This window comes from Podarcis tiliguerta (assembly GCF_965153285.1).
Source record: "Podarcis tiliguerta genome assembly, chromosome: 9".
Lineage (NCBI taxonomy): Eukaryota > Metazoa > Chordata > Lepidosauria > Squamata > Lacertidae > Podarcis > Podarcis tiliguerta.
In genome coordinates, this window is record NC_139542.1 from 59,881,964 (window position 1) to 59,988,488 (window position 106,525).

Sequence of the window (106,525 nt, forward strand, 5' to 3'; positions counted from 1 at the left end):
TTCACTGCTTGAGGTGAAACGGGATTTGCTGCCCTGCCACCCAAAAATGTGAATTAGCTCTTTGGGATGTGAGTGGACATTATGATCTTGGAAGATGTTTAGTAGGGCCAGTTTTGGGGTGACTTCTAATACTTGCTTAGTTATTTTGCATCTTTCCCATACGGCTGTTGTCCAGAATAGTTGGAGCATAACAAATAAAACCCATCTGTAGAAAATTGTAACTTGAAAAAAGAGCCATTGTCCATACTTTTGTAAACCAAGAAATCTTTAATAAAAAATACATTTTTAAAAATGTGTGAATTAGACACTAGTTTCCATTTGCAGAGCATGTGGAAGGCAGCAATGGGTTGCTTGACTCTTTAAATTAATTCTCTTTTCCTTCCTATAAAAACCTACACAAGGCACACTCTCTGTTGAAGTATGAACTAACACATTGTGCAATTTTTTTCTCAGTGTACTTGCAGTTGCAGATTAAATACATACAATGCAGGTAGGCGATACTGAAGTTTGTGAAACGTCGTCACAGACTTGTTACCAGCCACTCACAACCACCCCAAATCCCAAATATTTTATTCAAGTTGACACCCCTGCTCCCCAGAAAGTGCTTTAGTGTTACAGTTGCTGCGCTCCTAACTCGAGCAAAGTAATTGACTGGGACTTTGCTCGCTCGGCGCTGCTGCCTCGGGGCGCGAGAGCGCCTGACTGGACAGCGCCCGACTGAGGCAAAAGCAGGCTGCTCGCCTCCAGCTGCCTTTTCCACAGTGAAACTCCGCCTTCCCCTCAGCCTTGCCGAAGAGCGGCGCCGCCACCGCGCATGCTCAGTCGCTCTCTCCCCCCCAGGAGGAATGGAGAAGAGGTGGGCGGAGCCTCGACGCCAGAGCCGCGCCCGGGCGGACTGGGGGAGATTTCCTGCGCGCGCCGCAGACACCCCAGCAGTCCAGGCGCCCCAGTGTCCCGGGACGCGGGTGGTCTCTTCGCCCAGGGATGGCTCCTCAAGGACCGGCCGCGACGCCCGCCTACCCGGCTGCTTTCTTCCAAGCCGCGTCCGCCCAGGCGGGCAACCGCTCGGCTCTCGGTGGGTGCGGAAAAGGCTTCCTCCTTCTGGGCACAGACTTTATATTTTGCATTTTGGGATGGGGAGGGGAAACACTGGGGTGCAGTTGTCTTTTGCCCTCCATCGTGGGGGCTTAGCTCTCTCTCTCCCCCATGAATTTCCGTTATTCGTCTGCTTTTTTCCAGCACTTCCCAACTTGCTGTTGATTAATTTTTTATTTTCACTCCCGCCTGACTTTTGAAGCCCTCCCTCCAGCCCCGCTCCCTTGCTTCTCTCTCACACCCCTTGCTTGAGGTTGGCGCCACCTTTTTTGTTTTTAATTTTCCCAACTGGGCCATCCTGTTATCCAGAAACTAAGCTTTTCCTGGCAGATTAGCAAGCAGGAGCTTATCCCTTAGGTGGATCTCAGCTGCTGTATGTCAGGCTGCTGTCAAACCCACAGCAATGGGGCAGTTGTGTGTGTGTGTGTTTTAAATTGCACGTCCGATTCTAGTTCAGTCTTTTTCTTTATAGGGTTTTTTTCTTCCTTTCCCCATAATCGTTCTTCCTCAAGCGGAAAGCAAATACACGATCTCCAAGGGTTGGGCTTGTTACAACCTCCGTTGTGCAAAAGGACAACATCTGGCTTCGGCCGCTGAGTTCAAGTTCATTTCCAGAGGCTATTTTTGACTCCCAGCCAGCTCAGCTGTGAAACTGTGCTTCAGGGCATGTGCAAAGAGCCGCTAGGCTTTTTCCAGATAACAACAGCTGTTCTTGCACTCTCTAGGATTCAGACTTTGAGACTGGTCGACTCTGCCTCACTTCATAAAAGGAGTCAAGGCGATATATACAGAACAATCGGCAAAATTGATAGTAGACTGTGCCTCACAGGTCGTTGCATTTTTCATTCTTTTTGCAACCAATCACTGGCTTCATCTAAAGCTTTGTTCCAAAGAAATTATCCATCCAGAAATAGCACTTTGGTGTCTTCTTTCCCCAGCCCCCTATTGCAATCCTTCTGCCGTTTCTCTGCTGTTTCTTGCTGTGTAATTACTTCTGAATAATTTCAGTTATCCTCATCTTATTACCAGGTTCACAGTGAAATAGTGCCAGTTGCCACTGTGAGCCAGAGTTACAAGATTCCTCCACGGGAGACACTGGAGACACTTATTTGTAGGAATACTAGAGTGTAAATTATGTGTAAATCATTTCTCTGCAGCAGTACCACATGTATGCATTTTTCTGTATGCAAGGAAGTTCCAACTGAGTGCAATGAAACAGATTGCTGCATTTGGGAAGACTGTCACTCAGATTGCATGCTGATTCCTTAACATACAGGATTTTTTTTTTGCAATGCCTCCGTTGACTTTTCCTCAGTCAAAAGTTCAGTCCACTTAATTGTGCCCCACTAGTGCATGTTCAAGATAACTAAAAAGAAATTACATAGCTGCTTTATTTTATGTGTTAACCACCTTTGTGAACGTACTTTGAAGGGTAGTTAATAGTTGTAAATTGTATTATGTTTATCAATATATTTGTATGTGGAGCTGTGATGGAAAGATAGTTCAGTGAAGCAGCTGCAGAATTGGGTTGGTAAATGAGGGCAGATAATCTTTGTTAATATAAAGTAAAAAGTAGCCATTAGTGTGTCCCTCCTTTAGTATTTTTAATTCATTTCTGCACTCTATCACCTTTTCCAAGTTCTCTATTTTACAGGATACTAAGTCACGATGGTTGGAGTCTGTCTGCTTTCATAACTGTCATTCCTTCCTATAACAGCAATAGATCATAGAACTGTGACTCATTGGTGTTGTGTTATGGAGGATTAAAACGGTTACGTTCTTTGGTTAATTAGTTTTTTGGGGATGGGTTAATTTAGCGAATACTTTTTGTGATTTGTTGATAGTGTACTATGTTGCTGAAAATCAAGGGTAGTCTCTGTTTATCTCTCTCTCTCTTGCAATCTGCTAATTCCCTGTTCTGGATCTTAGACACAACACTGGCTGTTGAAATAAGGAAATCTAGCCTTGGAATACTTGCATTAAAACCCAAACACTATTAAATTGTCTCATGTACAGCTGCTCTTTCTCTACCATCTCCCTTACTTTCTCCCACCCCCAGTATTTTTAGCTTTCCTGAGCTATCTACTTGTAGTACGCAGACCGTGCAATGAGAGCCTACTTATGGGCTGAAACTGTGTTGGGTTTTGGAAGGTGAAAATGAAACTGTTCACTGGCTGTGTTACATTGGAAGTTGTTGTTGGAAATCTGCAAAACTTTTTTCTGTGGACTGATGTGGTCAGGGATAGCACAAATTTTTAAAAAGTGATTAAACTGGAGCTCATGCTTTTCTTGTGGGTATCTTGTATGATTGTATTGACATGAAGACATTTCCTGTACTTTAAAAGAAGGAGCTTATGTTTTATGTATGCATGTAGCTGGCACATACATTTTTAGACTAAAGTTTCTTTTTAAAAGTCTGCTACGGTTGTTTCAAATGTATATCACTGAAAAGGCAGCTTCATCAAATAGCTCAGTCGGGTTGTGGGTTCGAGCCCCAAATTGGGCAGAAGATTCCTGTATTGCAGGGAGTTTTGAGTAGGTGGCCTTCGTGGTCCCTTCCAATTCTACAATTCATTGATTAGATGATTCTGTATGAGGGATCTGATCTGCCACAAAATGTTGCAGTTTGAAGTTTGCCTGCCAGCCTGGCCTTTTTTCAGGGCATTGCATTATATTTCTCCCCCAAATCCAGTTTTTCTATTTTTAGTCCTCACAACAGACACTTGACATTCTGAGCATGCTCAGTCGTTGTTTGGTTTTCTCCCAATTTAGGGTTGTTTTTTTTCTGAAACGATTTCTATTTCTGCAATGACGGGCTCTCTGTCATGCTGAAAGCCTTATTTCGGCTTTATAATCATATTATTATTATTTTCTATACCACTTTATATTGTAAAGGGAAAAAATCTCAAAGCAGTTTGCAACACATCAAAACATCAAACAAAACAATCCAGAATAAAACAAATTTACAATTAAAATTATTTCAATGAAAATATTTTAGATCTTTCTCTACGTGACATTTGGCTTTCCCCATATTTATGTACCTTATTAATTCATAGAGTTGCTCCGTAGCAGAAGTACTCTAGGAAGCCAGTGTGGTGTAGTGGTTAGAGGGCTGGACTCAAACCTGGGAGATCAGGGTTCAAATCTCCATTCAGTCAAGAACATGGGTAGGCAAACTAAGGCCTGGGGGCCAGATCCGGCCCTCTCAGTTTGGCCCGTGGACAGTCCGGGAATTGGCTTGTTTTTACATGAGTAGAATGTATCCTTTTATTTAAAATGCACCTCTGGGTTATTTGCGGGGCCTGCCTGGTGTTTTTACTTGAGTAGAATGTGTGCTTTTATTTAAAATTCAATTCTATGTTATTTGTGGGGCATAGGAATTTGTTCATTTTTTCCTTCAAAATATAGTCCGGCCCCCCACAAGGTCTGAGGGACAGTGAACTGGCCCCCTGCTGAAAAAGTTTGCTGACCCCTGGCCAAGAAGTTCACTGGGTGACCTTGGGTCTGTCACAGTCTCTTATCCTACCTCATAGGGTTGTTGTAGTAAGGAGTAACTGAGGAGGGTGTGAACCATGCAGTGCTTTTTTCCCTAGTAAAATAGGTGCCAGTACTCACCATGAAGTTGTTACAGTGCCACACTTTTTGACAACAAAAAAGGAGATGTGCCGGTACTGCATACCCTTAGAGTACTCCCTGGGGGGAAAAGGACTGTATATATGGGATATAAATCAATAAATAAGCTTCTGCTTATCTGCTTAAGAAAGCTGGAGGGGCCGGCCAGCCAGCCAAAGATGTCAGTCGCCATCCCAGCATCCAGAAATCTCCACGTGGTTGCAATTGGACCCATGCCAGTCACAAAACATGCCTGTGCCTGGCTAATTTTGAACACCGCTGTTGCCGTTTGTTCTGTTTTGGTGGCAAACAGCAGGTTTTCCTGGGGAAGTAGAAAGTGACTGGACAAGCCTTTGGACTGAATCTGTATATTCCAGGAATATACATGTTCCTTTACCTTTTTTAATTCCAGGAAGGTGTTTAGGGTTCTTGGAACGACGATCAGGAAAATGATTCTGTTTCCATTCTCCATCCTAATGAAAGTTGATTGGAATAAAAAGTGTGGCACTTAATAGTTATAGCAAGAAGGATAGCATTTCTAACTAGGCCTATCCTCTCTGGTTCTCCTAACAATGAATTAAAAATATTTCTGGGACAGGTGAGGTTGAATGAAAAGGAGTAACTGATGGTGGGGAGAAACCAGGCCTTGTTTTCCTTAGTTAAACATGGAGCCACATACTGACTGCTTTGCTTGGTGTCAAAATAGAGTTTTGCCCTTTGAAAGCAAACACTAGTAATTTCTAACAAGCCAATGTGTGATTCTCAGGTTCATTTCAATTTTCTACTCCTTTATATTCAAGAATGAGGTGCTGAAAAATGTTGCTGTCTTTTGCAGCCTCCAGCTTTGCTCTTAAGTTTTCTTGGCATAGTTTGATCTAATGATATTCTGCAGGGTTGATATATTTCATAACATGCTCTTTTCGTTGTTGTAACCAGAATTTTGTTACGTTTGAAAGAAGAGCAGGGTTTAAACAAAGCAATAAATGATTGGCCCACACTTAGTATGTTATGCATATGGCTGCTGAAACTGACACATGCTTAAATAGGAACTTGTTGTTCTTCTATGTACGCATTTTGCATTAATCTACAGTATGCTCATTAATTTAATTTTTTCATTAGGTACTTTGTCGCAAAGGAGTGCATCTCAGCAGCAGCGGGGGAGGGGAACGTGTGGCGCATTCTTTTTGCATTTGTTAAAAGCTCCGTCATTTAAACTTCTGTAAAGAATCCTAGTCATGGAGAATTTATTTTTTGGTCCCATAAAATTATTGCATGTGCATGACAGATTTATGTACTGTGCTGGAACAGGATGTTTTAAGATGGGAAACTATCCATTATGTGATTTTAAAAAAAATCTATTGGCAAACAATATTTTTTAAAAAAATTGGAGGCTTTTTTTCAATAATAAGGGGACATGGAAAATTAGGAACAGCTTGATTTGCAAGGTTATTAATGGGGCACATGCCAGAAAATATGTGTCAGTTTATGATTAAGCGCTCTACATTGTAATTCTGCAAAAAGCTGATTTGAGGTTTTTTTAGTGGACAAGTCTAGTCATATATTATGCCCACTGGCTTGATTTGTTCACCTGAAATTTCATGCATGTTTCTAAGTTCATGGTTCTAATATATTGCCATCAGTGGGTTTATTAGGACAGGCTTGATAAGGTCTATTCCACTTTCATAAACTATATGGATAATTGTGTGGGTCCTCACCTCTCTGTACCGCATCATGGGAGAATGTGGGTGGGTGTGAATGCGAATTTACCTGTGGATTGTGTTGCGTGGTGATCCTCGTAACAGGAAAATACCTTACACATTTGTATGTACATCACCTTTTAAATCACATTGTAAATGTGTTGGGCTTGAATTGTGTTATTGTTTAAAAACCTTTAAATACTTACAGGTTTTTTTTGGGGGGGGGGGAGAGCAATGGGTTGGATCCAAAGGTTCCCTCCTTCCAGTGGAAGTCGTCCTATGTCAGAGGAAGGGACCCTTTTGATCACCCGTTGGGCATGGTACTTTACAAACTACAGTGGTACCTCGGGTTAAGTACTTAATTCGTTCCAGAGGTCCGTTCTTAACCTGAAACTGTTCTTAACCTGAGGTACCACTTTAGCTAATGGGGCCTCCCGCTGCCGCCGTGTGATTTCTGTTCTTATCCTGAAGCAAAGTTCTTAACCTGAAGCACTATTTCTGGGTTAGCGGAGTCTGTAACCTGAAGCGTATGTAACCTGAAGCGTATGTAACCCGAGGTACCACTGTATATGATGACAGGTCCCTGCCCTGAGGAGCTTACAGTTTAAAATTTTACCACGGGAAAAGAACCAAGGAAGGTGATGGAAACGGTCGGTGGGATAAACAGGCTGAGTGCGCATTTAATTCAGTTGCTGGGAGACTTTCTGGACAGGGATGTATCAGGATATAAAAGCAAAGAGATAATCAGGTTAATGGAAAACTATGAAGAACAGTGAAGCTATAAATGAAGTGCTTTCGCTGGGTCTGGGAGTGAACAGGCTATTAGTGCAGGTGCTTATGTAGAATAATTGTGGTTGGAGTGGTGGCTGAGGCGAGTGATTATGGTAGCTGAATTTTGAATAGACCTGGCGGCTGGAACGAGGGGAGGAAAAAAACAGGCTTGGCCTTTTCACTTGTGGCAGCGTTAAAAGAACTGATTGCACAGAAATGAAATTAATGAAGGATAGTATCATGAAGACCTAGGGAACAAAGGGAGTTAGGCAAGTGATAACTTTGATCAATTATCAAAGGCAGCAGAGAGGTCAGGAAGCAGCAGGAGGAGGCCATAGGCTGCAGAGACCCTTGGATTTACCAGTGAGGAAATGGCTAGTGGTTTCTGTGAATTGGTAGAAGCGACATTGCAGGGAGAGAACAGCTAACGGACAGAAAAGGTTGAGACAGCAGGAGCAAGCAGCACATTTCTGTGGAATCATAGAATCATAGAGTTGGAAGAGACCACAAGGGCGATCGAGTCCAACCCCTGCCAAGCAGGAAACACCATCAGAGCACTCTTGACATATGGTTGTCAAGCCTCTGCTTAAAGACCTCCAAAGAAGGAGACTCCACCACACTCCTTGGCAGCAAATTCCACTGTCAAACAGCTCTTACTGTCAGGAAGTTCTTCCTAATGTTTAGGTGGAATCTTCTTTCTTGTAGTTTGGATCCATTGCTCCGTGTCCGCTTCTCTGGAGCAGCAGAAAACAACCTTTCTCCCTCCTCTATGTGACATCCTTTTATATGTTCGAACATGGCTATCATATCCCCCCTTAACCTCCTCTTCTCCAGGCTAAACATGCCCAGCTCCCTTAGCCGTTCCTCATAAGGCATCGTTTCCAGGCCTTTGACCATTTTGGTTGCCCTCCTCTGGACACGTTCCAGTTTGTGGAGGCAAAGGACAGAAGAGAATTTGAATGGGTAGCTACATAAGGGAGGTTGGGTCCATTTTAGCAGTGAAGTCAAGTACGGATAACTTGATTACAATTACCTTTTGAGACTCACATTACAGCTTTTCTTTTTTTGGCCATCACTTCCTGATCCTTAACTAACCATACAGATGTATTACTTAATCCCTATTGGTCTAGTTAAAGGATGCAAGATGAACTTCAAAGAGAGTTGTGATTTTATGGTTGGCTTATGTTTGTGCGAGAAGGTGAAATCTAAATAAGTTCTAAGGTTTGCTTTCTCTAAACATCAGACTGATTTCTGCAAATCTTGGCACTAGGGGAGATGAATGTATCATTTACTGGAATGTAGCTTTACCTGGTGCTGAGGTGGTTTTTTAAAATTGCAAAGTTTTTTTTATATATAAAAAATCCGTCACCTGCAATTTAAAGTGCTACAATCCAAGCGTGACTGTTTTGATTCTACTAGATTGAACACTTTGGCTTTTAGGGAAATTGCTCTCAAAAATTCTCTTGCCTGTGTCAACCTGGTGCCCTCTGGTGGTTGTGGATTACAGTGGTACCTTGGTTCTCAAACTTAATCCATTCTGGAAGTCTGTTCCAAAACCAAAGACCAAAGTTAGTCTGGACTCGGAGAGAGAGAGAGGAGAGTTTGGATTTGATATCCCGCTTTATCACTGCCCTAAGGAGTCTCAAAGCGGCTAACATTCTCCTTTCCCTTCCTTCCCCACAACAAACACTCTGTGAGGTGAATGGGGCTGAGAGACTTTAGAGAAGTGTGACTAGCCCCAGGTCACCCAGCAGCTGCATGTGGAGGAGCGGGGAAGTGAACCCGGTTCACCAGATTACGAGTCCACAGCTCTTAACCACTACACCACGCTGGCTCTGGAGGGGTACCGCATAGGCAGGGGCTGGTGTAAGAGGGCTGTCTCTGTCTATATCCATGTTCTTGGCTGGCAGGTGGGAGGTTAATGTTTACTGTTTCTTACTAGTTGATCAGTTTAGCTCCATGTTCATTCATTTCCCTATCCTGTCTAGAGATGTGAAGGTTCAGAAAAAACAGCCCCCTCTTTCATCCCCCCCCCCCAGGCCTCTTCTCCCATAATGTATTACTAGTGTTACATCAGATATAGTCATAATTTTCTTGGCATGTACATTGGTACCTTGAGTTACAGACGCTTCAGGTTACAGACGCTTCAGGTTACAGACTCTGCTAACCCAGAAATAGGGTTAAGAACTTCAGGATGAGCACAGAAATTACGTGGCGGCAGCGGAAGGTCCCACTAGCTAAAGTGGTACCTCGGGTTAAGAAGAGTTTCAGGTTAAGAACAGACCTCCAGAACGAATTAAGTTCTTAACCCGAGGTACCGCTGTACTTAATACCTTATGTTAACTCGGTAATACTTATTAGCACCCCGTAAAATAGGCCACTACTTACACTTTTTATACTCTCATAACTCCCCCTCAAAGGTGCTCAGCTATATTTTTAAAAAAGGAGCCACGATGTAGCTTCTGTTTCTGTCTGGTGTTTAGTGAATCTTGGGGGTTTTTTTTGGAATAGAAAGATCAGCTTTGCTGAGCGTTGAATAGCGAATTCAGCAGGAACAGAAGCAGCATGATACGCCTTACATTTTGCTGTTCTGTTAGTAAAGACAAGATCAATTTCATCAACTATCTTTGTACAGTCCAAAAGCTGTATTTATCAGGGTCGACTTAAAAATGCACAAAGAAGTGAGAGTTCTTTCATGTCCCAATATTTTTCATCTGTCCTGATGAATTCGAAACTCGCTAACCATACTCTTTTTTAATAAAAAAAAAATTGGTCCTCCTGAAGATATTAACCACACACTATTGGACCAACATGGCTACTTTGATTATTTTTTTTATCCCTCTCAGGTTTCTCAATACTGCTCTGCATGATTTCAGCCAATTTGGTTAAATTTGGAGCACAAAAGAAAATATATAAATAAAAATGCCAGTAAACATCAAAGTTAAAATTTGTAAATTGATAGGAGCATAGAGGCCACTCAGCAAACTGCTTCGGTTTTTGTAAGCACCAACTGCTGTAGAGCACATGCAAAGTTGGGCATTTGATCAGTCAAAAATTAAAATGAAGTCAGCTGTGAATTACAGAAGGACAATTGTTCCAGGAAACTGGGAGATGATCTAGTATTCAGATCTAGTCCATTAGGCAGGAGTGATGAACTCCTATTGTCCAGTGGGTCAGATTATTATCTCCACCCAGCCCTGTGGGCCAACTTCTTCATGTAGTTAAGACCGCACTCCTGTCCATCATCTGATTTTGGTGGTAAGGGGAGGTATTGCTTGTTCCCCACAGGGAAGTTCAGAAGGAGCAGGTAGCAGGATTGAGCCCTCTGTTCAACAGCTGATGAGCAGAGGGTTCAATCCTGCTAGCTGGAGGGTACTGCTTTGCCACTGCCTGGGCGACATGCTGGAGAAACTACGAAACAGGCTGAAACTACGAAGGTAGTTAATCAGCCAAAAACTGTTTAATCCACTGACTGCCTTAAAGCAAAACACAAACATAGATCTAGCGGCTATTCGCTCTTGTTGCTTTTGTGACAGAACTTATGAACTTATGAGGATCATTTTTCTCACCCTGCGGAAAACATTTCTTGCCGTTTGTCTGCCAGCTTCCTTTTTGTTTTCTGATTGCAAGCTTCCTCAAGGGCTAGATTAGGAAGATGAAATGACATCATTACTGCTATTAAAGAGCGGAAAGCCTTGTGCCTTTACTTTGAGTGGAACGTCCTCCTGATAAAAGGGGCTAACTTTAGCCAGCTTGCACAGACAGACTTGTGGGTTAGCAGCATGAAAATCTGGCTGACTTTCATCACCTGTCTAATTTAGTTTGCTCCTCATCAACTTAGGTCTCTGAGAGCAGTTTCTTCATATTTTAGTGGAAAAATAAAGATACTTGGTGCTGCAGAAAGTCTCATTTTTGCAATTATAGTCAGTGGTGCTGCTGAAAGTCTCATTTTTGCAATTATAGTCAGTCAGTCAAGAGAACTGTCTCCTCTTGGCTATACAGTGGTACAGCTATACAGTGGTACCTCGGGTTAAGTACTTAATTCATTCCGGAGATCCGTTCTTAACCTGAAACTGTTCTTAACCTGAAGCACCACTTTAGCTAATGGGGCCTCCTGCTGCCTCTGTGCCGCCGGAGCACGATTTCTGTTCTCATCCTGAAGCAAAGTTCTTAGCCCATAGGTACTATTTCTGGGTTAGTGGAGTCTGTAACCTGAAGCGTCTGTAACCTGAAGCGTATGTAACCCGAAGTACCACTGTACTTCAATATAAACATCTGTTTTGTTACACCTCTGCTCCACCCTAGGCATAGTTCTGATGGGTTATATGAACCTCCAGGATGTATGGGGTAATAATAATAATAATAATAATAATAATTTATTATTTGTACCCCGCCCATCTGGCTGGGTTTCCCCAGCCACTCTGGGCGGCTTCCAACAAAGATGAAAAATACACTAAAATGTCACATATTAAAAACTTCCCTGAACAGGGCTGCCTTCAGATGTCTTCTGAATGTCAGGTAGTTGTTTATCGCTTTGACATCTGATGGGAGGGCGTTCCACAGGGCGGGCGCCACTACTGAGAAGGCCCTCTGCCTGGTTCCCTGTAACTTGGCTTCTCACAGTGAAGGAACCGCCAGAAGGCCCTCGGCGCTGGACCTCAGCGTCCGGGCAGAACGATGGGGGTGGAGACGCTCCTTCAGATATACTGGACCGAGGCCGTTTAGGGCTTTAAAGGTCAGCACCAACACTTTGAATTGTGCTCGGAAACGTACTGGGAGCCAATGTAGGTCTTTTAAGATTGGTGTTATATGGTCTCGGCGGCCACTCCCAGTCACCAGTCTAGCTGCCGCATTCTGGATTAGTTGTAGTTTCCGGGTCACCTTCAAAGGTAGCCCACTATTAGGGAAGAGGAAGTGGTATTAGAGGGACGCGGGTGGCGCTGTGGTCTAAACCACTGCTGTTGGGAAAGATGGAGGGCACAAGGAGAAGGGGACGACAGAGGATGGGATGGTTGGACAGTGTTCTCGAAGCTACAAACATGAGTCTGACCAAACTGCGGGAAGCAGTGGAAGACAGGGGTGCCTGGCGTGCTCTGGTCCATGGAGTCACGAAGAGTCGGACACGACTAAACGACTAAACAACAGCAGCAACAACTGCTGAACTGTCTCTGATGTGATTGACTACGCTGTTGGATTCCTTATGTGATTCTGTTTGTCAAAAAGAGTGAGGAACCCAAGGGGGTGGGGGAGGAATGGAAACCACATCAAAACCACAGTTTTGTCTAGGAATAGCTGTGAACTGTGGCAGCTCTCATAATTAGCACATTGCAGATGAAAGGAAAACATAGCTCTGAATTTCTGTCCACTTGCGGACAGACCGTTTGATCTATCCCAAACATCGGAAGCAATGCTGGATGTTCAGCGGTAAGTCACATTTGTAATTTTTTCAGAAATCGGGAATATATAAATATTGCTTGGGCTTGACCATTAGAAGCTCTGTGTAAATCAGTGTCTCTGCTGCTGCTGCTGTGGTTTTGTGAGGAAGGCATGATTAAATATTAGGGTGTTAGAAATTAAGTGGAGGTGTAAAGTAGAAAGGGCTACAGCTTAGCTTCCTTCTCGAATAAGTGAAGAATTCAAAGAAGGTGCGAACTATTCCAGTTTTGCTTAAAATGTCACATTTTCTCTTTGTGTATAAAGATAGTCTGGTATAACTTGAAATATTGCATCCTTCATTGTGGGCATTTCTGAAGCACTCAAAGGCTTTATACAGGCTCAATTTTCTTTCTTTTTTAGCATTTGGAATAAGCAAACTGATTTACACCTTCCTGTCTGCTTTCATTTCAACTCTTCTCAGCACTTGGCTTTCTTAATTTCACTCCTGGTGCCTTTGGAGACAGATGCATGGCTGTGACAATGGTTTTTCCAAGGTTTTCTGGCTCTGGTTGGCATACAGAGTTGCGAACCATTGCTGGCCACTTTTGACAAAGTAGTATGGTGTGATTGTATGAATTGAGTCAATAAGTTTGATTATATATTTCCACGAGCAAGGCTCACTTCTTGTTGATGAATTCGTTCTTTTAATGCATAAAAATAACAAAACATTGTAATACATAATAATGCAGTGCAGTGGATAAATCAAATTTATAATTATGTTGTTAACTCTATAATTATGCTTAAGCAGAACAGCTAAATCAAAGTAATTTAAACAATTGCATTATAGAATTCAATTTTACTTGCCATCAAAATGAGATACATACTTGGCTATAGTATCCAGGATTTGCTCATCTGGTGCCTTGCTTTTGGGGAACATTTAGTTTCTGGACTGGGAAGCACTGTAGAAAGCATAAAATATCAGCATTGCTGTACAAATCTCACTAATTTTGTAGTCTTTCTCCCCCCTTGTTTTCATAGGGGGCCCTCGAACCTTGGCAAGCCATAGCGCCGATGATGTTGCAAATAAACCTGAAAGTGGATCGTCAGGAAATGGGCAGCACCCAGAATATATTGCATATTTCCTGATTCCTGTCTTTTTCCTCATGGGACTCCTGGGGGTCTTCATCTGCCATATGCTAAAGAAAAAAGGATATCGCTGTACGACAGAATCTGAGCAAGAGGAGGAGCAGCTTGGGGAAAAGATAGGTAGGCGAGAATGATTTAAAAGACTGGTGCCTGTGCTAATGTGGAAATAAGGAACAACAAGCATTAACCCCATTTTTATAGTGCTTGGGTCAGAGGCTCTCAAACTGTGGTCTGTATACACTGGTGGTCTGCAAGCTCTGTTCAGGTGGACCTTGGAAACTTGCAAAACTGTGCTTAACCTTGCAATTGATTTATTTATTTCCCTGATGACGAGAGCCAGATCATTCAGCAGGTTAGCAAGGTTTTGGCCCAGGGCCTGTGATTTTCATAATATGATACGTGTGTAATAATAATAATAATAATAATAATTATTATTATTATTATTTTGTATTTATATTCCGCTCTCCCCAGCCGAAGCTGGGCTCAGGGCGGCTAACAACAATAAAATAATACAACATTCTAAAATCATTTAATTATAAAATTAATTCAAATCAAATTGATTGCAACCATTGGGCTAGAGTTCTGTGAAGATTGCCAAAGGAGGGAGTCAGGCTATGCCCTGGCCCAAAGGCCTGGTGGAACAGCTCTGTCTTGCAGGCCCTGTGGAAAGATGTCAAGTCCCGCAGGGCCCTAGTCTCTTGTGGCAGAGCGTTCCACCAGATCGGGGCCACAGCCGAAAAAGCCCTGGCTGTGGTTGAGGCCAGCCTAACCTCTCTGTGGCCTGGGACCTCCAAGATGTTTTTGTTTAAAGATCGTAAGTTCCTCCGTGGGACATATTAGGAGAGGCGTGTAGTTTACTAATTTCCCGTAACTATTTCCTGGTTAAAGGTATTACAGTTGTACCTCTGCTCCTGAACGCTTTTGGAGTCGAATGATCCGGCTCCTGAAAGATCAAAAATCGGAAGTGAGTGTTCTAGTTTTTGAACTTGTTTCGGAAACCAAAACAGAACACACTGCGTAATCGGAAACCAATCAGAAGCCGTGCCTTGGTTTCCAAATGTTTCGGAAGTTGAACGGACTTCCGGAACAGATTCCGTTCGACTTCTGAGGTACTACTGTATTGCTGAACATAATCCAAGGCCAGAACTGGTAAGCATTACACCTGAACTTCACAGAATTGTCCACAAAAACAGGCCATATCCATCACACTGGAAAAGCAAGACTTCAGTTATTAAAATAAGTTATGTGCATACATTTTCATTTTATGGCAATAAAAGTAGTCTTACCTTTCACTCTGAGTAAATTTCATCAATATGTCAAATGGTAAAAAACAGTGCATCTTATGATAAAGCAGCAAAATAAGCTTTGATAAGGAGGAAAGCATGGCATTATTGCAATTTTTCAATTCTTCCCCGCTCCAGAAACCCTCAGGGAGACATTGCTCCCCACCCCAGCCACCATAGTTTTAACTTCACCAGATACTTTACATCTCCAGTCCTGGTTGGTTGGTTATCCAGCCCACAAGCCAAATCTTTCTTTCTCTTTCCAGAGCTGAACGAAAGTACAAATGACAATGGTGACACCGTGGGGAAAATAGTTGACTACATTATGAAAAATGAAGGTATGCAATATGGCTATTTAAAAAATATGTGCAGGTCATGAGGAAGCTCTGGTCCACAGCCTCCCCTCCTCACTATGCCTCCCATCTGCAGAATTTAGGCTCGTTTTTATTCAGTTTCTTTTGGCTCCAATTGGAGGCATCAGTTAGGCTTGTATCAGCAGCCAGAGGGAAGGGGGAGGAATATTTATGAACCACCCCGCACCATATGCTGCTAGATCTACAAAGATCACCCCCTGGCAATCATTTTTCTCTCTCTAATGCTTTTCTCAATCAAAATGGCTTCAAGATATATGTGTAAATGAGAGAGAGGAGGAATGATGGGGGCAGGGGGGGGAGAGACCCCCTCCCACTTTTTGAATTGCCTCTTCTCACTGCCAATATGCAACCTTTGGAAGTAATGAAGACATTTAATTTAGGACTTTTAATTCACAGCACGCATCGTATACACTTTCTCATTCATACATGCCAAAGAGATATTTTCCCAAGGATTCAAACTGCTTTGGGGTCAGGACTACAACCAAAGTTATTTGCGGCATGTTATCTTATTGATATAAGTGTGCGTAATGTCCAAGTTAGGCCAGGCATTACTTAAACTCCAAAGAGATCAACTCCAAAATGTTAAGTATTTCTTATTTATGTCATTCTTGCAGCTAATGCTGATGTTCTGAAGGCCATGGTGGCAGATAACTCTGTATATGATCCTGAAAGGTAAAACCTTTTTTTTCCATTTTATGCTCCACATTCAGTGGAGACAAGATGTTAGTGGTTTTTGAGGTTGTTGCAGAAGGCGGTTTGTTTGAAGTTTGCAAACGCAAGCTTTCTCAGACAGATTGTACTGTCATAGTGAAGTTCTTAGAGTTTCATGTACGTGTCTTTAAAAGTTGGGTGCACGTTACATTAAGCTAGAGTTAGCGGCATGTTTTTACAAATATCCTGTCCGTGTGAGATAAGAAATATGCTCGCACATATGCACGTACCTATAATCGCATCAAAGAGGTAAGTGTTCTGGCGAACTTTAACAATTTAAACATCCAGTAGAGCAGGAGAGAGCATGAGGAGGCAAGGAAACATAGGTAAGGTGAAAGAATATTTCTGGTCACACATACTTGAACTTAGGCTGTGTACAGATGCAAACATTTGATGGGGGAGAGTTGTTCTGGAAGCAGACTCGCTGTTCAAACCATTTCCCCTCCAGGGTCTCGCTCAGGAGAAACTGGCATTGCAAGTTTGTTGAGAAGCCAGATGTGGATTCAGTTGTGTTTGTGACAGCACCTGCCCTCCATGGCTGGCATTGTTTTTCTCCTGTTTAAATAGAGCTTTTTTTATTGTTGTTATATTTTTCTAAAAGGTGATGAATGTGTACAAGTGGCACTGTAGATTGTTGTTGTTTAGTCATTTAGTCGTGTCCGGGACAAGTTGAAATCAATGGGACTTCGCTTGAGTGCTATTAATTGACCTGGAACTGTCCCATTCATTTCAGCTGGACTTAAATTCAGCTCACTGGTCTGGTGCGACTGCCAGCATGGAAATCATTCCCCAAAGATGTCCATATTCAACTGCCATTGCAAGGAATGGGGCAGATACGTTATGTAAAAAGAGCAGTAGCTCCTTGTTTGTGGAATGCTCTCCCCAGGGACGTTTCTTGTGCACTTTTAGGTGCCAGGCAAAAATATTCCTCTTCAACCAAGCCTTTGGTTGATTAACATCTGGTACGTGGGTGGCTCTGTGGTCTAAACCACAGAGCCTAGGGCTTGCCGAACAGAAGGTTGGTGGTTCAAATCCCCACGACGGGGTGAGCTCCTGTTGATCGGTCCCAGCTCCTGCCAACCTAGCAGTTTCAAAGCACGTCAAAGTGCAAGTGGATAAATAGGTACCGCTCCGGCGGGAAGGTAAACGATGTTTCCATGCACTGCTCTGGTTCGCCAGAAGTGGCTTAGTCATGCTGGCCACATGACCCAGAAGCTGTACGCCGGCTCCCTCGGCCAATAAAGCGAGATGAGCACCGCAGCCCCAGAGTCGTCCACGACTGGACCTAACAGTCAGGGGTCCCTTTACCTTTGTTGTTGTTTAGTCGTTTAGTTGTGTCCGACTCTTTGTGATCTCATGGACCAGAGCACGCCAGGCACTCCTGTCTTCCACTGCCTCCCGCAGTTTAGTCCAACTCATGCTGGTAGCTTCGAGAACTCGTCCTCTTTCCACCACATGAACCATCTCGTCCTCTGTCCACCACATGTCCACCACCATACCATACTACGTTTCTGTCCTGTAACGTTTGTGTTTTTTGCTCTTTAAATATAGCCCTACTAGTCCGACTTCGCCAGGCAGTCCAACAAGTCCCGTGTCCCCCTCATCGTCCGGAGGTCCGCAGCTGAAACACACTTGCCGAGGCCGCCATTTGCATACGGTCGGTGGAGTTGCCGGAACGGGTGACTGTAGCCGCTGCAATCAGAAGAGGTGGCACCTGTTCAGTCCAGCTAAAAAATCCAAAGAACCAAGAAGAGCCCGGCATGGGGAGGTTACAGTGTTGTCTGTTGGAAGGTGTGCCTGTTTATAATTTCATTTTAGGTGAAACCATGACTTGATTCTCAGTACTGTGGTGGATTCGCAGTTTCGGTGGCATGCATGATGCTACTGCACCTTCACATTTAAACTCTAGTTTAGGGTTGCCATATGTCCAGGAAATACCGGATATGTCCTCTTTTTTTGCGGGGGGCAACATGCCCATCCCGGGGGGGGGGGGAAGGTGAGGCGTTCCCAAAGCAAAGGAAGGATTGAACTCTGATTAATAAGAATATACACAGAATCTTGAAGCAGCAAGACTCTGGGAAGGGTGCGTATAATAATCTCTGCCTCCACACCCTGGCCCAGGTCGTTTTATTCACAAAAAACTTTTTACAGAGTGTTCGTAAGAACCAATCAGATTTCTTCTAAGCATTTCAAAAAACCCCACATGGGGACAAAGTTAAACTACCAAAACTAATTAAGCACACATATTTCTGGGGTAAACAAAACAGAACTACAAAGGAGTGCATTTGGCAACGCCTGAGGTCATAAACAAGCAATACACATGATAAGAAGGATGGCCAGGAAGACAGCGATCATTATCACCTTCAGGTGAGATCTGTTTCCTGGCCCTAAGATTAACATCCTAAGATTAACATATCAGAAAAGCTACATCAAAGAAGCTGCCCACTGTTATTGATGACCCAGGATGCCTGCCTGGCGAAGCAACTGGCAGTGTGCGTGACTGGTCAAGAAAGAGAAATGGAACAGGGATGCAGAGGTGTGGATTGATCAAGAATTATATCAAAATAGTTTAAACCCAGTCAACGCAATGCTTTCATTGCTGACACAGATGGCTTACTCTATATTTGTTATAATTCATTATAGCAATCCCTCCCACTACAGGGAGGGGGGTGTTACATTTTAAAGGAAATGCCTGGGTTTTTGGTATTAAAGGTCCATCACACTTTCTCCTTCTAACTTGAACATTTGGGGTGTTGTTTGTTTGTTTGTTGGCTGTTGGCTCAGGTATGGCTTCTGCCAGCCCAAGCTGGAAGAAAAGGCCTCAAGCGGTCCTCTTTTTTGCTCTTCAAGATAAGGCAAGCCTACGTCTAGTTTAGTTCAGCTACAATGTGAAACAGGCCAGTCTATCTCTTCAGCAGAAATTGGCCAGCTTCTTTCCTGTGCAGGCCTAGTCCCTCGTAATCCCAGCTGCACAGCAGCTGGAATATCACTCCCTTTGCCTGTGGTACTATTGAGGACGAACTGGTGCAGAAAATGAGTTTGGAAGCTCCGTGCAAACGGAGAAGTTTCCCCGTAGGTTTTTGCGTTGGTGCAGGGAACTCTAGGGCCTCCTGACTCTGTCGGGCCGGGCGTGCCTGCTTCAAAACTGCAAGAGGACTCAAGACCCCTTGCTGCAAGTGCTGTACAGGAAAAAGCCAAAGACAAATTTGTAGGTGTGTTATAACGCATTTGTTTCTGCGTGGTTGGTAAGCTCCAGGCTTACAATCTATATTCTGATGAAGTCCCATGTTTGTAGTGCTGGTAAGAACAGTGACTAAAGTGCAAAAGAGAGGTGGGGGAATAATATTTAGGGAATTAAAACAGTTGAATTGCGTTCAGAACTACCGTAGCGGTAGAATGTTTGAGACTCTCTGCTCTGGTGGGACAAATTCTTAAAAGAGCATCCATTAGTTTGTCAACATAGTTACTCTTCTAGAATTTGTAATTGCAGCGCAGCCATAATTTCTAACTGCCTACTTCTCCACATATTGTTTTGATAGTTAATAATGATGATGATAATGATAATAATAATAATAATAATAATAATAATAATAATAATAATAATATATTATTTATACCCCGCCCATCCGGCTGGGTTTCCCCAGCCACTCTGGGCAACTTCCAACAAAAAATAAAAAACATGATAAAATATCAAACATCAAAAACTTCCCTAAACAGGGCTGCCTTCAGATGTCTTCTAAATGTCCGATAGTTGTTTATTTCCTTGACATCTGATGGGAGGGCATTCCACAGGGCGGGCGCCACTACCGTGAAGGCCCTCTGCCTGGTTCCCTTTACCTTCGCTTCTCACAGTGAGGGAACCGCCAGAAGGCCCTCGGAGCTGGACCTCAGTGTCCAGGTAGAATGATGGGGGTGGAGACGCTCCTTCAGGTATACAGGACCGAGGTCGTTTAGTGCTTTAAAGGTCAGCACCAACACTTTGAATTGTGCTCGGAAACGTACTGGGAGCCAATGTAGGTCTTTCAAGACTGGTGTTACGTGGTCTCGGCGGCCGCTCCCAGTCACCATCTAGCTGCCGTATTCTGGATTAGTTGTAGTTTCTGGGTCACCTTCAAAGGTAGCCCCACGTAGAGCGTGTTGCAGTAGTCCAAGCAGGAGATAACTAGAGCATGCACCACTCTGGCAAGACAGTCTGCGAGCAGGTAGGGTCTCAGCCTGCGTACCAGTTGGAGCTGGTAGACAGCTGCCCTGGACACAGAATTGACCTGCGCCTCCATGGACAGCTGTGAGTCCAGAATGACTCCCAGGCTGCGCACCTGGTCCCTCAGGGGCACAGTTGCCCCATTCAGGACCAGGGAGTCCCCCACTCCCCCACTCCCTGTCCCCCCAAACAGTCTCCCAGCAAGATCATCTGTCTTACGTCTTTCAAAGTGATAAGCCCCTCAGTTATTTCAAAACTAATACAATTGTAAATTTAGAGAAACCTTTCCTAATTTTGCAGAGGCGGTAGTGAAATGCTGGATGGCTTTAATAGCTCAGCGTTGTCCCTACAGGTTTAGAGTCACAAAGGTGGAACACAAATCTGCTTCCAAGGAACGTAAGAACTTGATGTCTGTCAGTGGCGTCGAAAGCCTCAATGGTGAAATGCCGGCAACCCCTGTCAAAGAAGCCTTGAAAGAGGCGCCAGTCACACCTGCTGCCAAACAGGTACCAGATGAGCAGCAGCGCACACCTGCCAAGCAAGAGGATAGATCAAGATCTGGCTCAGCGTGACAGTTGGACCCAGAAAGTGATGGAAGCAGAGGTCAGTAAGTTGTCAGTTCTGAATGTAGGACTTTAAATAATTTATAGGTAGGTTTATAAAACGCAAGATTGCCATGTTTCTGACAAAATTCAGGTCTGTGAGGGATAATATCATTACATAAACTCCAAAAGTGTCTTTTGTCTCTAGGTATTAACGTTCTGGGACGTGGGTGGCGCTGTGGGTTAAACCACAAAGCCTAGGACTTGCCAATCAGAAGGTTGGCCATTCGAATCCCCGCAACGGGGTGAGCTCCCGTTGCTCAGTCCCAGCTCCTGCCAACCTAGCAGTTTGAAAGCACGTCAAAGTGCAAGTAGATCAATAGGTACCGCTCCGGCGGGAAGGTAAACGGCATTTCCGTGCGCTGCTCTGGTTCGCCAGAAGCGGCTTAGTTATGCTGGCCACATGACCCTGAAGCTGTATGCCGGCTCCCTCAGCCAATAAAGCGAGATGAGCGCCACAACCCCAGAGTCGGTCACGACTAGACCTAATGGTCAGGGGTCCCTTTACCTTTATTAACGTTCTGTCTGTGGATATGCATGGAGATAATGGGTGGCATTATCACTTTGATTCAGAGCAGACCTGTTGGAATTAATGGACCTAGTGTAGTCATGTTCATTAATTTCAGTGGGCCTACTCTGAGTAAGTGTCTCTTGAAAATGTGAGCACTGAACTGCAGAATATTGATGCTTTGTACGATGATCAAGGTTATTGGGCCAAGTTTAATATTAAAGGAACAACAACAACAACACAACAACAACTTCTTTATTCCTCACCCATCTGGCTGGGTTTCCCCAACCACTCTGGGCGGCTCACAACAGAATATTAAACAGAATAAAACATCAAACATTAAAAAGTTCCCTAAACAGGGCTGCCTTCAGATGTCTTCTAAAAGTCAGTTAGTTGTTTATTTCCTTAACATCTGATGGGAGGGCATTCCACAGGGCAGGCACCACCACCGAGAAGGCCCTCTGCCAAAGAGATGCACGTTGGAAAATGGCCGTTTGTCCCTTAAAGTGAGGCATGTTTCTGTTTCTCTTCTCTTGCAGATGGAGGATTTTGAGGAAAAGCACACACAATAGCTTTGGGGAAAATTCGAAACTGGGACACTGAGGTCTCCAAAGAGAAGTATATAAATGCACTAGCGCTGCGCATAATTTTTGTGACTGAATCCATGCAGGTTTTGGTCCCAGGTATTTTAAGTGCTCTAGTAACTAAAATTTTAAGGACAGTTTAGTTATTTGACAAGTTACTGGAGCACACAGTCAGCAATTTTTATATTTATAAAATGTTCTGTTTTTCCACTTCAGATAAAGTTGAACCGAATGAAATCCTTCTTAGAAATGACAAACAATAATCAGTTTGCCAAGATGCCTCTGCTGCCATAGTGCAATGTTAAAATGTGTTGTCGTGTGTTTGATGTACCAAGGAGCAAAGTCTGATACATTGGCTGTTTCTGTAAGGGAGGTGACCAAAGTCGAGCTATATTTTGCATTTATTGCTAAATGCCAATGATTGCTAAATTAAGCATTGCTTAATTGTATTTTCTCAGTGTACTTACACAATTACCGTTTTTGTGCTCAAAGCAACCTCTATGACAGGCTTCCTCAACCTTGGCCCTCCAGATGTTTTTGGCCTACAAGTCCCATGATCCCTAGCTAGCAGGACCAGTGGTCAGGGATGATGGGAATTGTAGTCTCAAAACATCTGGAGGGCCAAGGTGGAGGAAGCCTGCTCTGCGATCTCTAACAAACCTGTTTTGGTCATGAACCTTGATAGATGTTGTATTAAATCTTGAAAGAACCCCAAAACACCATATTCTGCTCCTGCAGATTTGTGATTGAATTACTGCGGAGGCAGTTGATGACTTTCTGCATGCATTGGCCTTAAATTATTGTCAATTTTTTTTATTGATAATTTTATCTTTTTTTTGGTAAACCGCTATGAGGTTTTTGTATAATCAAGCGGCGTATGAATTTTATGAAACAAATAAACAAATATATATAGAGAGAAATATTTTTACTTTTGGTTGATGGTGCTTTTCAAGGCAAACTCTGAAGGCCATGAACCTTCTGAAATTCTCCACTAGTGGCATGTTTCAGAGAAGCTGCTACTGTTCATTGCCAAATGGCCTCTAAACTGTGAGGAACATTTTTCATGATAGTGGTAGGGCATTATCTGGGAAGATAACTGATTAGACTATCAGAGTTTAAAAAAAAGCTCATTCTTTTCTTTGCAACAGATTCGGTGTATATACATAACTAATTTTATAAATATGCCCAGATTAGGAAGCTGTCCACTCTAACAGTAAATAAAATCTTGTCAGCTTGAACCAAGCAAAAGTAGGAGGTTGCAATTCAGAGATTTCTGGTTTTTTGGGAGCACTTTCCCTACCTCTGTGTATTTTAAATTAGGATCTACTAGCAGAAATTGATTATTCATGCACATCAAAAAATATATTTGTAGCACAATGGAAATGGGCTCATATAAAAGGCGTGAGAAGTAATACTTCAACTTTAACCAGGGCTAAACCCTATAAATGTGTTTCAGGGAGGGGGTTATTGTTTCATTTTTGTTCTTGTTTTTATTACGCATTTTGTGTTTTTTATCTTGTATTTTTATGTTGCGAGTCACCACCAGCTCTATGGGTGGAGGGTGGTATATAAATTTAATAAATAAGGTAAAATAAAATAAACCAAAGCCTGTTTTGAAAATGCTGCATGTAGTTTTAGTCCCTCCATTTAAGGTTTCAAATAAAATAGCAAAAACAAAAAACAAACAAACCCCAAAGCCTTATTCACATAAGCATAATACAAGTTCTGTGGGCTTCATAAACCTGAAATTTTATCATAACAACAACAACACTTAACAGTAATGGCTTCGAAGTAAACGAAAATGTAGGTTGCACTGTATTGTGATAGCTTCCTTAAAATTAGGTATGACTTGGTTAAATAAACAGACCCCTTGCCAGATATCCAGTACATTTGTCTAGGACTGAGCTGAAGGGAAGCACTTTTTGCAGAAAACGTTGCCCGTGGATGAGGGAATGAAGAACATCCCTTACCCCAAATTGGCTTTTTGATGTTGTCGCATACCTAAGATTGGCAGTGTGGCATAGTGACCTTGCAGTGTGATAATAATTATGGTGCAAATCCAAAGAAAGCGATTGTTTATCATAGTTCTGTGAAACTTGCTCCATAGTTACTTCTCGTGCGTAGACGGTGTCCTTTGGGCTACACGAGGAACCAAACCCATCTCTTTAAAAATGGAGGATATGATGAATTAGTCACGCCTATCCATAGGAGTTGACACAGGTGGCGCCGTGGTCTAAACCACTGAGCCTAGGGCTTGCCATTCGTAAGGTCAGCGGTTCAAATCCCCACGACGGGGTGAGCTCCCGTTGCTCGGTCCCTGCTCCTGCCAACCTAGCAGTTTGAAAGCACGTCAAAGTACAAGTAGATAAATAGGTACCGCTCTGGCGGGAAGGTAAACGGCGTTTCCGTGCACTGCTCTGATTCACCCGAAGCAGCTTAGTCATGCTGGCCACATGACCTGGAAGCTGTACGCCGGCTTCCTCGGCCAATAAAGCGAGATGAGCGCCACAACCCCAGAGTCAGTCACGACTGGACCTAATGGTCCCTTTACCTTTACCCATAGGAGTTAAGGATCAGGGTGTAGTGTGGGGGGTGCCAGGGTGGCCCTAGGTGCCCAGTTTTTGAGCAGGCATGACCAGGCTCTTCCTTGCAGAGGCGGGCAGGTGGCTCAGCGTGGCCCTACTTTGTTCCACTGGGGGTGGGATTGCTCCAGCAGTGTTGGTGGCGGGGGCTGGCGCCACCCTGGGTGTTAGCAACTGATGCAACACCATTGTAAGGGTGCCCTAGGATTTTGGCTTATGCGATTCCTGGTTGGGTAGGATCACTTTGTCTCAGTACAGTGGAACCTCGGTTTTTGAGTGTCTCGGAAGCCGAACAATTCAGAACCCGAATGCCGAGAACCCGGAAGTAATTCCTTCTGTTTTTGAACGCGCCGTTCGAAAGTTGAACGGCTTCCGAGGCGTGTTTCTCAAGTTTCCCCATTTAATTTACTGACAGCCCATTGTGCCTCGACTGTCGAACGGACTTCCGGAACGGATTACGTTCGACAACCGAGGTACCACTGTATCAGAAATTTTATTTTATTTTTTTAAAAAAATGGCCAGTAGAGGTGAATAAGGGTTGCTGAGAAAACATTTCACCTTCTGAAAGCATAGCATCCATAACAGTCCTGCAATTTTAATGGAGGGTATTTTTAAATGCTATTGTCCTTAACAAATGTGTTCGGTTTGCAAAAAATGTGAACCCCAATTCCAGAGCCTAATCTACATGTGGAAACAGGATGCAGTCCTACCTCTGAAGGGGAACCTTTGCATCTAACACCTGATTTATGCAATGCCTCTTCAGAAGGGTCTGATTCCAGATAAGGGATTGGTGAATCTGCTTCACTTTCTCATTTTACCAGTCTTAAATTCCGTTCTCTACATCAGTTTGCAATATATTTCTGAAAATTCACCAGCATTTTAGTGTGAATTTCTCCTACATGTATGTATGCGATTTTGCCTAATATACATATTTTTGTGAGCCACATTTTCCTCATATTTACATATTCTCTAATGTAATGGATTTTTGCTCATTTTCACAATTGTATCCCCGCAAACATGCATTTTTGTACACATCACTTGGCTGGAGAACTGCTTTGCCAATTCTGGAAATGTGTGAATTTTGAAAGATGGCAGTTCACATAGCGTTTCGGGAAATGTGAATTATCTTTATTTGCCTTTAAATGCGAACTGAATCAAATAGTTTCACCATGCCTAATTCAGATTTGTGATTGATTGGGCCTGGAGCAGACTGCATTGAGGATCTGTTTAGTGTGGAAATGTTTTTGCATACTCTTGTGTGTGTATGTCTATTTGCTGAAGTTGACAAAAATATTTGGATTGCGGCTGTGGTGTCTGCTATGCTTGAACAAGAGTGTTGCAGAACTGTCTTATAACTCATGAAACTCTATCATTATGATTGTATGATATACAGACTGACATAGTAAGGCTGAAGCTTGCTTTTCACATTGTGTTAAATGTATTTTAACAATACGGTTAGTATAAAGATTTTGTACTACTTGAACAATAAAAATACAAAACTCTTTAAAAAAATGTTCTCCTGTTGCTTTTTTTCAAGTCAGACGTCATTTGCTTTCCAATAAGATGTTGACTTTTTAAATTCCTGGAAAAGCAGGGCTGGCCTAAGTGTTTTTTAACTGAGCCAAAGAAAACCCCTAGTACAACTTTAATTTAATTTAAACAGAAAAGACGGGGGTTGGGAATTGATCAAAGCAGCAGGACATAAAAACGCACATTTCAGATAATATTGTGCATTGCCTTTCTAAATGAATGAATGTGTGGCAGGATTAAGCATGATGGATCTTGTTAATGTGACAAATGAATAGAAACTGCACACTGAACAAATGAGGCTGAAATATGAGATCAGGTGGGAGTTGAGCTCCTCCTAAGGTCTGAGGCAGAAATTGCTGTTTGACTTTGAAGAGACTTCTGAGGCCTTGCAATCCGGTCTGTTTCTGCTTTTAGCTTAGTGGCTTCCATTCCCTGCTAGTGTGTTGCTTCAAAGTTGTCCTTTTTACTGCGGTTTTGTTTCTCGTGGCGGTTTGAAAATGTCCCCAAGACACCCAAAGGCCGAGAGAGGATATTTTTTCTGCCTTTTTGTTCCTTTTTCTCCTTTAGTCCCTGGCTCATTCCCGCCATTTTGTTTTCTTAATCAGCTTTTGCCTTCCCACTTGTTTGCTTTATGTAAATTTTTTTTAAAAAGCACAGAGATTCCTCAGATTTTCCTCTCTTCTTTCCAACCCAGGCTGGAAGAAATTTGGCTTCACTTCTTTGTCTTCCCACTGCCTCCCGCCCCACGTCCTGCAAAGCTGAGAAGCAAGCCTCATTTTTGTGCTCTCATTTGCTCCCAAAGCTTAGCAGCATTGGGTAAATGCTAGCAAAAATGGACTATGCCTAGAAAATTAAGCCGGTGTCTTCATGTCTCTCATGAACTGCTAAGTATCTAAGCACACTGTTCCTGTAGCAGAAGCAGTCGACTCTCTCACAGAACTGTGGCCTCTAGGAAATCTTTACGCTCTTCCTTCTTTCCCTCTTCTCCCCACATCCTGAAGAAGGTGAGGGAGAAAAGGGAAGAAGACTTACTAGTAGCATCTTTTGGTCTCGGAGGCTTTGGTTTCTCCCATCCTGACCTGTCTGGCAGCGACTAATCTGCGGCCGCTACCTCTTCAACACAACCCGTTGTCGCACGATCAGCTTCTCCATCCAGATCCAATGTAGTTGGACCTTCACGTTTGGAATTTGAACGAAAATGTTTTGTTGAGGCTGGTCTCTCTTCTTTGGTGGTACAAACTTCGTTGTCTTTCAGACGGCCTTCCACACTTCGTAGTTATGAAAGCACATGGAAACTCTTTTCTCAGAGGTGCTCATCACTTTTCCTTATTTTTACTCTTCTTCTGTGACTTCTGTTTCCTATTTGGAATTTTTATCAAGGAGTTCAAAATCTTTCTTAAACCCCCTTTCCTTATCACAGTTCTCCTTTACATATCTGATGGTTTTGCAGGGTACAAATAATAAAATTATTATTATACCGTTGTACCTCGGAAGTCAAACAGAATCCGTTCTGGAAGTCCGTTCGACTTCCAAAACGTTTGGGAACCAAGGCACGGCTTCCAATTGGTTTCCGATTGCACAGGCATGCCGGAAGCAATAGCGGAAGCTTCCAGAAAAAGTTTGAAAACTGGAACACTCACTTCCAGGTTTTCAGTCATTCGGGAGCCAAGGTACTACTGTATTTCATTACCGCTCTGTCCTCCAGTTTTCAGTTTCCTCGCCCTTACTGTTATTCAGCATTATGTACCATATTTTTCGCTCTATAAGATGCACCAGACCACAAGACACACCTAGTTTTTGGAGGAGGAAAACAAGAAAAAAAATATTCTTAATCTCAGAAGCCAGAACAGCAAGAGGGATCGCTGTGCAGTGAAAGCAGCCATGCCTCTTGCTGTTCTGGCTTCTGGGATAGCTGTGCAGCCTGCATTCGCTCCATAAGACGCACACACATTTCCCCTTATTTTTTAGGAGGGAAAAAGTGAGTCTTTTAGAGCAAAAAATACGGTACCCAATGCCCATAATCAGTATTCACTGATCCATTGCTGGTTTTTTTCTCCTGAGCTTCTTCACTCCCCTAAATATTTTCTTGTACTTTGCAAACCTCGAAGTTCTCCCAGGCCTGCTAATACATCTCTCTTTTGTGTGCATGATGCTACACTGACTACATATTTGACACTCAGATAGTATAATCAGAATTAGAATCTGTAGGGTAGCAAGGACAGCTAAATGGCACCTCCATGGTCAGAAATGATACATCTCCATACCACCATCTGTTGGGGATCAGAAAGAAGTGACAACCATTGAGTACTTTCCCCGAAAAAAACAGGGTCCTTTCTGTTGGGGATAATTCAGACTGAAATTCCCAGGTGTCAAAAAAGGTTATTTATGTATGCTTCTACTATGGCCCCTGTTTCGTTAGCCCCCAAATGGAAAACGAGCGAGGTCCCAACCAAAGAAGAATGGCAGCTTAAGTTGTCAGAATATGCACAACTCGCAGCCTTAACAGATAGAATAAGAGAACAAAATGAACATACGTTTAGAGAAGACTGGAAAACGTTTATTGAATATGTGGGAAATAACTGTGTATTGCTGAAAATGCTGGCAGCATTAAGATAAATTCAACAGTGTACAGTGGTGCCCCGCAAGACGAATGCCTCGGAAGACGAAAAACTCGCAAGACGAAAGAGTTTTTCATTTTCTGAGTTGCTTCGCAAGACGGATTTCCCTATGGGCTTGCTTTGCAAGACGAAAACGTCTTGCGCCTTTTTTTAAAAACCGCCAATGCATTCCTATGGGAAACCGTCAATACACAGCGGTGCTTCGCAAGACGAAAAAACTCGTAGAACGAAAAAACTCGCAGAACGAATTAATTTCGTCTTGCGAGGCACCACTGTAAATAAGTTTTGATGGATGCAATAATGGCATACGGGATGGTATCGTTTTTGTAAAATATGCAGGGGTTTATGAGATGTAAAATGAACCACGGAAAGAGAAGAAGGGAAGTCACTGATATCTTAAGGATGTAAAATGAGTATTTTAAATTCTAAAACAGAAAATTTAATAAAAATTATATATATAAAAGAAGGAGTGACGACCGTCACTGCCATGGCATGCTTGAGAGCGAAGGAGAACAAATGTTACGTCCACACCAGATTAGAGTCGCCTTTCAAATGGGTTGCACTCGCAGGAAAACATGCAAGTTCAATTAAAACTGCTGATGAATTCCAGCCATACAACTTCGTATCCTAGGGTGCGCATGAAGAAGGCTAATTCTGGGAAATGATGATTACCACCAGCTTCTCTTCCCGAATGCAATCTTTTGGCTGAAGCAGGCTGCATATTTTGTCATGACGCAATTTGGAAGACAAAATGTTGCATGGGCCAAGCTAGAGTCCCTATGCTGTGTAATAGATAGATTTAGACCAGGCATTAAAAATAAGAGAAATAGCAAAGGAACAATTCAGTCCTGTGGGACTGAATCTCTCTCTCTCTCTCTCTCTCTCTCTCTCTCTCTCTCTCTCTGACCTTAAGGTCACTTTCTATTTTAAATACAGTGATCTTAATGTTGGAGCGAGTCTCGCAGGATTGAAATGTTCTTCTGCTACTTTCTTTGTGATCCATTTTTAACGTTTCTTCTGTCTCCATCTATTACATAGAGAGACCCTACGCTGACCTGTTTAACCTTTCCTCTTCGAAATTGGCCCATGCCACAGATACAGTCTGCTTTAGCAAAAAGATCAGTAAAAATAAAAAAAAAACCTGAAATCAACATTCAAAGAAATAATACCACAACTGACACATACCTGGTCCTGAATAAACACTATTCCTTATTATTTGCAAAGTTTTTTACAGTTGGTTCCTGGATCTCATATTAAATTGGAAGCCTGAGGCTGTGTACACACTACAAAGAACTTTCAAACCACATTCTTCTCTCGCCCCCACCCCAAGAATTCTAGGCACTGTAGTTTTTAAAGGGTGGCTGGGAATGGTAACTCTGTGAGTGGAAATTTCAGTGCCCAGGATTCTTTTGAAGGGAAGAAAGTGCTTCAAATGTGCTTTAAATTTACAGTCGTACCTTCGTTGTCGAACGCCTTGGTACTCAAACGTTTCGGCTCACGAACGATCGAAACCCGGAAGTGAGTGTTCTGGTTTTTGAACTCTTTTTGGAAGCCAAACGTCCGTGCTTCCGAGGCTTCTGATTGGCTGCAGGAACCTACTGCAGCCTATCAGAAGCCGCGCTTCGGTTTCTGAACGGTTTGGAAGTCAAACGGACTTCTGTAATGGATTCTGTTCGACTTCCAAGGTATGACTGTACAGTGGTACCTCTGGATGCGAACAGGATCCGTTCTGGAGCCCCATTTGCATCCAGAAGTGAACGCAACCCCATCTGTGTGTGCTCGGGTCACGATTTGCTGCTTCTGCGCATGCGCGTGACATCATTTTGACTGCGCATGCGCGAGCGGCGAAACCTGGAAGCAGCACGGAACCCGAAAACACTTATCCCGAAGCTACTTCAACCCGAGGTATGACTGTATATATTTAATAGCAATCAATAAACTTTGGTAATCATTAAAAAAAACCTGTTCCAGTTGCTGCTTCCGCCTTCAGAAGGTTAAAAGTCCCATTTTCACAATAATGCCTCATTATTTCTATTTCCAGTGTTCAACGTGAATCTTTATATAGCCAAAGCAAGTGTCGTGCATGCACGACAGCTATGAATGCACTTTTATGACATTTTGGTTGGATTTTGGAGGGGTTTTTTGCCCCTCTGTGAACCAGCACAGCTACCGTTTGCTTTTTAACGAACCTTTAAAAAGTAATTAATCCCAGCTGGTAGCCCTGGCTCTTGCTTTAATAAATGATTCACTGCTACCACAATAGAATTATTCCAGATGTGATAATAGCTGCAGTAATTATTCAGTCCTGCAGATGGCTCTGCTGTACACCTGCCGGGAGAAAAATGATCTGGAGTTTGGGCAATTCTGTTAACTTGTGTGGAGCATGCAAAAATACCAGGTGTTTTTTTTTTCCATTTCCCTTTTTCGTAGCATTGAACCGCAAAAAACATTTTCCTACATTGCTTTTTCCTAACGTGTAGGAGAGCGCTTTGAAGGAATGCTGGATGACTGGGCTATTTTAGGAAACAGTAGTAATCTTGACCTCCCCCCTGTCCTTTCTTACACCACCCCCTCCATTTATTGTCTACTCCCCCTTTTCACGTATGGGGAAGATGGGGTGCAAGGAGAAATGAAAGCAGAGAAAAGGCAGTCGTTTGTGAAATCATTGCTGCTGGTAAAACAACTACATTGTATGATACAGCACCATCAAAGTAGGTGAGAGGTCTGTATTCAAATGCTTGTTCAGTCATGCAAGTGACTGGGCTGCTGCACATTCTCACTCAATAAAATAGATTGGGGGAGGATGGGGGTGAAACACACACACACAAGGAGACTTTAGGGAAAAAAGAGAGGCTTTAAGATAAAAGTCAACGGATATATCTTATTTATATTTAAAACAATTTATTAACAGTTTACAGTAGATTTTCTTGACAAATACAAAATCAGAGCTAACGAAATGAGGTTAAATACAGCAGTTTGAAATTCCAGGGAATATCTGGCCAATAGTTAGAGAAGAAATCTTTTCCGGTATGCCAAGTGTTTCTCAAATATCAGTAAATTAAATTTGGGACCAGGTTTCTATGGCTGTACTCTAACTGTCATAGGAAATGTCATGTCCTCATGAATCCTCATTGTACTGTTTTGGAGGCTGCTTTCATTGCGACACCCCTCTTGTCCTTGCCTACTCGCTTAATTTGCTGGTTAGCAACCCCCATTTTGGAGGGACGCGGGTGGCGCTGTGGGTAAAAGCCTCAGCACCTAGGGCTTGCCGATCGAAAGGTCGGCGGTTTGAATCCCCACGGCGGGGTGCGCTCCCGTTGTTCGGTCCCAGCGCCTGCCAACCTAGCTGTTCGAAAGCACTCCCGGGTGCAAGTAGATAAATAGGGACCGCTTACTAGCGGGAAGGTAAACGGCGTTTCCATGTGCGGCTCTGGCTCACCAGAGCAGCGATGTCACGCTGGCCACGTGACCCGGAAGTGTCTCTGGACAGTGCTGGCCCCCGGCCTCTTTGAGTGAGATGGGCGCACAACCCTAGAGTCTGTCAAGACTGGCCCGTACGGGCAGGGGTACCTTTACCTTTACCTTTAACCCCCATTTTGATGCCGAAACCATGGAGGGAGGAGGGAGAGAAACCGGGCAAAATCAGGGAGCAGGAGAGTTCAGAGAAATCGGCTTTATCTTTGTCTCTCAGCTTCTTACCATATTGCTTACCATTCTTCCTTAAACCCAGACTCAAGCTGGTGCCACAATAAATTGGTTTATCTTCAAAATGGCCCCCAGACCTTTTCTTTAGGATTGTTGCTACACAGAGACTAACATGCCTAAACTTCTGGCAGTTTAAAAAACTGGGTGGTGGTCAACAGGTTGAGATTGAACCCAGACAAAACAGAAGCAATGTTTCCTGGGGATAGGGATATTTCCTGGTTCTGAACAGGAAAAATGTGCATCTAAAGGACCAGATGTGTAGCTGCATGCTCTAGTTATCTTCTGCTTGGACTACTGCAATGCGCTCTATGTGGGGCTACCTTTGAAGGTGACTTGGAAACTACAACTAATCCAGAATGCAGCTGCCAAATTGGTGACTGGGAGCAGTTGCCAGGACCATATAACACTGGTCCTAAACGTACTGGCTCCCAGTACGTGTCCGAGAACAATTGGTTGGCGCTGACTTTTAGAGCTCTAAATGGCCTCGGCCACCCCCATCGTTGAGCCCAGACACTGAGGGCCTTCTGGTCGTTCCCTCACTGCGAGAAGTGAGTTTGCAGGGAACCAGGCAGAGGGCCTTCTCAGTAGTGGCGCCCTCCTTGTGGAACACCCTCCCGTCAGATGTCAAGGAAATAAACAACCATCTGACCTTTAGAAGACATCGGAAGACAGCCCTGTTTAGGGAAGCTTTTAATGTTTGATCTTTTATCGTGCTTTTAATATTCTGTTGGGAGCCGCCCAGAGTGGCTGGGGAAACCTGGCCAGATGGGCGGGGTATAAATAATAAATTCTTATTCTTGTTAAAAATAATGTATTTTAGTTGGCCCTAAACAGGACTATTTCAGATTGGGGAGGCACAGGAAAGCATTCTAAGGATTGCCCAGCAGAAAATATCCTGAGATGTGTCAATTACAATAAAATGTGTACAAGTGCCAAATTCTTGTCCTCCACTGATTCTTGCTTTACTGAAATGTTTGTTTCTGTTTGCCGTGTTCTATTTAAATTTCAATAAAAGCAAGTGTCTAAAAATGCTTTTCTGGGAATGTTTCTGCCGTTGACAACAGGGGCTCTGATAGGGGGTGGCCCAGGGTGGTCTGAGGAACGGGTCTTTTGTGGTGGGCCCCAGATCATCTATCCCTTCCACCCCCCCCTTTAAAACTCAATTTAAAACATTTGCTTATAAGGTGGCTAGGTGATATTCCAGTCACCTGCCATTTAATCCCCCAGTCATCTCTACATATAAATTAGCATATACAAATTCTTTGAGGAGCTGTGTCATACAGCTACATCCCAATACTTTTAATTACTTAGCAGCACCTGTGGTCGACAGGCACTGTGATTCTGTAGCTTGCTGGTATCGGTACAGTTGCGTGTGCGAATGATCAAACACACACCGGAGGCAGAGCTTTCAAATTGTCCCAAATGATGCTCTCGGACAGAGTCCTTTGAGGCATTCCACCGTGAGCGCACTGAGTGACAAGGACACCGGAAATCAAAATGCATGCACAAACCTGCCCTGTGCTCGCAACCATCTGACATTTTGAGTTTTGTGTTAATTTGCACTTAATTGCACTTCAGACCGCCACATGAAAATACCTCGGTCTCGTGCTGTTTCATTCCACAGGGCGGATCTCGTGAGCCTGCTGGAATGCTCGTTTCTGGCACTGCCGAGAATTAACACTTGTCATCATCAGCCCTAAGGAACCTCAGTGGCTCAATGGCACTTGCTGCCGCACAAAGGCACATTCCCAACAGCATGGGAAGCGCCATTAGAAATCAGCAGAAAGGAGGATGCAAATGGGTGGAACTTCTGTAGCGCATAATTAGCCTGGATTGATACTTTGATACCAACTGGGAATGTGTAGGCAGTGGCTCAAGATAAATGTTTAATCAAGATTTTCTTTTTAAAAAATACTTTTATAGGGGGAAAATACATGGCACTAGGGACGCAGGTGGCGCTGTGGGTAAAACCTCAGTGCCTAGGGCTTGCCGATCGCATGGCCGGCGGTTCGAATCCCCGCGGCGGGGTGAGCTCCCGTCTTTCGGTCCCAGCTCCTGCCCACCTAGCAGTTCGAAAGCACCCCTAAGTGCAAGTAGATAAATAGGTACCGCTTTATAGCGGGAAGGTAAACGGCGTTTCCGTGTGCTGCGCTGGTGCCGGCTCGCCAGAGCAGCTTCGTCACACTGGCCACGTGACCCGGAAGTGTCTCTGGACAGCGCGGGCCCCCGGCCTCTTAAGTGAGATGGGCGCACCCCTAGAGTCTGGCAAGACTGGCCCGTACGGGCAGGGGTACCTTTACCTTTTTAGAGCAGAGTTAAATATCTCTAGCCCTGATTTTTGTGCGGCAAACAGCCACGCATCTACTATTTCACTGTGGCAGAAGTTTCCCCAAAGAATGCTTTGCGTGCATTCAGGTGTGGGGAATATTGTATTAGTTTTCCTGATTATACTACTAGCACTTGTGTCCTATTTTCGAATGTTCCTTTCACACTGCAGTACCTGTTATGCTATGGAACTGGGACTCTTCGACTGTCACGCTAAATTTCATTCACACCAGTGAACATTCTGTGGTACAACAATGAATATTTTTGGACACTGTCACCATTCCCCTCAGCCTTTCCATATGTGTGCTTTTGTTCCCCCACGATGCCTCTTTGACAACAGCTGGAAAAAACTGTATGCCATCATACCAGCCCAGGTTTTGTCACTTTACTCTTGCAATTTTCCAGGTTAAGGGGCCTCAAACATATTTTTTTTCTGGAATCAAGTAACACAGAAATGGGCACTAAACATGTACCATATTCTGTTGGTTCTCCAGAAGTGGCTTTTACATCACGCGAAAGCTCAAATATAATGTGTAAATTAACAGTTAGGGAAATGTCAGGGCGGTGGAATAAACTATCATGTGAAGACAGCCTTAGACCGTGCAAATATTCATTTATATACCTGATGCTTTTGAGCACCCTGGTTGCGGCTGCTTCCAGCTTTCGTGAGTTAATCATTAGTGACTGAGCAGCGAGTGTGATGACACCATAAACCTGCGCATTCAATTAGGTTTGTCTGTCTGGTGATGTCACTCAGGTCCTGGTAAACAAGCAAACAAACATTTTCACCTGGAGCGCGAGAAGAATGTCAGAAAGGAGAGGCACGTTTGGCACTGCCGGAAAATCTCACAAAGAGCAGCAGTTTTGAGTGAGCTCTGTTTAAAAGTGCCACTTTCCAGGTTTGCTTTGAGACATTTTGCACAGCCTAGCGTGTAAGCCCTGGTAGATCAAGAAAAGGACAAACCTTCAACATACTGGCTTCTTTGAGAGATCAATATTACTCCTTGGTGACTGGACTAAAGGGAAGCTTGGGGCTTTCCTTAACCAAATATTTCCTCTTTTTTCTCCAGTTGGAAGCAAACTTGACCTAGAGGGCAGAATTCTCCCTAGAGTGGGACATATTTGGTAACTATTCTTGGCAGCATTCATAGCAGCCAGAGTGGTCATGTTGGCAAACAAGAGAGACTGCTTTGGCTGGCAGTAGCAGGTACCTCATGGTGGAGGTGGGCTGGTACATAAGCATTAGACCGGCTGATGTTAATTGTGATATATCAGCTTAGGTGCAATGCACCGGGCACAACACTGGCTGCTCTTGTTATCTCACCTGGCCTAGTGATATATCCCCCTCTGCTATTTGTGGGAGTCCTGGGCAAAGGCCTTAGAAACACAGCCTTGGAAAGGCAAAGGCCTTGGAAACACAGCATTTCACGCAGCCCCAGAAGCAAGGCTTATTACTGGCGTCCGGGTTGTCACCTAATAGTCCTCTTCCTCCTCAAAATCTTCTCCTGCCGTAGCAGCAGCCAGGGCTGCAAGAGCCTCTGCTACTTCGGCATCAACCTCCTCCTCCAGTTCTCCATTAATGTCATTATGGCAATCAAATCTAGCATCTGCCTTGGCCCTTGGAGACGGGATGCTGTCGGTTACATTGTCCTTGAAACACACCTTTGGCTGGCCTGTTCTACAGGCTTTGTCTGTTGAATCCCAGCTTTTAGACTCAGCTAATGGCAGGTCCTGCTGGCTGCTTAACGTGGTGTGTTCTGTGCTTTGGCCTGTATGTGTGTGGTTATTTGACGGACTCTCACTTCCAGCAGCTCTCTGTTTTCCAGCATAGCCGCCTTTGGGGAGATCAGTGGGTCCAGGCAGGTGCGTGTCACTGCCTGGAGCGCTCTGAGATTCCTCATATAGGGCACTTCTTTTTTCTGAAGATGCCTTTGCGAGAACTTCCGTTTCCAGAATCTCATGGTTATTGCACGTGCTTTCCTGAGGCAACCCTTGGACTGAAAAACCGGCTCGCTGAGCAGAGCAGGTGTGCGTGCTGATCTCTCTGTTTCGGTTTGTGCTGGGATTGGGATGAAGGGAATGGATCCCATTTACATTGAAACGGCACTTTTCGGCAAGATTCCCAAGTCCTTCCTCATGAAGAGCGCTGCTTCGGTGGTTCAGAACGGCATCTTTATTGTTGTTTAATTTGTGCTGGTTTGCTGCTGTTTGTAATTCCCCGGACTGCAGCTCGTTTTTGTGTACTTGGATGTCGTTGTTCTGCTTGCATTTGAATTTGCCTCCGTCTTGCTCGTCGGACTTGAAGTTGTTTATTTCATTGATGTACCCGGATGTTGGCACGTCTTGGGGTTCAAAGATGTAACTAGAAAAAGGTTAAGAGCAACAGTTAGCATTTTCTTTTCGTGATAGATAAAAAAAGGGTCAGTTTCGTGCTTCAAACATGCAGGCTTTGTTGCAAGTTTCAGAAATGCCACCAATTTTTACCATATTTTTTGCTCTATAAGACTCACTTTTTCCCTCCTAAAAAGTAAGGGGAAATGTGTGTGCGTCTTATGGAGCGAATGCAGGCTGCACAGCTATCCCAGAAGCCAGAACAGCAAGAGGGATTGCTGCTTTCACTGCGTAGCGATCCCTCTTGCTGTTCTGGCTTCTGAGATTCAGAGTATTTTTTCCTTGTTTTCCTCTCCTAAAAACTAAGTGCATCTGGTGGTCTGGTGCATCTTATAGAGCGAAAAATACGGTAGCCTAAAATAATGCTAGGGCATCCCAGACCCTCTAGATGCTGCTGTTCTACATCTCTATTCACCTCTCACCATTGGCCATGCTGGCTGGGGCTTATGGGATCTGGAGTGCAGCTTCAGAGATATCCTTACAGATATATAACTATTATCATTTTCGCCCTACCCCAAATGACACTCAGGACTCAGCTACACAGGTCAATATATAACATTAAAAATGCATTATAAAAATGTGACACTAGATGGCAGGGTAGAGAGGAATCCAAAGTCAATGGCATACAGCTGGCATCCCCATACTCGGCCCTCCAGATGTTTTGGAACTACAATTCCCATCATCCCTGACCACTGGTCCTGTTAGCTAGGGATGATGGGAGCTGCAGTCCCAAAACAGCTGGAGGGCCGAGTTTGGGGAAGCCTGGCATACAGTATTGCCTTGGGAGCTCCCCCCATAATGTTTCCCCCCCCCCTAGCATTTTTTATATCTGTATAGGTCCAGCCCCAGTCTGCCTGTACCTTTGTATCATTTTACAGCACCTGCACCCCATCTGGATTCTTCTTTGTTAATTATCTGAAAAGACAGAAAACAGGCAGAGTGGACATGAGAAATCAGGTATTTCATGCATGATGTGAAATGTTGCAAAAAGAAGCAGCAATAGCTGACTCCTGATTTTTGAATGGGATTGTTGGATTATAGATTATAAAATAGTAATAATAATTTATTATTATTTATTAAGTCTGTTTACTGCCCTCTATCCATAGATCTCAGGGCAGCTCACAACATAAAAATACAAGTTGAAAACAAAACAAAATACAGGCTAAAAACAAGAATGAAAACAAGCCAATATCCCCCTCTCCCCACCTACTCCCACAGCACATTTAAAAGGGTAAAGGTAGCTGGACCATAAAGAAGGCTGATCACGGAAGAATTGATGCTTTTGCATTATGGTGCTGGAGGAGACTCTTGAGAGTCCCATGGACTGCAAGAAGATCAAACCTATCCATTCTTAAGGAAATCAGCCCTGAGTGCTCACTGGAAGGACAGATCCTGAAGCTGAGGCTCCAATACTTTGGCCACCTCATGAGAAGAGAAGACTCCCTGGAAAAGACCCTGATGTTGGGAAAGATGGGGGGCACAAGGAGAAGGGGACGACAGAGGATGAGATGGTTGGACAGTGTTCTCGAAGCTACGAACATGAGTCTGACCAAGCTGCAGGAGGCAGTGGAAGACAGGCGTGCCTGGCGTGCTCTGGTCCATGGGGTCACGAAGAGTTGGATAAGACTAAACGACTAAACAACAACAAAGGTAAAGGGACCCCTGACTGTTAGGTCCAGTCACGGATGACTCTGGGGTTTCAGCGCTCATCTCGCTCTATAGGCCGAGGGTTTGTCCACAGACAGCTTCTGGGTCTTGTGGCCAGCATGACTAAGCTGCTTCTGGTGAACCAGAGCAGCGCACAGAAACGCCGCTTACCTTCCCGCCGGAGCGGTACCTATTTATCTATAGTGGTACCTCGGGTTACATATGCTTCAGGTTACATATGCTTCAGGTTACAGACTCCGTTAATCCAGAAATAGTGCTTCAGGTTAAGAACTTTGCTTCCGGATAAGAAGAGAAATTGTGATTCTGCGGCGCGGCGGCAGCAGGAGGCCCCATTAGCTAAAGTGGTGCTTCAGGTTAAGAACAGTTTCAGGTTAAGAAAGGACCTCTGGAACGAATTAAGTACTTAACCTGAGATACCACTGTACTTGCACTTTGACGTGCTTTCGAACTACTAGGTTTGCAGGAGCAGGGATCGAACAACGGGAGCTCACCCCGTTGCAGGGATTCGAACCGCCGACCTTCTGATCAGCAAGCCCTAGGCTCTGTGGTTTAGACCACAGCGTCACCCAGGTACCAGATGGAGACAGCGCGAGGGACTATCTGGGGGAGGGACAGTGCAGTGGGGGGGGGGCGCAAATTACTTGCCTTGCCCCGGGTGCTGACAACCCATGCAACGCCACTGAATAAATAAATATATATAAAAGAAGGGTGTTGATGAAGGTGGGAAATAGGATAACATAGCCCCACAGTGGGTTTCAAAGATTTCTGAGATAAAAATCTAGGGAAACAACAATATGTGAGCACAATCAGGAAATCCCTTGACCGGCTGGTCCAGGGGTCAGCAAACGTTTTCAGCAGGGGGACAGTCCACTGTCCCTCAGACCTTGTGGGGGGCCGGACTATATTTTGGGGGGAAAAGAACGAATTCCTATGCCCCACAAATAACCCAGAGATGCATTTTAAATAAAAGCACACATTCTACTCATGTAAAAACACCAGGCAGGCCCCACAAATAACCCAGAGGTGCATTTTAAATAAAAGGACACATTCTACTCATGTAAAAACACGCTGATTCCCGGAATATTGAAAGGGTCAAGTAGGAGATGAAAAGCAAAGGTGTTTCCTTGTTGTGCAGTGGGAGAAAACTGAAAATGGAGAGTATTTCCTTGGTTAAATATTAACCAGCGCCACCTTGCAAACAAGCCCTGAAGCCGGAGTTCAAATTAAATAGAAGTTCTTCCTGAAAAGCGAGGTGGGAGTAGGGAGATGCACAGTCAGACTTCTGTAATTACATGCATGCTAATTACATCACTGCAGCAACCATTAGGAGCGTTCGCCCACTCTCATTAAAAAGCTGCTCTTCGCTTTACGTGGCGAAGGCCTGTTTATCTGCACAACACAACCTGCGGTTTTAAGATAGAAATCAGAGAGAGAGCGTGGCAAACGCAGGTATGGGGACTGGTTCAAATTTTAACCCAGGTTGGTACAAAAGAGCAGAATTCAAATCTGAAATACCGGCAAGAACCGCTTCTTAGCACTTTGTGGCTTTTTGTCGGAAATGAAATAACCCTCCAAACTTGGAAAGCTCTTCAAATCTCCCAGAAAACATGTAATTCTGTCAGGTGTTCAAAACTAAGGGTTTATTTTATTTTTTAATGGAGCTGGATTTTTCTTTTTTATATTTTTGTAAGCCTTTTCCTTGAATACTCGGACTTCTGAGTAACCAACGCCATGTTTGCATATAAGTTAATCTTTCACAGAGCTGCTGGTTGACCCACTTTTATTCCCACCGTAAAGCTAACAAAGGCCGGATCGTCTTTGCATCAAAGATGTGTCTAGGTGACATGGCCGTCCCTGGACCACCTTTGGCCTACTGCTTCAACCCTTTGGCTGACAAAAAAACCCCAGATAAGCTCTGTGTTGTTCACAAACATACATTTGGTTTATTCCTCATTCCACTCATCTGGGGAGAGGTGACCTGTCTCTAGCCAGTGGAGCTACAGTGTCTACCATGGAGCCTGAAAATCTATGGACATATTTACACCACAGACATAATAGCTATTTCCTCTGCTCAGGGAAGAAGCTTTCACTATTATTTTACACTTCAACTGTGTACACACTATGCCTCAGAGGCACATTCTTGCCCTCAGAGAATTCTGGGCACTGTCACTGAGAATTTTAACTCGGTGAGAGGTAAACCATGGCACCCGGGTTTTTTTTTGAGGGAAAGAATGTGGAAGGTAGGGAGTTTTCACAGCCCTGGAGTCTACTTTTCTCTGCACCTTGGTAGGTCGAGAAGTGGTTTTTGATCCACAGAACTGCTTTCTGGAGAAATCTTCATACATTTTCTCTTTAGTTAGCTAGCTTTGGTCTTTTAAGAGGTGCCTGGTTTTGACCTTTCCTGTTACTTCTCAAATTTTTCTCCCTGAAATCGGCGGCTGCCCTAAAAAACGCTCAACAACAACTGCTCTAATCTGAGGGTCTTAGAGACAAGTTCCTTTACTGTTTTCTTGTAAGGGATCTCCTTCAACCAGACATACCGTATTTTTCACTCCATAGGATGCACCGGACCATAGGACGCACCTTGTTTTAGAGGGGGAGAACAAGGAAAAAAAATTCTCCCCCTCTCTGCTCAGCGCCCCTTCAGCGAAGCGGCAGGAGAAATGGAGCCCCTTCCATTTCTCCTCCCGCTTCGCAGAAGGGGCGCTGCACAGCTCTCCCTCTCTGCTGAAGCCAGGAGAGTCTTGCTCTCCCAGCTTCAGCAAAAGGAACCCAAAGCCTTCGGAGCGCAGCGCGAGTTCCCGCTGCGCTCCAAAGGCTTCAGACAGCTATCCCTGAAGCCTGGAGAGTGAGAGGAGTCAGTGTGCACCAACCCCTCTCGCTCTCCAGGCTTCAGTGAAAGCAACGCGAAGCCTCCGGAGCACGGAGGGAGCGCTCCCTCTGCGCTTGGGAGGCTTCACGTTGCTATCGCTGAAGCCAAGGAGCCTGCATTGGCTCCATAGGACACACACACATTTCCCCTTAATTTTTGGAGGGGGAAAAGTGCATCCTATAGAGCGAAAAATACGGTAGTTCACTTTTAAGACAACCCCTTTATTGAGCATTCATCCCAATTTGTTTGCACAAAACCTTGCGGGAAGGTTAGTCGACGCCAGCTCTTTTTTGAGCATTCATCTGATGAGTTTGCATAGAGGTTAGACACCGTTACATCGGACAATTGCTATTCATCACTTTGCTCTGCATTTTCCTGTCACATTGCTCGAAGTCTGATTTTTAGGGGAAGTAGGTTTGCTGCACAACAGCACCAGAAACAGCTGTAGCTGCACCACTTCAATTTCCTGGTATGTGATTTAATTCTCTCCCCCCGCCTCCAAAATAGCAGGAATTTGGGAAGAGCTCAAGACTAGTGCCTCAGAGGAGGCGACAAATATTATTTCAGCAAGGCATCAAACAAGAGGGACAGCTGGAATTGTACACAAAACACACACTCTGTGCGGGGCCTTCGGCAGATGTAATTTAATATCCTACTTACCAATAAATCAGTGAGAGTTGAAGGACCATGATTTTAACTTCTGGCTGAGCAGAGGCATCTGAAATGACAGTGATGTGATTTGATTAGTAGATACCCATCTGCTGTAGGCATACGGTCACCCTCATGCAATATCCCAAACTACGTGCCAGGGCACAGTAGCAAGTCACAAAAACGAAGTTATTCTATGCCTATTGAAGTCTGCCCACATATTCCGAGATTTTTAGATTCCCCTGTGCAACACCTGGCAAGTGCAGGTCAGATTTTCAGCATTGCCCGGTTCCTGAGCCCTGCTGCGCTAGACCAGAAGTTGTGCATGAAGCCCCCCCCAAATCCCCTCCAAAATAAATCACACAGGAAGCAGAATATTTGTCTAAGATTTTTGGCATTAATTTGGCCACAACTTTATTGTTTACAGCATGTGAGTGGTTGCTTAGCCATTGGTTCAGACCAGTGGCGTAGCGTGGGTTGTCAGCACCCGGGGCAAGGCAAGTAATTTGCGCCCCCTAACCTGTGGAGCCAGGTAGGGGCAGAGAGCTGCAAGTGCGAGCGCCACCCCCCAGATGTTGCGCCCGGTGCGGCCGGCACCCCCTGCACCCCCCCACGCTACGCCACTGGTTCAGACTGCCTGATCCTGCACCGGCAGGAACAGGACTGACAACTGGAACCTCCAGAGGTCAGTAAGGGAAAACATACTGGAGAAGAGTTTGGATTTGATATCCCGCTTTATCACTACCCTAAGGAGTCTCAAAGCGGCTAACATTCTCCTTTCCCTTCCTCCCCCACAACAAACACTCTGTGAGGTGAGTGGGGCTGAGAGACTTCAAAGAAGTTTGACTGGCCCAAGGTCACCCAGCAGCTGCATGTGGAGGAGCGGAGACGCGAACCCAGTTCACCAGATTACTAGACTACCGCTCTTAACCACTACACCACACAGAGGCAGATTTCCGCCTCTTAGTTCACCCCAGATGGCCCCAGGAACACTGGCATGGCCCTACCCCTGAGAGGGGATCGGACAGAGCAAATCGAGCCCCTGGATTCCTTTAATGGAATTCCCAGCAGCAGCAACAAAAATGAGGGGCAGGCACAGCCAATCCATAATCCCCTCCACCAAAGCATGAACCAATGCCTAATCGCCAAGCTTACAAAGTTGTGACGATTTGCTACATGGTAGGCAAGAACCAATTCATCATGCGAAATGCAGAATTCATCATGCAAAAGGCTGGGCTGGATGAATCCCAAACTGGAATTAAGATTGCCGGAAGAAATATCAACAACCTCAGATATGCAGATGACACAACCTTGATGGCAGAAAGTGAGGAGAAATTAAAGAACCTTTTAATGAGGGTGAAAGAGGAGAGCGCAAAATATGGTCTGAAGCTCAACATCAAAAAAACGAAGATCATGGCCACTGTCACCTCCTGGCAAATAGAAGGGGAAGAAATGGAGGCTGGGAGAGATTTTACTTTCTTGGGCTCCGTGATCACTGCAGATGGTGACAGCAGTCACGAAATTAAAAGATGCCTGCTTCTTGGGAGAAAAGCAATGACAAACCTAAACAGCATCTTAAAAAGCAGAGACATCACCTTGCCAACAAAGGTCTGTATAGTTAAAGCTATGGTTTTCCCAGTAGTGATGTATGGAAGTGAGAGCTGGACCATAAAGAAGGCTGATTGCCGAAGAATGGATGCTTTTGAATTATGGTGCTGGAGGAGACTCTTGAGAGTCCCATGTACTGCAAGAAGATCAAACCGATCCATTCTTAAGGAAATCAGCCCTGAGCGCTCACTGGAAGGACAGATCCTGAAGCTGAGGCTCCAATACTTTGGCCACCTCATGAGACGAGAAGACTCCCTGGAAAATACCCTGGTGTTGGGAAAGATGGAGGGCACAAGGAGAAGGGGACGACAGAGGACGAGATGGTTGGACAGTGTTCTCAAAGCTACCAGCATGAGTTTTACCAAACTGTGGGAGGCAGTGGAAGACAGGAGGGCCTGGCATACTCTGGTCCAGGAGGTCACGAAGAGTCGGACACGACTAAACAACAACAGGCAAAAACCAAATGGCACCAGCCAATCAGCCAAGTGGCAAAATTCCTACCGGGCCCCTGCTCCAAAAACAGACGACCCCTAGACAGGCATAAAGGTAAAGGTAAAGGTACCCCTGCCCGTACGGGCCAGTCGTGTCCGACTCTAGGGTTGTGCGCCCATCTCACTTAAGAGGCCAGGGGCCAGCGCTGTCCGGAGACACCTCCGGGTCACGTGGCCAGCGTGACGAAGCTGCTCTGGTGAGCCTGCACCAGCGCAGCACACGGAAACGCTGTTTACCTTCCCGCTTTTAAAGCGGTACCTATTTAGCTACTTGCACTTAAGGGTGCTTTCGAACTGCTAGGTGGGCAGGAGCTGGGACTGAAAGACTGGAGCTCACCCCGCCGCGGGGATTCGAACCGCCGACCATGCGATTGGCAAGTCCTAGGCACTGAGGTTTTACCCACAGCGCCACCCGCGTCCCAGGCATAGCAAGGTGAAAAACACAACTTTAAATTATAGGGAGGGAGGGAGGGAGATCTGCTGCATGAAAGAGGAAGTACTTCGCCTCGCGCAGCCCCTTAAATAGCCCCTGAAATATACTCAGAGTCGCAAAGTGATTTCATGCTCTTTATTCAGCTCATAGTGGTGAGGAGGAATGAATGAAAGTCCCCTCAAAGTATCTGCTTTATATACATTATTTACACAATGGGCTGCACATGATTGGCTAATTCCGGAATTCTACTGTAAGCCAATCAGGTTGTGGATTCGCTTCTATCTGGAGCATGATTGGGTGGTTCCTGCCAACCAATCATACTGCTGCATTGTTCTAGGACCAATCAGACTGCTGCATTCTGAATCCTATTGTTCTAGGACCAATCAGACTGCTGCCTTTTGGATCCTATTGTTCTAGGACCAATCAGACTGCTGCAGTTTGGATCCTATTCAACTCAGTACATAACAGCCCCTAAGTTGCCAATCAAACCCCAACTGACAGAAATTTCCTCCAGTAACAAAGGGGCGACCAATGAGGCAAGAAGGTCATCCAAACGGGCCCGCCCCAGCAACAAGAAGGCAGTTGGGTCATCTCACCGCAATACATGGCTCTCCATGATTTGGAGGACACGATTTGTGGCAGGATGCTGAGAGGAATAACTGGGCTAATTTGCTGTTGCAAGGAGGATCCCTGCCCCTCGTTATTATGAGAGAGGATGTCAAAACTTTGCCAAACATTGTCTTCAATGTAAAATCGAAGCAGGCACCCCAGTTTTAATCCAGATACACAACTACTATGCCCCTAGTGACCAGGTTGGAAAGCACTGTCCTAAAGCACGTGTAGTCTGAATTATGTATTTCTAACCCCACATATTTGTACAGTGGAACTTCTGGATTTATAGAAAAATAGAATAGGAAAATCATACAAGAAGGGGGTAGAACTCCCAAAAATTCTGAAGTATTTATAATCCTGGGTCGACAAAAAGGTTTGTAAATTCAGTATTAGAAATTGTACCTTTGAGTCCTCAATCCTTTGTTGCTGCGCTTTGCTTCACCTAGGTCAACCCAGGAATTTTTGGGAGTTCAAAATTTTTTCTGAATACTTCAGAATTTTTGGGAGTTCTACCCCCTTCTTGTGAATTTTGGTCATTTAAGGTTTATGATTTTTCTATTTCCTTCTGGGGAAACTGAATAGTTCAGTGAAACAAAGTTTGTAGCCGGCATCGTGTTAAGGCTTTGTTCTATCTTATTTTCCCTTAAACTCTTTGATTTTTATTATTTAGTTTATTTTCATAAGATAATATTTCTAGTCGATTATTTCTCGTTTCTGGGATTTTCACGGTATTTCATTTGTTTTGTGCAATTTCTCGGTTCCGTGACTGTCTTTTTCCTACTGGTCTTTGGAGAGGAAGCTTTTTCTGCCATGACCAATCTTCTCAGCGATGAGCTCCTACGAGCCCCAGGGTTGCCTCAAACGCAGTTTGAAAAAACGACAGTAGTCTACTCAAAAGTCACTGCGACTGCTGGAAGCTCAGGCATGTGGTCTATGTAGACCAAGGGTGGTCATCAACATTGCATCAAAGCTCCAAAAATACATGACCGGACCGTGCAACACAGAGCCAGTTTGGAGGTGAACCATAGCTGTGCCAGCAGCACAGCCTGTTTGACTAGCATTCCTGGGGGCTGACAGCACCAATATACTGCTGTCGTATCGTTTCACCTCAGAACTGCAAGTGCTAATGGACTCATGCGCTGCTTTTTTGTTCAGCTAACCTGTTTTTCATTGCTGTTTTCTTCATCGGAGAGCCCTATCTCATGAACTGCAAAATAAAAATGAGAGCACTTGCAGGCCTTACGAGAATTATCAGAGTAAGGGTGGTGTTTTTCTAAATAAATACCTTGGGCTCCTGAACACCTTGGGAGTCAAATGTTCCGGCTCCCGAATGATCGAAAACCAGGAGTGTTCTGGTTTTCGTACGTTCTTTTGGAAGCAAAATGTCTGAACGGATCGCATCTGTGCATGCGCCGGCGGTGAACCCGGAAGTAAACACTTCTGGGTTTGCCACATTCATAAGCTGAAAGTCTGTAACAAGAGTGGAATGCAACATGAAGTATGACTGTATTTGAGTTCGAGGAAAGAAACCCAGAAAGGCAAAAGCATTCAGGTAGGGATGTTGTGGGGGTGAGAGACATGGGACTCAACTTCTGTTGTTTAGTCGTGTCTGACCCTTTGTGACCCCATGGACCAGAGCACGCCAGGCACTCCTGTCTTCCACTGCCTCCTGCAGTTTGGTCAAACTCATGCTGGTAGCTTCGAGAACACTGTCCAGCCATCTCGTCCTCTGTTGTCCTCTTCTCCTTGCACCCTCCATCTTTCCCAACATCAGGGTCTTTTCCAAAGAGTCTTCTCTTCTCATGAGGTGGCCAAAGTCTTGGATCCTCAGCTTCAGGATCTGTCCTTCCAGTGAGCACTCAGGGCTGATTTCCTTAAGAATGGATAGGTTTGATCTTCTTGCAGTCCATGGGACTCTTAAGAGTCTCCTCCAGCACCATAATTCAACTCAACTACACAGCTGCAAATAAAATGTTTTAAATACAGTGGTGCCTCACAAGACGAAAAGAATCCATTCCGCGAGTCTCTTCGTCTAGCGGTTTTTTCATCTTGCGAAGCAACCCTATTAGCGGATTAGCGCTATTAGCGGCTATTAACGGCTATTAAAGGCTTAAGGGATTAGCGGATTAGCTGCTAAAAGGCTATTAGCAGCTTAGCGCCTTAGAAAAAGGGGGTGGGGAGCGGAAAAAACCCTCAAGAATCGCAAGACATTTTCGTCTTGCGAAGCAAGCCCATAGAGAAATTCGTCCTGCGAAGCACCTCTGAAAACGGAAAACCCTTTCATCTAGCGGGTTTTCCGTCTTGCGAGGCATTCGTCTTGCGGGGCACCACTGTATGTTCTGAAGTGCAGTATACAAACGTGACACTAGATGGCGATGATGGCAATTTCAATATATTTATCAAAACTTTTTTTTTAAAGCCTTTTCACAGCGTTTTTAATATGTGTATAATATTTGTGCTTTTAACCATGGTGTTTGGGGCAATGGGTAAAAGTGCAAAAATATCCACATTGCAGTATATATGTCCAAAGGGCGGCTGTGAGAACCAGCAACTCCATTCATGCACTATTATCAACTGCATTCGCAATTACAACGTGGACAGCCCACTTACAGGTGCCCCCCCCCACAGCAAAGCACATAGGGACAACACATGTAATGATGCTTCTCACAAACAGCAATCCTACACAAGAAGCCTGACGATGGCTTCAAGAACTACTTGGCCTCAAATCATCACAGATCCCAAAATAAAAAATGGTATTTTCTGCACGCACCTCATGCTGTTAATACGGTTAACACTGTCAATACTGCCCGCTTGCGGTGCATTCTTGTGTAGTTCTACTAAGCAGTTCAGTTGGGCTTACTCCCAGGTAACTGGAGTACAGTCTTAAAGCCTTTTCTGCATTTCCTCTCCTCGTTCAAAAGCCTTTGCAATATTCAGGAGGTCCTAGAACAGGCTGTCAGATGACTTGGGTCCATGAGAATGACAGCTTGGTTAAGGGTTCAGGACAACCTGTCTATACGAATAACTTCTTCCTCTGCTAGCCCAGCTTGACGCCATCTGAAGCCACTGGCAGGGCATCAGAGCATTGGGCTGCCATGTTGCAACCTGAGTGTTAGCAGCTGATTGGTGACTTTTCCCCCTCTGGGTAGCGAACGCCCCATCTATTGCAGAAATATGGAGCAGAAGGAATCTCTCGAAGGCGCAGGAAACAACATAGCTTTCGTGATCTGCTTGATTTGCACAGGATTCCCATACAGGGCAGTTCAACATTCAGCTTGAGGAAGTCTTATCATTTCAAAGCTGCAACCCTAGCTTTAAACACTTCAGACTGAAATTCCCAGGTGTCAGAAAAGGTTATTTATGTATGCTACTACTGCGGCCCACGTTTTGTTAGCCCAGAAATGGAAAAAGAGCAAGGTCCCAACTAAAGAAGAATGGCAACTTACATAAGTTGACACAACTTTCAGACTTAACATATAGAATAAGAGAGCAAGAAGAACATAGTTTAAAGAAGATTGGAAAACGTTTATTGAATATATGGGAAATAATTGTGTACAGCAGAAAACGCTGGCAGCATTAAGATAAAGTCATCAGTGTAAACAAGTTTTGATGGATGCAATAATGGCATACTGAATGGTATCGTTTTAGTAAAATATGCAGGGATTTATGATATGTAAAATGAACCATGGAAAGAAAAGAAGGGAAGTCATTGATATCTTAAGGATATAAAATGAATATTTTAAATTGTAAAACAGAAAATTTAACACATACACACACATACACAGAGCACTTGAGAAAGGTTGCCCAGGGTAGCTAAAAAAAATAAGAACATGGGAACATCAACACACAGACACATACCACCCCGCAACTTTAAGTGACAGAGGAAACCAAAATAAGCTACTTCTGCTACTCCTTATATGTTTATATCCCTATATCAGGTATAGGCAAACTTGGCCCTCCAGACGTTTTGGGACTACAACTCCCATCATCCCTAGCTAACAGGACCAGTGGTCAGGGATGATGGGAATTGTAGTCCCAAAACATCTGAAGGGCCGAATTTGCCTATGCCTGTCTCCCCACCCCACTTTGGGAACTAGTGTTGCTTACTACTGTTGGTGTTTTCCTTTAAACAGCTACAGCGACACTCCTAACCCCACTTAACCTGGGAGTAAGCCCCACTGAATTCAGTAGGATTTACATCTGAGTAGACACGGTTAGGATTTCACTGTAGGTTCTGACATAATAATACAGTGGTACCTCAGGTTACATACGCTTCGGGTTACAGACTCCGCTAAACCAGAAATAGTGCTTCAGTTTAAGAACTTTGCTTCAGGATGAGAACAGAAATCGTGCTCCGGCGGCGTGGCGGCAGCAGGAGGCCCCATTAGCTAAAGTGGTGCTTCAGGTTAAGAACAGTTTCAGGTTAAGTACAGACCTCCGGAACGAATTAAGTACTTAACCTGAGGTCCCACTGTAATTATTCTTGCAAAGAATGGTTCCACTAGCAACATGACTTCAAAAAATAAAAAAATATGAATGTTATCACCAGCTCTTTGTATGACAGGGGCGGCCATAGTATCTCAGATATTAGATGGTGTGTGGCTATGGCCATACTAGGCTCGACAGCATGAAATAGGACATGGTTCTCCTTATTTCAGCAGTGGTGGATGGTTTGGCCCATCCAATTTTCCATCCCACCATCTTAGATGAATGAAATATGCCTTGATTCTTCACCCTCAAGTTCTAGCAACTGTTTTATTTATTACATATACATCCCATTTCTCCTCCAACCTCCTCAGGCCAATTGTAAATGGGGATAAAACCCCTATGTATCCCACAACAATCCTGAGAGATGATCTCAGTGGAGTTCATAATGGAGTAGGATTTGAACCCAGGTTTCATAGCTCAGACTTCCTTGGCTACACTACACAGCCTTCCTCCTAAAGGCTCTGGTCTGAGGTACCCCTGCTCTTTCCAGCTTTCTAATCCTGCTGTAAATAAGCAAATGAGATAGATTCTATTTGGACTCTGCTGTTTGTATTATCAACAGAACACAGTCTTTATTTGCATTTTTGAAGCACCATGGAACTGTAACAGAGAAATGCAGATTGTCGTAGAGGTTACTGAACAGAAGCAAATGCAGCTTGAAGTTCAGCATGCAACAGGGTCAGTTTTTAGCTCATGGATAAAGAATTAATATAAACAAGATCAATTTCTAATCTGATTTAGTTTAGAAATAGAAGGGTGTCAGGAATGGATTTTTTTTTTCCAGCAGAAGGAGAGAATTGACCTCCAGGTGCTATTGTTCTCTCCCACTCAGACAAATAATTAGTCTGAGGTTCCAGTGGTGGGTGTTAAGTTGTGGGTGAGCATATCAGACAACACAGCGGTTCTTCAAACAGCTCTTGTTTATTCACAGGCCAGAACAGAACTGAACTGAAGGGTTCAGCCATCCTGCTTATATAGAGCTCCACTACAACGCAACTGTAACAACTTTCTGTAACTATCCAATCACTGAACGTCACTTTCAATCCCTTATTTGCATATGTGGACCTGAGTAAAAACTATCTACAGTATCCCCCTGCTGGCCCAGGGTGAGACCTTCAGTACATAACGGTGGGAAATACAGTGGTACCTCGGGTTACATACGCTTCAGGTTACATACGCTTCAGGTTACAGACTCCACTAACCAAGAAATAGTGCTTCAGGTTAAGAACTTTGCTTCAGGATGAGAACAGAAATCGTGCTCTAGCGGCGCGGTGGCAGCAGGAGGCCCCATTAGCTAAAGTGGTGCTTCAGGTTAAGAACAGTTTCAGGTTAAGTACGGACCTCTGGAACGAATTCAGTACTTAACCCGAGGTACCACTGTATATATAATTACGTATTCTATTCCCTGGACTCATAAGCACATAACAACCATCTTCATCAAGCTTAATGAGAGGATTTTGTACCGCTGACTACTTAGGGTGCTTCTTCCAGCAACTAAAGAGTTACTGGAAATGACTGGCATATTCAGATCTAGTCCAACAGTTGCAAATAATTCCCAGAACCCTGGGAATTAGGGTTCAGCAACCCCTGCTTCACACAAAGGGTTCCTGGGGCACAGCTCTTGGACCATGTGAGATTAACTGATGCTTCCCCACAATATTGGTCCCCTGGCCTGGGCAGCTTATTGGATGGCTTAATTATTATATTATCCCTTGACAGGCTGAATCAACCCCCCTGACAATATAAAGATAAAAAAAAGGACCCCTGGATGGTTAAGTCCAGTCAAAGGCGACTATGGGGTTGCGATGCTCATCTCACTTTCAGGCTGAGGGAGCCGGCGTTTGTCCACAGAAAGCTTTCCGGGTCTTGTGGCCAGCAGGACTAAACCACTTCTGGAGCATCGGGACACTGTGACGGAAACCAGAGCACATGGAAATGCTGTTTCCCTTCCCACCACAGTGGTACCTAGAATCATAGAATCATAGAGTTGGAAGAGACCACAAGGGCCATCGAGTCCAACCCCCTGCCAAGCAGGAAACACCATCAGAGCACTCCTGACATATGGTTGTCAAGCCTCTGCTTAAAGACCTCCAAAGAAGGAGACTCCACCACACTCCTTGGCAGCAAATTCCACTGTCGAACAGCTCTTACTGTCAGGAAGTTCTTCCTAATGTTTAGGTGGAATCTTCTTTCTTGTAGTTTGGATCCATTGCTCCGTGTCCGCTTCTCTGGAGCAGCAGAAAACAACCTTTCTCTCTCCCTCCTCTATGTGACATCCTTTTATATATTTGAACATGGCTAGCATATCACCCCTTAACCTCCTCTTCTCTACTTGCACTTTACATGCTTTTGAACTGTTTCAATGGAGGAAATGGCAGATACGAAGGACCCAGTGACGGGCCCCTGCTGTCAGTGGGCCCTGGCAGGCTAAATTAGCTTGCAGTGACAGTGTACCAAGCAATGTCTGGTACTCAGGTCTAGCTGATCTCTTAATTTCCCACAATGCCCCAGAATGATGCTAGGTTTAAAGGTCTCGACATGCAAAAGGTCTCTCCAGCTACAGCAGGTGCTGTGATTTTCCAGAGGTTTGACTTCACCCCCAGAGGCACACTCCATTGTCAGCCCATGCCAACAATAACAACAACCAATCCTGTGTCACACAAGGATCTTCTTGTGTAGGCATCGCTGAGATTCCTTACGTCTGAAATTATATTGTCAGAAGGCGACAAGCGTAATAATCATCTGATTATTTTGCTACCTTTATCCTGAATTATTATTTTTAAAGGACGATATGAAGCCAGAAGTAGTGAGGCTGACCCAACAGGTTCAGAACAATGCTTCCTGTGTGTTTGTGTGTGGTGAGAGCTGTTGCTTGGAAATCCTGACAATGATTGGCCTTTGGTACAAAGCTGTGGTGCTTTCAGACGACAGCCAAATGGGAGCTCCAGTACTGGAAATGTGGCAGAAAATCCATCAAAGAACAAGTGTCCCAGCACAGGAGTTTGGTGTAAGTCATGGCGAAAATGAAGATGTTCTGAACTGCATCCCGCCATCACATGTCGGCTTAGTCTTATGGGATTTGTAGTATAATTGACTGTAGGACACCAGGAGGGCTTTAAGGGCTCTGTCATCTGGTGGTGGTTTTGATTTAAAAGCAAAAACAACCCGCACTACACCTTGGAAGCTAATACAGTGGTGCCCCGCAAGACGAATGCCTCGCAAGACGAAAAACTCGCTAGACGAAAGAGTTTTCCGTTTTTTGAATCGTTCCGCAAGACGAATTTCCCTATGGGCTTGCTTCGCAAGACGAAACGTCTTGCGAGTTCTTGCGAGTTTTTTTCCTTTTTCTTAAAGCCGCTAAGCCGCTAATAGCCGCTAAGCCGCTAATAGCCGTGCTTCGCAAGACGAAAAAACCGCAAGACGAAGAGACTCGCGGAACGGATTAATTTTGTCTTGCGAGCACCACTGTACCAGTTTGCCGACATTGTAAATATTTTGGTTCGCTGGTTTTTAAAAATAAATCTTTTTTTTTTTTTTTTGCGTGTTTAGACCCAGAAACCTCCCCCCTAAATAAATTCACACAAGACTCAAATTTTGGTTTGGTTTTTGGCAGAATTTGGCCACAACTTTATTGATTACAGCAAGTGAGTGGCTGCATAGGCTCTGGGTCAACCATCTCCCGGCCATGCAGGTAGCGCTGACCCAGGGCACCAGCATAGGTCAGCCTAGGGTCAACACCTGGATAAGTGGAAAGCCGGGAACAGGCTATCTCCGCCACCCAAATGCCCCCTTGGACTCAGGCACAGGCACAACCCCCTCACAAGGGTTGACCATACCATCGAGTCCCTGGATTCCTTTAATGGAATACCCTTCACATAGGGATAGCGAGAGCATTCTCCCATCCCTATCACCTGAACCAGAGCCTATCCGCAACCTTACAAGTTGTGACGATTTGCTACGTTGCTGGTGAAACCCAAACGGCAACAGCCAATCAGCCGTGAAAATTCCTGCCGTGCCCCTGTTCCAATGACAGACGACACACAATGGCACAGCAAGCACACAGCCCTAAATATAGGGAAAGGTGGGCGGGTGTTCCGATGCACGAAGCGAAAGAGGAAGCTCTGGGTCATGTGCATAGGTATATATAGGTCCCTTGATCCGTTTAGCCTGCATCTCATTGGCCTGATTGAACCCTGCATCAAGGGACCTACCAATCGGGTGTTGTGGCTATCCAAACGTATCCACCCACAACACGGGGTTAGGTTGCCAGGTCTCACCACAACACGTGCCCTCTTTAAGGGAGGACCCGATTAACTCATAACTGCCGCCTCACGCACAAGCCTGGGCACTGTGGATTGAAGCGAGCTCCTAGGGCCTGAGGCCGCTTCAGCCCCCAAATATTTGAGGGTGCCAGGTCCCCCCAAAGTTGATGGGCATTGCCATTCAAATGGTTTGTGTGCACCACATCTTGTGATCAATTATGTGCAATGGGGCCTGGTAGGATCATATGGAGGAGATGGTTCTAAGAGCTTTAAAAGATTATAACTAAGGTAGGTCTGTAATATGCAACTGCACAACCAGTTTTGATTAAAAGGCGACTATCTGCAATATCTCCCAATGTCCTAATCTTGCCAGTATTCCTTGAAGTTCCTCCAGCAAGCTGATAAGAACAGCCTTGGGGCATTTTGACAAGTTCAGAGTTATCTAGAAAAGCTATTGTTGTCTTAAGGCATACCCATTATGTTGAATATTGCTTCCTGAAAGTTATAGACACAAACTTCCCCTGCTGATAAAATAAAAGATAAAATATGAAATATGTTCTTTCAGTTTCATTACAGCCCAGTGCTCTCCCTTCCTTCAAGCAAATATTCCACAGACAAGTGACTGACCGGGAACTCAATCATTCAGAACTGAAGCATTCCCTCCAGCTTTTCTCTGATGAAAAAGGACATATTATTATTACTACTATTATTATTATTATTTACACCCACCCATCTGACTGGGTTGCCCCAGCCACTCTGGGCAGCTTCCAACATATATAAAAGCATAATAAAACACTAAACATTAAAAAACCTTTCCTATAAAATGGCTGCCTTCAGATGCCTCTGGGGTCAGATTAACTTCATATCCTCCAACATTTCTCCGATGAAAATAAAGGTAAAGGTACCCCTGCCCGTACGGGCCAGTCGTGTCCGACTCTAGGGTTGTGCACTCATCTCACTTAAGAGGCCGGGAGCCAGCACTGTCCGAAGACACTTCCGGGTCACGTGGCCAGCGTGACGAAGCTGCACCAGCGCAGCACACGGAAACGCTGTTTACCTTCCCGCTATAAAGCGGTACCTATTTATCTACTTGCACTTAGGCGTGCTTTCGAACTGCTAGGTGGGCAGGAGCTGGGACTGAACGACGGGAGCTCACCCCGCCGCAGGGATTCGAACCGCCGACCATACGATCGGCAAGTCCTAGGCACTGAGGTTTTACCCACAGCGCCACCCGCGTCCCCCCGATGAAAATAGGGACGTCCTAATGAAAAGCAGGCTATTCCAGGATCAAATCAGAAACTGGGATGGCTTCTGTAAATCTGGGACTGTCCCTGGAAAATAGGGAGAGTTGGAGAGTCTGCTGAAGGCCTAACAAAAGAGTTCTCTGCCCCCTACAGATATAAGAACATTTGGGATTACAGTACTCAGGGTGTAAGGAATAATCTTCGAGTAATAGCGGAAACAGTGTTGATCAATCTCTCCATTAAACAGGTGTCCTGAAAATGTGTAGGTGTGTTGCCTTGTTGTGATACTGTGTTGGAAATTTGTTTCCACCATCTGATCCTCATTATTTTATTCTGATATGCTTATGAGCCCTGGAGGCCCTGTATGAGCCAGGAAGGTAAGGCACAACACATTATAATACATAAAACGTGCCCCACATTGTCAATGAAAGAGGAAAATATTTATAAGTCTGAATGCCTTTGAAATACACTCGGAGTCAAGAGTGGATTTCATGCTCTTTATTCAGCTCATAGTGGTGAGGAGGAATGGAAGTTCCCCCAGAATGTCTGCTTTATATACATTGTTTACACAATGGGCCCCACGTGATTGGCTAATTCTGGGATTCACATGTAGGCGAATCAGGTTGCGGATTCACTTTCACCTGGAGCTGGATTGGGTGGCTCCTGTGGACCAATCAGGCTGCTGCATTCTGAATCCTATTGTTCTAGGACCAATCAGGCTGCTGCATTCTGAATCCTATTGTTCTAGGACCAATCAGGCTGCTGCATTCTGAATCCTATTGTTCTAGGACCAATCAGACTGCTGCATTTTGTATCCTATTCAACTCCGTACATAACAGCCTCCTAGAAGACTTTTCCTTATAGAAATATTGGGAAAATGTAGGTGTTGCTCGACTCCAACTCCCATTACTCTTAGTCAGTATGGCCTATAGACTGGGACTTGGATGATGGGAGTTGGAGTTCTGCAACATCTGGAAGGTAACAGGTTTGCCCTCCATCTCTGCCTTAAGGTGAATCATTTTCATTGGCAGAAATGTTCTTTCGTAGCTGGTGCTACACAACAGAAGATCTTCCATTCATCACTTGTTGGCAAATGACACAGAGTCACAGCAAATACTTTACGCCAGCCACCGAAAATGGTTGAGTCACGATCTCTTGGCCTAAATATTGCATTATGTGGAAGTTACACGTCTGAAAAACAGGAAGCTCACCAGATCATTTGCTGACTGGCAAAAGCACTGGTGCTAGACAACAGGGCAGAGTTGGGACAACAAACATTTGAGTAGAATAAACATGCTCAGAAATTATGCATCCTTTTTGGGGGGTGGGTCACATTGGCCTCAAGATCACACTTGAGGAAATTTCTGCCCCTCTCTCTCACTGCATGTTCTTCAGATTATATGTTGACAGGTTTCACTGCAGCTTAATTTGAACCATAGCTTACTCCTGGCATGAATGTAAAGATCTATATCTGCAATATATCAAGTAATAACAGAACATTTTTTATCTGAGTAATGCAGGCGAGCCTTTCAAGCATCATCGTTTAATAGTCACTAGACCCCCACATGCCTAGGTTTAAAATTGAATGACTTTCAGAATGGAGGCCGGCTGACTTTATAGAACAGACCCTTTCCATCTTCACTTTTTATGACTCTGAAGAGTCTGAAGACTCTGGAGTAGCCTACATGGGCTCCTCCAGTTGTTTGTGGTCTACATCTCTCATCAGCCCCAGTCTGCATAACCAGCGGCCAGGAATTAAGGACGTTCAACAAGCCCTAGATGAGCACCATGTTGGCTTCTGCTGCAGCAGTGCATGCGTTAAGATCACATGGACCATGGATCTGCCTATGTTACCATGTCGAAAGCCTTTTCCATCATTTGATCACTGCATGGGTGGGATTCTTTTTCCTACAACCACTGCGAATGACAAAAGTCCCAGAGACACTCACAATGCATTTTGAGCAGTCTTCGCTGGTTGTGAGTCATTGCCTACTGGTGGGGCAGCAGAAACCACTGAAGAACTCTGGCATGGCATCTTGACCAAGGTGTGACATGAGCGGCTGACATGCAGAGGCCCAAGACCTTTGACAGATGTTTGATGTCCATTGTCTTGGCCGAAATCAGTAGTGCTGCTGCTGACTTGGTGACCAGGGAAATTTAAAGTTCAGATCAGCGTTGGATTTCAGGCAGTGTGGGCCGTTCCCTTGCACAGCGTGCCAAGCCAAGGGGACTCAAAATTGAGAAGATCAATAATTGAGAAGATCCAGGTTTTTCCTCCAGCTGGAGCACAGTGGAACTCACCTCTCAGGTGGGCACCATTTCCATTATAAGAGAACAAGGGAGGCATTCATGGTGAGTTTTAGCATCTCTTTTTCTAGAAAAATAGCACTGAGAAGATCCATTTGGGGATGCCAGATTTTGGCCTCACACAGGGCACCATATCACAAAAGATTACCCAAGTTCACCCCTGTTCAGATCTCACTTCAGTCATATTGGACCAGGTAGCCTTGCACCAGCCACTATTATCTCAGCCTCAGCCCCATATCTGCGTTGAAGCAATGGTGATCCTGATCTCCCTTGCTAGAATGCTGCAATGCAGGCCTGTGCAATGTGTTGACCCAGCAAACAGCACGCCAGACACATGCTCTGGAAGTGACAGGCAGAAAACCTAAGGTTTACAAAGTTCCTGGGAGAAAAAAATTTGTGCATGCAAAGCCGTGTGGAGAAGGGCCTAGGGAGCATGTGGTGTGTGACGGGCAGGTAGATTACTGTATTTTTCGCTCTATAGGACGCACCAGACGATAAGACACACCTAGTTTGGGGGGGAGGAAAACAAGGAAAAAAATATTTTGAATCCCAGAAGCCAGAACAGCAAGAGGGATCTGGCTTCTGGGATACTGTGTGGCTGTTCTGGCTTCTGGGATAACTGCGCCAAGCCTCTTGGCGCAGCGGGATGAAGGCTCCCCCTGCCCGGAAGAGGCTGCACGGGGCTAAGGCAGAAGCCAGGACAGCAAGTGGGATTGCTGTGTAGCAATCCCTCTTGCTGTCCTGGCTTATAGGATAGCCGTACGCAGCCTCTCTCAGGCAGCAGGATGAAGGCTCACCCTGCCTTCATGGAGAGGTCTGCGCAGATAGGGAGAGCTGTGCAGCGCCCCTTCAGTGAAGCGGGAGGAGGAACAGAAGGGGCTCCGTTCCTCCTCCCGCTTTGCTGAAGGGGCACTGCGCAGCTCTACCTCTCTGCACAGCGCCATTCACTCCATAAGACGCACTCACATTTCCCCTTACTTTATAGGAGGAAAAAAGTGTCTTTTGGAGCAAAAAATACGGTATACTATGTATTATGAGCACATGCTCTAGATCAGGGTTTCTTAAACGTGGGACTCCAGCTGTTTTCAGACTACAACTCCCATTATCCCCAGCTAGCAGGACCAGTGGTCAGGGATGATGAGAACTGTAGTCCAAAAACAGCTGAAGAAACCCTGCTTTAGATCTTTGGTGGGAACTGTCAATGGTTTAAGAAGATGTATGGCGTGTGTGTTGTAAAGTGCCGAGATTTTTCTGCACCTTTCTATGAGGATTATATATTAAAAGAACGAAATTCTAGTTGATGGCAGTTCCTAGCACTTGCTATAATCTTCCATTTTGTTCCTGAATAATATGTTCTCTCTATGTCACATGGTTAAAATCTCAATGAAAAATGCTAAGCCAGCTTTGGCACTTTCTTGAGCTGCACTGCACTAAAGCTCATGTCCCAGCCGCCCCTCAGAGCATAGGAATGAACTAAATTGCTGTCATCCAAGCTGCAGTTGACTTGGCGTTTGACCTTTTGCAGTCTGTGGGGCAGGGAAGACTTGGATGTAGACTGATGTGTTCAATTTTCACCTGGGATCAAATCCCAGTGTTTTGGATCGCTCAAGTTGCTCTCTCTTCTCTTGCAGGCTATAGAACGATTTCCCTGCTTTCCTAAAGGAATGCTTTTCTGAAGGAAGTCTGACCCCAGACTGGGGCTCCTTTGTTATGCACAGTTACATGAAACCAGCTTGTGCTTTTCCGCAACCAAGTAGCATACCAGAATCCCTTTGAGGTAAGGATCAAGGAGGAATAATACAGAGCTTAACCTTTTCATCCCTGATGCTATGTGTGTTTGTGCGTGCGCTTCAAAAATTTATACCTCACTTTTAAAATAAAACTCAAAGCAGCTTACAAAAAGAAATAAAATATAGCAAGTACCATTCAAATTACTAAAATCAGCATCATAAGGTAAAAAGGTAAAGGAAAGGTAAAGGTCAAGGACCCCTGGACGGTTAAGTCCAGTCAAAGGCCAGTGGCGTAGCGTGGGTTGTCAGCACCCGGGGCAAGGCAAGTAATTTGACCCCCTAACCCGTGGATTTGCGCCCCCTAACCCTAACCCCCAGATGTTGCGCCCGGTGCGGCCGGCCCCCCCTGCACCCCCCACGCTATGCCACTGTCAAAGGCGACTATGGGGTTGTGGTGCTCATCTCGCTTTCAGGCCGAGGGAGCTGGCGTTTGTCTGCAGACAGCTTTCCGGGTCATGTGACCAGCATGACTAAACAGCTTCTGGTGCAATGGGGACCGTGACGGAAACCAGAGCGCACGGACACACTGTTTACCTTCCCGCCATAGCGGTACCTATTTATCTACTTGTACTGGTGTGCTTTCGAACTGCTAGGTTGGCAGAAGCTGGGACAGGGCAACAGGAGCTCGCTCCACCGCAGGGATTTGAACCGCTGACCTTCTGATCGGCAAGCCCAAGAGGCTCAGTGGTTTAGGCCACAGCGCCACCCGCATCCCTATCTAATATCAGCATCATACATTGAAGCCAAAAGCATGAATAAAACAATTCTGCATAAAAGCAGAGAGGCTGTACTTTAACCAATTGTGGCAACGATCCATTTTCTATTTACACTTTGCTTGCAGTATTGCATTTTAATTGCTCACACTGTGGGAGGGTTAGTTATACATCAGCTTTTATAGCTCAGTCCTGAGAGCAAGAAACTCAATGTCAAGGTCATGGGTTCAAAGGGTAAAAGATTACTGTGTTGCTGGGGGTTGCAATAGATGCCCTCATGGGTCTACAATTCTCTGATTCCTCCAAACATCGTTTCACACACAACGTGGTAGGAAACCCAGGCACAGGTAAAAGGTAAAGGTAAAGGACCCCTGGACGGTTAAATCCAGTCAAAGGCGACTATGGGGTTGTGGCGCTCATCTCACTTTCAGGCCAAGGGAGCCGGTGTTTGTCTGCAGACAGCTTTCTGGGTCATGTGGCCAGCATGACTAAACCACTTCTGGCACAACAGGACACCATGACGGAAACCAGAGTGCACAGAAACACTGTTTACCTTCCCGCCGCAGCGGTACCCATTTATCTACTTGCACTGCTGTGCTTTTGAACTGCTACGTTGGCAGGAGCTGGGACAGAGCAATGGGAGCTCACCCCATATCGGAGATTCGAACTGCCAACCTTCTGATCGGCAAGCCCAAGAGGCTCAGTGGTTTAGACCACAGCGCCACCTGCATCCCAGGTATGCCACTAGGTAAACACCTGACAGCCAGCCAGAGCCAAACTAGCCCTCTGATCAGCATGTCTGCGTATAATACGTATTTGTAACACTTGTCATTATTGCATATTATCTTAAAATATCATATGTTAAATGGCTACAACAAGCATTTGTTGCCTAATTTCATCAGGGAAAGGAGAGGGTTTGTGATTTCTGGAGAAGACCTCTGGAGGCACATATGAACCATGCTGCTGGTGTCTCCTGAGGTAGATAAATGAGAAACTGTTATGTACTGAGTTGAATAGGATTCAGAATGCAGCAGTCTGATTGGTCCTAGAACAATAGGACCCAGAATGCAGCAGTCTGATTGGTCCACAGGAGCCACCCAATCCAGCTCCAGGTGGAAGTGAATCTGCAACCTGATTGGCCTATAGGAGAATCCCAGAATTAGCCAATCACGTGGGGCCCATTGTGTAAACAATGTATATAAAGCAGACATTCTGGTGGAACTTCCATTCCACCTCACCACTATGAGCTGAATAAAGAGCATGAAATCCACTCTCGACTCCGAGTATGTTTCAGAAACGGAGACCTCTCTTTAGTTTGTTAACATTTTTAAAAAGCTCTCCCAGATAGCTCTTATCAAACCAGAAGCTGGAGCTGAAGAACTGGAGATGAGGGGGCCAGCAGGACAGGAATTGCTTTGTCATAAAACACACAGAGTATTTCCTGAAGATTAACGACAAGACTGTGAGCAGAATATGAAAGACCAATTTACAGCTAAGGGCTATTAACCCAAGCCTGCTGTACAGTGTTACCTCGGGTTACAGACGCTTCAGGTTACAGATGCTTCAGGTTACAGACTCCGCTAACCCAGAAACAGTACCTCAGGTTAAGAACTTTGCTTCAGGATGAGAACAGAAAATGAGCGGCGGCAGCGGGAGACCCCATTAGCTAAAGTGGTACCTCAGGTTAAGATAAGTTTCAGGTTAAGAATGGACTTCCAGAATGAATTAAGTTCTTAACCCGAGGTACCACTTTATTCTGATCCTTTTGGGTACTATTTTATGAATCGAAGCATCTTGTCCCCACATGTGACATCCAGATAGAGGCAGGAACAGGCGCAGTTGGAACTTATTCCCCGGAGCTAAAAGCATAAAAAAACACGCCAAGCTGGTCAGACTGCTTTCACCATTTGGCTCCTCTTGCCTGACAAGGATAGTTGCTGTCTGGCCCAGTTCCATCCCCTTTCAGAACTGGATGAATACTTGTCTATCGCAAAGCAGCTATAAAAGCTGTGTACACAGAGAGGGAGCCTCCTGATAGTTGCTGAAGATGCAGGCAGTGAGCAGGTCACAGTGACTAGGCTGTAGTCCTAGCCTTTGGGCCTGCGGATTGCAAGGAAGAGGATGTCACACTTGGTCTTTGCTCCACTTTTCTCCTCAGCGATCAGTTTCTACTGCTGTTGGTGAGGAAAAGAACCCCACGGCTAGTTGTGGAAACAGTCTGTGTAATAGTGGCACAGAAATAAGAGCAGCATTTGGAGAATCGAGGAAAGAGTATTTGTCTTCCAGGGGCTTAGTGTGACCAGAGGGCAATCTTGGGTATCTAAATCACATTGGAGCATTAATAATTTATGTTTCAATATTGGAAAGAACAGGAGACTAATGGCTCATTAAAGGTAAAGGGACTCCTGGCTATTAAGTCCAGTTGTGGATAACTCTGGGGTTGCGGCGCTCATCTCGCTTTATTGGCCGAGGGAGCCGGTGTACAGCTTCCGGGTTATGTGGCCAGCATGACTAAGCCACTTCTGGCAAACCAGAGCAGCACACGGAAACGTCGTTTACCTTCCCGCCAGAGCGGTACCTATTTATCTACTTGCACTTTGAGGTGCTTTCGAACTGCTAGGTTGGCAGGAAATGCCTCATTACAGCAGATGAAATTCCCTTTTCCGGCAAAGCAGCCAGAGGCAACTTCACACGTATTCATAGTAATGGAATTATACTACTACTACTACTACTACTGCTGCTGCTGCTACTTTGTTATTTATACCCCACCCATCTGGCTGGGTTTCTCCAGCCACTCTGGGCGGCTCCCAACAGAAGACTAAAAACAGAATAAAACTTCAAACATTAAAACTTCCCTAAACAGGGCTGCCTTCAGATGTCTTCTAAAAGTCAGGTGGTTGTTTATTTCCTTGATATCTGATGGGTTAGCGTTCCACAGGGCGGGTGCCATTACCAAGAAGGCCCTCTACCTGGTTCCCTGTAACCTTGCTTCTCGCAGGGAGCGAACCACCAGAAGGCCCTCGGAGCTGAACCTCAGTGTCGGGGCTGAATGATGGAGGTGGAGACGCTCCTTCAGGTATACTGGGCCAAGGCCATTTAGGGCTTTAAAGGTCAGCACCAACACTTTGAATTGTTCAGATATATCTGTTCTTATTCCTGCTCCGTATGTGAGTTCTGCATAAGTTGTGAAAAGGCATATGACTTTGGCAAAGGCATTCTCTAAAGATGTGGACAGGTTGCAGGCATGCAGGTTTACATGAGCAAAGTACAGGAGGGAGGACCACTCCATTCATGATAACATGTGTAGAGCACCTCCAACTGAGTGACTTGTGGCTGATAGCAGTGTAGAATTCTTTCTGTTGAATTAGTTCCATTAATTCCAGCTTGGAACTAGAAAGTGGTGGATCTCCTATCTACAATTACCATTTCTGAATTTCCTAAGCACTGAAACAATGAGAAATCACTCGAGGTGACAAGTGCCACAAGTTGTGGCTAAGCTACATATTAGTGCCCTTGGTTCAAATGTCTACTTTGTCATGAACCAGGTACAGTCAAGCCTTGGTTCCCAAACGCCTCCATTTTGGAATGTTTCGGCTCCTGAACGCCAAAAACCCGGAAGTAAGTGTTCCGGTTTTTAAACATTTTTGGGAAGCCGAACGTCCAATGTGGCTTCCGCTTGAGTGCAGGAAGTTCCTGCAGCCAATCAGAAGCCATGCCTCGGTTGTTGAACATTTCGGAAACTGAACGGGCTTCTGGAACGGATTACGTTTGACAACCAAGGTTTGACAATAGAATGCAATAATTTCCACATCCTATGGATTAGCTCCTCCATGTACAGGATCACAGAATTGTAGAGTTAGAAGGGACCACATCTAGTCCAACCCCCTGAAACGCAGGAATCTTTCACCCAAAGTGGGGCTCAGAGTCTTTACCATTATAGTACCATCTGTCTACCTTTTATGTGTCTCCTTTTTGAGATAAGGTCATATTAGTTTCTGACAAAGTGTTTTCTCCCTCATGGAGAGCACAGGTTGTGGGCAGGGCTGACAAGACACCTCACTGTTACTAGGCAAATGGTTTGGCCATCCTTTAAGCAGGGGCGGGCTGTTACTGGGGAAATCTAGGTGTTGCCCTTTGTTGATTGACAGCCCTATTTGTTAAATACAATGCTTGCAGTGACAAACTTCCTCTTTTTGCTGCTTACTTCGGATCATCCGCCCTCCCTTCCCTAATTTTAGGCTGTTTGCTTGACCTTGCTATGCCTGTCATGTGGTCGTCTGCTTTGGGACAGGGGCCTGGTAGGAATTTTGTCCATTTGGCTGATTAGTGTGTGCCACTTGGTTTTTGCCTACTGCGTAGCAAATCGTCACAACTTGTAAGATTGCGGTTAGGCATTGGTCTTGGAATTGGTTGGTGGAGGAGTATGGATTTGGCTGTGCCTGCCCCTCCAAAATGCCGCTGCTGCTGCTTCAAGGGTTTTCCGTTAAAGGAACCCAGGGGCTCCCCATGCTTTTGTCCGAAACCGCCTGGCAAGGGGCTAGGGCCACGCAAGCTCCTGGGAGCATTCTGGGGAGAGGTGAGGCATGGTTCCCAGTCTTGTCTCTCTCTCCAGGTGACTTACCCTTGCTGACTTCGCGGGGGGTGCGAATGTTAGAGCTGTCCCCGTGTGGGGTCATTTAGTGCTACCAATGCCTAAGCAACCACTCACATTGCTGTAATTTGAATAAAGTTGTGGCCAAAATTATGCCAAAAACCTTAAACAAAAATTAAGTGTCAATTGTGTTTTTCTTGGGGACCTCGATGCGCAACAGCAGGGCGAGTTGTAAATGAGGTTCTGCTGATATTTATATAATTCCCAAGAAATTACAAGAAAGCATAATCAAATTGGTTTTTCTTCTGTGGGTGAGGAAACTGTATTTATGAAGGACCCTAAAATGTAATCTATTTTGGTTCAGCATGTGAACAGTTCACCTTTCAGAATGTAAAGTCAGAATTTTGCAATGAATTTTTTGGGGAGGGTACACTATGCTGACTAGTAGGAAGGAACAAGGTCTCGTTTGCTAGTTTCTATTGCAGCTGCATTTCAAAAGGAAAAACAAAACAAAACACCAGCATACATAAGTGTTGAAAGTTTGCTTGCTATGGTAAGGAAATTTATTTTGGGCACCAAGATGTTGCAAGATCGGAGCTTGCACATGTGTTCCATGGAGATTTTATTAAACAATCCACAATACATCTAGCAGCTGTGGGGATAGTTATTTTTTTTGGAATGCGGAAAAAAATATAATAGTTTTTCTCTGCTGAAGAAGCCGCTATCTCCCACTCCCATAACAGACTCTAACTGAAAAAGACAAATGACTGTTAATACACTGTGTTGTCCCATGGTCTTGAACACTTGCTAGGTATGTTTTAACACTGATCATAAAATGCTCAGATTTTATGTAGCAATCTTCAAATCCTGAAGTGCTCTACGTCAATTGATTTAGTAATTCTTGCAGCAGCCCTCTAAATATATAATCGTCCCCCCTATAGTGAAGCTTTTTCCTGTGTGTGAAAAAATGAATTGACCCAGTTATAAAAGGAGGAAGCACCATGGGCTTGTGTAGAGCAACATATAGGGAAGGCAAAAAAGTCTAATTTCTGTTCTCTTAAAAAATATCATCGCCGGGGTGACTGAGTGGAGACTTGGAGCTTTAGCATTTCTTTGCAAAGATATCACACTGGCTTTTTATTATAATAAATAACAAGTTCCTTGTTTCTGCATGGGAATTCCATGCTTTTTCTGCATTGTTTGCAGAACCTTTAAATTTATTATTATTATTATTATTATTATTATTACTACTACTACTACTACTACTACTACTACTACTACTATTATTACTGATTTTGTTAAACAAACAAATAAACCACCACCGTTGTGGGGACAAATGTTGCATTTTGTTTTACTAGTTGAACTGCTTTCAAAAAACAATGTTTCCATTTCAGTACTAGTCAGCATACATTTAAAATAACCTCCCCCTACCCCTTGTGGATGAATAAATTAATATTTGCATGTAGGTAGTATTGCGTGGCAATTCCCGCCCCCTCCCACATTTATGGAGTAAATAAAGACACCGGACACCAGAATTTAGGTTAATGGGCGAAAATGGCCACAACTTTATTGATTACAGGTAAGAGTGGTATTGGCTTCAGGCATTGGCCCTAACAGACTATCCGGTCTAACCGGGAAGGGTTAAACACCAACAGGGGGAGCCCCCGAGATGCACATCCCTAGGTGCTCCCCATGGGGTTACCGCTCGGGAGCGCGCTTTAGGCCCTAGCCTCTGTAGGTTTCGGACGAGGCGACGCCCCCCGGAGTCCTTTAACGAACTACCCTTCAAGATTTGGGGAAGGTGATGGCGCTCCTCCCCCCCGACTTCATTTGCATAACAATAACCCTGCCAATGCCTACATGAGCCAGGCTCGCCGCCAATACCCTCAGACCTGTAACCAATCCCTGATCCCCTGAAAAATGTCCGCCAGCCAAATATCGTTACCAGCATCGGAGAGATGCACGCCGTCCCCGCGGTAGAGTGCTTCCTTGCTAAACTGGATGCATGGGTGTTCAATGACCCGCCCACCCATCGCAGCCACGCTACGTGCCACCGAGCGCCAGCCCGCGAGAATGTAGACGGGGGCGTGAGCCCGCAACCCCCCCTTAGGTCGGGAGTGGCTTTCTCTGCACTGTGGTGGAAGCGACAGCGGTTGAACCATTTCTTTCCTGCCCTGTAAAAGGACCACTCGGGGCAGCTTGCAACATCAAACATTAACATTTCTTTTTAAAAATATAGGAAAACGATTGCACAGAAAAGATAAAGGTCAACAGTTAAAATAAAGCTCATAAAATACTATCTGCCTCATCAAGTAAAAGCCTCCTGGAATGGAAAGGTCTTCAGTGACGTGTAAAACACTGGGGGGGGGGGGGCAACCACATTTCATGTGACAAGATGTTCTATAACATGGGTAAAGTCACCGAGAAAAATCTCAGACTCTTGCGCACCCAGTCATTTTCACTCTAGGAAGAACATGGAGGCAGATTTCTCCTTCTGATCTTAGGAAACAGGATAGTATGGGGGGGGGGGGAGAATCCCTAAGGTAAAGGTAAAGGGACCCCTGACCATTAGGTCCAGTCGTGGCCGACTCTGGGGTTGTGGCGCTCATCTCGCTTTATTGGCCGAGGGAGCTGGCGTACAGCTTCCGGGTCATGTGGCCAGCATGACTAAGCCGCTTCTGGCGAACCAGAGCAGCGCACAGAAACGCCGTTTACCTTCCCGCCGGAGCGGTACCTATTTATCTAATTGCACTTTGACGTGCTTTCAAACTGCTAGGTTGGCAGGAGCAGGGACCGAGCAACGGGAGCTCACCCCATTGCGGGGATTCGAACCGCCAATCTTCTGATTGGCAAGTCCTAGGCTCTGTGGTTTAACCCACAGCGTCACCCACATCCCTTAATCCCTAAGGCATCCTAGACCAAAGCCATTGAAGTTTAAATGTTTGCTTTCACTCTGAATCAAGTATGGCTGTGTGTAAACTTCAGGGGTATTTCTTTTTTAAGAAAAGCCCACCGCACAAAATATTGCCATTAAATAAGCTTCTCTATATTGCTTAATTTAAGAGTGTTTGTTCAAAGCTCATTAGTGTTGTCAAGCATCCGGAAAACTTCTAGCTTAGAGGGCTTAACAGGGCATCAAGGCAGTGTGGTTTTTCCCACGCTGGCTTATCAAGTAGCATTTTAACATAAACATTTTCACATTTTTATTTAAAAAAAAATTCTGCACAGTTGCTTTGCATTAAGTGCTGGGCTATGGATACAAGTTGTTGTTGTTGTTGTGGCTGCTGTTTTAATTTATTACCCAGCCTTCACCCTAAAGTCATAGGGCAGGTTACAACAATCAAAACACAACATTTCCTGCATTCCAGAGGGTTGGACTAATATGATCTACAATTCTATGATTCTAACTTACAATCACAAAAACGGTGTGGATCTTAAAACTATACACTGCAGACATCAAAATTCAGGGGAAAGAGGTGTGTCGTGCTGGAGATGTAACAAGGTTGAGGGTACGTTTTATCATATGTGATGGACTTGTAAAAGGGTATTGGGAAATGATATCTAATGAATTGAAAAAAATGTTTAAAAGTACCTTTCGGGGGAAAACCAGAGTCCTTTTCGTTGGGGATAATTCAGAGGGAAATTCCCTGGTGTCAGAAAAGACCATTTATGTATGCTACTACTGCGACCCGTGTTTCGTTAGCCCCAAAATGGAAAATGAGCGAGGTCCCAACCAAAGAAGAGTGGCAACTTAAACTGATGGAGTACGCGCAGCTCGCGGACCTAACTTATAGAATAAGAGAACAAGAAGAATGTATGTTTAAAGAAGACTGGAAAATGTTTACTGAACATATGGGTGAATATTGCGTTCATTTAAAAATGCTGGTAGGATTAAGATAAATTCAACAGTGTAAATAAGTTCTGATGGATGTAACAACAATGGATTAATGAACGGTTTAGTTCATGTAAAATATGCAGGGATGTATGGTATGCAAAACGAACCATGGAAAGAGAAGAAGGGAAGTCATTGACTTAAGGTTGTTTAAGTGAATATTTTGAAATGTAATTTAGAAAATTATATATATATATATATATATATATATATATATATATATATATATATATGAAAGGAAAGGAAAGGAAAGGAAAGGAAAGGAAGGAAGGAAGGAAGGAAGAAAGGAAGGAAGGAAGGAAGAAAGAAAGAAAGAAGAAGAGTTTGGATTTGATATCCCACCTTTCACTCCCCTTCAGGAGTCTCAAAGCGGCTAACATTCTCCTTTCCCTTCCTCCCCCACAACAAACACTCTGTGAGGTGAATGGGGCTGAGAGACTTCAAAGAAGTGTGACTGGCCCAAGGTCACCCAGAAGCTGCATGTGGAGGAGCGGAGACGCGAACCCGGTTCCCCAGATTACGAGACTACCGCTCTTAACCACTACACCACACTGGTGTGTCGTCAACATTCACTGAAAATCATATCGTGAAGTTTCCAGGTGCCCTTCAGTGGGGAGTCCCACAACTTAAGAGTCTGCACAGCAAATGCCCTCTTACAGACCACCCCACCCCAAGGTTCTAATGGAGGAACTACCAAAAGGGTTATTTCCGTTGATAGTAACTCTATCAACTCTATAGTTAATACATGCTAAGTCAGAGCAGGGTCAAATCAGGAATCAGGGGCATCCTGTTTTGCCACCAAGTGTCTCTTGTCTTGTCCTGGCTCACCTGCTGCTGCTTGCCACCACTTCCCTGCCTGCCATGCCACCTCCACCATTGGTGGAGAAGTGCACTAATTTTGGCTGAGATCTTGCTCAAGACCACATAACACCAGTCGTGAAAGACCTACATTGGCTCCCTGTACGTTTCCAAGCACAATTCAAAGTGCTGGTGTTGACCTTTAAAGCCCTAAACGGCCTCGGCCCAGTATATCTGAAGGAGCATCTCCACCCCCATCGTTCACTGAGGTCCAGCTCCGAGGGCCTTCTGGCGATTCCCTCATTGTGACAAGTGAGGCTACAGAGAACCAGGCAGAGGGCCTTCTCGGTAGTGGTGCCTGCCCTGTGGAATGCCCTCCCATCAGATGTCAAGGAAATAAACAATGATCTGTCTTTTAGAACAGTGGTTCTCAACCTTGGGTCCCCAGATGTTTTTGGCCTACAACTCCCATGATCCCTAGCTCACAGGACCAGTGGCCAGGGATGATGGGAGTTGTAGTCCCAAAACATCTGGGGACCCAAGGTTCAGAAAGGCTGTTTTAGAAGACATCTGAAGGCAGCCCTGTTTTTAATGTTTGATGTTTTATTGTATTTTTAATATTCTGTGGGAAGCTGCCCAGAGTGGCTGGGGAGACCCAGCCAGATGGGCAGGGTATAAATGAATGAATGAATGAATGAATAATAATAATTTGGATGACATCTCACAAGGTGCTACTTCTGCATTGGTGATGAGGCCTGAACAGTCTTCTCAGTCTCCCTAATGGCTGAGCTGGCTCTGTCACGGAAATAAATAATGTCAGGGCTTCTCTGAGCCCAAGGGACACTTGTCTGCTGCACCTTTACACAGATGAATTCTCTGGCCTTGCTTCCTTGGAAAATAGGAAGCTGCCTTATACTGATTATTGGACCATGTACTGGTGTTGATGGGACGCGGGTGGCGCTGTGGGTAAAAGCCTCAGTGCCTAGGGCTTGCCGATCGAAAGGTCGGCGGTTCGAATCCCTGCAGCGGGGTGCGCTCCCGCTGTTCGGTCCCAGCGCCTGCCAACCTAGCAGTTCGAAAGCACTCCCGGGTGCAAGTAGATAAATAGGGACTGCTTACTAGCGGGAAGGTAAATGGCGTTTCCGTGTGCGGCTCTGGCTTGCCAGAGCAGCGATGTCACGCTGGCCACGTGACCCGGAAGTGTCTTCGGACAGCACTGGCCCCCGGCCTCTTGAGTGAGATGGGCGCACAACCCTAGAGTCTGTCAAGACTGGCCCGTACGGGCAGGGGTACCTTTACCTTTACCTTACTGGTGTTGATGCCATGCATTGAACTCTGCTGCTGATCCACATCCCTTCCTCTCCTTCCAATCTGGCTCTGAAACCCTGCTGTATCTCTGCACGTGACAGTGAATCATTCGATCGCTTCCAGCGTAGAGATGACCCGACATCAAAGAATGCCTGCCCATCTTTTCCCGAAAGCTTTAGGCTTCACCTATTCAGCAGGCACACCCAGAACAGGGATTTCTGCAGAAACATGGGGGCAGCCTTTCTGAGTGTGTTTATACTCCCCAAAACAAGTCTTTCAAAACAAAATTTTAACTCCGAAAAGTATGCCAGACCCTCCAAGTGTTCCTACTTTCCAGGGAGAGTCCTGGATTTACAGAAGCTGCCTTGGTTTCTGATTTGATCCCAGAATGTCCCACCTTTCCTTATGACATCCCTATTTTCACTGGAGGAATATTGCAGGACATGGAGTTATGCAACCCCTGAGCCATGGAGATAAGTAAGTATGCAACCTTTAGAAGACATCTGAAGGCAGCACTGTACAGGGTTAAGAACTTAATTCATTCCGGAGTTCCGTTCTTAACCTGAAACTGTTCTTAACCTGAAGCACCACTTTAGCTAATGGGGCCTCCCGCTGCCGCCGCGCCGCTGGAGCACGATTTCTGTTCTCATCCTGAAGCAAAGTTCTTAACCTGAGGTACTATTTCTGGGTTAGCGGAGTCTGTAATCTGAAGCGTATGTAACCCGAGGTACCACTGTATAGGGAAGGGTGTTGTTTTTTTAAAAGTTTAATGTTTTATTATGTTTTTTATATATGTTGGAAGCCACCCAGAGTGGCTGAGGTAACCCATTCAGACGGATGGGGTACAAATAATGAATTTATTAGGATTAGGATTATGAAATAGGCTGTCCCTCTTTTCACTGGAGAAATGTTAGAGGGCATGGTATGCTAGCTCTTAGGGGCTTGGGAAAAGCTGTGTATCTTAGTCTGAAGTTATGTGGTTACTGGAGTCAGAGCTGCTGTTCATGACAGGCAAGTGTTTTCCCTCTCTAATTGTCTCAATTGCTTAGCAAGTCCGGCTGCATTCCAAGGGTGAAGTCTCTCTCTCTCTCTCCCTCTCTCTCTCTCTCTCTCTCCCCACTCTCCTGGAGATGCAATCTGAAGGAAACAGCTGCAGGCCCAACCGACGAAGGTGGTGTCCTCATTGTGTAAACAGCAGGGAATAAATTATCGTTCCTTTAACCTCCTTCCATGTGATTCTCACCTGTTTGTCTCAAGTCGCTCTTTGTACCTTGTCATTATCCTAAAGTGGAGAGTTATTTGGGGCGTGGGCAACTTGTGCTTGGATCGGATTCTCGTTTTGTCGCTGCTCCTGTATTATTAAGAGCTCACAATTAAATAAAGTCATATCAATCATAATTAATACTTCAGCAGGGGCGAGGTATTTGGTATTTGGTTTCGTATCGTCTCTTTGATGTTCCTCTGTTGCAAGAACTTCCTGTCTCCACCTTCCGTGAATATTCTGGAGATTAAGGGTGCAATTCAAAGTAGCTCTAAGGAGATTGTGCTTTCAGCAGAAGCATTTCTGCTTGCTCAATTGGAACAAATGCCCCTCTCTTGCCCCTGCAGGCCGCTTTGGGACTTCTTCTGACCCCACCAGAGCACATCTGGAGGAATCAAAGGGTGTGTGCGATGGAAGCTCTATTGCACTAGTGCTGGGAACAATGTAGTTGAAAGACTTTCTCAAGGCAAATCTTTAAAAATGTAGTACTGACAATTGGGAAACACTGGCCTGCGAGCGCTCCAATTGGAGAACAGCCTTTACCAAAGGTGTCATGGGCTTTGAAGACGCTCAAACTCAGGAGGAAAGGGAGAAACGTGCTAAGAGGAAGACACGCTTGGCAAACCCTCACCATGATCAGCTCCCGCCCGGAAACCTATGTCCCCACTGTGGAAGGACGTGTGGATCCAGAATTGGCCCCCACAGTCACATATAGACTCACTGTTAAAACCGTGTTCATGGAAGACAATCTTACTCAGCTATGAGTGATCGCCAAAGAAGAAAGAAGTTGAATCAAGCCATATAGGTTCACACATCTAGGTACACCACTCGGTTTCTCTACATAGAGTGTAGATTGAAAGCTGTAGACTCAGTTTTTTAAAAGAATGCATGTGTGGAATGTTCCTGCTCAAAAGTTTTGGATTTCAGGTGATGTGAAGCAACACAGACACACCATCTTGTGAGTGACACCTGATGTATCCCATTCAGAAGTGCAAGCCATCATTTGACGTTGCAAGAGATAAATAGGTTTGTGAAACTACACCAGGAGGAAATGTCAGTGCTGTGACATGTGGCAGCCGCCTACACTAGAAACTTTTCTCCCGCTCTGTAATTATCACACATTGTTGGGACAATCAATTTCAGTTTTAGAAAGCTACTGTTTACTTCTGCAGAGAAGAAGAAGAAGAAGAAGAAGAAGAAGAAGAAGAAGAAGAGGAGGAGGAGGAGTTTGGATTTGATATCCTGCTTTATCACCACCTTAAGGAGTCTCAAAGCAGCTAACAATCTCCTTTCCCTTCCTCCACCACAACAAACAATCTGTGAGGTGAGTGTGGCTGAGAGACTTCAGAGAAGTGTGACTAGCCCAAGGTCACCCAGCAGCTGCATGTGGAGGAGCAGGGAAGCGAACCCAGATCACCAGATTACGAGTCCACCGCTCTTGACCACTACACCACACTGGCTTTCAGTGTGGTGGCTCTCATTACAGTAACCAAAAGGCTATTACCAAAAGGATTTGTTAATGCCACAACCCGCCTTTTAACAAGGACAGGTAGTGAGGTAAACATACATTGAAGGGAAGACTCAAACAAAGATTTGAGACTCTGTACTGCATTTGCAGCACTCCTGTGCCATAGCATAGATGTCTATGCTATCTTGGTCCTGTCTGCAGAATGGAAAATGGCAGGATCCCCAAGGACATGCTCTATGGGCACCAGGGAGTGGCGTAGCGTGGGTTGTCAGCACCCGGGGCAAGGCAAGTAATTTGCGCCCCCTAACCCTAACCCCCAGATGTTGCGCCCGGTGCGGCCGGGCCCCCCTGCACCCCCCACGCTATGCCACTGGCACCAGGACCCCTGGCAGACCAACTCTGTGTCACAAAGATGTCTGCAAACATTACACGAAGGCTGGCAACATCGACCGTGTAGCCCTTGCAGTTGATCACAACACCTGGAGACAGACAGTCAGGTTGTGCATCTGCAGCAATGATCAGAGGAGGAATGGAAGGAAGGAAGAACTGGAAGGAGCACAGAGAGAAGAATCGCCTTCATCTGCCCCAGCTGCAACAAAACATGTCTCTCCTGTTATCGGTCTCTACAGCCACAACAGGCACTGCAACCCCACAATGGTTTGACTTTACGTCTGAGACAGACTGATGCTAACAGCAAGTGGTCTTTTGAATATAGAGCAAGTCAATCCATTGCAAGTGGAAGAGAATGTTGGGCTTTGGGAACAGTGGCGTAGCGTGGGTTGTCAGCACCCGGGGCAAGGCAAGTAATTTGCGCCCCCCGCTGCACTGTCCCTCCCCCAGATAGTCCCTCGCTCTCTCTCCGCACCGCACCGCACGCCTGGCACCCTCCCCTCCACAGTGGGCGGCGACCCGGCAGCTCGGCTCGGATTCGGAGAGAACAGACCCTTCTAGAGACAGCAAGACAGCAAGAAATATATCTATGCGTGCAGACATAATGCACACATAATTTTTGTTTAAGGTTTTTGGCATAATTTTTGTTTAAGGTTTTTGGCATAATTTTTGTTTAAGGTTTTTGGCATAATTTTTGTTTAAGGTTTCTGGCATAATTTTGGCCAAAATACATAAATGTGAGTGGTTGCTTAGGCATTGGTTATGACTATCTGTCCCCACGCCCAGGGACAGAACTGACTTCCGGATTCCAGCGAAAGCCAATAAGGGAAAACAATATTGGGGAGAGCATGGAGCCGGGCACCAGACCCTCATCGCCCCTCCCCCCCGCATGCTCCCGGGGGCTTGCGTGGCCCTAAGCCCCATTCAGGGGTACAGACAAAAGAATGGCAAGCCCCTCGATTCCTTTAATGGAATTCCCTTGCAGCAGCAGCAGTTTGGAGGGGCAGGCACCGCCAATCCTTACCCCCCCCACCAACCAATTTTAACCAATGCCTAACTGCAATCTTACAAGTTGTGACGATTTGTTACACAGTAGGCAAAAACCAAATGGCACCAGCCAATCAGCCAAATGGACAAAATTCCTACCAGGCCCCTGTCCCAAAAGCAGACGACCCCATGATAGGCATAGCAAGGTCAACACAATAACCCTAAATATAGGGAGGGTGGGTGGGTGATCCGATGCACGCAGCAAAAGAGCCCGGTCAGTGCTGCATGACTTGATTTTATAACCTTTGGCCCATCCCCCTAAATGGCAACACCAAAATTTGCCCAGTAACCCAACCGCCCAATCACTGTGGATGGTCATCCATACTAACCTGCCCAGCAACAGAGGGGTGGCCTGTCAGACCCCACCACAACACGTGCTCTCTATAAAGGAGAACACACCTTCCCAAAATTTATCCGCCCTGGGAGTCAGTTTGACTCCCAAAACGGTTCAAGAACCAAGGCGCGGCTTCTTATTGGCTGCAGGAAGCTCCTGCCAGTGGCGTAGCGTGGGTTGTCAGCACCCGGGGCAAGGCAAGTAATTTGCGCCCCCCCGCTGCACTGTCCCTCCCCCAGATAGTCCCTCGCTCTCTCTCCGCACCGCACCGCACCGCACGCCTGGCACCCCCCCCTCCACAGTGGGCGGCGACCCGGCGGCTCGGATCGGATTCGCACAGCCAGCACCGCAGTGAGAGAGAGTGAGTGAGCCAGGTAGGGGCAGAGAGCTGCGAGTGCGAGCACCCCCCCCAGACGTTGCGCCCGGTGCGGCCGGCCCCCCCTGCACCCCCCCACGCTACGCCACTGGCTCCTGCAGCCAATCGGAAGCCACGGAAGCCATGCCAGATGTTCGGCTTCCAAAAAACGTTCGCAAACTGGAACAATTGCTTCCAGGTTTGCGGCATTCGGGAGCCGATTTGTTCAGCATCTAAACTGTTTGGAAACCAAGGTTCCACTATAGTAGGAAAAGTATAGCACACATAGTGCATTGTAGGAGAGATGGTGGTGTGTAGTTTAATTCTCTGCATAGATTCCCATGTAACCTTTTGCATGCTGCTTCCCTAGAAGTCGCCTCAGTTTCCGACTCATGAATATAATAGCAATAATTAGGAATGAAAGCATTTGTGATGGCAATCACGCATTTCACTGAATAATTATTACTGCTTTGGCTGTGGCTCTTGAGTAAAACACTGATTAACACACACTGTGCCTCAGGGAGCCTATCAGAGGGAGCATTTAGTTAACAGATATTGTATGTTTCCTGATTCTTCTGATATTACAAAACTACACATGATCCGCAATGGGTCAGCCAACCAAAAGACCTCTTCATAAGACCAAGGTCTTGTTCACATGTGCGTATACACTATTTGATCACTGCGACTTAATGCGATGGATTGCATGTGTGAATGGTGAAAGGTCACAGAACAGAGCCTGCATCTTGCATCATCTCCAAAGTAATGCTTTTCAGTGGAGCTGGTTCCACACATTCAGCTGTACATCATCAAATCCATCTCAGTCTAGCCTATCTCATTAGGTTGTTAGAATAAAAATGGGCCAGTGTTCAACAGAGTTCCTTGCTCAGCAGGATAGGGAACTGGGCCTTTTTTATACCCTCAGCAGCGGAGTAAATAAGGCCTGGTTTTGTTGATTATTTATGAAGTGTTCCCACAAGGCAAGTCACAGTGATAACAGCAAGAATCTTTATTGAACAAACAGAACTGGAAAACAGGGGCAAAGCAACTGCTTATATAGATTTCTGAAGGCCTGGGCCACTCCCACTCCCAACATGATTGGCTGTCCAAACTTCCAAGCTGCGAATCATAAGTCAGAGTTTAAGGGCCAATGGCAGAGGCCCAAATCCTGAAATGTTCTGTGATTGGATATCATGAATCAGAACACAGGCTCAGATTCCTTAGTCCAGGGGCTCCAGACTCAAGCTCAGGCAAACACAGACCACTGAATACATAACAATTCAATTCAAGTTGCAACTTGTTAAATTGACATTTAATTTTATTTATTCCCTCTCTTGCTCTTATAGCAAAGTGGTATGCCATGAAAGCTTAACTTAACAGAAGGAGAGACTAAATAAAACTGCTTTAGTCAAAGAAATATCTGTGATGAACTTCATTGTATTTTGAGAGCAAAAATTAATGCGTCTTGGGTCTTTATAGAACAGAATGCAACCATACTAGCTCTTTACAGTGGTACCTCGGGTTACAAACACTTCGGGTTACAGACTCCACTAACTCGGAAGTAGTACCTTGGGTTAAGAACTTTACCTCAGGATGAGAACAGAAATCACGCGGCGGCGGCACAGCGGCAGCAGGAGGCCCCATTAGCTAAAGTGGTACCTCGGGTTAAGAATGGTTTCAGGTTAAGAACGGACCTCCGGAACGAATTAAGTTCATAACCAGAGGTACCACTGTCCTTGGTTTAGCTCTCAACTGCTAGGAGATTATCTGCACCTATCGCAAATTGAAGGTTTAGAATAATTCAGTTTTAACTTGTGTTAGGAACATGAAATGAGTATTTTCAATTTTTCAGCATCTTCTCCACATCAGACTGGAACAAAATTGGGGGGGAAGGGATTTGCCATGAAGTTTGCAGAACTAATGATTTGCAGACCTAAACATCATGAGACATGCTTTAAGAGACTTAAACAGGATTTTGAAAGGGGAGAAATAATCCTAACTCCCTAAAAACTAAATAGGATATATAGATGGAGGCAGTGAGTGTTAGAGAAGAAAACAGTACTTTTTGTTATTTTCTAAGGAGACAGAGATAACAGCTGAGATTGCATTTTCAGTGCGACAGATTGCAAAACTTGAGAGAGCACTGTCATTTACTATCAACTCTCAAAGCTGGAAGGTAAACAGAAATGAAAATATTTCTGGGGTTCACTGGAACGCACTGCAAACACTTTGTTCCACCTGCTCTAAACTTATCGCTTCTTATGCTAAGGAAAAAATGGGCAGGATAGTTTAAAACAATGGCAACAACAGCAGGATAACTTCAGCTGTATCTTTCCACTAAAGGGCACAAGGCATGGAACCAATAATGGCCCCGAGGACACAACATTCACCCTCAACTTGGGTTCAGATCCGTGACTTAGCTATTTTCCTCTTGGATGGCCTCAGGCAAATTGCTGCTTTAGGCCATTCCTCTGCAGAGCAGGAAAATAGTGACAGAGTTATTGGCTATCAGGTAAGATAAAGACAAGCACTGAAGACATGCCCAAGTGCTGCATTGTTAACAAAGCCTGGTTCTTGCTCACACTCTGCAATTAAATTCTTTTTACACAGTGTACAAGCGCTTTGCAATGTGAATATCCAAGATGAGTCCATGATCCATTGAGCCTACCATCTAGGGATGCGGGTGGTGCTGTGGTCTAAACCACTAAGCCTCTTGGGCTTGCCAATTGGAAGGTTGGTGGTTCGAATCCCTGCAACGAAGTGAGCTCCCATTGCTCTGACCCAGCTCCTGCCAACCTAGCAGTTCAAAAGCACACCAGTACGAGTAGATAAATACGTACCGCTGCGGTGGGAAGGTAAACAGCATTTCTGTGTGCTCTGGTTTCCGTTACGGTGCCCCATTGCGCAAGAAGCGGTTTAGTCCTGCTGGCTACATGACCCGGAAAGCTGTCTGTGGACAAACGCTGGCTCCCTTGGCCTGAAAGCCAGATGAGTGACACAACTCCATAGTCGCCTTTGACTGGACTTAACTGTCCAGTGTCCTTTACCTTTTTGCCTTACCATCTAACACAAAGACCAAGAAGAGCTCACAAGGGATCACTCTGGCCTAGGGGACATTACAGATTGGTGCTTTGGGATACACACAAGACTTTCCAGTTCCTTCTCCATTTGGCACAATCCCTACGCATCCAGTCCGGCTACACACCAGCAACTGTTCAGCATGAAAAGAAAGATTGCATACCCTCCATATGTCCCTATTTTCCAGGGACAGTCCCGGAATTACAGAAGCCACCCCAGTTTCTGATCTGATCCCGGAGCATCCCAGCTACCCTTTTCCCACCCCTCCAAATCTTGGAAAACAATTAAAAGTGGTGTGTGTGTGTGTGTGTGTGTGTGTGTGTGTAGGTGCAAGAAACTGAGTTCTGTTTATACTGAAAATAAAATTCTTGCACCAAATGAAGGCGTATGAAGCCCTTCCTACAATTTTGAAGGAAAATGTCACTGCAATGCTTCAGCTGCCAGCCATTTTTAAGGAAACATGTGGAGTGTTATTCCTTTATTGTAAATGGAGGCTTACACTGTCTTCTGAGAAGTACCGTATTTTTCGCCCCATAGGACGCACTGCCCTATAGGACGCACCTAGAACTGTGCGGAGCCCGGGAGCACAGGCAGCTCTGCCCAACCTTTGGGAGCCCAGCGTGGCTTGGTGCCGGGCTCCCGAGGGTTGCGCAGAGCTTCCTGAAGCCTGGAGAGCGAGAGGGGTCGGTGCGCACCGACCCCTCTTGCTCTCCAGGCTTCAGCGAAAGCCTGTATTCGCCCCATAGGAAGCACACACATTTCCCCTTCATTTTTGGAGGGGAAAAGGTGTGTCCTATAGGGCGAAAAATACAGTAAGTCCTACTGTATTCAATGGAGCTCACTCCCAGGTAACTGGGTAAAGACTGTGCAGTCTTACATTGCAATCCTAAACATTTTTTCCCTTAGAACTAAGTCCCACTGAGTTCAATAATATTTACTTTCTGGTATGTTCCTGATCATTCTCACAGTTTTTCTTCTTCTTCTTCTTCTTCTTCTTCTTCTTCTCCTCCTCCTCCTCCTCCCCCTCCTCCTCCTCCTCCTCCTCCTCTGCCATTTTCCATGACATGGACTCAAGTTAGCTTATTGCTAAAAAATTTATTTCATTCCTTTCCCTTGTACATTGTGAGGTAATTTTCATTGGATAAATGTTGGAAGGTATGAGATTGTGGTCTCTCAATACTTTTCTCACGAAAATTGTTTCAAATCGGTCTATTCCCAGTCCAACATCACGTTCAATTTTGTCTCTTTTTTATATAAAAAAGACAGGGTTCAACAACTGTGTAGAACATATAATTTAATCTGTATCTCAGACCTAAGATACTTTCCCCCAATTGATTTATCTCTCTCAAAAAGAATTTCCTTGACACATTTATGAGAGATGTGACAGGAGGACTTGCATTCTTATAAAGCCACAACCGTTTGGAGTAAAATGTTCAAATCCAAGCAATTGTGTCTTAGTGAATTGCAAAGCCAATTAATTGACCCAAGGGGCAGGTTGCAATCCATATATACAGGGGAAAGACTATAACAGTGAGGCCTCTGAGAAGGACAGTTTCTATTTCCATCCTGCTATTGAATGGAAAGGTGTTTGATTTCTTTATCTTAATGTTATTTACAGTCTTTTGCAGTCCTGCAGTGGAACAATGCTTAAAAGCTGAAGAAAACATTTGTTCCTTTAAGAGATTTAGCATTGTCTGGAGTCCGGCCAACTAGCCATTTAATCCATTTTTCCCTCTCAAGAAGAATAGGCTCTCTGTTCACCTAAAGTTACCAACAAAAAGTGAGGCTCCAGCCCCTAGCGAGGGCAGCTTGTGATGCCACATGCTCAGAAGTAGTATGTAAACTTTTCCAATGAGATCTTGTTTTTTAACTTCACGGTGCCAATGAACAGGAGTGGCTTGTATACACAGGGAAATACTCTCCCTTATTCTTTATTCCACTCCTCTTGTTTTTCTCCCAGCTGAGCCTTTAACAGCAGGTTGCCTCAAAACAATGAGGAGGGTTGGCTCAAGACATTTTGCTGCCTGAGGCAAAGGACAAAATGGTGCCAAGTCAAGGCGCATATTACCCAAGGTCAACAGGGTTATTTTGGCTTCTGAGGCAGAAAAATAACTCAAATACTTCTCCCCACTACCTGCTGTTAAGAAGGCAACCACAGTTAGTAAGCAACAAAGAATTTGCTACCCTTTCAAGACATTCATCCATACCTTGGTTTTCGAAAAACTTAGTTCTCAAACGTTTTGGCTACCGAAAGCCACAAACCCGGAAGTGACTGTTCTGGTTTGTGAACTATTTTTGGAAGTCCGACGGGGCTTCCGCAGCTTCTGATTGGCTGCGGGAGCTTCCTGCAGCCAATCAGAAGCCATGCTTTGGTTTCCGAACATTTTGGAAGTCGAACGGACTTCTGGAACGGATTCCGTTTGACTTCCAAGGTATGGAAGCTCCTCTCCACTTCCATCACTGCCTGTAATAGCTTCACTTACTTATATAGATACTGCAGTATTTCACTTTAGGGTGCATATGATAATTATGTGCCTTAATGACACTTTCTAGGACATGCAAACAAATGATCTATGATATGCCATTCTAGACCAAAGGTTGGGAAGAAGTTTCATTTTTGAAGCGACGTGACTGTAACTTTAGTCTCAGGATTATATTGTTTTAAGTTGCTTTGTTGGAAGCTTGTTTTATAGGGAAATGGGAGGGAATAAGCCCAGTCTTCACTGTGATGTTTCTTCCTTGTCACAACACAATACATTATAGGTTTCCAAGCCTGCCATTTCTTGCTCCGAAATGTGTGACACAAGGGCAAAGAGGAGATAGATTCTGTTTTTAAAAACGATTATTTTGTTGAATGCTCATTCACTCAGATAATTCCTGTGTTGAAACAGGGTTGCAACCCAGAGAGAGAAAAAGAAAAAGAGCACATATATTTAAATTTGCCACCGTGGATGGGGATGAACGCCCATCTGGAGAATGTTCCACCTTAACAAGGCACCTGCAGTTTCAAACCCACACCAAACTCTTGTGTGGATAAGCCTGAAAAAAATAAGTGGCACAAGGTACCCAATTCTGCGTTACCCAAAAAGAGAGGACATGCAACATAAAAGGGGGGGGGAGGGAACCCAGTTTTGCATAAAATTTTCATATGCTGATTTATTTGGATAGACGTGAATTTATTAATAATTACAAAACTTTACAATGCATATATATATATAAAAACAGTTCCATGTACAGTGGTACCTCAGGTTAAGTACTTAATTCGTTCCGGAGGTCCGTTCTTAACCTAAAACTGTTCTTAACCTGAAGCACAATTTTAGCTAATCGTGCTGCCGCTGCACGATTTCTGTTCTTATCCTGAAGCAAAGTTCTTAACCCGAGGTACTATTTCTGGGTTAGCGGAGTCTGTAACCTGAAGCGTATGTAACCCGAAGTACCACTGTATTCTGACAACTGAAACAAAAGCCTGACATAAATCCATCTGGTAAATTTGGGGGTGTGGGGCAAGAGAATACAACATACAAGCATCAAAAGAATAGAACCACAAGGCAGGCAAATATTGTCTTTTCCATGCCCCACCCAGAGGAGGCAAACCAAAAATACACGCTGATAACAAGGACCTTTTTTAAGTTTTAAAGAGACAATAACCTCTTTCGGACAGTAGAAGTGAAGTTTATTTATCCAGCAAAACTCTGAAATCCAGGGCACCTTATTTGGCTTCTCCTTTATAGATGTATTGTAGCACTGAATTCTATAATCAGTGCTATAATCATGAAGGATGATTAGGCCCAAATCCAGTTTTCCAGAAAAGAACTCTGCTGAGTGGAGCTCTAGAAATGGAAACAGCATTGACTTCACAGCTTCTTTGGTTTTCTTAGGAAACTAAAAAGTACAGCAGACCAAGGGGCAAAAAGATGGCATGATGCCATTCAAGAAGGACACTGACAAACTGGAACGTGTCCAGAGGAGGGCAACCAAAATGGTCAAAGGCCTGGAAACGATGCCTTATGAGGAACGGCTAAGGGAGCTGGGCATGTTTAGCCTGGAGAAGAGGAGGTTAAGGGGTGATATGATAGTCATGTTCAAATATATAAAAGGATGTCACATAGAGGAGGGAGAAAGGTTGTTTTCTACTGCTCCAGAGAAGCGGACACAGAGCAATGGATCCAAACTACAAGAAAGAAGATTCCACCTAAACATTAGGAAAAACTTCCTGACAGTAAGAGCTGTTCGACAGTGGAATTTGCTGCCAAGGAGTGTGGTCTTTCTTTGGAGGTCTTTAAGCAGAGGCTTGACAACCATATGTTAGGAGTGCTCTGATGGTGTTTCCTGCTTGGCAGGGGGTTGGACTCGATGGCCCTTGTGGTCTCTTCCAACTCTATGATTCTATGATTCTATGTCCTAAGTCTCATGGAGGAAAGGGCTTCCCCAGGGTGCAACAGCTTTGCCTGTTCAATTTCAGCTTGTTACGCACTTGCTAAAAAGGCACAAGGGCCTTGTAGAAAAACGTGACTGTCTGCCCAAACCCAGAGAAGGATGAAGAATGCTCTCACTGAGGTTCTCCCACCACCTGACATTAGGCAGGTGGTAAATGGAAATGTAGTGATGTATGGAAGCGAGAGCTGGACCATAGAGAAGGCTGATCACCAAGAATTTATGCTTTCGAATTATGGTGCTGGAGGAAACTCTTGAGAGTCCCATGGACTGCAAGAAGATCCAACCTCTCCATTCTTAAGGAAATCAGCCCTGAGTGCTCACTGGAAGGACAGATCCTGAAGCTGAGGCTCCAATACTTTGGCCACCTCATGAGAAGAGAAGACTCCCTGGAAAAGACCTTGATGTTGGGAAAGATGGAGGGCACAAGGAGAAGGGGACGGCAGAGGACAAGATGGTTGGTCAGTGTTCTTGAAGCTACCAGCATGAATTTGACCAAACTGCGGGAGGCAGTGGAAGACAGGAGTGCCTGGCATGCTCTGGTCCATGGGGTCACGAAGAGTCGGACACGACTAAAGAACGAAACAACAACAACTGGAAATGGCTTTCTTGGCGATTAAATATGGTAGCCTTCTCGAATTAAGTTCGTAACTAGAGGTACCACTGTACTCTTTTGTAGAATTACGTAAGAGGAGCCTGCTAGAAGGCCCCATCTAGTTCAGCATTCTGTCAGTGCAGTGGCTGAACAGTTTGAATACGGAACTAAAACTGAACTGTAATTCGCAGGAACGTGACTCACAGTCATATAACAGTGCTGAAATAGTAGTATGGAAATACTTCCTAAATTAATTTAATATTAAAATAGGAGATGTAATGCCGAAAGCAGGTGAGGAAAAAAGGAAGTAAAACCACTCTAAATATACTAGCCCTCAGTGTTAGAAACTGAGATATGAAAGTTAGGAGCTAAATGGCACCTTAAACCTAGGTTATGGGTGCAACAACAGAATGTCTAGGTGCGCATTTTTATAACAAGAATACAAAAGCTGAAAATGAATGAACTGCAGCTAAAGGCTTATATTCCTTTTTCACACGGTCTAGTCCTCATCTGAAGACTGCAAAAAACAAAGCCTTACTTCCCCTGCCCACCCCCCTAATATTCTTCTGAGGGTCCCTTCTCCAGTTCTCAAGAGAGTGGCTGGAAGTGGAGAGGCAGAAAAAGGTCCTCCTTTCGTTCCAGCAGTGGGAGTTTTAATCTGAAATCTTAGGTGCGCAGTACTGCTCCCAGAGCTCAGAAACTGCTCACATTCATCAAATTCCCTGTCCCAAAGCGTGTGTTGAACAATGGGAGTTTCGAACGCTGCTAGCTCTGAATGGTCGCCAGCTTTTTTTCCTGCCGGACTCCTGTGCCTTTAATAGCTGAATGGCAAGCAAAACACAAAAGACATACACTACAGGTGCAGTCTTACCTGGCGTGGGAATACAATGACAGGTAAAGAATCGCCTTACTGAATTTCTACCTGTCAGGCAACTGTTAAAGGAACTCTGCCAGAACGAAAACAAAGTGCTTGCTTTGCTCTTAATCATCAACTTGCAACCAGGAAAAAGTACGGCTGGGTAATCTGCTCAGCTTTTGTTTTCTGCTTTGGTATTTGGGCAGTAAGAAGCTATTCTTTGTTAATTATCACATTGTCTGCGACCATGCAGTTCACTTGCAGGGCTGTACGGTGTTACATCTGTTGTTTGGCTTTTAAAATGTGACAGGTGTGTGGTGTTACGGGAGAAAACCATTGCTAGGTGGGCATTAAGCTGATGTCACTGAGCAGGGAGGAAATAAGAACCGCTAAGGGCATATAGCAGGTCAAGAAAAGAACGCCAAAATCCTTCTTACCAACCACAGGTACCACAAACATCTCTTTAAGCAAAGGGATTTCGGGCTTTGGCAGACATTCCTAATCCATTTCATTGCTTACGACTGCAGTCACTCAGTGTGTAGAGTCTGCCTCATTTTAATTAATTCCTTTTATTCCTTTTATTTTATTTATTCCTTTTATTAACTTGCTTCAACCATTTAACACCAGTTACACCATTAGCCAGCCTGTCATGCAGACTCTCCTAGTGTCCCTATTTTCCCAGGACGGCCCCGGACTTACAGAAGCCATCCCAGTTTCTGATTTGATTCCAGAATGTCCTGCTTTTCCTTAGGGCGTTCCTATTTTCATCGGAGAAATGTTGGAGGGAATGGAGTTATGTGACTCCCTGAGCTAAGGAGATAAGTAACTATACCACCTTTAGAAGACATCTGAAGGCAGCTTTGTATAGAGAAGGTTTTTAATTTTAAAAAAGTTTAATGTTTTATTATGTTTTTATTATGTTGGAAGCTGACCAGAGTGGCTGAGACAACCCAGTCAGATGGATGGGGAATAAATAATAAAGTTGTTGTTGTTGTAGGAGAGTGCAAAATATGGTCTGAAGCTCAACATCAAAAAAACGAAGATCATGGCCACTGGGCCCATCACCTCCTGGCAAATGGAAGGGGAAGAAATGGAGGCAGTGAGAGATTTTACTTTCTTGGGCTCCATGATCACTGCAGATGGTGATAGCAGCCACCAAATTAAAAGACACCTGCTTCTTGGGAGAAAAGCAATGACAAACCTAGACAGTATCTTAAAAAAGCAGAGACATCACCTTGCCAACAAAGGTCCGTATAGTTAAAGCTATGGTTTTCCTAGTAGTGATGTATGGAAGTAAGAGCTGGACGATAAAGAAGGCTGATCGCCGAAGAATTGATGCTTTTCAATTCCTCCCATGGGCTGCAAGAAGATCAAACCTATCTATTCCGAAGGAAATCAGCCCTGAGTGCTCACTGGAAGGACAGATCCTGAAGCTGAGGCTCCAATACTTTGGCCACCTCATGAGAAGAGAAGACTCCCTGGAAAAGACCCTGATGTTGGGAAAGATGGAGGGCACAAGGAGAAGGGGACGACAGAGGACGAGATGGTTGGATAGTGTTCTCGAAGCTACCAGCATGAGTTTGACCAAACTGTGGGAGGCAGTGGAAGACAGGAGTGCCTGGCATGCTCTGGTCCATGGGGTCACGAAGAATGGGACATGACTAAACAACAACAAAATTTTCATCAGAGAAATGCTGGAGGGTATGGCCATGCAATTCTTTCTCTAAGCCTCATGCCTTTAACTACTGCACAATAACTTTCACCATCAGTGGGTGTAGGGTTCCTTCAGCACACAGCAACAGGAAAATGCTGCCCCTGTTGCACATCTGCCAGGAGTGCTAAATGTACGGAGCCTTCGCCCAGAAAAAAAACAGTGGCAGACGAAAGGCACCCTCGGATGATTCAAACTTAGAAACATTAAGATTGCAATGTTTAAAGGGCTAGGCTAATCGATTAAAACTTGTTTAAAAGTCAACCAGAGTCCGATGAATTTGGGCAGTAGATTTATATTTATAGAAATAATTAACTGAAGATAACATGCGACAAGTTCCTCCTTTCCTCATACAGGTGCCCTACCTTTTGTATATAAAGTAGAAAGCCTGAAAAAGAAGATTGCTTGTGTACACGTACCTGTGTGACCTCTGGGTAGCAGGTACCTATCACACATTTTTTATTTTGTGTACCATATGGGCATGTCCTTAAGTTAACATCTTACATTAAAAACCTGACAGTAGCAAACTATCGAAGGCTTTTCACCAAAGCCAGACTAAATGTCTTACCTTCTGCAGTGTCGGATGGCAGGTTGAGAGGAGTTCCCTACCAGGACAGACTTTGCTTGTGTGCTCAAGACATCAATTCCATAAAACATATTTGGTGGCACTGTGCAAAATATGAGCAAGCCAGGGCTGAACTGATACTACCCTCGCTGGTACCTTTCCCAGGAAAACCAGAGGCTCACTATGTCAGGTTCCTATTGGAAGACCGGACAAATGCTAGAACATTAGCAGTGACAAAGTTTCTATTGGTGGTTGCAAAAACAAATGATCCCTATATTCTGAACAATATGCTTGTTTAACCTGGAGGTAGGCTGTATGAATTGTGTATTGCTTTGTAATGATTTGATTGATGATGATTTTTTATTGCAAACAGGATTTTTCTCTGCATGTTGAACCTGAACTGACCCTCCTGTAACTTAAGCCCATTAGATCTAGTCCCGTGCTCTAGGGCAACAGAGAATTGCCCCTTGACTGTATTTAAGATCGAACGCTAATTTTTCTGTAGCACCTAGTTGGCCTATACAGAACTTTTTTAACCCTTCTTTGATTTTGCACACAGATGAATGTTTCTGGAATTTATGACCGTGTGAAATGGAACGGGTGATGCGTGAGTCACAATGGAAACAATTGTCAGAGATGACAGCAAGAGATCATTTAGATTTCCCTCCTGCCATAAATTATGGTAGTGGGAAAATTAACTTGTTAAAAGAGAGAGCTCAGTCAGTAGAACATGAGCCTTTTAATCTCAGGGTTGTGGGTTCGAATCCCACATTGGGCAAAAGATACCTGCATTGCAGGGGGTTGGACTAGATGACCCTCGTGGTCCCTTCCAACTCTATGATTCTGTGAAAAGGCGGGTTTTTGGCTCACCACAGTCTGTAGGAGAATAACAATCAAAGGTAATCAGACTAATGTGAAAATCACAGTTGTGATGAAAGTGGAGAATTAGACCCTGGGTAGGCAAACTAAGGCCTGGGGGCCGGATCCGGCCCAATCGCCTTTTCAATCTGGCCCTTGGATGGTCTGGGAATCAGCATGTTCTTACATGAGTAAAATGTGTCCTTTTATTTAAAATACATCTCTGGGTGATTTGTAGGGCCTGTGTGGTGTTTTTACATGAGGAGAATGTGTCCTTTTATTTAAAATGCATCCCTGGGTTATTTGTGGGGCATAGGAATTTGTTCTTTTTTCTCTCCCCCCCCCAAATATAGTCCGGCCTCCCACAAGGTCTGAGGGACAGTGGACCGGCCCGCTGTTGAAAAAGTTTGCTGATGACATGGCTCCCCAAATCAACACAGACTGTGGAAACTTCACATTGGACTTCAAGCATCTGGCATTGTGTGCCTCCCCATTCTTCCTCCAGACTCTGGGTCCTTCGTTTCCAAGTGAGATGCAAAAGCTGCTCTCATCAGAAAAGAGATTTGGGGAGCCATGTCATCAGCTGGTGTTGGTCCACTGTGCTTCATTAAGTCCAGGGTCAACATAGCCATCTACCAGGAGATTTTGGAGCACTTCATGCTTCCTTCTACAGATGAGCTTTATGGGGATGCTGATTTCATTTTCCAATAGGACTTTGTCACCTGCCTACTCTGCCAAAAGTATCAAAACCTGGTTCAATGCCCATGGGATTACTGTGCTTGATTGGCCAGCAAACCCGCCTGACCTGAACCCCATAGAGAATCTATGGGGCATTGCCAAGAGAAAGATGAGAGACATGAGACCGAGCAGTGCAGAAGAGCTGAAGGCTGCTATTGAAGCTTCCTGGTCTTCCATAAAACCTCAGCAGTCCCACAAGCTGATAGCATCCATGCCACGCCGCATTGAGGCAGTAATTGATGCAAAAGGGGCCCAAACCAAGTACTGAGTACATGTGCATGCTTCTACTTCTCAGAGGTCCAATATTGCTCTATTTGCAGTCCTTGTTTTGCTGATTTCATTTAATATTCTAATTTTCTGAGATGGTTAATTTGGGGTTTTCATCAGCTGTACGCCATAAACATCACAATTATAACAAATAAAGGCTTGACATATCTCGCTTTGCATGTCATGAGTCTATCTCATATATTACTTTCACCTTTTAAGTTGCATTACTGAAATAAATGAACTTTTCCACAATATTCTAATTTTCTGAGTTTCACCTGTAAAACAACACAGCGGGTGGACCAGGAGGCTCAGGTTGAGAGATCAAGGGAATTCCTGTGTAAATAGGCAGCGTGAAGCGGCTGCCTCAGGGAAGAGATTTTGGACCAGCATTTGTTGGCGCCAAAGTGCCAAATTTATCACTGTAATTCACTTCCAGTTCTAAACATTCCTTTGCTCATGGAAGTGTAACCAAGTCACCAGTACCACCTTTGTCTAGGAGGAAGGTATTACCAGACTCTGGGGTCACTCTGAGGTTTGGAGGGGTACACACCTTTTATTTCTAAGGATAAAATGCTAAGGGCAGGTGAACCACAATAAATAATGCAATGAACAACATTCAATGGCGACAGAATGACAGCACACTGGCTACTTTCCACAACAGACAGTAAAACATGTTAGAATTGCAATTGTGCTATAACAGGCATGTCCAACAGGTAGATCGTGATCTACTGGTAGATCACTGGACGTCTGTGGTAGATCACAGGTAGATCACTGGCTCTTAACTCTGTGAGTAGATCACAGTCCCTTGGGAGTTGGCCACCGCTGTGCTATAATAAGCACAAGCAATTTCATTGTGGGATTAGGCATTTTATTAAATGTTGGTAAGTTAAAAGCAGCACTCACACACCATTATGGTCAGTTTAGCAACACACTTTGCTCCGAAAGCCAGAGCAGGGGATGCTATTTATTTATTTATTTCACAAAATGTATGTACCGCTTGCTTTTGGAAAAACCTCAGAGCAGTTTACAAAATAAAAATAACCGCTAAAAAATTGACAACCATAATTGATAACATACAGAAGGTTAAAACGGCAATAAAATCATAGAATCATAGAAGAGTTGGAAGAGACCACAAGGGCCATCGAGTCCAACCCCCTGCCTAAACAAATTAAATAGACCAAAACAAATTAAAACTCCTACAAACTTTCTAAACATCTGGGTAGGCATGTTTAAATGCCTTCAGCAGGGACTCAAAAAAGTTTCGCTGGCACAGAGAAAATGACTGTAAATGCATAGGAAGTGGAAAAGCGATTTCTGCAATGTTTAAGGAAGCCCTCAGGCAGGGAGAAAAGGAGAGATACAACTACAGGAAAAGCACTTCTGGATAATATGCATTTAATATTTTCATAACGCTTTAGAGATATACTGTCCAAAAGGACTACAGTGGTACCTCAGGTTAAGAACTTAATTCGTTCTGGAGGTCCGTTCTTAACCTGAAACTGTTCTTAACCTGAGGTACCACTTTAGCTGCCGGAGCACGATTTCTGTTCTCCTCTTGAAGCAAAGTTCTTAACCTGAGGTACTATTTCTGGGTTAGCAGAGTCTGTAACCTGAAGCGTATTTAACCTGAAGCGTCTATAACCCGAGGTACCACAGTATTCCAATATACGTTGGAGACAGTTTATAAAAAGCAAGTTTATATTGAGCCCTGTTTGCTGCTTCTGAATAATGTGGATATGAAATCCAGACTAAGACAAGATTCGTTTAGGAATGGTTTATCGGTGTTGTGCCAAAGACATTGAACAGTTGTATTTACCTCCCTGATCAAATATTTGCTCTTCTCTTTTAAAGTGTTCCAGGAACATATGACGTCACTAAACATCTCTCTCACATTTACCTTTGAGTATCTTACAATGCTGGATATCCAGGACCCACCCAGCCACTATGTACAGTCGTTATTTAAAATAAAAGTGAAGGCACAATAAAAGAGATTGATGGCCACTCCCTCCCCCATACTGGCGACGTAGCAAGCAAACAGTAGCAGCGATTGTCTGCATTTCCTTAAATAGATATATATACGTATAGGGGCCATTCTTGTCCCTTACTTTTCAGTGGGAAACATTTATAAGTTTCAAGAACATAAGAACTGACTGAGAGTTCATTTAGCCTGGCATTCAGTAGCTAGCCACATGGTTCCAAATACCTTACAAATAGGCCATAGAAAAGACAACAACCCATTTCTGATATTTATTCCCTGTATCTGGTGTTCAGAGACTAGGAAAACAGAGATACCACTTCAGTATCATGCAAAACAGATTTTGATAGAAGAAGAAGAGGAGTCTGGATTTGATATCCCGCCTTTCACTCCCTTTAAGGAGTCTCAAAGCGGCTAACATTCTCCTTTCCCTTCCTCCCCCATAACAAACATTCTGTGAGGTGAGTGAGGCTGAGAGACTTCAAAGAAGTATGACTGGCCCAAGGTCACCCAGCAGCTGCATGTGGAGGAGCGGGGAAGCGAACCCGGTTCCCCAGATTACGAGTCTACCGCTCTTAACCACTACACCACACTGGATCTGTTCTTCTGTCACAACCTGTACCACCACCTTCCCTCAAAGTGAGTACAGTGAACGCTTAGGTTGCGAACGTGATCCGTGCGGGAGGCACGTTCGCAACCCACAGCGCTGCATCTGCGCATGCGTGGGTTGTGATTCGGCGCTTCTGCGCATGCACGACTGCCAAAACCCGGAAGTAACCCGTTCCGGTACTTCCGGGTTTCGGCGCGTCCGTAACCTGACAAAACGCAACCTGAAGCGTCTGTAACCCGGCGTATGACTGTATTTGATGCAGGTTAATAGTTTCAGTCTAAGCTGAAAATGATTCCACAAATACACCATCAGTTCTGGCAACAACTGCAGAGTCAAGATCACTCCAAAGTCAAGGCTTCATCCACAGCATGCCCTAGATTTGAGTAGATTGCCAGCTGCCTCTCCTGTTTTCTTTCCTTAGTACCAAAAAGTGGTGCCACCATCGAGAAGGCTCTGCCCTATGTCAGGGGCTTACCCTGTAGACCTCAGAAGGTTGGAGTAGACATCTCACAAGATATGCAGAGCCCAAGCAATATAGGGCTTTGACGGGCAAGACCAGCATTTTGAAACTCAGTTCCTTCAGCATCGGTGAAATAAGCTCACGAAATAAGTTCACTAATATTGGCATTAATTAATGACTCTGAAACAGCTGCAAGTTCCAAGCAAATTTCTAATGTAGTTAGGTAAAGGTAAAGGGACTCTGGAGTTGCGGTGCTCATCTTGTTTTATTGGCTGAGGGAGCGCGCGTACAGCTTCTGGGTCATGTGGCCAGCATGACTAAGCCGCTTCTGGCGAACCAGAGCAGCGCACGGAAACGCCGTTTACCTTCCCGCCAGAGCGGTACCTCTTTATCTACTTGCACTTTGATGTGCTTTCGAACTGCTAGGTTGGCAGGAGCAGGGACCAAGCAACGGGAGCTCACCCCGCCACGGGGATTCGAACCTTCTGATTGGCAAGTCCTAGGCTCTGTGGTTTAACCCACAGCGCCACCCGCGTCCCTTCTAATGTAGTTAACAAGATATAAAACACTCCTTTCACCTGGCCGCCACAAGGCGACCCATGAATACCAAGATGGATCCTGAAACTCACTTCAGGATGCAGTTACCTCACCTTTGGAAGAAGAATGACTTCATCTAGAATGGTCAAGCTCTCTACTCCTCAATCAGAAGCCACCAATCACCATAATCTCGGGCATAACTAGAAAAAATGGCAGGAGGTTCATGACGGGATAAGGTAAAGGTAAAGGGACCCCTGACCATTAGGTCCAGTCGTGGCCGACTCTGGGGTTGCGGTGCTCATCTCGCTTTATTGGCCGAGGGAGCCGGCGTACAGCTTCCAGGTCATGTGGCCAGCATGACTAAGCCGCTTCTGGCCAACCAGAGCAGCCGTTTACCTTCCTGCTGGAGTGGTACCTATTTATCTACTTGCGCTTTGACGTGCTTTCGAACTGCTAGGTTGGCAGGAGCAAGGACCGAGCAATGGGAGCTCACCCTGTCGCGGGGATTCGAACCGCTGACCTTCTGATCGGCAAGCCCTAGGCTCTGTGGTTTAACCCACAGCGCCACCCACGTCCCTCATGACTGGATACCCCTCCCTTTAAAAATAAAAATAATCAGTAATACTAGGGTTTCTGATTCAGATCAATGATCCAGGACATTAACTGATTGGTCTGCAGTCAGCATGCCCATATTGTTTATTAAACTCAGACAGCAACACTTTCTTTTCAGAGTTTTGCGAAGTTCTCTAAGTTGCACACCAGAGCCACTACAAATGCATCAGCTACAGAATGTAACACACTGTAGCTAATTTTTCGAGGGGACACCTCAAATGTTTTATGCAAACATCTACAAGGCTGTACAGTATGTGCACAAAGTGTCTTTAAATCCCCAATGGAAATAACTGATAGAAAAATAGATACAGTGGTACCTCGATTTAAGTACTTAATTTGTTCCGGAGGTCCGTTCTTAACCTGAAACTGTTCTTAACCTGAAGCCCCACTTTAGCTAATGGGGCCTCCTGCTGTTGCCGCACCACCAGAGCATGATTTCTGTTCTTATCCTGAAGCAAAGTTCTTAACCTGAAGCACTATTTCTGGGCTAGCGGAGTCTGTAACCTGAAGTGTATGTAACCTGAAGTGTATGTAACCCGAGATACCACTGTACTAGGATTGTCAGACGCAGCAACTAACAAGATCAGTGAGTGGAACAGCAAAACACCATTGTGTTCTAGAACAATCATAGCATTAGATTTATAGGCCGCTCACTCCCAAAGCAGAACTGTCCCAAAGGGGAGAGGCAACTGTTGTTTTTCCTGCAACAGAACTAAGAGTCTGGCAACATCTTAAATACTCATACTTTTATTATATACCACATGCTTTCATTGGCTTATATCTAAAGGACAATGCTAGTTCGTGAAAGCTTATGCCATAATAAGTGTGCTTCAGAGCAATCCTAAGTACAGTGGTACCTCGGGTTAAGAACTTAATTCGTTCTGGAGGTCCGTTCTTAAGCTGAAACTGTTCTTAACCTGAGGTACTATTTCTGGGTTAGCGGAGTCTGTAACCTGAAGTGTCTGTAACCTGAAGCGTCTGTAACCCGAAGCGTCTGTAACCCGAGGTACCACTGTATAGGAAGCCATATACATAAATTCATCCTATTCCAAACTCTATTCAGGATTGAGACAACTGATGGCTGAGGTGGCCCAAGTCTGGCAGAAAGAAAACAAGCCATTACAACAGAACTTGACTTACAGCACTCTGTTTGCCAGTGTAAGTTCGGCTAATTTACCAGTCGTGTCTGTGGGTGATTCGCCCCTAAATTGCACAGAGCCAAGAGGGTGCCAAATTGAGAAGATCCATAATTGAGAAGATCCATTTGGGGGCGCCAAATTTTTGCCTCACATAGGGCACCATATCATGAAATATTACCGAAGTCTACTCTTGGTTGCCATGTCACATAACTGAGCTAAAAGAGGTTTGAAATATAGTTGTACCTTGGAAGTCGAATGGAATCTGTTCCAGAAATCCGTCTGACTTCCAAAACATTCAGAAACCGAAGCGCGGCTTCCGATTGGCTGCAGGAAGCTCCCGCAGCCAATCAGAAGCTGCGTAAGCCCCATTGGACATTCGGCTTCCAAAAATAGTTCGCAAACCGGAACAGTCACTTCCGGATATGCGGCGTTCCGGAGCCAAAACGTTTGAGAACTAAGCTGTTCGAAAACCAAGGTATGACTGCAGTTGTAAGTCTCTCCTTGCCCATTCTGCCCCTGCTATACCCCAAACCACACTTTGGGGGGACTTACTCCAACGTAAGCTTCACTGGCTTAAGCTGGCTGAGCCAGTATAGACCTGGTTCAGCTGGGTTGAGTGAGTTCTGCCAATGTGGCCTCAGCTGAGCTCAGCCTGCGATCTCTGTCTGTTCCAGGCTTGATCATGCCAGCAGATCTTGGCTATGGGTTGTGTTAGGTGTCATTTTTTCCATTCCCAAGGTGGTCGTAACAAAAGCAATCTCCCAAAAGACACCAAGTTATATCATCAAATGGAAATCACCGGTGGAGGAGGTGGGAGAATCTCCCTTTCTCCTGCCATTGTCCTTCTTTCATCGGACATGTAGAACTTGACAGCAGCAACTCAAGACAAACATTGCCTAAGTTCACATTTGTACACCCACCTGATTTAGAATCAGAAGCATGCTATTTTTTTCAGACTCTTCACTTGCCTTCCTTAAAATCCCATTTACACCCCCAACCAGTAGCTTCTTACGCGAGATATTTTCACCCAAGTTCCCTGCCACCCACTCATCAGAGAGCCTCATCTGTGTATCTGTGATCACACACTAGTTTGCAAATGTGCATTTAATGCATTCACTTTTTTCCCAGTTGTAAGAAGAATTCTCTTGAATTTCATGGAATTTGAAATCAACAGGCGAAGCCACTTTTCACACAAAACATATCACAAACTTTCGAGAGACATGTGCCAAATATATAATATTTCCCTCCCAAGCAATTTCCACCAATTGCTACCCATGCAAGTTACAATTTAAAGTCAGGATTCTGTTAACCTGATATTCAGCTCCAGATCTGGGGCTTAATTTGCAAACCGGTAGTATCACACAGAGGTCTCTGACAACAGACAGTCCCCCCACTTTACGAGATCAGACCCCAAGGGTAAATCTGGATTAAATTGCCAGGGTGTGGGGACAGGAAATATAGGCTGGCACCTGATGCTTTCAACATTGTGTGGGTGCTTCAAAAAGCCTTTCATGCACGAGTAGCCCTGTTCCCACGATAAACACCTGTCGACAGCGCCATTCAACCTCAACCCATCTGTTGAAGAAATGCACAAACGAGAAGTTTTCAAAAGTCTGAAGGCTAGAGGAACGTACTTGCTGGTTTTAAAGTAGAACCAAACAGTGCTTCTTGCAGCAACAAGTGAAACTCTTAACAGGTTTCTATCCGAAGGTAGCATCACAGAAGAGCTTCTCTTACCTGCAGCTTCTGCGCTGTTGGGGAAACGAAGCTGGCTCCGGATTAGGATCTCCCATAGCTTAAGCCCGGCTTCTGCATTTGAATGCTAAATATGTAACAAATGCCTCCTTTAGCAGGCGGGAGTTTGCATGACCTCCTAATGAGAGACACTGTCGCGAGTGTCATTGGGCACCCAGGAGTCATGTGACGGAAGATGAAAATAAAAGCCTTTAAAGTTTGCATTGAATACTTCCTAGACTCTGTAACCCTTTACCTGCAAGCTAGGAAACCTGCCAAACTTCATTGCTCCTGCAGGATGGAGGGGGGTTGGGGAGGGCAAACAAACCTCCAGCAGCCCACGTGATGGCTTTACTACACAATGGCTATTTCTGTAGCAATCGGAGCAAGGTTCTTGTGAGCGTGCTTTTGTGTGTTTTCGGTACTTTCCCCCCTCTGGAAGTCACAAAATCGACAGCTCTCTTCCTGCTGGGCGAATTGAGCTCAGGAACTGGAAACGCCACTATTCTTGGCAGTGCTCTATGGAAATAAAAGCACCCCGTGATCTCCTTTCCACCCAAGGGGACACCTGAGCAGACAGGTGTAGCATTGGAGAGCACTGTCAGAAGTCTCTGTTGGGTATTTCCCTTCCAAAGAATACCACCGGCATTGTTTACATGAGGAGACCCTGGGACAAGAAGTGCCTTTGGAGTGTGTTATTTCTACCAGCATTAAGTAGGGTCGCCAGGTGACCAAAACAAAACACCAGCCTGGACTTGTGACTGTTATCAGCAACTCGAGGGGCAGAAAATCATAGTACAGTGGTACCTCGGGTTAAGAACTTAATTCGTTCCGGAGGTCCGTTCTTAACCTGAAACGGTTCTTAACCTGAGGTACCAGTTTAGCTAATGGGGCTTCTCGCTGCTGCCGCAGCGGGATTTCTGTTCTCATCCTGAAGCAAAGTTCTTAACCCGAGGTACTATTTCTGGGTTAGCGGAGTCTGTAACCTGAAGCGTATGTAACATGAAGTGTATGCAACCTGAAGCGTCTGTAACCTGAAGTGTCTGTAACCCGAGGTATCACTGTACAGTGGTACCTCGGGTTAAGTACTTAATTCATTCCGGAGGTCCGTTCTTAACCTGAAACTGTTCTTAACCTGAAGCACCACCTTAGCTAATGGGGCCTCCTGCTGCCGCCGTGCTGCTGGAGCACGATTTCTATTCTCATCCTGAAGCAAAGTTCTTAACCCAAGGTACTATTTCTGGGTTAGCGGAGTCTGTAAGCTGAAGTGTATGTAAGCTGAAGTGTACGTAACCTGAAGCATATGTAACCCGAGGTACCACTGTATACACGTAACCACATGTGAATAACTCAAGGGCTGTCACATGGAAGACACAGCTAGTTTGTTTTCTCCTGCTCTGCAGGGTGGGACTCGAACCAATGGCTTCAAGTTACCAGAAAGGAGATTCTGACTCAACATCGGGGAAAACTTTCTGACAGTAAGGGTTGTTCGACGGTGGAATGGTCTCCCTCGGGAGGTGGTGGAGTCTTCTTCCTTGGAGGTTTTTAAGCAGAGGTTGGATGGCCACCTGTCATGGATGCTTCAGTTGAGATTCCTCCATTGCAGAGGGTTGGACTGGATAGTCCTTGGGGTCCCTTCCAACTCTATGATCTGCACATCAAATTGCTATTAAAGACATAGCTACAGAGGTGATTGAAGAGCTGGCAAGCTTATGGGAAGCAAAGGCTGGCTTTCACAGCCTTGAGCCTAGCAATGATTAATCTGCTAATTATGTGCCATTGGTTTCAGTCACATACCTCCTTCCAGGTGAGGACTGTAGTTTCAAAGAGATCATAGAATCATAGAGTTGGAAGAGACCACAAGGGCCATCGAGTCCAACCCCCTGCCAAGATACACTTGAAGGAAGCAAGGTGCACACGTCACACAAGGAACTAGGCTGCCTGAGGTGTTCTTGTGCACCCTTTTGGCACACAAGAGTTCTGCACGACTAGTTGCCAAAATTTGGGTGCTGGTTTTGGCGGAAAGGCATGGGAGTTCCTTCACTGCACAGAGGGAAGAAAATGAAGACTGAAAATGCTGTATAACACCAGTCAAGTTATCACAAATGTATAAATCAGAAGATAAGAAATGTTGGAAATGTAAGGTACATTTTATCATATGTGGTGGCAGTGTTAAGGTATAAAATTTTGGGGGGAAATGATATATAATGAACTGAAGAAAATGTTTAAAATAACTTTCCTTAACAAACCCAGAAGCCTTCCTATTAGGAATTATAGGAAGAGAAATACAAATAAATAAATAAAAACCTTTTCATGTATGTGACTACAGCTGCACAAATATTGATAGACCAATGCTGGAAAGAGGGAAAACTTCCCACATTTTTTTTTTGGCAAATTAAGTTAATGGAGTATGCAGAGATGGCTAAACTAACTGGTAGACTTAGAAATCAGGATTGGTAACAAATTTAAAAATGAATGGGGAACTTTTATTGCATATATGACAAAGCATTGTACACAAATAAATACATCAGCAGGATTCTAAAAACCACTTGTAATACTATCATAATAGATAAAAATAGATATGAATGGATGTAAATATGATTTGGACATGCACAATTTAACAATGAAATAATGGAGGGGGTAGAGGGAAGTCGGGGGATTGGAGAAATCCCATATTTCGGTACTGTATTGAATGTACAAACATTATGCAAAATGATACAGTTGTTCAATTTGTTTTTTTCTTAATGTTTATTATGTTTGCTATAATGAAAACCAATAAAAATTCTATTTATATATATATATATATAGAGAGAGAGAGAGAGAGAGAGAAAGGAAAATGAAGACTGCGAGTGTAGAGTAAGAAAGGGCTGCTGGGATACAGAATTGCAAATCACAGAAACATTCTTTCTTTCCATTGCTGTAGGCTAAGGAACTTCTACCCTCATGGGTTTAAAAAAAGCAGCTGTTGTTTTAATTTAGGTAATAATGCAAATGTTAAGCCTACATTGAGCTCCTTTGCATAAGCCATGGGTAGGCAAACTAAGGCCTGAGGGGTGGGGCAGATCTGGCCCAATCACCTTCTAAATCCGGCCCGCGGACGGTCCAGGAATCAGCTTGCTTTTACTTGAGTAGAATGTGTGCTTTTATTTAAAAAGCATCTCTGGGTTATTTGTGGGCCATTGGAATTCATTCATTTTTTCTCCCCAAAATATACTCTGGCACCCCACAAGGTCTGAGGGATAGTGGACCAGCCTCCTGCTGAAAAAGTTTGCTGACCCTTGCCATAACCAACACCCTGTCTCTGGTTTTTCTTCCATGAAATCAGATGTTGGCGCAATTAGCACTGGTTTTATATACCGTATTTTTTGCTCTATAAGACTCACTTTTCCCCTCCTAAAAAGTAAGGGGAAATGTCTGTGCGTCTTATGGAGCGAATGCAGGCTGTGCAGCTATCACAGAAGCCAGAACAGCAAGAGGGATTGCTGCTTTCACTGTGTAGTGATCCCTCTTGTTGTTCTGGCTTCTGAGATTCAGAATATTTTTTTTCTTGTTTTCCTCCTCCAAAAACTAGGTGCGTCTTGTGGTCTGGTGCGTCTTATAGAGCTAAAAATACGGTATTTTCCCCAGGTTCTTCTCTCTCACAGAATCATAGCATAGTAGAGTTGGAAGGAACCCATCTAGTCCAACCCCCTGCAATGCAGACTATAGTGTTTTTATGTTATATTGTTATGTTGTGGTGCTTTAATATAGTTCTTTTTCTATGGAAATATAGCGTTTTTATAGTGTTTCTCAAACAATATTTCGAGAAATGAAAGGATTCCTTAGCTTGTGAGGGTCAAACTGCACATTACATTTCCCATGCTTTAAAAAGTGTGCTTTAAATTGGCCGCTTTTATTTTGAAGACATTGTGGCCTCTAAATTCACACTGGGGCCCCATGCAAATTTCCTACTGCAAATAAACCTTTGCTTTGACTGTAAACTCTGTATTTGACTTCCTTCAGATTGTTTTACTGATGTTTTAATATTCTGTAAACCGCTTTGAGATTTTTCTTAAGAATATAAAGCGGTACAGAAGCGAAATAAATAAATAAAATAAATAAAATCCCCACAGGACAGTATTTGCCCTTGAAGATGCTGTTACTGCAACACCTTTAGGAATAAATATCAGACGGATGAGATTATTTTAAGCAGAAAACAACTGGCATGGAGTCCCAATCTGAGAACACATTGTGGGTTAAACCGACACAGGGCTGCGTTCAAAATAAAAATGACATGTTAAGTATGCTTTTAAAGAAATGCTTGAGAATTTGTAACATAGTTTGGCCATCACTGAGAAAGTCTTCTCAGTGGAACCACAGGGTTTCTAAAAACACTAAAAAAGCATTGTACAATAGACGGAAGAATGTGGAGGAAATTTACAGAATCCAAACATTTAATTTGGACCCGAGAAGGCTGCGAATGGCACAAAAAAGTGATACCCAAGAGATTGCCGTTACCTGTTTTATTCTTGTAGGGCAAAGGTGCAGAGGAGCATCTGGGGCACACCCAAAATTTGTGGTCAGCTACCAAACTGATAGGATGCCCTAGAACAGGGTAGGCAACCTAAGGCCCGGGGGCTGGATGCGGCCCAATCGCCTTCTCAATCTGGCCCGCGGACGGTCCAGGAATCAGCGTGTTTTTACATGAGTAGAATGTGTCCTTTTATTTAAAATGCACGTCTGGGTTATTTGTGGGGCCTGCCTGGTGTATTTACATGAGTAGAATGTGTGCTTTTATTTAAATGCATCCCTGGGTTATTTGTGGGGCATAGGAATTCGTTCATTTCCCCTCCCCTCAAAAAATATATAGTCCGGCCCCCCACAAGGTCTGAGGGACAGTGGACTGGCCCCCAGCTGAAAAAGTTTGCTGACCCCTGCCCTAGAATAGACTCCAGAATCCTCCATAAATGTTCCTTTGCAGGAAAAAATGGAAATAATATTCATAGAAAGGAAGTTTGGAAATCTCTGGCATAACAAGGTATGGTTCTGGTAAACGGCAGCAGAAGTTGCTTTTGGAAAGTTGGCTCATTCACTGAGCTTCTCGTTGTAAAGTAGGAATAGCAGCAACCAATGTCAATGTTGTTTTCCATGAGGATGAATAACGGAGTGTTATCTGCATACAGCCTTTAGGATAATAGGGAATATACTGTAAGTAATTCAGCTATGAGCAGGGCTGACCCAAGACATTTTGGCACTTGAGGAGTACCACAAAATGGTGCCCCTCTGTCCACTGGAGAAGAAGGGGTGAGTGAAGATTGAGATCAGGAACAAGGGGATCTACATTGGGATCTGCTGCCTCTGTGGATCCTGCCACCTGAGGCAGTTGCTTCATGGGTCAGCCGGCCCTAGCTATGAGAATTCATGTTTCTAGTTGTCTAAACTCCACTTACTACATTCTTGATGAATTAAGGGAATGGCTATCATGCCAAACTATGGAAAATAAAAAAGCTATTAAAATTTACGCTTCCACTTGGCTGTTTTTATTGGCAGTGATAAAGGTTGAGTAGGAGTTGAGATCTGGTTCTCCCCATCTCCATATGGATATACAGTCGTACCTTGGAATCTGTTCTGTAAGTCCGTTTGACTTCCAAAATGTTCGGAAACCAAAGCGCAGTTCTGATTGGCTGCAGGAAGCTCCTGCAACCAATCGGAAGCTGCGTCAGATGTTTAGCTTCCAAAAACTGTTCAAAAACTGGAACAATCACTTCCGGGTTTGTGGCGTTCGGGAGCCAAAACGTTCGAGAACTAAGCTGTTTGAAAACCAAGGTATGACTGTATAGAATATTTCAAGGGCAGACCCAACTTGCTACAGTGATTGCGAGTTTGGACACTGACTTCAATGACAGGTAAGCAGTGCCCTTTTACAGTGGTACCTCAGGTTAAGTACTTAATTTGTTCCGGAGGTCCGTTATTAACCTGAAACTGTTCTTAACCTGAAGCACCACTTTAGCTAATGGGGCCTCCTGTTGCTGCTGCACTGCCGGAGCACGATTTCTGTTCTCATCATGAAGCAAAGTTCTTAACCTGAAGCACTATTTCTGGGTTAGCGGAGTCTGTAACCTGAAGCGTATGTAACCTGAAGCGTATGTAACCCGAGGTACCACTGTACTTGTGTCTTCAGTGACTATGCCTTGACAGGTGTTCAGAGAGGGGAAAACAAGTCAACTGCGCCATCTAGCTGCAATATACAGCTGCTTACCTTTCCTATTAAACCCTCCATACGAATTGGAGAACAAAATTATAATTGTGGCCACAATAGCAAATGCATTCCAAAGGTGGAGGGCAAGCTTCTTGCCTCTGCTTGGTGTGACCCACATCTTCACTATATCTCATGGCAGTAGAACTCTTGACATGTGACTTCCCCACAATTTCTTCTGCTTTCCCTCCTGCGAAGCATAGCTATCAGCCTGGTCTTAAGTCTACCAAGACCCATTTCTATACTGCAACCCACCGTTTTGCAATCTGTAGTCCAGGAACGTTTGCAGTGGTTCCATTTGCGAGTTGCAAAGTTCACATCAATTCTCTGGTGGCCTTAGCCACCATGTTGTTGGCATCCATCTGTCTCAAAAGACAATGGAGTGCGCCTCTGGGGGTGAAGTCAAACCTCTGTGTTGGCAGCACTGAAGTGCTATCTCCAGGGTGCAAGCCTGGGCAGTGTCTATGGGGGTCCTGGACTGCCCAGATGACAAGACCTCTTGGCCTACAAGGAGGAATACAAACAAGACACTATCCAACCCTCTTAGGGACTCCACTCTGGATCTGTGTAGTCTTTCCTTCAGCAATGACAAACCTAGACATCATCTTAAAAAGCAGAGACATCACCTTGCCAACAAAGGTCTGTATGGTTAAAGCTATGGTTCCCAGTAGTGATATATGGAAGTGAGAGCTGGACCATAAAGAAGGCTGATCGCCGAAGCATTGATGCTTTTGAATTATGGTGCTGGAGGAGATTCTTGAGAGTCATATGGACTGCAAGAAGATCAAACCTCTTCATTCTGAAGGATATCAGCCCTGAGTGCTCACTGGAAGGACAGATCCTAAAGCTGAGGCTCCAATACTTTGGCCACCTCATGAGAAGAGAAGATTCCCTGGAAAAGACCCTGATGTTGGGAAAGATGGAGGGCACAAGGAGAAGGGGACAACAGAGGACGAGATGGTTGGACAGTGTTCTCGAAGCTACCAGCATGAGTGTGACCAAAGTGCGGGAGGCAGTGGAAGACAGGCGTGCCTGGCGTGCTCTGGTCCATGGGGTCATGAAGAGTCGGACACGACTAAACAACAAGTCTTTCCTTCTCCTGAAGATATACCAGAAGGTAGCAGAAGTTTAGGATCAGCATTTTCCTTTTCCAAGAAGTTGATGAGCCCCATCTGCCTCTCATTTTCCTCTACACCATGTGCAGAAACCACCTTCTTGATTGTTGGACCTACTATTGGCCATGTCTGTTCAATCTGTCGGAGCCTGGCTTTGCATGCAGAGGAAGCCTGTAACTCATTGAGGGTTTGAGACCCATCGGCTACCCTTACCTGGTTTAGCCAACCAGTTGAATCTGCTCCCGTGTTGTGGCCACTGTTGCACACCGACAGCTTCTAGGAGCCACAGGTGAGATCTGACTGCAAGGTGCAGACCCAAGGTGGGATAACTACCCCAGAAGAAGCACGATGTGTCCCCCACCAGAGGTACTAACTCTCCCCTAACACCCCCAAGTCACAACTAGCTATTGTTAATATGGGCACAACAGCACAACAGGGTATTTTTGTGACTGCATTTGTGAAATGCTTTGAAAAGTTAAGGAAACTTTTAAAAACCATGTATTGCTATTATATTTGCAACATCTCCAGCCAGGTATATATGATTTCCAGAGGGATCTTTATCAGGGAACAGCTGATCATTTTACAGTCATACCTCGGGTTGAAGTAGCTTTGGGATAAGTATTTTCGGTATATTTCGCTGCGGTGAGCCGGAAGTAACGGAGCGCATTACTTCCGGGTTTCGCCACTCGTGCATGTGCAGACAGTCAAAATGACGTCACACGCATGTGCGGCAAATCGTGACCTGTGCACGCGCATACGCAGGTTGCACTCGCTTCTGGATGCATCCAGAGGTACCACTGTAGTGTAATACACAGTGGGCAGATTCATCCTTCCACTGCAATCCTTAAGTGAAGTGCTTTTTTTCCGTAGGAGGAACTGGCGGCCATTAATTTATCTCTGAAAAATAATGTAGCTAGATCAGGAAGAATAAAAGTTTTATAGTTCATTGGGCTTAGCTTCACCTTAACCCTGAACCAGTGTTCCAGGTTTTTAAGAGGAGCAAGTGTCCCCCCTCCATCTACAATCTAAGCAGCTGTAGCTCATATTCTGTCTTATAGAACTCAGTGAGTATCATTGGGAACTGTGTTCCTCAGCCGTCTGAAAATCCTTTCATTTGATTTCACACCTTACCATGATTTTAGCAAGTTACAAAGCCTTGGGAATGGGATTTTATTCAGACTAAGTGATGATTACTGCTCATTGCCACTGGTCAGCAAAGCTGTGGGGCACCGGCAGAGAACTTTGAAATTCCATTTGCACTGTGCTACTCATCTGGACCGACACCAGGAGGAAATTTGCTTTTTCGAAATAAAAAATCCCACCCTAGTTTCATTATGTAGTTTATATTTATTCATACAAACAATGCATACACAAGACTGTATATTGTTTGAAGACAGCAATAGATTTCTAATTTAAACAACTCTGTAACAAAATTTAACTAAATTTAACATTTATGAAAATATAAATCTCTGATTGGGTAGTTCTTCCCCAACGATACAAAGTTTACATAAAAACATTCAATATGATCTATTGGTTGCAAACAAGTTAGGAAAATCATTCAAGTCACTTGATATATATATATATATACTAGATTGGCTTTTACATAGAATAGTCACACACTGTAGTTATTCCCTAGTTTAGGTATTTGTTTCCTGGAAATTTGGTCACTAAGACTCAAAACAGAAGTGATAGTGGCAGACCCAATTGTTCCAACTCGGGTCTGTCCCAAACATGCATAAAGCGTGGCTTGTGTGTGTCCAAATTTTAAAGCCAACGGGTATATTATTGGGGATGCACCTATAGTTAACCTCTTTTGCCAAAGGTGTTTTTTTCTTGACTGGTATTAAGAGCCCAGTTAAGGGAAAGAATTGTCACTGGAGAAATAGTTGTTGGGAGCAAAGGTTTAGCACCTCCACTCCTGAAACCTTTCCCCTTTTTTTATAAATGAAAAAATCAAGCCACTTTCCGCCACTTTATATGTAATTAGGGCAGACTCCAGCCTAAACAAACAGGTACCCTACTCTCGAGTAGTGCCGGAGTTCAATTTTCAACATCTAAGAATACAAGCAAGTCGGTTTCATTCACATCCTTTGAAACGTGTGCCAAGGACATGCCACATTTAAGATAAGCAAGTAAGGAAAACAAACCTCTCACCTTTCCACAGCTCCATTAAACTGCCCACAACAGACACCCTGATCCTAAATTCTTGGCCCCCTTGATCTGCTGTTTACACCAACTCAATGCCCCTGTAATGCTAACTCTGTGGTTTCAGTTTGCTGAACATTGTGCTGGTATTATTGCTTATCATATAAGCACTTGCAGCAAAATCGCTAGGCTGGTTCTCACTTGCATGTACATCGTCTGACCCCGTGTCACTTGACAATTCAGCACTTGATGAATCTTGGTGGAATGTGTGAAGTATCTGAATTGAAAAATACTGAGCTTGAGTTGTCGTTGAGTGGGAGACACGAATGGTCTGCCTGTGATGGATCTGTGGTTGTGGTCAATTAGTGACACAAATGCTTGTGGGACTCAACACCCAAGGCTGGGTTATTTGATATTTAGAGATGGATATTCTACTACAAAATGCTGCCTGGCAGGAATGGCTCATGCGTGTGGTATTTAGCTCTCACACTTTAAAATACATATGAGCTGTGATTAGGCCTCCATGAGGCCCCCACTCTCACACACAAGCACACACACAAGCCATTCAGGCTTAGGCAGCTCATGTAGTTTGCATCTCCCGTAAGAAGTGTGAAAAATTGGCCACTACGTTCCAAGTACCGTATTTTTTGCTCTCTAAGATGCACCAGACCATAAGACGCACCTAGTTTTTGGAGGAGGAAAACAAGAAAAAAAATATTCTGAATCTCAGAAGCCAGAACAACAAGAGGGATCGCTGTGCAGCGAAAGCAGCGATCCCTCTTGCTGTTCTGGCTTCTGGGATAGCTGTGCAGCCTGCATTCGCTCCATAAGACGCACACACATTTCCCCTTACTTTTTAGGAGGGGAAAAGTGAGTCTTATAGAGCAAAAAATACGGTACTTTCCCCTTAATAGAGCTGTGGATTGGGGCGTCAGAATGTACGTAGCTCGTTTCTGAGTTCAACTGAGTGAGCCAAGCAATCAGAAATAAAGAAGGGTATCCCACAACTTCTGCCTTGAAATTGATACAGTTCTATAAAAAGGCCATGAACAGTTCTACAGCAGGAAGTGAAGAGGCATAAATACTGTATATAGAAGTAAGAAATTCATTAGAAAGTCGAACAGGAAAGAACCCTTTGAGGAAGCCAGAATCCTGCTCCCTTCCCCCCAGCAC

The 106,525-nt window shown here is 44.6% G+C and overlaps 2 protein-coding genes across 3 annotated transcripts; one reads left to right on the plus strand and one right to left on the minus strand.

Annotated features, from left to right (window-relative positions):
• The first annotated feature begins 844 nt into the window (after positions 1 to 844).
• RELL1 (RELT like 1) lies at positions 845 to 26,054 on the plus strand. 2 transcript variants are annotated; one of them, XR_014515390.1, is made up of 8 exons: positions 845 to 1,075; positions 13,590 to 13,817; positions 15,247 to 15,318; positions 15,969 to 16,026; positions 17,617 to 17,856; positions 20,619 to 20,869; positions 21,916 to 24,879; positions 24,920 to 26,054. XR_014515390.1 is itself a non-coding variant. In XM_083458448.1 (7 exons), the coding sequence occupies exons 1-6, from the start codon at positions 985 to 987 to the stop codon at positions 20,836 to 20,838; spliced, it is 909 nt and encodes a 302-aa protein (XP_083314574.1). In that variant the 5' UTR covers positions 853 to 984; the 3' UTR covers positions 20,839 to 20,869; positions 21,916 to 26,054. The 2 variants fall into 2 exon arrangements, 1 of the variants encoding a protein (XP_083314574.1); XM_083458448.1 differs by having other exon boundaries at positions 853 to 1,075; positions 21,916 to 26,054.
• A 10,092-nt stretch (positions 26,055 to 36,146) lies between these two features.
• Positions 36,147 to 96,056, minus strand: PGCKA1 (PDCD10 and GCKIII kinases associated 1). The gene is made up of 4 exons (XM_083458447.1): positions 95,861 to 96,056; positions 42,312 to 42,369; positions 37,972 to 38,026; positions 36,147 to 37,082 (listed from the first exon to the last, which is right to left on the minus strand). Exons 3-4 carry the CDS (start codon positions 38,001 to 38,003, stop codon positions 36,194 to 36,196), a joined length of 921 nt encoding a protein of 306 aa, XP_083314573.1. The 5' UTR covers positions 38,004 to 38,026; positions 42,312 to 42,369; positions 95,861 to 96,056; the 3' UTR covers positions 36,147 to 36,193.
• Positions 96,057 to 106,525: the final 10,469 nt, after the last annotated feature.

Bases quoted from the DNA above. Each gene is read 5' to 3' on its own strand.
- RELL1 (XM_083458448.1), top strand. From the start codon at position 985: ATGGCTCCTCAAGGACCGGCCGCGACGCCCGCCTACCCGGCTGCTTTC. The intron at 16,027-17,616 runs GTAAAACCTTTT...CTTTAAATATAG, and splicing joins TCTGTATATGATCCTGAAAG to CCCTACTAGTCCGACTTCGC. The intron at 17,857-20,618 runs GTGTGCCTGTTT...TTGTCCCTACAG, and splicing joins ACAGTGTTGTCTGTTGGAAG to GTTTAGAGTCACAAAGGTGG.
- PGCKA1 (XM_083458447.1), bottom strand. From the start codon at position 38,003: ATGGGGTGCAGGTGCTGTAAAATGATACAAAG. The intron at 37,083-37,971 runs GTACAGGCAGAC...ACCTTTTTCTAG, and splicing joins TGCTGTAAAATGATACAAAG to TTACATCTTTGAACCCCAAG.